Genomic DNA, 126,805 nt, shown 5'->3' with positions numbered 1-126,805 from the left:
CTCTTCTAAGTTTTCAAATGATAGGGGAAAATGACTCGACACCATGCCCATCAGAGGCTTAGCAGCCTCAAATCCAGAAATCCCAGGCTTGGCAGAGGGATCAGCGTGATGTGGTCCTGCTCGCAGAGCTGCTGAGTGCACAGCGCTGAAAATCATCTCGGACGTGTACTTGCACGACCAGAGGCCCAGCCCATCTCCACCAGCAAAGCAAGATGTGAGCATGTGCCCATGCCGGGTTTACGAAGGCTGGGAAATGTGCCACTGCGGTTCCGAAAGACTCAACAATGATGCTGATTGTGTGTGTGTGTCGTTGGGGGCGGTGGGGTAGGGTTTTACAATGTTCCCACCGTGCAGAATCTCACTTGGTCTCACAACAGATTGTCAACAACTCCTTAGGAACGGGGAGCATGATTCCAGGGTCTTTCTGGGTAAACAAAATTAAACAATTTTATGAGAACTGCAGAAACCTCGGCAGGTAAGTGATCTGAGGCTGGGGGACAGATGTTGGGTGTTTTGCTGTAGGTCACGTCTGGAGGAAGCAGCCAGCGCATGGAGTAGAACCTGCCCCCGTGGGCCAGGTGCTGTGGCAGACACAAGGTTTGAGCCACAGCCTAGGACCTTTAGGAGCTAGCTGTCAGTGTAGTTACAAAAATGGTGATTATTAAACTAAGTGGAAATTAGACATAAATGTTGATTCTTCATATTTTTATATATTTATGCGTCACCAAATTTGTCTATTTTTCCTTGTGCTTTGTAAGCCCTCTGTCCATAGTCAGTACCCCCATTTCCCTGAGACCATAGACAATTCAATAGCTAATGTGTTAAAGCACTTACCTGCCCTGTGTCAGGCATTGTTCTAAACTCCTTACACGTAGTGACTCAGTTGATCCTTCCCACCCCCTGAGCAGGTGCTAGTGTGACAAGTGAGGCAGCCCAGGCAGAGGGAGTTACTAACCCTCCCAAAGGCACATGGTAGGAAGTGGCAGCGCAGGATTGGAGCCTGGGTCTGGTTCTGGAGTTCACACTGCGCCTGGAAGCTCTGCTGCCTCTCATGGCCCCGGAGGACAAAGGTCTTTCATTGGATCCTGTGTTAGGGGCTCCTGAGGCGGCCTGATCCTGCCTCTTCGGGATCTCCCCTTCAGTTGCAGGTTTCTTTGCAACTCGAGAGCTGGCTGCCTCCGCTCTGAGTGGCCATCAAAGGTGAAAATCCCAGTTAACCTTTGAAGCCACAGACCTGATGGATGTGGCGAGTCACAGATTTCCAGCTGCTCTTCTAGCCTCGCTGTCCCTGGTGCCATTTGCTGCCGTGATCTTTGGATCTCATTTTATCTTCGGCGTTCCCCTGGTGCTGTGCTAGCTGGACTTGTCTGGGCCTGATCTGGGTGGTGGTTGGCATATAGCAATAATAATCTCCATTGTGCAGTGTACCTTTCATGTTAGTCTTACATTCAGAACTGCACCTGCAGCCTGAAATCAGCAGATTTTCCCCAGTGGAACACTGTCAACTGAGGTCATTAATAAACCCTGCCCCAGAGTTGCTGATTGAGGAGCACTGGGAGTTTGGGCAGGAGTCTGGAAACCCTGGGCTTGACAGCAGTGGGCGGACTTCACGGAGGTGGCAGGACAGTCTCTGCTGAGCTGGGAGGAGCAGTGCCAGTGGGAATGGGCTCTGGATCCCTGCGAGTGGGCAGGGGGCCCACCGTGTCCAGGGAGGGAGAAAATCTGCAGGGCACAGGCAGCTCAGACTTAGAGCTATGTGCAGGAGCTCATCTTGAAGGAAGGGGCCCTCTGCCCAGCCGTTCATTCCTGGGAGCGTTAGGGCTCCAGCGGTGGAAACTGGCCCCTGAGCTCCTTAACTTGGAGTGGGGGTGGGGCATGTAGGTACCCCTGTCCTCATCTGCACACACCCCTTCTGAACCCACCCAGGGACTGCAAAAATGAGTCAGTTTTGCCCTGTGGACAGACCCAGTGGTATTTTGGGGCAGTAGCAAGATTCGTCTTTTAACACCTAAAACCCCTTAACAGGGTAGAAGCTGTGACTGGGCAAACTCCTATGGGCCAGGAATCTTTGTCTTTCATCTGCTATAATCTGCACCCTATGAGGTGGGTGGTGTTACCCCCTTTCCCGTGTCAGGGAACATGCTCAGAAAGAGAAATAACTTGCCTGAAGTCACCAACTAGTAAACTGGGGCTGGGATGAAGCCCCAGTTCCGCTGCTCTTACCAGCCCAGGGCTGCCCCGGACCTTGCACACTCCCCCCAACTGCCCCTCCAAAGTAGTCACCGCTGACTTCCCTAGCTGGGGACATTCGGCACAAAGGCTGGGAGGTCTGTCTGAGGTCACAGCGCCCTGGCTTCTGGATTGCAAGTCTGCTCTCAGAGAGCGAGGCCTGCCCACTCCTCTCTGTGAGGCCCTCTCCGGCCAGCTGCAGGCTGCCAGCCTGTTTCACCTCCTTCCAACTGCCTCTGGGTCTGCTGGCCCTTCCAGGGCGGGCTTGTTTTCCAGGAAAGGGCTTGGAGATTAAGATAAACAGGTGTCTCTTGTTAAATGCCCTCCTGCCTTTGAAAGGGCCGACTGGTAAGCCCGCCAGCCCAGCTCCTTGGTTTGCTGGGTTCGGTCTCAGCCTGGAGCTGCCTTCCTTTCATCGGGTGCCATGAATACAGGGCTGTTTGCAGATAGCCAAGGGAAACGGGGTCGGAGAAGGACGGTGACAAGCTCCAGCCTCCGCGGCTCCTGGCTCCTCCAGGAATAGTCCATGTCTCCGTCTGCTCTCCCTGGGGAGACTTCTCCTGGCATTTAGAGAATGAAGAAGTAGAACACAGGACTGGCCTCCAGTCAACCTGTGTGCAGCCTCCTCATCCGGCCTCGGTGTAATCCAGAACCCTGGCCCTCCCGAGCAGTGTTCGTTCCTGATTCACGCATGGCTTCCTCAATCAGCTTCATTTTCTGAAATGGTTACCTCACTCCTACCTCCCCCTCTTCATGGCAACTTTTACTTTTGTGTATTTCATTGCTGCTGGATTCTAAAATCATGGTACAAAATGCTTGTGGGCTTTCTAAAATTGTGTGGCCTTCCCAGGCCCTGTGGCAAGGTTAGATGTGCCCAGGATAGCCAGAGCTGGTCACCCCTGTGGTGGTCAGAGGCGTGCAGGCAGGAAGCATTGCACTCCCCCCTGGTTGTCACATGGGCCCTGCCAGTGTATTTCCAGAGCTTGCTTCCCAGATGTTAAGAGGCCAGCTGTGGAGTTAGTCATAGTGACTTTCCTACCAACATCAGCAACAAAGACTCTTAGGGAGCACCAAATATGAGGAAGACAGAAATAGACAAGGTAACACAGCATGGTATCAGATCTCTGAGAGTTTCCAGTTGAGCTTGGGTTTGTTTTGTTGGTATGAATTTGTGTTGCCACCACTGAGAATTAACAGTGGTTAGCATTTGGTTATATCTGCTTCACAATTTTATTTTTTTATATATATTTTTAAATTTTTATTATTTTTTTTTGAGGAAGATTAGCCCTGAGCTAACATCTGCTGCCAATCCTCCTCTTTTTGCTGAGGAAGACTGGCCTTGAGCTAACATCCATGCCCATCTTCCTCTGCTTCATATGTGGGACACCAGACACAGCATGGCTTAATGATTGGTGCCATGTCCGCACCCAGGATCCAAACTGGCGAACCCCAGGCAGCCAAACCAGAATGCGTGCACTTAACTGCTGCACCACTGGGTGGGCCCTGTTTCACAATTTTAAATAAAAGAAAGAAAACCTTGTGGATAAGGTGGAAGATTCCCCTTTGTTCCTCACTCTCTGTCTTCTTTCTTTTGCTCCTTCCCAAAGGCAACCGCTATTCAGAAAATCAGCCAGTTGCATTGGTGTCTAGGATTGATGAAGTGGAAGAATGATTGGAGGTCTGGCTGTTAGAGGGAGAGAATTGCTTTAGACCAATACTCTAAGGGAAGTCAGTACCCTAATACCTGCATGGGCAAGTGGTGAGACCCCCAAGGGGCATACTTGGCTAATGGCATGATGACTAGCTGCCTTCTAAAGAAGGTAAACGAGATTGGCCAGGGCCTTGGTTTGGCTGAGCTACAGTGCCCAAGTCTGGCATGTCTAGAGAGCTGAACTGCCCCAGACATACTCTTTCTCCTTCCTTCCCCCAGCATACTGCTTCCTTTTGTCCCTCAACTATGGTGAACAATATTAAAGAACATTGATTTGCAGGAACACCTAGTTATTTGCCTGTTTGGGAAATGGCATTTTTAGCTTGCCTAAGGTGCTCACATGTCTAGTTTGAGGCTCACAAAGACCAAGTTCTCACGGCTCTCTCCCCTGGAGGACAAAGAGTGGTGGCATCCTCTGTCATTCCTGGAAACACCCAGCTTTGGCCTGGAATTGCCATTGTTTCTTGGCTGCTGCCTCTATGGCCCCTTGTGCTTGCAGCCTCCGTTAGACGGTGAGATGGGAGGAGGGATGCTGCGCACATCACTCAGGGCCAGCTGGGTGCTGGTTGCCATGTTTATTTTGCTGTGTTCCATTTGGACCCTTGGTAATCAGAATGTGAACTTTGTTTGGTAAACTTTCCTTTTAACTTCAACATGGTTGCTGGAATCCTCACATGCTGGGAGTAGTTCTTGAAACAGTATGGCGATAGAGGCATGCATTCTGGTGTTTGTCCTTCCTTAAGCATGCATTTCCTAGCCAGAAGTTTCTGAAAATAGGATCACACCTCAGCTTGCCAAGAGGCCTCACATGTGCTCTTGCTTGGCAAGTAGAAGGATTGAAAGACAGACCTCATTTCTTTCTTTACAGATTTATTCTTCCATATAAAATGGGGCGATTGTATTACCCCCAAATTGGAAAATAACCCCACCAGTCCAATGCAGCCACCATGAGCATTTTAGCACATTTCCTTCCAGTCCTTTTTCCTATGCAGTTTTTAAAAAATATAACTACAACCACAGTGTTTATGTGGTTTTATGTATGTTTTATTGTCACTTAATATTAGAATAAGCATGTTTCCTGATATGATGTAATCTTTATCACTTGTTAAAATGCTGCATAACAACCCATTGAATGTATCCCATTGGCCAATTACCATCTCTATATTTTGGATGTCTAGGATTCTAAATTTTGTCTTCCTACAATGAATATTTTTGTATCTGTAGTTTTTTCCATACTTTCAACTATTTGCTTTAGCTAGATGACCGGAAGTGGAATTACTGGGGTACCAAGTGAAAAAGAAATCTTTACGTCTCTATAAATGTTGCCAAATTGCTTTTCAGAAGGGTTTACCAGTTTACAGACACTAACAACGCACAAATGTGGCAATTCCTCCACGTCCTCGCCCCTCAGCTTTGCTAATTCACCTCTCTTCCTGACGAATAGACTGGCCTCTTTCATCAGATTAATCTCCTTTTGTGTTGTTAGTGAGGTTTATTTGATAAGATGTCCTTTTGTGACTGCTCTATTCTTGTCCTTGTAATTTTTATCTATTAAGGCTAGTGTGTTTTTTAAGTAGCGTGTAATAAAAAATGCAAACAGTATAATAGAGTAAAATAGTGAAAAGTAAGTCCTTCATCCTTGACCCCAATTTCTCCTGTCTCTACCCAGAAGCTACCACTCTTTCCGGTTTCTTTTATTTCTTCCAAGGCAGTTTCTCAATGTTTCATCCAGGCCCCAGAAATTATATGTGTCCCACTGGACACATTCATAGGAAAGTAAATCAGAGCAACTTGAGGGGATTTATAAAAGACTGAGGTAAGTGTGGGCCTTGGAACACCCCTCCCCCAGGCTGACTGCTCCCCCTCCTTCCCTTCTTTAGAGGAGTCCTATCCTTGGACTGCCCACCAGGCCTGGGACTCGTGGGTCAGTGAAGTGATCCAGAAGGAGGGCTGTCCACACAGCTTTCTGTTTTTTTCAGTGACTGTAGTGTCAAATACAAAGAGAGCTTAAAGTTAAAACGCCGTCTGTCTGAAGAGACCTAGGCCCTCCAAAGGGATCCAGGCATCCAAACCCCTGTGCCTGGACATGACTAGGCCTCCATGTGCTCGAGCCCCAGGCCGTGGCCGTATCCATTCCAGACTACTTGGTGGACTGTCCTTTCTCATTGGCCCACTCAGGCTTCACCATCTCTTGCTCCCCATTGTGGTGATCATTTTCTGCTTCTCACACATTTTTCTCTGGGGGATCTTGGATTCCTTTACTCTCTGACTTCCCACTAGCTTTCAGGTTCTCTTTCAAGGGTACCTCCTTGCTCCAGCTCCAGTGTGGGGCTTGGGGTCTCTCTCCCCCAGCAGGTAGAATGCAGGTATGATTTCCACAAGTAGAAATTACAAACATATGGACCCTTGCTGGAGAGGGCAATGAGGATGGGGACCACAGGGGCGAGCAGCCTCGGGGGAGAGAAATTACAGAGTCGCCCCATCTTCCTGAGATAGGGACAGGAGATTTAGACCAAAGGCTCAGGATCTGCGGGAGGCAACATTTCCCCAACCAGATATTAGGAGTAGCTGCAGGGGTAGAGTTTTCCGCGGTCTCCTGGGTTGTCAGGCGGGCTCCTAAAGGAGCCAAGAGGCTGATGGGATGGAGGGCTTCAGAGGGCTACCTCTAGTGAGTCTGGACCAACAGCTGCAGTGGCTCTGGCGTGGCAGATCAGTGGGCATTGGGTATCCAGGGCCCCGCCGCTCAGTGGTGGAGTCCCAAAGAGGACTTTGGACACTACCGAGGTTTGTCTTCCCAGCCTTGCCCACGTCATCTGGGGTTCCCAAGTTACACCGTGGTTGCAATGTTTGCATCGCATTGATTTTAATTCCAACATTTGTTGTGAGCTGCTATTTTGTGAGAGACCAAAGTTACTCATTTACACCTTTCAAAGAGCACTTGCTGTGCACCAACTCAGCACTGGCCTGTGCTGAGACGAGTAGGACTCAGTCCCCGGACTCAAAGGGATAAGAAATGTCCACTAAGAACTAAAACACAAGGGGCAGAGTGTAAAGCACTAAAGAGAATAGTGATGGTGGTCCATGATGGGAAACATCCTTATTGCCTGGGGCAAGTAGGGAAGGCTTCATGGAGGAAGTGGTGTTCAAGAGGGCCATAAAAATGGGTGCAATATTTCAGAACTTTCTATTTTGAAACTTTAATCTTACTGATGGGTGCATCTTTGGTGGAAAGAACAGAATGAAGACATGGATGCAGGCTGGATTCAGAGAGTGAGCCAGTTGCGTTACAGTCCAGGATAAATGAAGTGGAGAAATAATTGGAGGTTATACTAGAGAACGCATTTGGGACCACATTTTTGGAGAACTTTGGATGTCACTCCTAGAAACAAGGAAGCAGTGGATTTTTTAAGGCAGGAGATTCTGGATAAAAAGCAGAGGAGTTGGGTTTTATGCCTTCTTGTTTTTTCCTGAGAAGGAAAGGAATACATTTTTTAAAGTGGCTGGTGTATTATTATAAAAGGTATGATCTTGGATCATCATTAAGGAGAATCAGCTGCCTCCAATTGAGAAATCTCTGATTATTCGTTTCATGCATGTTAGGGCATAAATCACTACTTAGTCTAAACCAGTGCTTCACAAACTTAGATGTGCACCTGAATCCCCTGGCGGGCTTATTAAAGCAGACTGCTGGCTTCACTCCCAGAGTTTGCAGGACAGCCAGGAATTTGATGCTGATGTTACTTGTCAGGGGACCGCACTGAGCATCTCTGGATTAAATTTCCTACCTGACCTTTATCAGTAGATCCACTGGGTGGCAGCAGAGAGCACCGCAGTCACCACACTGGCCCCACCTGGAGTCCTTGGGCGCAGGCTGCAGAGGCCTGTTTCTGTGAGCCTTCCATGAAGGTCTTTGCTCTCAGATGGCCATGCAAACCAACTACAACGTCAAGCTCTCCAAGACGCAAGGCACATTGTAGAAGGGAGGACGTGGTGACTTGGATCTTGTTCCTTCTGCAGGATGTCCTCAGCCCAAACACCCTCTGCCAGGTCCTCAGAACTCTACTTAGCAAATCCCTCCCTTAGGAGTGGAGTAAATTTGAGAAACTTCAAGGTCACTTTCAAAAGGGTTTCTGCCTGAGTGTAAGGTGAACTAGAACTTGGAAAGGGAACTCTGGGGCCCAGAATGGATGAGTTAGGCTGTGGCCATGGGGTTCTCCTACATCCTCAAACCAGACCTCGTGGCGCACTGCCCACTGGGTTTCAGCAGGGACCAGCTCTGACTGAGACAAAGGCTGGAATTGGCACGAGGCCGTCCTGAGTGAGATGGCATCCTGACACACCCCTACTGATGTCTAATAAGTCTAGAGGTTTCTAAGTTAATTTGTGAATCATTGAGAAAGAATCCACCTGTTCTGGTCAAAAGGTGACAAGTATAGTTAACTTTAATCAACAAGGGCAGAGAGTTGAATGTGGCTCCTGCTGATGATGCTTTATTTTCCCTGTTTATGTTTTTCTCTAGTACTTTCTAGTCTATTCTGCTTATGATATTTATCCTCTTTTGTTATATGCTTGAGATCAGATACCAGTTATTTTTATCCTAGTTAATTTACTTAATGTCACTAGCATTTTCTAATATTTGTAAAGTGTTATTCTAAGGTTTTTTAACATTTTTGAACATCTAATATTTTGAACATCACGACCATCTTTTTAAATCACTATATATTTTTCCATAAAGTATAGAAAATACTTAACCTGATTCATATAGGTGATATTTTCTTTGTAATTTGGCATTATTTTCTTAGAATAGTATCCCCAAATAGGAATTATTGTGTTAATGCTTTTTTTGCATCAAGTGAATTTTCTTTTTGGTGAGAAAGATTGGCCCTGAGCTAACATCTGTTGCCAATCTTCCTCTTTCTTTTTTTCATTCTCCCCGAAGCCCCAGTACATAGTTGTATATGCTAGTTGTAAGTCATTCTAGTTCCTCTATGTGGGATGCCACCACAGCATGGCTTGATGAGCGGTGTGTAGGTCTGTGCTCAGGATCCGAACCGGTGAACCCTGGGCCGCCAAAGCAGAACATGAGAACCTAACCACTCAGCCACAGGGCTGGCCCTCGCATCAAGTGAAATTTTTATTAACTTTTTCACTTACTCAAATAATTTATGCTTATTGTTAAAAAATACAGATAAGAAGAAGAAGGAAAGTCACCTTGGGTTCCCTATCTACAAATAACTATTGTTAATATTTTCGTGTATATTTGTCTAGGCTTTTTCTCTGTATGCATGTTTATTTTGTAAAATTTGGAATCATACTGTTTACGCTATTGCATAACCTGCTTTTCAAATTATCATGAAGTTTTCCATGTATAAAAATGTCTTTTCTCTGCATAGTTCTAACAGCTGCACGGTATTCCATGGAATAACACTAGTAGTTAACGTTTATTTCACACTTACTATATGCCAGGGGGTTACATACCTAAACGCATTTAATCCTCACAATAACCCTATGAGATAGGTACCATTACTCTCTCCCTTTTAGCAAAAGGAAAAATTCAGGCATAGAAAGATTAAATAGAAATAACTGGCCTTATGCTGGATACAGCAGTGCCCCCTTGTCCATGGGGGGTGTGCTCCAAGACCCCCAGTCATTGCTTGAAACCACGGCTAGTACCAAACTCTATGCATACTACGTTTTCTCCTGTACATACATACCTACGATAAAGTGTACTTATAAATTAGGCACAGTAATAGATTAACAATAATAACTGATAATAAAATAAAACATCTGTAACGATATGCTGTGATAAAAGTTACCATAGATCTTAGCAACCTCAACATACAGTTTTTTTTCTTATTGAGAACTTTCACCTTTTCACTTAAAGGAAGCACTTTATAGCTTGTCTTTGGCATATCCAAATTACCAGCATCACTACCCTTCTGCTTTGGGGCCATTATTAAGTAAAATAAGGTGACTTAAACACAAGCACTGTGATACTGCGACAGTCAATCTGATAACTGAGACAGCTACTAAGTGACTAACGGGTGGGGATCTTATACAGCGTGGGTATGCTGTGCAGAGGGATGAGTCATGTCCTGGGCGGGACAGAGCAGGACAGAGCATGATTTCATCACACTACTCAGAAAGGTGCACAATTTAAAAGTTATGAATTATTTATTTCTGGAATTTTCCACTTAATATTTTCAGACTGTGGTTGATTGCGGTAACCGAAACCACAGAAAGCAAAACTGCGGATAAGGGGGGACTACTGTATATTGTAAACGTATAGGAACCAATAGTCTGTTGGTGGACATTTAAGTTGTTTCTTTTTTGTTTGCCGTCTTAAGTGATGTTGCTATTAATTCATTAAACAAATATTCATTGAGCTCCCACATATGCTGGGTGTTACGCTAGAAGCTGTGCGTACAGGAGTAAAATTGTCAGCAGGAAGTAGGATTGGTTGGGAAGAGACCCATCTGACAGGCTCCTGGCATCACACTGGTTTATCTCCATTCTGTTTCCTCACATGACTGAGGGGAACTCAGCGCCGGCCTGGCAGCATCTGGCTGGGTGTGGTTCTGTCTCTTCCATCAACATCAATATTTCTTGGCTCCTCTTTCTGCTCCACACACCTGCCAGGGTGAGGCTTGTGGAGTTGGCCTTCTTCCTTCCTGAAACAGGAATCGAAAGCCAGAGCAGTAATCTGGGGGCTGGTCCTGTGTGCTGATTCTGTTGTTTAGTCTATGCAGGGTTTTCACTGAAAATGAAAAGGCCTAGATGTGTTCACTGTCAGTTATGAAAGAAAAATAGCATTGGCAGCTTCCTGGGGGAATAGTCTCCCACCCGGGTTACTCCGTCCCGCTTGATCCGCACCTTTTCCTGTAGGCTGCTTGCTGATGTGTATTTGGTGTATTGGGAGGGAGGCTAAGATCTTTCTGAGCACCAGATGGGAAAAAATAAGCAGTCTTTGGATTTTCAAGTATTTTTTAATAACAGTTTCATTGAGATATAATTTACATACCATACAATTCACCCATTTAAAGTGTATAATTCACTGGTTTTTAGTACATTCATAGAGTCGCGCAACCATCACTGCCATCTAATTTCAGAAGGTTTTCATTACCCCTAAAAGAAACCCCATACCCATTAGCAGTCACTCCTCATTTCCCCCTCCCCCCAGCTCCTGACAACCACTAATGAGCTTTCTGTCTCTACGGATTTGCCTATTGTGGGCATTTTAAGTAAACGGAAGCATACAGTATGTAGTCTTTTTTTGTCTGACTTCAACTTAGCATGATGTTTTCAAGGTTCATCCATCTCGTCCCACGTATTAGTACTTCATTCTTTCTTATGGCTGATAATATTCCATTGTGTGAATATACCATGTTTTGTTTGTGCATTCATCAGTTGATGAACATTAGAGTTGTTTCCACTGTTTGGCTATTATGAATATGCTACTATGAACATTAATGTACAAGTTTTTCTTTGAACATATGTTTTTCATTCTCTTGGGTATATACCTGGGAGTGGAATTGCTCGGTCATAAGGTAACTCTATGTTTATCCTCTAAGGAACTGCCAAACTGTTTTCCAAAGTGGCTGAATAATTTTACAACCACTCTAGGCTTGTAGGAGGGTTTCATGCATTTTTCATCACAGTGACTATGATAATCTCTAAAAGCCAGGCAGTCACAAGCCAGCTGGACCAATGGCTGCCCAGCTCACAATTCCACAGTGCGGAGGAAATTCTCAACTCAGCTGTGACAAGTCGGCACACATACTAGGCCTTCATGACTCATGATTGCATACATTGTTTACACAATCATCCCTGGTGACTCATAGTTTTCCTGTTAATACATGACTTTCATTGGCATTGGTGACCGATGAGTCCAATAACTTCAGTGCAGAGGCTCCAGCTTTTGTCTAGAATCCCATTGCTTAGGACCAATAATAACACTCTTTGTACAGCTCTCTACAGTTTACAAAGCACTGTACTACTTCCCTTTCCTTCAGGGCCTTGTTTTCTGCTTTCAAAGATGCTGGCCTTATTAAAACAAAGTAACCCCGCTGAGGTGTGTTAATGGCCAATAAGAGGTTGGCCTTTCATCAGGGGACTCACTGAGTCCTAATATTTGCCTTGTATGAATGAATCTGTAACGGTGAGAATGCCAGGCCCTACAACAGGGTAGAACAGATTGTGAGGCCCCCTCAAATCTGTCCTTTGAGGACTCCCCGTCTATGCACAGGCCATAAGCTTTGCATTGTTGTCAGAACGTAGCACTTTGTTCAAGCCAGAAGATTTTTCTAGATCTTTCCTCTTACACAAGGATCATTTATGAAAAAGCTAAGATTGGTGGCAGGATTTCAAGGAATTTTTTTTGTTTTGTTTATGTTATTTTTAATTTTCCTAAAGATTGAAGATGTAATAACTGAAAAAAAATTTTTCCTGAAAAATTGTAAAAGAAACAAAAGAGTGGTGCTAGGCCCAGGATCTAGAAACCTCTGGGGTTTACAGTTCTTCCACGAGGGCAGTTCCTGCTTGTGAACCCTCCTTCCTTCTTGTCCATAAGCCGGTTCTCTATGCCTGACAGGACATTCCTCACAACCATGGATTCCTTAAAAGTATCCCTTTGCAAAAGACTCTTGTCAAATGTTTTTCATCACCTATAAATTGCATACAATTGTTTTCCCCTAACATTAGCATCAATACGTATATTAATTTCCTCTGAAAATGGTCAGCGTGATTATGCCTCAGAGAGCCGTGTTCCTGTCTCTCTCTCTCTCTCCACGAAGTTTAAATATTCTCAAGTATTCTCTGTGTGAACTTTTTATTATGTCAACCCACCCTGGATAAAAAAGACACCAGACTTTATGGATGAAGCCCCTTCAAAGCCCAACTCCTAAGAGAGCTATGGGTTTCCTAGGCCTGAGCAGTCCAGAATCCCGGTTCATGAAGGCGCTGTGGTCAGTCTAAGGGCTGGGCGTTCCTTGTTTAAATTCCAATTTATTTTCCAGCTTTAATGCAAATACACATTCACAGTACTACCCTACACCACTTACTGGTATAATCCATCTGTATGTTTCCTGTCCTTGCGTTATATCACTCAGAAAGAGTTCTAATATTCCAACGAGCCACCAGCCTGGAAATAAAGCAATTCAAATATCCAGGAACAATGGGCCGCCATGTTACCATTGCCCTATTTCCCTGTGATGTTTATTCATCAGAGATGAATTGATTCCTTGTAATTTCAGAGGTCATCTCATCCAGTTCTCTGCTTCTGGAAAGGACTATATCTAAAATAACCCAGGCTATGACTATCTATCGTATTCTTTAAATTTTATAGGTGTGGAAAGATGACATCTTTAACAAATATTTACTTCCAGTATCTAATTTTTATGAATTTAAGAAGTTCTACTTGATCGTAACCTGTATATTTTTTGCTGTGTTTCATGCCATTTTCTCAGAGTGGATCTGGTAACTGAAAATAGTAACCATTATGTATTGAGCATATATTATGTGCCAGAAACCATACATAGTGCTTTACAAACAGTACCTCATTTTATTCTTAAAACAGTCCTGTGACATATGTATTATTGGCAGCCTTCTCCAGCTGGGGGAGAAGAGGTCTAGAGACATGAAGCAGCTCACCAAGGAGACACAGTTAGACTTTTGGTTGAACGTGGCAGGTTGAACACACACAGTTACCACTGCTCCTTCCTGCAACTCCACTAAAATAACACAAGAGATTTTTTTAATACCATAAAACAACAACAATAAAAGAGAAGGAGATAGTAAACAATGGCAAAAAAATCTAGAAAGCTGGGTAGAGATGCACAAGTGTCAATTTAACAGACCAGAGAATGGTATAACCTAGATAGACAGTGAGTGAAGCTTGAAATACACAGCATCCTCTGAAAACAGGGTACAAATGGGGCTAAAATAGATTTTGTTGAAAGTTTGTGCATGAAACAGTTAGATTCCCCCTTAATCCTCTCCCTCATCCTAGCAGAAGAGTAGGCATTGGTTCCATGGAGCTGTGGGCTTTGGGCAGTGGCTTGACTGAGGACCAGGCACTATGCTACACCAGGGATTGAGTGACAGTGTACTCTGAATAGTGAGACCACTGGCCCCTTCACCACCCTGCTCCAAGACCATGGGCAGCCAGGGTGACATCTCCCAGGCAGAAGCCTGAAGGATTCCTTTCTGGGGAAGATGACTGGCTCAGGGCATAGAACTTAGAGATGCTGAGGATCAGGAGTGCCCGGTGAAGTGCACAGTCATTTACCCTCTGGTGAATCCCACAGTCAATGGACCCTCGCCTACACAAAGGGCTGCCCATCAGCTACTTAGTCCCCTGCTTCAAAGATGAGTGGACAGTCAAGGGTCTTCAGGCGTTTGAGAGAAACCGCTAATATTAAAGACAGAGAAAAACAAAGACAAAGAAAAAACCAAGAGGAACATGGAAGAAACGGGCAATCTAGGCAGCAGAAGGAAACAACCACCAGAGCAACAACAACAGGTCGTGTGATTGGCTGATCCCCAGAAAATACATAGTCAAGCACAGGAGGTTGTAATAAGGGAACAGAGAACAGAAATAATCTTTGGATTTCAAAGTTTGATAGCAGAAAGAAAAATTAAATAAAGAGTTAGAAAATGAAGTTAAGGAAATCACCCAGAAAGTAGAAGAATAACAACATCAAGGAGAAGGAGAATAAGAGAGAAAACATAATAAAATTACAGGCTCCATCCAGGTCGTCTAACATCCAAATAATAGGAGTTCCATACAGAGGGAACAGAGAATATGGAAGGGAGAAAAGTAGCAAAGCTGTAATTCAAGCAGTATCCCCATAATGAATGTATGTATGACGAATGTATAGTTGCAAAACGTCCACAGAGCACCAAATACAATGCATGAAAATAGATCCACAACAAGGCATGTAATCATGAAATTTCAGACCTTTAAGAGCAAAGAGAAGACCGAAAAAGCTTCTGGGGTCGGGGGAAGGGGATTATCAGAAATGAAAATGGCAGTGGACTTTTCAATCAAAGCAGAACTAGATGCTAGAGAAGTAATGTCTTCAAAATTCTAAGAGAGAATTATTTCTCTATACCTAGAATTCTATACACATTCACATCACGAAGCAAGACAGTTTCATACATGCAAAATCTTAAAAACTTTAATTCTTCTTTACCCTTGGGTGTGTTCCTCCAAAATTAGAGGATTGTCTAAGAAAGAGGAAGACATGAAATAAAGGAAGCAGGTGATACATCGCAGGAGATACACCCCAAGAATCCCCAGGATGATGGCAAGGGAAGCCCCAGGGTGGTGCTGTGGGGTTGGCCTGGAAAACAACCAGTCCAGGCGGGAGCAGGCGTTTGGAGGGTTCTGCCAGAAAGTGGGTGGGGCTGTCACCAGAAAAAAGATGCCATTGATACAGGCCCAAATGAGTTTTGTCATACTGAGAGATTGCTACTCTTGAAGGAAAGCTGGTGATGGGTTAGTAATAAGTACATACAGACTTAAGTAAATGAAGAAAAGGTGATCATTGTTAACTGAAGGAAAAGCAAAAAGTTATGTAAGAAAGAAAATGTTACTATATAGTGCACTTCATGACCTAATGATCCCACAGCCATAAGGTGTAAACACTGAATGTTGATTTAACCAAAATGATAATATAGCTCTATTTGGACAATGGGGAAGAGGAAGTGCACAGGGAGATTTAAGAGACCAAAACCTCAGCTTCCACAGGGAAAGTCAATAGCTAAGATCTAAAATCTAAACAAAATCTAGATGTAGCCATATAAGTGGGTTGTTTAAATATGTAGAGATAAATACCAGATGAAATAGCTAAAAGAGTTAAAAGTGGTTGTGTCTAGAGAGTTGGAATCAGGGTAGAGAGGATGGAACAGGAGAATGATAATTTCATTATAAAGCTTGTAGAACCAGTGGACTTTTAAAACCATGATTATATATAATTTTGATTTCTTTTTAATAAAGTCAACACCTGGTAGTTGCAGAAACAGTATTTGAATCTGATTCTGTCTGAAGCCAAACTTCTTTCTGTTATGTCAGTTTTGCCTCTCAAAATAAATGCTTAATATTTATTTGCCTTTAGACTTTGATTTTCTTTAGTCTGGTTTGTACAATTGCCCCAACAAACTTCAAACTCCATGAGCATACGGTCTGTGCCTATTTTGCTGACTGCTGTCTTCCCAGTGCCCAGCGGACCACCTGGAACAACTAGGCTCTCACAAAACATTTGCTTGGCATTAGGTCCATTTTCTAAATCTCTAAATGTGTTGGTTTCAATTCTTGAATGTCCACTTCCCTTTAAAGGCTGTTTCTGTCCTGCACGCAGACGTGAACATAACAGCAGATGCATATGCAGAAATGAATTAGAGTTACATAATCCCCTAGGCAGCTCAGGATCTGAAGGATGGGGGCTGCCTGCTCAAGCCTTCTTGGCTTCCTGGAAAAAGATGCCATTCCTGGGCTGTGCTGGCTGCACCGGGGCGGCTGCAGTTTGGATGGCAGGAGCAATGGTTGGCTGCGTTCCCTTGGGCAGGTCCTGCTGGAGCCAAGTCTGGCCCAGAATTTAATGTGATTAGATGTTACCTCGTACTTTAAATGACTGGCCTAAGGATCCTTCTTCTCTCTCTTCCCTTCCTTCCTTTCTCCTTCCATCCTGTCCTTCCTTCCTTTAACGAAGCTGTGTGGAGTACCTACTACTTGCTAGGCACAGGGAGGAAAGTAGGTAGGGAGAAACCTGAGAAAATAAAGGTGATTAATGCTGTCCTTGCCATCAAGGAGCTCACAACCAATAAGGGAGTCAGGCAGGCAGGCAACTGCCCGATTAGAGCGAGGCGGAAGAAAGAAGGTACTAACTGTAGGCGTGAAGGGTGTGGGAGGCAGAAGATGGAGCATGGATACTAACTGGGGATTGGGAAGACTTGGTGGGCAGCTTAGGGCTCACAGGAGACAGGGCTCTGGATGTGAGGTGGGCAGCCCAGTGGCCCCTAGAGGCCACGAGCCCTGATCGGTGGTGCAGAGGAGACAACAGGAGCTTAGAGCCCAGTGTGTCCCGCAGACCGTCCAGAGGGAGCTGCATGCCCTCCTCTGTCCTTCTCCCTGAAAGGGGCTTGGAATGTGAGTTAACAGAGTCCTCAGAAACGCTGAAGGGATGTGGAAGAATCTGGAGTGACCCCACTGCCATCTAGAAGAGGAACCAGAATGAAGGCCGTGGTCCCCAGAGCCTGTATGCCCGACTGGAATGTGCTCTGGGGCCTCTGGGTGAAGCTAGCCTGTGAGGCTCAGTGGGCTGCAACCACTCCAAACCCACTGGGACTACCATGAGCGACACGGAGGACTTGTCCTAGAGTTGGAGGGATGTCTCACAGAGCCCAACGGCAGGGAACTTGAGCCAGGGACTAGGACACCATGGGGAAGCCTGAAAGTTCTTTCTCTCCATTGCTTCTCTATGCTTCCCCCGGCCTGGGTCTGCTTTGTTCATCTCATTCCCAGTCGCAGGGTAGAAAACAGCCACTGAGTGCGCACCTGAACAGAGGAGCTAGACAGACCCTTGGGAGGAGCTAAGATAAACCTAGTTTGGGTGCAAAGTTCTGGAAGGTCAGCAGAAAGGTCCCAGTGGGAAACACACCTTCTAGATGGCCACTAGAAAGGGGTCATCTAATGAATGGGGTTTAGGTCCCCAGGCTCTAGCTTCTTCAAGGGACTTTGTCTGGTACTGGGATGTCCCTGCAGACCCTAGGCTACATCAGCAGGCAGCCGCACCCTGGATGGGTGGCTGGGCTGGGTGACCTTTCAGGGTATCTTCAGAGAAGTCATTTACTTGTGTTGGAACAAAAAGAGGGCTTGTGCAGCAGCAGGGACATCATTGACTTGGGGTCTTAGGAAGGGGTCCTAATTCTGGCTCCCCCTCTTATTAGCTGTGTAGGCACTAGTCCCATGTGGCTGTTGAGCACTTGAAATGTAGCTAGTCTAAGTTGGGATGTGCTGTGAGTGTAAAATACACACTGGATTTGAAGACTTAGCACCCCTCAAATATAAAATATCTCATTACTACTTTACCATTTATTATTAATATTAGTCTTGAAATGATAACATTTTGGATATGTTGGCTTAAATAAAATATGTTATTAAAATTAATTTCAGCTGTTTCCTTTTACTTTTTTTAAAATGTGACTCTTATAAAAATTTAAAATTATAAAAATGGCTCCCATTATATTTTGATTGGACATCACTAATCTAGACTCTAGACCTAGTGAATTACCTTTATTGAAAAGGACAAAATCACCAACTTGGCACCACTCTAGAAAGTTGGAGAGAGGTATTTATGCAATTTCAATGCGTTAGCCTCCATTTAGTATTAATTAAGCAGCGTCTTGTCCTCCAGGGTCTCAAACTCTGGCCCAATCCAGCATCTTGTCCTCCAGGGTTCCAAACCACAGCTACGCCACCCTCCGCACTGCCTGTAACAAGCCAGCGCTAGTCCTAGGAGACAACATGAGGACAGTGTTTGAGACCCAAGTCCTGTGTACACTTAGGGGCATGCAGACGTCCTTGGGGGAACTGCAGGCCATTCCACTACTTTGGAAAGCTTGACAGAAAGAAATTCTAAAGCTTCCCAAGCACCGCTGCCTTAGCTGATGATGAAATCATTGTTTCTTGGCTTGGGGCTTCTAACAACCCAGCCAGGCAAGATTTGTGGTCTCGACTGATCAGAAGCTCTAATAGGCAATTATATATCTCTCTGATTAATGAAAATGTTGAAAACAGGTTAATTACTCATTAAGAGGTAATTGGATAGACAACATCTTTCCAAATGTGCTATTCTTAGAGAATATTATTGAAAGTTGCTGTTGGTAATGGAAAGTTTGGGAACCACTGATAGAAGTAATTGCATTCACAGGATCCTGGTTCTGGCATGTTTTGTCTCCATGTTTGGTTGGTAAGTGACAGAGTTCCTTTGAACTTTCCCGCAGGGATGTGTCCTTGGTATGTACATCACTCTGAACTTCACAGAACTTTGAGATTTGGAAGACTTCAATCATCTCGCCATCTGGGATGATGAGCAACCTGTCACCACTGTCAAAGCCCTGTGACCAACCCCCATGCTCTTTGTTCAGTCCCATTTACTCCATACCTTGGAATGTACCAAGCTTTAACTATCCCACCTCCAAGAACTATGTCAGAGTCGTAACCACAAATTCCTTAGTTTATGCTGCAGCTCTGCATGCCACTGTCACACTCACAGAACCAGTTCTTCACCATCATTGAGACCACAGCTGCCTAGGCCCTCACATCCCACTGTCCTCCACCTGCGCCTCCAGGCCCCATCCGCAGGGCAGGAGGCGTAGACCAGGAGTAAAGTGCATGTGCTCAGGGGCAGGCTGCCTGGCTGTGTCCCCACACTTTCCTTACAGCCTGTGAGACTTTGGGCAAGTTACTTCATCTTTCCAGAGCTCCATTTCCTTGTCTGTAACTGGAGTTTATGAGAACACCTACCTCACTGGGAGTGATGCAATATAATTATATATATGCATATATGCATATGTATTTATAATGAGATAATATGGGTAAAGCTTTCTATAGTGCCTGGTTCATAGATGCTGTCAGCAATGGTTAGCTATGATTTGTTATTATTGGCTTTGTCTTTTCACCTGTTTTCTCAGAGAAAACCTGAGAATCAGATTGCTTGTCTCTGTGACAGAGTCATGACACTCCCCCACTGGACCTCCCCATGGCCTGGCAATCCATATGTGTGTGTGTGTATATAAAAGTTTTATCCACAAATATGTGTGTCAGTGTGTCTCTCTTTGTTTTTTCGGTAATATCTTTATTAAGATATAATTCATTCTTCAACAAATATTTATTGAGCCTCTTTTGTGTGCCATGTGCCGATGGCTAGGGATGTACAACCCAATAAGCCATGCTCTTTGCCTTTATCCCTCATTTGTTCATAGTCTCGGGGTGCCACTTACAGTCTGATGGCAACATGTCATTGTGGGACTCCTCTGCTTAAAATGCTTCAGTGGCTTCCCAGTGTCTTTAGGACAATGTTGAACGGCAAAATTCATGGCCACCAAGGCTCTGTGTATACTTGAGTGTTAGGCCGGCCCAGCCACCCTCCCTGCCATTCTCCCCGCCTTGCGTCTTCTGCTACTGTCTTAGGCGCCAAATGAATATTCTTTCACACAGCCCTGCGCCCGTTCTCCACTGCTCACATCTAGACTGCAGGCTTCCCCAGGGAGGACAGGATTCTTCCCCATCCTTGCATTTCCTACAGCCCTAGGACAATACTGGGCATGGTGAAAGAACTCGATACAGTACTATACATATACTTAACACATTTACCATTGAATTAGTAAATGAATGGATGGCTCTATAAGTGAATGAATGAAGGTACGTGGTTCTGCCAAGTAGTACCATTTATTTTAGTTTTTATTTGCCTGAAGTTGGGTTCTGTTCTGTCCATTTCAAACTGTCCAACCAGAATGATATGTCAGACCAGCTGAACTGAGGGGTCTTTATTTTAGTCAAGTATTGATAATAAATCATTCTGCTCTAAGGATTTTTAAATCGTGGCATGTTCTGATCTGTTTGTATCTATAGGATTTTAAGCAAAATGGAATAAAATGACAAAACATAAAATAAAATGCCCACAATCTGAATATATACATGTTGAACAGAGCCATATTAGGAGGCTTTGTTGAAATTTGCAAGGCGGGGGCCGGCCCCGCGGCCGAGTGGGTAAGTTCGCGCGCTCAGCTTCAGCCGCCCAGGGTTTCGCCAGTTCGGATCCTGGGCGAGGACATGGCACTGCTCATCCAGCCATGCTGAGGTGGCGTCCCACATGCCACAACCAGGAGGACCCACAACTAGAATATACAGCTATGTACTGGGTGCTCTGGGGAGAAGAAGAAGAAAAAAAAGAAGATTGGCAACAGATGTTAGCTCAGGTGCCAATCTTTAAAAAACAGTGGAAAAAAAGAAATTTGCAAGGGGAGCTGGAGAGTATCTTTCCCTTTCACTCTCCTATAGGCAGGACAAAGGTCTCCCTCCACCCAGGACAGGAAAGTGTCTCTCTCCTGGATGGTGGTGTTGAGGGAGGGGATGGAGAGTGGGCTTCCAGTGGGGTGTCGGGCCCAGCCTGGCCCTGTGGGAGACAGGATGCAGGCGAGCCAGGCTCTCCAGCCCCCTCTCATCAAGCTGTTTCCTATTTTCAGAGGTATATGTCGTGGCCCACGTGATGCAACAGTGATAAATGCATTGTCCTGAAATCTAAACGGGGGAGGGAGGAAACGCCTGGCATTTATGATATGTCTGTCTGCTTATTTGCTGAGAATGTTGTTTGTGGGAGATAATAAACACAGTGGAGGAGTGTTTTCAGAGATCCTTGGGAAGATAATGTCCCGATGCAGGGCTAAGACATTGATGACATTCTGATGCAGGGCTAAGACATTGATGACATTCTGAAACAGGACGCAGGTCCCACAGCCAGGCTAAGCTTGCCCCTGGGTCTTCCTCTCAACTTCACTCCCTCCATTACAGGGTCCTCCCTGCTGTCCGTACTCTGACCACCACATCCCCAGCCCCTGGCCTCATTTCTCCCCCACCCCTCTACACTGGTAGCGCCCACGGCTCCTCCAGGATGCCCTCTCCTGGTTACAGTTCCCAGCAGTTTCTTCTTCCCTGACTCCTTCTCTCCTTTCCCCTCCTGAGACAGATCTTTACCCATAGGTCAGTGAGGAAGGCCTACAGCAGACAGCCCCCTCTGCTCCTCTCCTTTATTAAGCACTTGCCATGTGTCAGGTGTATTACTTAAATCATTCATTTAATCCAAACAACCTAAATAAGGCAGTGATAATGACCATTTTCCCCATTTTACAGGTTGAGAAGGAACTTGATTACCCCCATAATTGGTAGCCCAGGGATTTGAACTCATAGTCTGATGCAGAGACCTCACTCTTACTCAGTATGTGCTATTCCCTTCCCACTACTTGCTGGGTACCATGTGAATGTCTGGTGCAATAGAGATGCAAAAAGCAATCCTTGGAGAGTTCCTGGTTACACAAAGAACAGTGAAAACACTGGGAGAAGCACGGCAATGATGGTGATGGGAAGAGAGAAGCTGAGGAGATAAGGGAAGGCACGGGAGGAGCATGAGCAAAGGCACTGTGGTGGATGCTGTAGGCTGCTGCCCACAGCCCTCTCACTCCCCTAGAGTCAGGGAGTGGTGGATGCTGATGGCTCATGGCAATTGCCCTCAACTGGAGGAAACTGACTTGCATGTTAGGCCCCTTCCCAGGGGAAGGACTGATCAATAGGTGAGTAGAAAGGCCCAGCCACTTGCCTCAGTTGAGGGCAACTCCAAAGGGTCATCCCAGCTCCAGAGCACTGTGTGGGCTCGGCTGAGGCCTCTGGTGTGGCTGCTTCACAGGTCAGCCCCTTCCTCTCCCAATTCTGCTTCCTTCATTCCAGGACAGGTATGTCTCCTAAGAACATCCTCAAAAACCCTTCTACACACAAGCCTATCCAAGAGAGTGTGTCCTAGGGAACACAAGACACGTGGAGAAGTGGAGGGGCAAAGGTACATAGCAAGTTCCAGAAAGTAAAAATAGCCCAATGTTGCCAGACTGTAGGAGGTGGGGGTATAGAACATACTGTGTAGGCTGCTCCTCCTGCATTTTCATCTGAATGTCCAGCGAAGGATGTGTATTTATCTTTCTCAAGAACCTGGCCTGCAACTCTGCCCAGCGTCACAGAGGCCTGACCTATCGTAAGAATAAACTTCTGATTTAGAGGAAATAGCAGTTTAGAACAACAAAGAAATGTTTGGGAATCATTTTGTTTATAGGTGCTTTTCAATGTCAAAGCTAAAAAGCAGCCTTAGATGCATCCAGACCAAAGGTCCTCAGTCGTCACGTGGACGTGTAAAGCCCCAGAGCAGTGACATGGCTTCAGGTTCAATGCAGATCGTGTCAGAGCCACCACTAGAACCCAGGCTTCCTGGCCTCCAGTTCATTGATCTTTCCACCACTCCTCAGGTAGGTCTATCCATCACCTCTAATAAAACGGTAAACAGAAGCCCTTCATGCTCTCACTCATCTTCATGCTCCAACAGTGACTTCTCCGTAGATGTGCACAGGCCCTTGCAGAAGACTGCCACTCAGCCTCCCCCAAGGGCTCCAGCAATTCTTGATAAAGCCCTGTTCCCAGTGAGCCTGCTTTGCCAGTGGCAGGCACATCAAGGTTCAGTGTTGTTCCAGAACCTTCTGCACTTCCCTTATTCCCTATCGAATCAAATACAGCCACTTTTCCTCCAACCATGGTCAAGATAGATGGGGAAGCCATAGAAATTACAGTCAGAGGGCGCTCTACCTACTGCAGCCCCTTCAATGTTTAGTGCTGCCTCCAGCCATGGGGTTAGTGGCTTCTCTTCACCACACCCCCCGTGTTAGTTGGGCCCCTCCCTTCCCTGGGGAAAGGGTTTATTGGTAAGCTGACATTTAGCTGGGGCACTTGTTCTGACCAATAACACTCCTTAGCTGCAGTACATTAACCTCTGACAAATGGGTGACTCCAAACCCATCTCTGCGATGGGGACAGCAGTGCTCATTTGGCTGTCTTGTCTAGAACTGAGACTTTGTCCTTCGATCTGGCCCTCTGGGCTTGGCAATGATTAACCCATGTAATCAGACTCCCTGTGAACTTCTCTTTCCAGATTAGGCAGGTTCCTGAAAAACTGCCTTAGCGTGATGTCTCCCCAGCTGGGGTTTGTGTTCTGCTAGCTTCCTACGAGCTCCATGTATGGGTTATTCCATGGGCAGGGCAGGCCGTGTGGTCAGGTAAGTTGACCAGTGTTTATCTTTGGAAGATACTCCATCAGCTGGAGGGCAATAAGTCCTATCTTAAACATGCCTTCTTCTGTTTAACTTAGATTTTCCCAGGTTTATTTGACTGCAGAAGCTGTGTGTGTGTGTTTGTGCTTTGTTTTTCTTGGAACATCTTTTAACCTCCTTGAAGGGACTTAACTTCACCTCTTTCTGATCCCAATCTCTTTCCTCTGTCCTGATTTTCACAACTGGGCTTTCTGTCTGGCCCACTCTTCAGGAGTCACTGTCCCTGTCTCCCCAGTGTCCCTTCTGCACACTGGGGTCTGGCCTTGTTCCTGTGGCTTCGCTCCCTGCTTCTGACGCTGGTCTGCCTGGGAGTGATGGGGTTTCCCGGGACACGGGACTTCTAATGCTAAAGCCAAGAAAAAGTCTTAGACAAACTGGGACATGTTGGTCATCCTATCCCAAGCCCTGCTCCACGCCTGCAGTCCCCAGCTCCCTGGTGGCCACCCTGGGGCTTCCCCAGCCTCTCCTGGGAGTCGCTGTCACTGGGCTCTGCCCATCTGGTAGAATGCACAGCTATTTCATTTTCAACTCCCTGCTGCTGAATGATGATCTGGGGCTGTGATCGCAAGTTGCTTGAATGCCCACCTCCTCCTGGTCTTTCAGCTAAACTCAATGTCCTCATTGGGCCCCGTAGCTGGTGCAGTTCCTGAACTTCCCTTGGTGCCCCTCTGAGCAGACTCTGACCTCATGCTGTCTGCCCCCTGTGAACTTGAGTAACCACAGCACCACAGAGTGCTGTTCTGACAGGCACGAGGGGAGCTGAGTGGCTCTCAAGAGGGGTCACGGTGATGTGACCTCAGCTGAAAGGGAGCCAATTGGGAGGGGCTGCGGGGACAAGTCTGTGTGGAAGGAAGAGTGAGTCCATGTGTCCAGGAAACAAAGCTGCCACCTTTGAGCCCATTGCATCACCTCTGCCCTGTCACCACAGTTAAGCAGGGTTTGGGGGATTTGCACCTGGGACCAACAAGTGTGTGTGTCTCTGGGCCACACAGATGTCCACTCTGATGAATGAGTTGTCTCTGACGTCAGGGGCTCACTCATGAATGAGGAGGGTGATGGAGACGTGGGAACGAATGAGTACAATCAAGAGGCAGGGTGTGTCACTACCCAGCTGATGGAGTGACTCATTTGTCCCTTGTTTTTATTGCTCTTCTTTCCCCAAGTCTTCCTATTCTCTTGCTTCAGGCTGTTTCATGTAGGTCCAAATCAGGAGTTCCTTTTGTTCCTTAAAGCCCTAACTTATTGGGAGATTGGTGACATTTGTTCTTGGAGGGAATAAGGTGACCTCTTGCAGGGGGGAGGCAGAAGTAGCCATATCAGAGGGAATTTTGGACCAGAAGTAGTTGTTTTTCCAGATTGGGTAAGCAATGGAGCTCAACACCACCCCTATGCAGAGGTAGGACCTTGGATGGACTGATTTGAGCATGCTGTGGCCCTGGGGACCATGGCAGAGACCACTCGCTCATTCATTCAAGAATACTGTACTGGGGGCCGACCCAGTGGCATAGTAGTTGAGTTCTCGTGCTCTGCTTAAGCAGCCCAGGGGTCGCAAGTTCGGATCCTGGGCGCGCCCTAGCACCACTCATCAGGCCACGCTGTATCCCACCTAAAATAAAAGAAGATTGGCACAGATGTTAGCTCAGTGACAACCTTCCTCACACACACACACAAAAAGAACGCTCTACTGGGTGCTGTGTTCCAGGCACTGTTGTAGATGCTGGGATTAGAGGTATGAACAAAACAGGCTAAAACTCCTGCTCCCATAGACCCTGGATCTTAGGGGAGACAGACACAAAACAAATGCACGAGACTTGGGCTTGTATCTGAAGAGCTATGGAGCCACTGGAAGCATCTGCACAGAGGAGTGTGGGTTTAAAAGGATCACGGTGGCCTCTGTGTTGTGTGTGAATGGACTGTAGCGGGCAGGGGCTGCAGCAGAAAGACCAGTTAGGAGGCTGTTTCAATGGTCCAGCGATGAGGTGATGGTGGCTTAAATTTTGATCATAAAAAGGGCTTAGATTTTGGACACGTTTTGAAGGAAAAGCCAAATAGACAAAATGTAAGGTATGAGATTAGAAAGAGGAATCAAGGATGACTCCAGCGATTCTGGCCTGAGCTACTAGTTAATGAGGAGTCCTCATTAACTGAACTGGGGAAGGCTGGGGTGGGAATGTTTGTTTTTGCTGGGGCAAGGGGATCTTGCACAGAAATAGCAGAGCCCCTGTGCCCCCCCATTCCAGGAAGGGCCACACAAGCCCATACGGCTGTGTATGGATTAGAAATGGTGTCTATTCCTCCAGTGGACAGGCCCCATCTTGGGGGCACAGCTTGTCAAGGGGAATGTTAGCTCCTCCAGCCCGAAGCCCTCATGCTGCGAACAACCTTCACAACCACGTCCAGAGGCCTTGCCGGAAGCGACTACTGGATTATCAGAAAGACCCCATGGGAAGGATGGGGCCAGATGGGTACTTGGGACAGACAGACTGAACTTAGAGAAATAATGTCCACATCCCTAGGCCATGTTTTATAGGCAAACTTTATACTTGCCTCAGCAGCTGTAGGGGAAGCCTGTTTGCATGAGTTCATTAGAGGTATGAAGGCACAAAAATAATGTTAGGGGGTATTGTTGGCCTTCTTGGCATTAAAAAAAATGAATGCTGTTTTGTTTTGAAGTTATATGATCTTCTTTTATTACATGCTAAGAGCAGAGAAGTTCTCTATATTAATCTCTCTTAATAGACCAAATCACATGTAGGAAAAGAAAGGCTTTTATTCTTTTCCAAATGTCTCACATTAGCACTGGTATGGAACAGCCAACATATTTGCTTTCAAGAAGTTGTTCCAAATCTAAAGGAGTGTTCTGTCCTCTTTCACAGGCAGCATTTCCCAAAAAATGACCAGGCAACTCATTGTTTCCTTTACAAGGGACCTCACAACATATTATAGTCATATAGTTGATGTTTTATGCTCTCATTCAAGCCTCACAAGGGCCCTAAGAGGGGTACTATTTCCTCCCATTTTACAGGTGAGAAGATTAAGGCTTGGAGAGCAGAAATGACTTGCTCAGGACCCCTCAGCTAATATGTGGCAGAGGCTGAATGTAAATTCAGGTTAGTTTGGCTCCAAAGCCCATTCTCTCTATTAAATAGTGTTCCTCAGACTGACTCCTCTGATGAAACCTAGAATCCAGGGCTGTCCCTGTGGCCGAGCGGTTAAGTCTGCGCCTCTGCTGCGTTGGCCCAGGATTTTGCCAGTTCGGATCCTGGGCGCGGACGTGACACTGCTCATCAGGCCATGTTGAGGCAGCATCCCATATGACACAACTAGAAGGACATGCAACTAAGATATACAACTATGTACGGGGGGGATTTGGGGAGAAAAAGCAGAAAAAAAAAAAGATTGGCAACAGTTGTTAGCTCAGGTGCCGATCTTTAAACAAACAAACAAACCTAGAATCCCACAATCCCAGGGCCATAGATTTCTGGAATTTGAAGGGAATAAATGCCTCTACCCTCTGCCTCCTCCCCTACCTGATGCCTGGGTTTCCTCTAGTCATCCTTGATGAGATGTTGTCACCAGTGGTCCCAGACCCTGTCCTAGCACAAATGCTAGATGATGGCAGAAGAAAAGCTTTGGGAAGCTTATTAGAATATACATTTCTGAGTATCATCCTAGAGCCACTAAATCAGACTGTGAGTGGGTCAGGGCCTAGAAATGTATTGTTAGCAAGTCCTCGCTTGGCTGTGGTGTGCAGTTGGGCTTGGGGACCACTGAGAGAGCCACATTCCATGGATGGGGAAGGCCCTGCCTGCTTCTCAAGTGAGCCCTGCTCATCATTTCCACCCTTTCCAATTTTTTCCTTTATCTCCTCTCCTTGGCTAGCTCTGGCTATTAAAGTACTCCTTAGGTTGTGTTAAATTACTTCTCCCTGTAGCTTTTACCTACTGGGCCCCGTTCTACACTTTGGGTTACACAGAACAAGTCTAGCTACTCTGCCACAGTGACAGCCCTTCAAGAATTAAGTCACCTAACATGTCCCTTGGTCTTTTCTTCTCTAGGGATAATATTTCCAGTTCTGTCACCTGCATCTCCCCTTATTTGGTGTCAAGTTCTCACATCGTCTGCATTGTGTCTTTCTGAAATCACTTGGTTGGTGCATATTCCTTTAAACTGTGGCACCCAGAACCCAAGGCCACATTCCAGGCATGGTAGGGCCAGCATCGCGCAGTAGAGACTTTTGTTTTTCCGGTTCCAGACCCTGCTTTCCTCTGAATGCAACTTGAAATTAGATGAGATGTTCTGGGTCACAGAAGGGTGGGCTTCTGTGGAGCCACTGGCCAAGCTGAGTTCTACAGGTACTGTTAGTACATGATGCTGGTGACCTGGGTCTACCGTGTCCTCTGCTGGTGCCATTGTTGACTTTGCACTCAAGGTGAGGACCATAGATGTATTCCTGCCAGATTCCATCTTGTCAGATTCTGCTCTTGGCTCTTTGATTTTTCAGATCCTGCCTCTTCTATCGGTAGACTGAGTGTTCCTTCCTCCAATGCTTTCAGATTGCGTGTATTCACACCGTTTTGTACCAGACTCTCCTGGCCACACAGTAGTTTATGGTTATCATTGTCCTGGAGATGTTTGCTCTGAGCAGCAACATATTACATACCCCTTGGTAAATGTATTTATATCCAGATTTTATATAGATATAATAGAGAGATGTAGTGGACACAGTTGGTGCCCACCCAAATCTCCTTGGCCCTCTTCTACCAGCTCTGTCTGTTTCCCAGCTTTTGTTTATGTACTTTGATCCTAATAGTCTGTACTTGTGACCTTCAGAGGATTTTTCCGTGGACACAGAGGTTCCTTGCCCCTATGGAGTGACACAGGTGCCTGGGAGTTAAATACCCCACCTCCCATCCACTCCCATACCAGGGAAAAGGAAGACAAACACCCAGCTCTTTTGTCTGGAGGCAAGACTAATTCTGAGGTGCAGTCTACACTCTAGAGTTGCCCATGGGATCAGGCTAGATCTGGAGCTTTTCCTAAGATGGTGACCTTGCTCACTTTTTCCCCTTCCTGTATCCCCACTCCCTTCCTGGTTTCTCCTGGGAGCATCTCCTCAATAATCCCCTACATATGAATCCATGGCTCAGAGTCTGCGTCTGGGAGAAGCTGACCTAAGACGATAATCATAACATAAAGAGATGTGTCAGATGTTCTGCATGAATATACATATATAATCATTTCAGGGCTTTTTTATTTTTAAGAAGAAAAAAAATTTCCCCTTTATAGATTAGCTATTTCATTTTTAGCATAAATGCAAATACAGGTATTACTCATATTTTAATTGGTCTGAACGGAATTTGCTGACCAGTCGCCAATTCAGTACCTTTCTGGGCAAATCTCCTAAATTACTGAACGAAACACATGGATTACAGGAGATGCTCTTTGTACCTCGCTGCTCAGGAAGGTCCCTCCTTCCTCTAACGTTTCTCATCCGACTTACTCCTTCCCTCCTGTGAGGATTTTTTTGACATTGGGTGGAGCCTGCTTCCTCGTAAAGGCGGTCACCAGGATGTCTTCCTGAAAAAATAAATACGTAGGATTTCCGCTTTTGCACCTGCAAGTTTTCTACTACAAGCCCATTTAGCTACTTGGAAAAGTCAGAAGGATGCCTTCCTCCAGGTGCCCAAACTTGTCCCTTTGTGTTTGATGCACAAGAAAGCCCCAGGGCTGAGGAAGGAATCCCTCGTCCTTCACTGTTCCTCTTCAGACTGTTTCCCCTTCCCTCAGGATCTAACAGATGTGGGTCGACTACTCACTAGGGTGACCTTCGATGCACACAAATCCTCCAACTTTTGGTTGGTCACTAACTTTTGTTGATTTCCTGCCTTTTGAATCTATCCCCTCCCTTCTTTTCCTGGCTTCTGAAAGCCCTAGTTCAGAGCCTCATTATCTCTTATCAATACTATTCCAGTGACGCCAAAGTGCTCATCCTGCAGTCTCAGAGGCCTTCCGTCTGTGCTGTTCCCTCTGCTGCTGCTGAGTCATGTCACTGCTCTGCTGAAAAATCTTCAATAGCTCTCATCACCTGCAGATGGAATCCAATTTTATTCAAGGCCCTTTCAACCTAACCCCACCCTGCCTTGTCTCCAGCCATTCCCTCCTGCCCTGAAGTTTCAGTCACACTGGCTAACAGCACATATTTCCCAGATCCTCTGACCTCGTTGTTTCCTCTGGCCCCTCAGCCCACGATGCCCTCACCTTTTCCTCCTCCTTCTTCAGAGCCAGCTCTCCTGCTGCCTTTCCTGGGAAGTCTTTCTTGCTCTCTGCTGCAGCAGCAACTTGGATTCCCTTCTCCTCTGCCTATCACAGTGCTTTGGACACACCTCCAGTCTGCTGCTATAGAGTATAGAGATGAACTGTCAGGTACACAGACTGGAGCCATCTTGGCTGGGGTGGAATCTTAGCTCCGCCAATTACTAGCATTGGCACCATGGGCAGGTCCCTTCACATCTCTGTGACTTGATTTCCTCATCTGCAAAATAGGGGACGTAATAGCCCCTTCCTGAGTTGCTGGGAAGTTTAAATGAGCTCACTCATTTTAAGCCTTTGAACATGGTATGTGCGGTATGTGTTGGCTATCACTTTACTTTCCTAAGAACACATCTCTCTTCTCAAATTGACTGTGAACTCCTAGAAAGCAGGGGCTGTCTTACTCATCTCTGTGTCCCCAGTACCTGGCACACAGCAGGCACTTGGTACATATTTGTTCAATGAATTGGCTTATTATTACTCTGCCAGTGGTTCATTTGTTCAGAGGTTAACTGGTGAGCGCAGGATTATTTTCAGTGAGCTTGTATTCCCCAGAGTGGGCCAGCAGCAGGTTCCAGCCCCGGTGTCTAGACAGGTTTATAACTTCTGTGTATCTGGGTGACTTGGCAGGAGTATTGGGTTCCTCTCAATCTGCTTTCCTTATCTCTAGGCCCTGTTTGCTGCTTCTCAGACAGCCATGAATATGGGGTGTTTCTTGTTCTACTTTACCCAAAGGAGCTTGGTAATTCAATACCCTTGTCCTTGGGTTGGAAATGTGTCCTTTTTCTATTGTGAAAGTTTGGTCTCTGTTTGATGTTCAAAAGGGGGGAAAATGCCAGGACTTTGGGATGTTGTGACAGCTGAATGGAAGAGGGAAAAAGGGGAAGCTTCAGAGACGTAAGAGGGAAGAGGGCACAACATATCAGGAAGCCTGGCACTGCTTGGGCTCACCCACTCTGCGTCCTTGTCCAGTGATTCGATTCCTGATTGTTTCTGCCAAGAAATAATGAGAGTCTTTGCCGCTCAAGACTTGCTGGAGAAATGGGTCTCATCATAAGCTCCTTAACTAAAGATGCCGATAGAGAGTCTGGAGAGTATTCAGCAGAGAGCAACGAGGACAATTCAGAAAGCAGAGGCTGGGAGGGTATGAGGGAGAATTCTAGAAGCTGGAGTGGGAGAAGAAGGTATAATTCAGTGATTGATTTCAAGAAAATGGAGGGCATTTATACAGACATCTAGAATTTTCTACAGACCTGTGCTTTGGGAGAAATTTTGAAATTTCTAGTTAGAAATTAGAAAATTAGAAAATTAGAATACGTGGCTCTTGCTGAGGATAGGAAGGAATGGCAGCTAAGACAGTTGTGTCATAGCTCCTGTTCCCTCCATCCCAAACAGTGAGACTCCTCTGTCACCAATGCTCAGGGAGGGCTTGGAGCAGACGGGGGCAATGTTGAAAGGGAACAGGGTGACCTTTCACAGCAGACCCCTATCTCTGTCGCTCTCTCATCTGCCCTCTTAGCGCTCTCAGTTCTGACACCGGGGAGGACTGCGGGCTGGGACAGAAGTGGCTGGCCTTTGATTCTTCTGTCACAAAGAGTCAGTCCTTCCTTTTTATCTTCTCCCCAAACTGTTCATAGAAACCTGTGACTATGACTTCACTTCTGACTTCTTCCTTTCCATTCTAGATTCACCTTTCCATTGATTTCTCAGTCCCTACTTGTCTTCCCATTTTCCTTCCTTCTCCTCCTTTCCTACTTTCTGGGGGCACCCCACTCTCCTCTCTCTTGCAGTTCCTTATGTGTCGGCCTAGTAGGTAGGGGCTGCAGCATAAGCCAGAGCCTGGGATCTGCTCAGTCACACCACCCACAGCCCTTAGTGATCACCAGTGTGGGGAATTTTCTGGGCTGGGATAATCCTGGGGCTCTGGCTGCTTCAGGTGGCAAACTTCTTAGAGACCCTGGCCCACCCTAGAAGCTGGGCTGGCAAGGATTTTAGTTTCTGTTTTGCTTGACTATGAGTGAGTTGCATTATTCCTCTGTTATATCCTTTCGTCGTTCATTCAACATTGACTGTGTACTTGCAACATGCCAATTACTGCTCTAGGTCCTGGGCAGGCAGAATGTAAACAAGATCTGGTTCCCAGAGAGAGCTCACAAGCTGGTGTGCAGTCTGCTGCTTTTGTAATGAACTATAATACAGTGTGATAAGTATTACACTAACAACATGAAAAAGAGTTGGATAGATGGGGGAAAAACGACTCCATGGGCCATGTTTCCTCTCTCATGCTGACTCTGTCTCAGGTGGTCACTTGGGTGGTTGCCATAATATAAATAAACATTCATGATGCCAGGTTATTTTGACTCTGTCTGAACAGCAGCCCATTTTCTTTCTCCTCAGGGCAACATAACAAAACAATGATAATCATTAGCCTCTTTCTACTGAGACACGTCTGCAGATATTTCTAACCCATGTTGGCTTTCAACAGCCACTTTTGACCACTTTTTTACTGAAAGGCAGACCTAGCTTTTCGTCTTACAAAACTCTCCCAAGAGGAGGGGGCTGCTGGAAGTAGGATGGGAGGAGACTTCTCATGAATGACGTCTTTTTAGAAGGGTGGGGGATGGGAGGTTGCAGGAGAGTGTAGTAAAAAAAGTAGTGGATCTGGAGTCAGAAGACTAGAGGTCCACTCCCAGCTATTCACCAGCTGACCTAATGTCCCTGGGCCTCAGTTTCTGTTTTGCAAAATGGGGATGATAACAGTATCCACCTTGTTGGTCATGGTGAGAATTTGACCAGAAAATGCATATAAAGCACATAGAAAGCAGGCACAGCTGTGGTGATAATGATGACAGTGATGGCAGAGAACAGGCTGTATGGCTTTGGGATAGTCACTTAGATACTCTGGCCTCAGTTTCCTCACCTGCAGAAGGAGCGAGTCTCACAGGATCATTTGGAATTCTGTTCAGCAACATTTCTAGAGCATCTTCCATGTTGGTGTCACACTGGGGGTTCAGAGAAGGGCAAGGCCTGGCCCTTACTCTCTGGAAGCTCACTACTGGGGAAGGACACACACACCCCACTGGGGAAGAACACACAAGCGGATGACTCTAACAGAATACAAGGTCCCAAAGAGATGCTAGGTTCACGAGGGTGAGCATTCAGGGCAGGAGGATCCTGGAGGGCTTGGTGGGGAGGCAGTGTTCGACCTGGACTGTGAAGGGTAAGGATAGAGAGGTTGTCTTCCCCTGCTGAAAAACACTTTATCCCCAGGATAAAGGCTCAACCCTTCAGCTAAGCACACCAGCTTCTTCATGATCTCCTGCTTCTCTACCATTTGCCTCTTGCACTGTGCTATTTTCAGCTCCTAAAAAATATATCACAACTTCTCTTGTCTTCCTCCCATCTTTGCACATGCCACTTCTTTTGGCCTGGAACTCCCTCCTCCCTCTGCTAGGGGGCCAGCCCTGGGGACAAGCAAGGTGTTAGCGTCAGATGGTGGGGTCCATCCCAGTTTTGCCACTTACCAGCCAGTGGGACCCCTGCTGTGTTACTCAATCTTTTGGTGAGTCAGTGTCCTCATCTGGAAAATGGGGATATGAGGTAATAGTGCCTACCTCGAAGGCTAGCTGTAAGGATTAAATGAGGTTATACGTGCAAAGTGCTCTTCAGCTCGGCCCCCAGGAATCATTGAATAAATACGAGCACTTGTGATGAACACTCTATGCCTGGCCTGCTCTTGCTTGTACTTCAGGTCTTAGCATAGTCATCACCACCTCTGGAGGCCTTTTCCTACACAAGCCAATTCCTAAGGCCGGATTGTGTGGTCCCCTAGGTATCTCCTTTTCTACCAGAGCACCGACAACTGTCATCTCTCGGTGATTCCATCAGACTCCAAACTCCATGAGGACAGGGGCCAGTCGATTGTGTTGGCTGCTGGGAGGGAGCCATGGTAAACAAATACTGAATGAATGACATGGGGTGAGGGTCGCAGGGATCCCGGGGGTGTGGCAGAGCCTCTTGGGGCAGCCGGGAGTGGAGTGGGCCGCTGAGCATCGTAAGGATGACCCGGCAGGTGGACCTTGACACCGCAGGCAGCAGAGAGAGCCAGGGCGTCCAAGGGGTCTAGGGCTCCTTCCTGCCCCAAGACCGACCCTGGGAGGGTGCTCCGCCCTGGGGAGACGACGGCGCTCAGCTTTGGCGGGATCCGCTGCTTCGGGGAGAATGCGGCCTGACGAGTCTAGCCAGAGAGCTCGCGCCCCGCCCCCGGCCCCGCCCCCGGCCCCGTCCCTCCGCGCCTCCGCCCTCACCCCTGCCCCGCCCCCTCCGCGCCCGCCGCGCCGCAGCCGGAGAAGCTACTGGGCCGCGTCGCCCCCGCGCAGGGCGGGCCTGCGCGCTTATTCCGCCCGGGAGCAGCGCAGCGCCGAGCCCGCTGCCGGCCGCCCCTGCGGGATGCTGCGCTCCACGTCCACCGTCACCCTGCTCTCGGGCGGCGGCGCCAGGGCGCCCGGGGCGCCCAGCAGGAGGGTGAGTAGCTGGGGGTGGGAGCCGCCGCCGTCCCGTTTCCCGGTCCCAGCCGCCTGGTTGTAGGGGTCTGGGGATGAGGACGCGCGGGAGCCGGTCTCTGGCTCCGACGCCCCACTCTGGACTCAACTTTCTGTTCCTGTCCCAGTTCCAGCTGTGACCCTTCTCTTTGATGCCCCAGGGGCGCCCCACCGGCTCCACGGTTTAGGGGACTTTCTGGAATTCCCAGAGATTTCCTGTCCTTCCTGCCTTCTCTGTCAAGCCAAGTTCTTTAGTGGCAACAGTTGAAAAAGCAACGGAGACATTTCTGCAGTGGCCCTACCTTGAGACTCAAAGATAATGAATGTCTTTAACATCCAAACTTTCCTTCATCCAACCATTAACAGAAAGGGTCACTTGTGGCCACCGGTGATAGAATAACACTGATTCTGGAGTGGACTTAGCCAAGAAAGGCTTCACCTTACAAACCAGAGATCAGCAGCTGGCCACCCAGGAGCTCAGTTGTGTGGGACTTGGGTTTATGCAAACCACTTTCTTCTTTCTAATTTAAATATTAGCGGGGTGAGGGGGTAGAGGGGGCAGGGATAGCTCTGGCAACCCTGGGTACCATCTCCAGGGAGGTTGCCCTTTGGAAGTGCTCTTTCTCTGCGATCTCAGTGGCATCTTTTCTCACTTCTCCAGATACTCTGTGGAAGAAATACTAGGCACATACAGGTTGCATCTTCCCCATTCCATGTCTCTTCCAAGATCATCGCCTCAGAGCACACTGCCAGGGCCTTGGTTTGTGGCTTTTTAGTTCATCCATTCATCATGATATTCAGTACTTATCATTTGGTGCCTCTTTTCTGTTGTTGAGACTTCTCTGGTCACATTTCCCCAAGGTTTAGCTAAGCCGGTGGGTAAGTCCAAGCCAAGACCCCCTCTGGTACTCCTGTTTTCTCGTCTTGTAGACATGCTTATTTGCTTTTACATACTTCAACCAAGTGACTAGCAGTCACCTTACCTGCTGTCTTTCTTTAGCTCTAGAAGAAAAGCATTGTGTTACTCTTGGGTATGGGCCAAGTGATAGGTTCTAGGGAGGCGGGTGTGCAGTTGTGTGTGTGCATATGTGTACACCAGACACTTAGGGTTGACAGAACTCTGTCCAATTATTTGCTTCATAAAGCAAGGTCCTCATTAGGTCCAAGAGGATTTCCAACCACAGTCCCAACCTTACTCCAAGATGGGTATTGGCCTTTTTTTTTCCTATGGAAATCCTTCTCAATTGGAACACAATTGCAATTGTGAAAAGCTTGCCCTGAGCCTGGATAGCCTCATGCATGGGACCAGATTGCATGAAATTCTCTAAGTCCTCCTCCCAAGGTGGGGACTGGTTGGGGCAGCTAGAGTGATATTGTGGTGGATGCAAATGTGACTAGTACACTAGATAATCTTTCTGAAGGTTTTTTCCCTCAAATGTTTACTTTCAAGTATTTCTTTAGTTATAAGTGCTTTGGTGTCTGGCACAATTGAGAAGACTTTGCCGTTTGAATAAGGCAACTGGAATACTTGGGACTGGAGGGGTCAGGGCCCTGAATCAGACCTTGTAGGGCTGTTCTGAACACATGAGGATTGTTCTAGAAAGAAGATACTTAAAAGTTCTAGGGTTCCCTTTATGATTTCCAACTCTGCTCATGATTTGCAAATGTCCCAGGTGCTGTCTGTTTGTGTATGTGTGTGGGGGGGGCATGGTGGCAAGCTGTGATCCTTTGGTTAATTGATTTATTAAACAACATTTATAGATCTTCTGTGTGATGCAAGGCTAGGCGTTGGGGCCCGCTCTACCTGTGGCGGTAGACATTGTCACAGACTACCATTATACAAAGTGATGGTTGTTAGAGTGGGGTAGAGTGTTGACAAAGTTGAGAGGAAGCTGAAAGGAAAGATTCTTCCTGAAGCATCTAAGGAAGCCCTCCCTCTGCAGGAGACATTTGAGTTTAGTCTTGCAGGATGAGTAGAAATTTGTAGGGTGACTGACATTACTGGGCTACTGAAAGGAGGAAATATCATTCATCTGAATGGCAGTCTTGGCATATACTGTATAACAATGGCACATTGGACCTGTTTTGGGCAAAATGCTTATTTTTTGGAAAAACAAGAACAGTATGTCTTGAAAATAAAATTGTAGACCAAACGAGTAATCATGAAAAGTGTTCCCGAAGTTGAGAGTTTTCCAGTAAACTCTGTGTCGTTCTTTCTTTCCTCTCTGACAGTGGACAAGTAATGGTCTTGAACAATGACACGTTAGCCATTAAAATACCATTTCTGTTTCATCCAAAAGCTTACCAAATTAGGGGCTGCAGGGAAACTAGGACCTGTTGATCCAGACATTCAAGCTGAGCAGAAATGGTGGTGACAGCTGACACTGAGCAGGGAGTTCTCAGAGTCAGCTGCCCAGCGTGGTGTGGCCAGACCAGACTGTCACCGTTTATCCTTTCTTTAATGGCTGCCACCTACAATTTGTACTTGCTTCTTATCTGAAATCATCTTTCAAGGGAAAAAAAACAATAGGTCAGAGAGTAATTTCTGTCAGCTGATAAAAGCTCTGAGAACTGTTTATGGATGTCAGCCAGCAGGGGTTGTGAAATTAAAAAAAAAATATCTTCAAACCAGTTGTGCACTAAAAATAGTTTTATCTATGGCAACAGCAGGAGGATAAATTGGCTGGAGAATAACCATAGCTGGAATGATGACCTTGGAGAATGGGGGGAAACATTTAAAAAAATATTGACATGGCTTCATGATTTTGAAAGGAATTTTATAAATGGATGAATCCCACAGAACGAGGCTTTGAAATGAAAGGTCAGTTGTGTAGCCAGGTGTGTGCTTTAGGGGGAAGGCACGTGTTGTTTTGTGCAGCTAAATATTTTTGGTTCGGCTGTTCAGCTGGGGTGCTGTGAGATGATAGACCTGTCAAGGGTTTCCTCCAGCACCACGCTCTATTGATAATAAGAGACTGTTGCCTGGTGTTGCTGGAATCATGGCTCCTCAGTGGCACATAAAAAACAAAACCCAACCCAACAAGACCACAAGGATAGGGCTATCTCCTAGCCTGCTCTTGCCAATATTTCTTTTTATTTGGCAAAGGCTTCCTCTGTTAAAAGCCTGAATGGGCCTGTCAGTCATTACTCCCTACCTAATGTACCACTCTCCCGGGTCCCATTTCAGTCTGATTGGCTCAAAATAAAGAATTCTTCTTAGCTGCCCAGTGAATGGGTCGGATAGGTGTTTACCTCGCTTCCTTTTCATTTTCACAGAAACATCTTTGTGCATAACTTCTGTATGGTCCTATGGGCTCTGAGGAAGGGACACAGGGCATTGTGGGACTTCACCCTCTGCTGGAAGGAAGCTGGCTGCAGCGTCCACCTGGGAGGGGTGGGCAGGGGGCCCACTGCACCCAGGAAACAGGTTGGCTCCTCGCCAGGGCCCTCCTGAGCCAGCTCCTGACAGGCCGGGTTGTGAGGTTTGGAACCCTGACATCCTCAGGGCTTAGCCAAAAAGCCTCTGCCACTAAAATGTGGCAGTTGTAGACTCAAAAAAGAGTCCCAACCTCTGTGCTTTGGTTCACCATCTTGCTGTGTCCGACGTGGGATGAACAGACCTGAGTCTTGGGGACTCTTAAGGAAACTTGATTTCCTCAAGATAGCAATCCCGTGGTTGTTCTTAGAGGGTGAGGAGTGGGGTTCTGGCCCATTCCTTGCCTCCAGGGCCCTGAGGAAGGGCTGCATGAGTGGGCTCTGTCACTGTTTATCTAGACCCAAACAAGAAACCCAGAGGCTGGTGTTGCCACCGAGCTTCTGGTCACTTGGGAAACCCTTTCAAGTTAGTCAGCCTCAAAAATTGTCTCATCGAGTTCAGGGAGCTGTGGACCCAGGGCTAACTAGTGACCACGTTAAAATGTTTCCATGTAAAATACTTTCAGCGATCACCTGCGTTATGGTCTCAGCGCTTCCTGCGGTGATCTCTCTCAGCCTAAAACAGTCCAGTGTTCTCCAGCATGCAGAAGACTAACACACTGGTATTTGCCTCTTTCCCTCTTTAGAGGAACGCTATTTCCTAAGTGTCAGTCACACTGCCGGCTCTTCTTTGTTCTTTAAGTGATTGTTCCTGAGTGATCTTTCTAGAATGCAAAATCCAGTCATCTGACTCTGCCTGAAGAGCCCCCGAGAACTGCCAGGAGAAAGCACCAACTCCTTAGTTTATTATCCAGGCCCTTCGGATCTGCCCTTTGCCTCCGCTGTTCCTCTCTCCACGTATTCTCTTTCCAGATAGTCCAAATTACTTGCCATTCCCCAAGCTTTCCATGCTGTTCCTCGCCTCCTTGCCTTTTTTCATACTCTCCTCTGATGAGGGGTCAGCTCCTCCAGGAAGCCTGCCCTGAACCCTCCTCTTCCATGTTTCCCTGGAGGCCTGTGCGGCCTGTCATTGCTTGCGTCACCCGTGATGAACACTTGAGGAGAGGGTTTAGGGACCCTCCCTCCCCAAGCCTGGTGTAATAGGTGCTTCAAAGGGAGTGCCACCATGGTCCTAAGGGAGCCACACTTAACATTGACTTGGCAAGTGGGAAAACAGGAAGAGACTTGGGATAAAGCCAGCGCATTCCCTCTACCCACCTGGGCAGGAAGCAGGTGACAAATGGATGGGAGTACTGGCCCACGTGAGGAGTTTGACAGTTCCGGGAAGGCCTCCAAATATTCCAGTTGCCTCATCCTGTTGCACAGTTGGAGTTTCATTCCTTTGGTTAGGTCAGTGGTTCTCAACCCCGGTTACACATGGAATCACCGAGAAGCTTAAAATATTTCTGCACAGGCCCCACCCAGACCATTTGAATGAGGACCTTTGGAAGGAGAGAATAACGTCAGTATTGCTTAGGAAGCTCCCCAGGTGATGCTGATGTGCAGCCAAGGAGCAGAACGACTTTTTAAAGTGTGGCTCTCCCCTTACAGCTTTCTTGGAAATGCAGCCACTCCTGGATCAGTGTTCTGGAAGGTGCCTTTGGCCTTGTGGAAGGGCAAGGTGGTGGAGGGGCACGGTGGGGGAGTCATAACACTCCAGGTCACACTGGTATCTTGGTGTGCATTCATTTCCCTGAGTGTTCTCGCTGGATCTTGGCGTTCCCGGGCACACTATGTGCCTGGTACAGAGGTGAGCCAGTGAGAGCAGGAAGGAAAGGTCGCCGTCCACCTGTTTATGAATTTCGTCTGGAGTCGGCCCTGCCACAGACTTCAGAGAGGGGGGCTCTGAAATGCTTTATACCACCTGGAAAAAATGGCCAAGTATGTAGATCAGGGGTCAGCAAGCTACTGTCCTGGGCCAGATTCAGCCCTCTCGGCTTTTGTAAGCCTCTGAGCTGAGAATGGTTTTCACAGTGGCCTGCAAAACCTAAATGTTTACTATTTGGCCCTTTACAGAAAAAGCTTGCCCCACCCTGATATAGATAATCAGGCCTGCAAGTTCAGGGCCACGGCAGAACTAAGAGGCCTCTTCCAGATGGGGTCTGCCCTGTTCCACATAGCCTGCCCTGCGGATCCCGGAGATTTTATGCTTGTGCTGAGCACAGGGAGTATGGAGTCTGTCCTCCTGGCCACACTCACAGAGGCCACACCTTCTGTTGCTAGGTGGAGCTGGGCAGGGACCCACAGTCACAAAGTGGACAAGGCCCGAGAGAAATGTAAATGCACTTGGCTAATTTCCTTAGGGAAATCCATCTTTGTAAACTGGTTAGCAAGCCCCTTGTCACCTCCCAGGGTCATCTTCTCTACCCCTTTTTATTTGAGATGGATAGTTTTCCCTTGGGTGGGCCTGGATCCCGGAAACTGAGAGCATGATGGTACTTGGATCCCCAAAGTCCCCGCTAGATGGAGACCCAGCCCATTGCCTCCCCAGAGGGAGTCAGAAACAAGGCCAGGAGGACCCACTTGGCTCCCAGGTGCCCTGAGTTGCAGACAAGGGCTTGGTTGTGTATTTTCTTGTGGAGGAGGCTTGAACGCTATCTGCCCCTCCCTTGCTATCTCTCCCAGGGGGGTTGGAAGAAAGTGGAAGACTCTCTGGAGAGTTTCAGGTATATTCTTCCTTACAGTGTTTTCAGTTCAACCTAAAAAGAAACCCTACTGACATTTACTGAGCAAGCGCCTATTATGTGTAGATACTATGCTAAGCCCTGAAATGGCTACGAAAGCAACTGAAGTACAAATCTTGTTTGATCTCTCTCCGTTTTTTCCCTTCCGTCTGTGTGGTAGTGCATGGAACACAATAGGAGGTGCTCAATAACTGCTATGGAACCACTGAACTCAGATTTGAGTCTTAGTCCCTTCCTCCAAGGAGTTGAGTGGCTCCCCATTGTCTTCCACCTGGGCCCCTGCTTCTCCATGAGGCATTTGTAGATTGTTAGAGTTTGGCCCCACCTACTTGTCCATTTTCCTCTCCTGCTCTAGCTTAGGTTGCAGGCCCACTTACATTCTCGGAACACGCCAACATCTGTGCCTTTGGCCAGCGTGGAATGAGTGCCTTGCATGGTGGGCATCTGTTGTTATTCTGATGATGGATTCTCTGGACCTCAATGACCTGAAAAGTCCTTTCTGTTCTTCTATACCCAGCTCAAATGTCACCTCTAGGAGCCTTCCCATATGTTCCCACCTCCAGTTAAGATTATTGTTCTCTTTCCTATATTCCCATGGTAAGAAAGTACAGTTACTGAAAGTACAGTTACAGAGTACTTAAAATGTGCCAGAAACTGTTCTAATATCTTTGTACGTATTAGCTAATTTAGTCCTTGGCACAATCCAAAGAGAGTGGTTCTGCAGTGTTGTTAGCTCTGTTTTACAACCAAGGTAACTGAAGCACTGAAGATTACGTAGCTTTCCAAAGATTTCATAGCTAGTGGGTGTCAGAACCAATATTGGAATCCAGAAGGTGCAGTTCCACTTTGCCTTAACCACCAAGCTGCCCTGCCTACTAGGACCTTGTATTACTTACACTCGGGGATTGCCTTGTTTGGGTGTGTTTCTGGATTATGGTTCCTGGGGGCATGCTGTTTCTTTTTCATCTTGGGACCCTCATAGCCCGTAAAAGTATTTTACGAGTAGTGGATGCTCAGTAACTGAGTGGTGAAATACGCTGAGTCCATCTTCCTGCTTTTCATCCAATGGAAGGGACCCAGGCTTCCAGGGATGGCTGGTCCAATTGCAGTGGTGCTCAGGATAAATAAGATGCAGTTCTCCCCATTGTTTAGAACCCAAGCCAGCTGAGCCAGCTGCTGTCGGAACCCCTAGGAATAAAGTTGCCTGCCTGCCTCTCAGGTACAGGCCAGCCTGGGGCAGCTCTGGGTATTGTGTATCTGAGTTTCAGGAAACCATGGAGATCAGCATCATAAAATGCTGATAGAGATAAGCCACGCTGCCTCCATCTTACTCAGTGGGAGATTCCTGAAAGCAAATGGATAAAGGGAAGTCAACAGTACTTGGTCAACCTAGTGGCTGCGTTCATGGGTTACTTAGTGCTTCTGTTAAGGAATTCAGAGTACCTTCTAGACTTGTGGGGTGTTCTCTTTGCTGTTCCTGAACCAGTCCTGTGGGGCTGGGAGGGACTGATATCTCTATCTTTCTGATACATTCTCTCTCAGTCATTGTTATTGCTGTTATTACTATTATTATTATTTTAATTTAAAAATTTACCCATCCTTGGAACTGTTGCAAATGCAGAAATCCCACTGTCTAGAGCTCAGCACCACCACCAGTTGGTTGTGTTTCCTTAAAGACATTTTTTCTCTAAATCAACATGAATTATCAGAGTGTATTTAAAGAGCAAAAATGAAGTTATTCTTAACATTTTTTTCCTGCAACTTTCTCCTTTTCACGTGACAGTACATTTGACCATCTTATTAGGAAGGCATGTGATCCTGTTCTAAGCTGGTTTAAACTGCATCTGTCCGGTCAGTCCATCTCTGGGTCAGCACTGATGGAAGAATGCTAGCACCACGGGTCGTCCATGCCTTACTGTTTCCGTTGAAACACCTGCAATGACAAGAGGCAGCACTGACCCAGGGACCTGGGCATAGCCTCAAGCACCTGCTGCAACTGCCAGATGTCTTGAAAGGCAGATGTTCTATTTTACAGGTTCATTTTACTTTGTCCTTATCCATCACCAGCTAAAACTGATGGTTTAGGGAAATGCATTCTGTTTATCCAGTGGCTTTGCATACCTAGGGTACACATGGGTCAGAGAGAGCTGCAGGAAGGATCTTGAGGAATATCAGAGTTCTGGATGGGCAGAACTACCCAGATTGATAGCAGATAGAGACTTGTCTCAAGCAGGGGAAGGGGACATCTCACTCTTGGGGGATTGGACCCATGGGATCCCTTCTGGGCCTCGTCTCCTCTTCAGTCTTTTAGTTTATTCTGAAAATTATTGCCATTGGGGATTATCCCTGTAGGGCAATCAACCTACAAGAAGATATCTCTTACCATGCTAATGCCCACTAGATCCTGTGGCCAAATTGTTATTATCATGGAAAGCAGAGGTGTGAGGCCAAGGAGGCCTATTTCATTTTGTAGCTTGTAGGATGATGATAATATCTAGATAATTCTCAAAATATCTAACATTGATAGTGGCTTACTGTGTGCCACATGTCTTCCTTTTATTTGCATTTTACCCTTGAGATTTGGAGAGATTAAATAGCTTGCCTGTACTCAACATAACTAGTAGGTGTTGGAACCTGTGTGTGTGCATGTGTGCACCTGTGCAAGTATGTGCATGTGTGTTCCTCATGTGTATGTACACACACGTGTGTGTGTATGATTTGTGGTGCCGGAGAAAAGCATCTCCTTTTCTCTGCAAAATTATGCTGTGGGTTAGATCCGGGCTATCAGAGAGGAGTATTGAGCATCACAGACTTGGATTGTCTACCTGGTGTGGGTCACACTTTGATGTTTGTGCAAATGCCAGCTGGTTTCAGCCAGTCCAGGTGACATGAAGTCAGAGGGTTGCCTTTCTCTGGAGGGACTTGCATTCCCATCAGTGTTGTCATCTGTCAGCTAAGACAGCTACCTGGTGGAATGGCTTGGTTTCTCTTTGGCCAACATGACTGATGGTGAGCTTTGAAGGTTTGGTGCAAAGTTGGCCAGATCAGAGGCAGTGATAGCCCTGGGAGTCAAGACACATCTGACCCGGGGGTCACTGGGGGATGAAGCTTGCCCGGAGGAGAGTGAGGATGGAGATGGGTCTTGAAACCAAATCATGTGGCTGGAGGCACTGGGGTTGTTCAGTGCAGAAGAAAGGAGGTCCAGGGGACAGGAGGCCTGTCTAGAGTAAAGGGAATTTTGCTGTAGTCCCTGAGGACAACCTGGGTCCGTTAGGTAGGAGTTCTGAGGAAGAACTTGTAAGTTTGTTACCAGGAAGTTAGAGGTGCCGAGTAATAAAGTGGGGTGCCTCAGAGGGGGGTGATGGTGTATGTGGAGATGCTAACGTGTGTCCCAAATGGCTCTCTGATTTGTGCATGGAAAATGGTACCCTCAGGCTGGGTGCCCACCTGCCAGATACATTGTTATGGATGAGGGTTCCTTCCTAGGCTGACAGGTTGGACTCAAAAGGTCTTTTGCAATCTCATCCAACCCTGGGCTTCCAGGCTGCAGGGTAGTTTTGCTCAGAGGCTGCCCGGTGGACTGGTGCAGATCTGTGAGCCTGCAAACCAAGTTGGAGGGTGTATTATTTTGCTAGGGCTGCTGTGAAAAGTACCACAAGCCAGATGACTTAAACAGAGAAAATTTATTGTCTCACAGTTCTGGAGCCAGACATCCAAAATCAAGGTGTCGGCAGGGTTGGCTCCTTCTGAGGGCTGTGAGGGAAGGATCTGTTCCAGGCCCCTCTCCGTGGCACGCTCACGTGGCGTTCTTCCAGTGGGCATGTCTGTCTCCAAATTTCCCCTTTTTGTAAGGACACCAGTCATTTTTGGATTAGGAGCTGCCCTAATGGCCTAACTTGATTACTTCTGTAGAGACCCTGTATCCAAATAAGGTCACATTCTGAAGTACTAGGGGTTAGGACTTCAACAGATAAATTTTAGGGGACACACTTCAACCCATAACAGGGGCAAGCAGCACTCCTGTGAGTCGAGCCCTCGTGACTGTGGGCTGGGTATCCTGGGTGCTGCTGAGGCCCTCTTTGGCTTTTTAAAATTTATGACAGGAGCACTTCTCCCTGGGAGATGTCACAGCAGAATCAGGCTGTGACAACAGGGTGAAAGAGACATCATGTGGCATTAGGTACATTCTCGTTGTTGTGTAACCATCAGCACCATCCATCTCCAGAATGTTTTCATCCTCTCCAACTGAAACTCCATGCCCATTAAGCAGGAACTCTCCATTCCTCGGTCTCCTCATCCCCCAGCAGTCACCATTCTACTCTGTCTGTATGAATTTATTTAATTACTCCAGGCACCTCGTATAAGTGGAATCATACAGTATCTATCTTTTGATGACTGGCTTATTTCACTTAGCATAATGTCCTCAATGTTCATCCATGTTGTAGCATGTGTCAGAATTTCCTTACTTTTTAGGGCTGTATAATATTCTATTCTATGTATATAACACATTTTATTTATTCATTTTATTTTATATATTTATTTAATTAATTTAATTTAATTTAATTTATTCATCCATTGATGGACATTTGGATTGCTTCCACCTTTTGGCTATTGTGAAAAATGCTGCTGTGAACATGGTTTATAGACTTTTTAAAAAAACTTTGTGATTAAACATATAGGTATCTATTATAGAAAAATTTAATATATGGTCAAGTGGAAAGTACCTGCACACCCCAGTCACCACTGTGTGTGTTTTGGCCTCTATCCCTCACTGTATTTTGACCTGTGCATGTGAAATAAGATCATTCTATACTGTTATAGAACCTGAGCCATTGAAAAAGGTTTGAACTCTGAAATTATTCAGTTGCGTCATCGTTTTGAGCAGCCTGGTGGTGAGTGCCTATGATGGGCCAGGCAAAGGCTGCTCTTACCCTCAGAGTCCCTGTGTGAGTGGGACCATCACCCCCATTGCTAACCAGGAGAAACAGGGTCTGAGAATCCCCAGGTCACCTGGCTCTTTCTGCCCCCAACATGGGTTCATAACTGGCCTCTCATCTCCTTCTCTCCTAGGCAAATGTCTGCAGACTACGGCTGACTGTCCCTCCCGAGAATCCAGTTTCTGAGCAAAGTGAAAAGAAGATTGAAAGAAAAGAGCAAGTAAGCTATCTCTGAGGCCGAGCTCTGACTAGTTCTAATCTTTGTACACTCTCGTTTTAACCCCTCTCCCCCGCCGACCTCTCTCCAGGCTGTTCGCAGAGCCTGCCTGTCAGCATCCCCGTTGATGAAAGGCCCTCTCGACCTTGCCACCCCATCTCCCACCTTCCCAGAAGTCAGACTTCTCTGTGCGGCTGGCTCTCCCGGCCTCATGCCCCACCTCTTGTTTCTTGGTGAACACCGGCTTTGTGTTGCCTCAAAGCTATAGGGACACTGGCCTTAGTGACAGATACTGTGGCAAGGAACGTGTTTTTCCTGAAAGAGCCCAGTCCAGTCGAGTCAAAGGGCCCATTGTGAGCTGCCGGTGGGCCCTGAGCCTGCAGTGGAGAGGCTGTCTGGAGAGGAAAGCCAGCAGGCAGCTCTGGGGAGCACTGGCTGAAGGCAGGAGGAGTTCAGGAATTGTGCCACCTGCTGTGCTAAGTGCTGAGCCATGGACATAAGTTGACCTTGTCCTTGCCTTAGAGGAACTTGCAGTTTTTCAGATGAGACAGACATATAAATAAACAACGATGAGGTGGTAGTTCAAGTTGTCAGGATCCAGAGTGTAAGAAGGGATCTGGGAACACGGACAGGAGTAACTGCTTGGGAGTGACATTGAAAGAGGCTTAAAGGATACGTAGGAGGGCCTGCTCACCTTGAGGCCTGTGGTCCTGGGCAAGCCATTTTTCTCAGGTCACAATTCTGGAGCTCCTACTGTATTCTAGGCACTGTGCTAGCCACTGTGAGAATAGCTGCGAACAAAGCTGTAAATAAAAAAATGCCTGTCATTCACGGAACTTATATCCTAGTGGGAGTGAAATGAAGCACAGAGTGGGTAGCCCTGTGGCCGAGCAGTTAAGTTCACTCACTCTGCTTCGGTGGCCCAGGGTTTCGCTGGTTCGGATCCTGGACACGGACCTCAGGCCACAGAACTAGAACATAGCAGAACTAGAAGGACCTACAACTAGAATATACAACTATGTACTGGGGGGTTAGGGAGAAGAAGAAAGAAAAAAAAAGATTGGCAAAAGATATTAGCTCAGGGCCAATCTTAAAAAAATAAAAGTGAAGCACATAGTTTCACAGGGTCTCAGGAAGAGTTTGAATGGAGATAAAAACATTGAGAGAAGGAGATAGGAGTGCCAGGGGGTAGGTAGTACTTACTCTTGTTTGTATATTTTATATAAGTATAAAATAAAACAATAAAATGATGTGAGATAATATGTAAATTTCATAAATGGAATCATGACACAATGACTTATTGAAATACAGGCCTTGCCTTGGAGTTAGCCAATAGTGTGGTCATCCATGAAAAAGACACCTTGTCATTGACTGGTGAATGGTTGGTAATGTCCCTAAATTTACTGTGGGTCTTTGTCTCTCTTTCCCATCTCTTATGCCCTTCTCCCCACTTTCTACCAAGGACAGATGGCTCTCTGTGCTCATGCAGGTGATGAATGACAGGGAAAGGAGGAAGGGAGGAAGGAAAATGAAGTTATGACTAAGCAAGGTGAGAGAATGTAAACTTGCTTCTCTGCTAAAACGAGGGTGAGTCCCACCCAAAGGACGCAGAAAAATGGCTGGTTCCAGGTTGGAGCAGGGAAAGTACAGGGTGAGCCTGGGACATCTCGTGCTAGAAAGCAAAGATGAATGGGGTCCTATCAGAGGACCCAGAAGCCTATTTGAAAGGGCTCTCACTGGCCAAAGTGGGACAATTTGAGCATCAAAAAGAATAATGACAGTAATGAGTTATGACATGTTGAATAATAAAAAGAGACTTGTGAGTATATAATAATAATCAGGGAGAGAGAGAAGGAGAGAAAATAAAAAAGGGAAAGCTCTTCTTTATGGAACATCAGCTGATAAATTTAGAAAATCTCTATTTTGTTACCCCCGGGTTGGCTCATCACTGGATGCAAAAACTAGTTGGTGAAAGATTATTGTGGAAGATTGTATTCAGGAGGTCTCAAAGGATCACCTCACAGATTGCTTACTGATTCTAAAGGGACAGTGGCACAATCTGGCTGTCAATAGTTTAACCAGGTGATCCAGTTTAGCGTCACTGGTAGTGGGACAACCTGATATTATGTGACTTCTGAGGTGATGTGATTAAGAGGTACACAATATTATCCGTGTAACATTCATGGTAAACTTGTTTAACTAAATCTAGTAATAAGGAAACAGAAAAACCCAAAATGTGGGACATTCTCCAAAACAATTGGCCAGAACTCCTCAATAAATTCAATGTTATTTAAAAAAAACAGAGATGAGAATCTGTTGTTGATAAAGGACATCAAATGAGTGAACCTTGATTAGATCTTGGCTCAAAAAATCTGTAAAAGATACATGGGGATTAACTGTACAATTTTGGATATGAACCATGTATTAGATATTATTGAATAAATGTTACTTTTCTTACTTGTGATAATGGTACTTTGGTTATGTAGTTGAGCTATTTTTTCAGTTTCTCTGTAGCTTTGAACATCCTCCAAAGAAGGAGTTTGGGAGTAAAAGCTCATAATCAAACAAAGGGAGCGGGATGGTCAGCCTTCAGCCGCTGGACCCCCTATTGCTAACCAGGATTGAGTGGGGCCGTGTGTTGCTGGGGAGGTGTCCCCTTCTGCCCTCACTGCTCCCTGCCCTGTCTGTCCGTTTTGGAGCTGATCGATTGGTCAGAGAAATGGGCCTGGGCTGTGTCCAGGGGCACGTGGGCAGCTTAGCACACGGGGAAGCAGAAGGAGTACTTTTTTTCTTTGCAGGAAGATTAGCCCTGAACTAAGATCCGCTGCCAATCCTCCTCTTTTTGCTGAGGAAGATTGGCCCTCAGCTAACATCTGTGCCCATCTTCCTCTACTTTATATGTGGGACACCTGCCACAGCATGGCTTGATAAGTGATGCGTAGGTCTGTGCCTAGGATCTGAACTGGCAGACCCTGGGCCACCAAAGCAGAGTGTGCAAACTTAACCCCTGTGCCACTGGGCCGGCCCCCAGAAGGAGTACTTTTAGAAGAGGGGCTCCAAACTGGACTGAGTGACAGGACAGGGGCCATGGTGGCTGTCCCCGTATGCAGGATAGAGGAAGTCGGGGATTGGGGCTTTTGGAGTTTGACCCACGCATCATGCCTGGGAGATGTTTGTGAGGGTTTCTGGTGCTGACATTGGTGCTGTGAGGCACTGAGGGGTGTGTCACCACTAAAGAAGAATCGAGTATTCCCAAAGAAAGAGGCACATGTGTTCTGTGTCAAGCAGGAGTTGGTAACTAAGTTGTGTACCAATTTGCCTATTTGTCTTGAACAGTGCTTTTCAAACTTTTTAAAGCAATAGAACCCTCTTTTTTTTCTTTTTTTAAATCAAAATGTCATCCTGAACTCTCATATAATCCAGGCAAAAGTGGCACTGGTGGCCACAGTCCTCCTGTTCTTCCTGGCATCCTCCTGTGGGTGCCTGAGAACTCCAGGGCTGTGAGGAGCACAGGGCAGAAATGTGGGGCCACAGTATGCGCAGTGATGCTCCTCACACTGGGTGGACCAGGTGTGCAGCCTGAGTGCCGTCTGTGATGTGTTGGTGACTCATTGCAGAAGAATTAGCCTAGAGAGGAGGAGGGAGGAGGAGTGTTTCCCTAGGACTGAAGTCCTTGGGTGGTGGCTGCACTTGAAGGTGATGGTGGTAACTGAGGCTGTTCTGGGTGATTTTGTCACCATATCTTGGCTGCGTTCCTGGGCCTGAGTCACTGGGAGCCAGAGGCCAGGCTAGGGCCACTTCCTCTGATGTACCTTCAGTGTGGCTGCCCCTCCCTGAGACATTGTAGCCCACAAAATTGCAAGGTGCCAAGAACTCTGGATGACCCTCCGTGGTGAGATGACTCTGGTCCATTTGGAGGGAGTTTGCCACGTGCAAAGGCCGGGGGATGGGAGCTGTCTCAGATTTGGAAGCAGGAAGATGTAAATGGCTTATTGGCTTCTGATGAAGCAAAGCTTCTCGGAGAATTTCCAGGGCCCTGTTAGAACTGCAGCCGACTGAGGGCAGGGCTGTGCCTTATTCTTTGACACGATCATGGAAGATGCTTAGTGTGTTTTGAGGACCTGGGATGCTATGGGACAGCTGGCCACACATAGCTGCCACTGCCAGTTGGGCCATTCTTCTGTGCACTGTTCCCAAATCACTGGGGAGAGGAATTACTCACATTGGAGGGGTGTGGCAAATGGTATATTTGGCCCAGCATCATGATGGTGTGTTTGGAGGCGTCTGGAGGCAATTACAACAGAGACAGCATCTTTTTCTGGAGTCATGGGTTCCTGGGGTGGATATGGGAGGCTTCCTGCTCCTTTTAGTCTTTCTCTTACAGAAGATGTCAACTGCCTGAGACTGCTTTCTGCAGGCCACAGATGAGCTCCCAAACATTTAGTTTCTCTGCTGCCCAGTTTCCTCGTCTTTAAAGCAGGCACAATAATACTGGTTGCAATGAGTAAATGAGCTAATATAGGCAAAGGACCCCCCACGGTGTCCAGTTTGTAATGGTGATCAGAGAGGCAGTGACTAAATGCCAAATCACTTCCCTTTGAATGCCAAACCCAGTGCCCCTTGTTCTTTGCTTTTCTCCCTCGGACCCTCCTGGAGTCATTCCCCTTCCTGAAATTGCCTCTCCTCCTCCCTCTTGGGCTGTGCCTGCTGCATCTCTTTTTGATGTTATTATGTCCTCTATAAATCGGAGCATCCTCTGCTCATACCCCCAGGCCTTGCCTCCTGTTTCTGCACAGACCTTACCTGAGAGAACTCATTCTTATTCGACTTAGAGCCGGCTGTCTGGGGAGGGTACTTACCCCACATGTCAGCTCTGCTCTGCTCCTGAGCCCTGTCCTACGCAGGGCCATGTCACTTTTCAGTGTTGTCTACGTGGTCGTATTTTTACATACAAAATACAGATATTTTATTAGTCTCTTACCATTATTTTAGTACTTAAAAATATAAAATTTGGATCATTTACGTGAACAGATATACCCAGAAAGTTCTAGGCTGCATTAAAATTTTGAGCAGAACATAGGTACCCTATCAGAACAAGGACCCCCAGGCATCTTGCATCCCATCTCCTGATTGCCAGTGAGGAAAAGTGTCTTTCTTATACTTGTTCATCAGTGTATTTCTCTCAGGGCCATTTGGGTCCCATCTGCTTCCAGGGACCCTGATGGAGATATCTTGGAAATGGGGCAGAGACACTGGGGGGAACACGAGGAGAGTGTGTGAGAGCTTGAGGGGAGGGGCGGGGGGGCGGGCATGTGCCCTTCACTGGAGTCTGATTCCCAGAGCAGATTCCCTCTGCTCCACTCACCTGATTTCCTCCAGAGCTAAACCCCTTCTCTCCTAGAGCCTGACCCCTCCTTCTCTAGGATAATTCATTTTTACTAGAACCTTCTTCCTCAAACAAGCTACCTGAGAGATTCAGTCCTGGGTCTTCACGCTCTCTCCGATGAAATAGCAAATGAGGACAAAGGGTAGAAGAAGATGATGATCATATCTCTCCTTTTGATTAAAATAACTGTAAGAAAGTAAATGGCAAAATATCAGTATTTTGATTTGGTTCAGTGTGGCACCCCTGGTTGGGCTGCAGGACTCAGACCCTCTTGGCTAGTTGGCTCCTCTTGGGTGAGACTACTCAGCCAACTCAATAGTACCTCCTTTTTTTTTTCCTGTTGGTCTGCCCTCACTGGACAGGTTCACTTATTATCTCCCAAACACGTGGCACTTATTGTCTCTTCAGAACCCTTGCTAAGGCCCTTGCCCATGCCTGGAGTCTCTCCCCAGCCGTCTCGCAGTTTATCGCAGTTTATCCGAGTCTTCCCTGTCTCTCAAGGCCTTGCTGAAGGCCTGCTTCCCCCGAGACCTTCCCTGACTGCCCCGTGCCTCTGTGATCATCCCCTCTGAACTGCAGCCTACCTAGGCTGCCCCGCCACGTGGCCGCCAGCCAGCTGCTGCTAAGCACTCCACATATGTGTGCACACATATTGCTGCAAAATTTGCGTACCCCATATACTTATGCATCTAAACAGACCCATAGAAATGAGAGGGTGTCTTTTTCTTTGTCTCCCTAGAGCCTTGCTCTCTGCCTCGCACATGGTAGGCACTTAGTGAATGACTGTTGGTTATGATGACTCTGTTTCGTGTTGGTTTCCTAGGGTGGCCATAACAAAGGACCACAAACTGGGTGGCTCAAACCACACAAATTTATTGTCTCACCGCTTTGGAGGCTAGAAGACTGGGATTAAGGTGTCAGCAGGGCCCATGGTCTCTCTGAGGGCTCCAGGGAAGAACCCTGCCTTTCCTCTTCCAGCTTCTCGTGGCTCTGGGCAATCCTTGGCTTGTGGCAGCATCACTCGCGTCTTCACATGGCATTCTCCCAGTGTGTGTGTTTGTCCCTGGATCCAAATTTTCTGCTGTTGATAAAGATGTATATAGGATTAGGGCCTGTTAGAGCCAGTCATATAGGATTAGGGCCTACTCTGATGTCCTCATTTTAATTTGATCCTCTCTCTAAATAAGGCCAAATTTTGAGGCACTGGGGGTTAAGACTCCAACATATCTTTATTTACAGGATACAATTCGACCCATAACAAGTTTCTTTATAGACTATCACCTTAAACTGTGTTAATAACTCAGATGAATTAGCCATGGACTTTTATTTATATACTAAAAACCATTACTAATATGGGAGGGGAAATACTAATTAATTTCTGAGCACAGATTTCATGTTGAGAAGTTGATAAGTGTGGAATATAATGTTCATAAAATTGTTGAACATTAAAATTAAAATTGGTAGTAGATAATTTTGAAATTAAACCCCTATAATTTTCAAAGAACTTCATGAACATATGTATCCATTTTCCTATCCAAATCTATATGAAATGTATTCTTAGGTGCACGTGCGCTAAGAAACAGAACCAACACCAGCTATTATAGATGTATCATATTGAATTGGAGTCTTACTGCATAGTTGAACTTTAGAGAATATGATCTGAGCTGTGCTGATTCTGAGTCTGTGTGATGGTGAAATCTTTTGTAAATCGACAAAGTAGTCTGAAGTGGAAAATATTTTCAATAGCTATTAACATTCTGCCATCACAGGGGGCCTTTAGTCCCCTGTGTTTTTAAGAAAGCTGTTTCTCTCTAGGCCTTTGAGAACTCTGAGTGAGAGAGAATAGATTCATGTGTATATATGAAAAGTCAGGAACTTTCATAGCCCAGTGAAATGTTTTGAAGGAGGAAACCCTTGCCATTCTGTTTAATAGTCTCCTTTCCATTAAAAGCCCTGGATGAATAAGCCTGCTGAGTTCTCGTCCTTGGCGTGACTGTTTATACAACATCATGGGCTGTTGCCAGGTGCGGAGTGTGCTGCCATGATTCAGAGCAGGACTGGGTGAGAGTGCGCAGGACTCTGTACCTCTCAGAGATAGCTGCCCCGGAAGGATGGGAAGAGGCCTGGCTTCTAGTCCTGGCTTCCTCACTGACCTGTCAAGTTATCTCTAGAGGCCTCAGTTTCCTCTTCTAACAAATGGAAATGTTAGTCTAGAGCCAGCTTTTTCCCCAATTTCTTTAGCTGTGGAACTCTTTATTCAAACGAATGTATATGTGAAAGCACCATCGGTAAACCAGTGGAAGTGCAGTGGCTCTGGTTTCGGAGTAGGTCAGGGCTGTGTGGGCTGCCCTAGCCGTCTCCGTTCACCCCTCTGCCCACAGCCTTATCAGGTCCTGAGGAGGGGCTGGGATATTGTTCACGATCCCACTGGACTGCACAACTCTTTTCCATTTTCCTAACCTCCTGAGACTTTGTGATGCTCTCTCCGTGAAGAGAAACCAAGGCCAGTTTAGGGGTGAGCATCTAACTGTCAGAGCACATCTGATGACTGTGTTGGGAATAGCAGAAAGACCCAAGAGGAGAGCAGTGGACAGACAGACAGAAGCATCCACACAAACATGTAGAGTTTAGTAGGAACCGAGATACTCAGAAATGTAAAATACTATACCACTAATAATAATAGAATCTACCAGTATGCCCAGCAGCGTACTAGGTGTTTTATGTCTATTACTCCACATGTTCCTTAGAACGACCTTGTGAAATTGGTGGTTATCCCCATTTTGCTGTTCGGCACCCTGAAGCCCAGGGAAGTAAATAACTTGCACAGGGCCATGCAGCTAGTACATGGTGGATTTGCAATTCCAATTCAGGTCTGTGACTCAGCCGAGTTGCCATGGGAAGGTCAGCTTGCACAGTTCTCCTATCAGGGGAGGTCTGTTTAGGATATTTACATTTTATCAGTCAAGGTTATCTAAGGTGTGTGCTGTACTCCCTCTGGGTTCCAGAAGAGCAGTTCCTGATTTTTTTCCCCAGACATTCTTCTCTTTTTCTGTGGGGTTGTTAGGCCTAAGCAGCTCTTGTCTGCTTAGAAGCTGAAAAGCAGTATTTTTAAGAAGTTACCTCCCTCCGCTTGGGATACTGTCATTAGAACTACACTCTCTTTGGGTTTTCTGCTTGGCTAGAAGTTTTTCTTCTCCTTCTCATCTTTAGGTATTCAAAGTGATCAGTCTTTTCCCAAGCATGAGTTTATTTAAAAAGTGGTCTTTATTCAGTCTGTGAGGAAGACAGAAATAACAGATGTGTTAATAAGCCAAAGTTTCCATTTCTCTGAGGAGACGAGGCTGCCCATCACCTTTCTGTTTTTCTCCCAGGCTGTGGAAAGGCCCTTTACACTCAGCTGTAACATTCACTTTGTCACAAGAAGGCAAAACAATGTCAAGTGTGAGTAATGACCAGGGAGCAGTAATTTGCTAAGATGGACACACAGGTCAGACAGGTCAGAGCACATTCCTGAAAGTGACGTCCTCGTCCTCGGCCTGCTTGTGAGATGGATAGGATGCCCAGGGGCCCAGCGCTCAGCTGCTGCCCTCTGGCTGGAAGAAGAGGTCCAAAGCAAGAAGTTTTGGAAATAACTTGGCTTCTAGTTTGCAAGTCATTCAATTCATGTTATGGTCCATCTAAGTCATATTGGCAGCTGGATGTGTGACCAGCTGCCCATCCTGGCCTCTGGGGCCAGGGGCTGGCCGTGGCAGTTTACCACTGTCAGTTTGGATTTATGTTGAACTGGGTTTCTGCTGTTATTCCCTGAGAGCCCTTCCTGACCAAGGGATTTTCTTCTTTGCACAGATCCGTCCTCAGTGTCTAGGATGACCAGATACTCCAAATATTCCGTAATAGACCCAATTCCAAAATTCCATCTTTCTTCCTTCCTTTTGAACGTATTTGTTGAGCATCTGTTTATGCTGATTATCGCGGATAGAGCAGTGAACACAGCGGACACAGTCTCTGCCCCATAGAGCTTATTTTAAGTTCATGTATTCTGATTTAGAGTTGGAAAAATATATAGTCACCTACCACTGCCTCGTATGCTAACTCTCCAAGGGCTGTAAAACCCTCATGGCAGGAATTTAGGCTGAGTTGCTGTTCTGCAGTTTTTCCTTCTTTCTGAGGCACTTGCCGCTAAATATATCTTTAGGGAAACAGCCGCAGCATAAGCCTGTAAGTAAATTTTAAGTGAGGAGTCCCTCGCTGGGAACAGCTTAACTGAGAGATTCTGTATAGGTTTTACTGACTATGCCTGTTGTTAATTCTGTTGCATTTCACAGAGGGACTATGGGATGCCCTTTCAGTGGGTCATCTCCTTTTCCTTTCCTTGGCAATAACTTTCTTTTCATTCTATGCATTTATCAGGGCTTTTGTTTGCAAGGTGTTTTCCCTGGTATTGTTTCATGCCTAGGAGCCTTTTAAAGGCCTAGTGTACATTTTTTTAAAATTTTATTTTTTTAATGCCAAGCAGCATTATGAAGAAGTTTTAAAAAAACTTTTAATTATGGAGAATTTCAAACATATACAAAAGGAGACTGAATCAAGTGATGACTCATTGACCCTTCACCCAGCCCCAACCACCCTCAAGCCGTGGTCAGTCCTGCCCGTCCACACCCACAGCCACTTCCTCTACCCTGTACCCTAGATGTCATAAATATTTAGGCATGTTTCCCTAAAAGATAAAGACTATCTCTTAATATAATCACCATGCTATTATCATGCCTAAAAAATAATGTTTATCTTATTGGGAGATGTTCTAAAGCATATGAGAAGAGAAAAATTCAGCCACACAGTGCCAAACGTATTGGCTCTTCTCTTTTTTTTCTGTGTTCTCTAGTTTTTGAACAGAAGTGTACTGACATTTTGTAAAAATGATAGCTGTCTCGGTTCCTTTGCACTGCTTCTGGACATGGAGTTTCTGATCAGGGCAAACAGCAGCTCCCTGCCCCTCCATCTAAGAGGAACAAAGCTTGGTCTCTTCAGCTGGATCATATGTACATACCGGGGTAATTCCCCAGACCCTCTGCCAACTTCTCAAGCTCCTATTCATTCAGCAAATATTCATTGAGAAACTCATTGCCTGTCCATCACTGTTAGATGCCGGGGATTTTAGTGGAAGAGAAGACAAGGCCCTGGACTTCTTAGAACTTCTGTTGATAGGGGAGCAGACCTTACATGTAAAAGGATACTAATAATCACTCCATTGTGGTTGTGGTTAGTGCTGTAGAGACTTAACCAGTCTGAAGGCTCAGTGAAGACGCCCTTAAGGGAGGGGCATTTCAGCCCAGCAGTGGGCACTGCAGGCAGAGGGAATAGCCTGGGAAATGCCCTAAGGCAGGAAGGAGGTGGGCTGAGAAAGGAACAGAAAGGAGGCAGTGAGGCTGGAATGGGATGGGGGGTGAGGGGGAGATGGAGCGCAGGAGAGAAGAGCCTTCCCTTCCCAGACCCACCTCTTCCCAGGGGCCCTGGACCCGAGAGCCAGGCTCTTGGCTTCCTGGCCCCTGAGGTCTGGGCTGCCACATGGAGATGTGAGTTCCAGTTCCTCTCCCGACTCTCCACTATTTTGAAGGCATTGTAGTCAAGGAAAGAGCCTACATCTGGAGAGACGCAGACAGGCAGTCCTATGCTGCCACCTTGAAAGAACTAATAATAGTTACACAGTAGGGTGAGTGTGAGGATTAAAGAAAATATTGTGTGATAAAATGGCTAGACAACAAATATTTTTCCCCTTCTCTTTCTTAATAAACACTCCTTCCCTTACCTGTCACAGCCCAGCAGCTCCTCTTGCTGCCTCGGGAATCCCATCCTTGTGGAGTGGCCCACGCTGATGGCCCTGCTCCTGGGCACAGTCCTGTGCTGGGCCCTTCCTTGTGAGTCTTTCATTCAGACCCTAACTTTTTGATAATTTTTTAGTTTTAGTTTTTTGAAAATTGGAATAAAAATTATTAATGCAGAAATAATACCTGCGTTTTTGCCAAAAAAAAAAATTCAGCGTGTGAAAGAGCATATAGGAAAAACTGAAATTCCATTTTACTGAGGAAACTGGCGTGAACAGTTTGCATTCCATGTTTCTAGATGTATACACACAAACACATTTTTAAAACATAAAATGGGAATATGAAAATTACTGTTTTTCACTTAATGGATCTTTGATATCTTTCCATATGCGTAACGTTTAGATCCACGACCTGGAGGGCAGTGTTTCACAGAGCTCGTTGTCCTTGGTGTTATTAGTGTTTTCCTCCATCGGTGGTGGTCCTCATCTCCCTGAGTGGCAGGGACTCAGGGTCCTCTGTATCTGGGCACCTGAGCCTTTTCCTGCACGCCAGTCCACCTGTGAAAGTCTTTGCTTTGCAGAAATGCATTCACCCAAGCCTTGCATGGTCATCAGCTTGTTTTTCAGGAACTGGGTGGAGTTGTGACTGAAAGAGCATGTGTTTGTTTCCTGGTATGTGGGGAGTTTCATTAGAGCTTTTCCTCTTCCTAATAAATGTCTGGTAAATCAGGGATATTTCCTCCCAGCTTCTCCCTTCTCCGAGAGCCATGTAACAGCCCAGTCACCTAAACTTAGGTACAAGTTTTGAGAGTTGAATCAGTGCCTGTGGGAGCCAACTGTGAGGGACTCAAGTGGAAGCATTTTCTGGAAGCAAATGCAGCCCCTCATAGCCCATCGCTTCCCAAGTATGTGCAGAAGGGTGGGAAGCAATGGCTGTTTTGTTTCCTTACTTAAAAAAAAAGCTAACATTGTAAACAGAAAAACAGTACAAAAGGGTATGAAGGAAAAATTGGAAGTCATCTTGTTCTCTAGCACCCCTGCCCTACCCTGATGTCCCCTCCTTAGAGGTCATTACTACTAATAATTTGTCATGTATCCTTCTAGACTTTCCTTTGCTTTTATAAATTTTGAATGAGTGGGAACCATAAAGTATTTATTATTCTGCCACAAATGAGTGATTTTAAAATGCAAATTATAGTTTTGTATGTCAAAAATATTTTGCGAGTGCATGGAAGAAATTTATGCAAAGGGTTTAAAAACTGTGGGAGAGCAGAGTTGCTGTTACGGATTTCAGGCTCCTGTACTGGGATGCCCGTGGTATCAGGCCCAGGGAAAATTGGGCAGAGGCCGGTTTGTCTATGAAGTCTCAGTCCCTGGTCTGAATTTTTTTCTTGCCCCTTCCCTTCTGTGTTGTGGAGGCCCCTACTCTGTCCCCCTCCATCTCACAAAGCCTGCAGAGTGGGAAGATGTACTTAGTGTCAGACGGAATTGGGCTCGGATCTACATGTGTGACTATAAGCAAGTTACTTACCCTCTCTGAGCTTCAGTTTCCTCAGCTTTAAAGTAGAGAGGGCATCGCTAGGTCGCGGAGTGGTTGTGAAGATTAAAAGTGCTAAGGAACATTTCCAGCTTATAGTAGGTGCTAACCAAGTGGTAATTTCCTTCTGCTTCTTGAGCCTTTGTTCTATAAAGGCGTGTTCAGATTTGGACATGGTCCCCCTTCCCAAGGGCATTTGCATTTCGGTACTGATCACAACTTTAACTGAAGGAATTTAGGAGCAGGAAGATTCTTTTGGAGACATGTCACACTGCCTCTACCTGGCTTTTCAGAAATATTTTACGAATGGTCACAACAGGTCGTGTACTCACCCCACTTCCTTTCCTCAGAGCTGGCTCCAGGCTCAGTCCGAAACATAGAGGACAATTTGGCTGCCAGGTGGCTGCCCACATTCTTCTGAGTATCTCAACCTCATGCATTTCAGGCCACATCTTTAGTGATGAGGTCGAAGGCATGCAGAGACAGATCTAAGGGAAAAACAGCCGTACCAAGAATGTGAGAGTTCAGACACTTGCTCTTGTTATCAGGGACAACACAAGTCCATCTGGCACCTTTGTGAGAACTGGAAAAAGGCAGCCCCTCTGGGAAGATGGGGCTCTGCAGGTGCACTCCTAGGTGGGTCATGGGGCTTTGGTAGACATTACAGAAAGATGCTCTTCCTCCACTGTAAGTAGGCTCTGCCTATGCCAGGTGCAACTGGGTGAGCAGAGACCAGGCTGGGTTTCTGCCGGCCTCTCTTCCTGCTGCCAGGCACCTCAGTGCTGGGTACCACCTGCCTAGCCATATACGGGGGGCCCATTATTACAGCTATTTCCACAAGGCCTAAAGAGCCATTATTCTTTTCTCTTTTCCTACCTTCTTTTAGTATCCTGACCTAAGCAATGGAGAACCGGCCAGGAAACTTCCTCAGGGCGTTGTCTATGGAGTGGTGCGAAGGTCAGATCAAAATCAGCAGAAGGAAATGGTGGTGTATGGGTGGTCCACCAATCAGCTGAAAGAAGAGATGAACTACATCAAAGATGTGAGTCATTTAAAGATTTCTTTTTCTGGTTTATACGCTTTTTGTAGCATGTAAGAGGGTGGAGTTGGAAGCATTGATGTGAATGTCATAAGGTATTTTTGGAGAATTCTTAGCGTTATCATTTTGGATAGAAATGTTTCTACATATCTTCATCATAATGTTAAGAACACAGATGTAATTCTGCAATGAGAGATAGACTGAACTTCTGCATGTTACTAAGTAAGGAGATTCAGGAGACCAAATGACTTCCTTCTTCCGTTTATGATACACGGTTTTGCTTAAGTGGTTTTACTTATTACACTGGACACTCCTAATGCATGAATTTGGACAGCTGTAGAAATCTGGATGCATTTGACTGCAAGTAATAGAAAAGCCAACTCAAAAAGGAAATTTGTCTCGTATGGGGATAAGTCTAGGGGTAGGTGGGCTCCAGGCAGAGCACATCCAGGCTCCAGTTCCACTTCTCTGAATTTCTCTTGGTTCTGACCTCCTTCAGCTTCAGGCTCATGGCATCATCTGAAAATACGATGGTGTCTGGAGGAAGAAGAGAGGCCGCTCCTCTCTGGTTACTTTTTAGAGACCCTCCATTAGTCTTCTCCCTCTGTCTCATTGGCCGGGACTGAGTCACGTGCTCAAATCTGTCACTGGCAAGGGGAATGGGGTGACTATGACTGGTTCACTTGGGTTGAAATGGATGCTGGGAAGTCAGCCACAATAGATTTTGTCCAACCCAGGCCAATTAATGCCATTTCTTTGTATTTAATATTAACGTTTCTTGTCTTTTTAACTACATGCTCTTTTGAGAAAATTTGGAAAATACAAAAATGTATGAAGAAGAAAACAAAATCACCCATGATTCTACCATGCAACCAGAGCAGTTAACATTTTGCAGCATTTCCTTCTAAATTTTTCATTTCTTTTTATCTGTCTACCTACCTGCCTGCCATCTATGTATCTATCTAGCTACATTTTTTTTTTTGGTTCTTTTGGTCTCCCTAGATTGACCAGTGACCCTGTTGACCAAACTAGAGTGATTATTAGATAGGAAATGAGCTTCTCTGACACTGAGGGCCCCCAAACACTGACCTGTGGACTAGGAAGTGCTGGTGAGAAGCAGGGGCAGAGTGGGGCAGTGAAGTACCCCAAGGACCTTGGCTCAAGGTCAAGCTCTGTGTTTGCCCAGCCAAACATTTGCTCTTTCTGGGCTTGTTTTCTTATGTATAGAGTGTGTAGATTGTGACTCTGAGGTCAAAACCTCCAGCTCTGTGACTCCATTTTATTCGGTGGGTTTGTAGATAGGACAGAAAGTCATATTGTCAGCTTTTGCATGGGTCAAAAATAATAAATGCATTGACTAACTTCTTCAATGTGTCTTGAAAGATTTGGATACTTGTATAATTATAAGAAGTAAAAAATAATCGTGTTTTGATTAAAAAAATAATAATTGCTTAACAGAGAAAATGAAGAAAAGCCAAAAAAGCTACACACATACACAAATGCTCAGGATATGTGTCAAATCCCCAGTCATCCTACCCTCCAAATATAATTTTTTAGCCATTCAGTGTATCTCATTCCTAATTTTCTTGTATAGGAGCAGCTTGAATATTCCTAGTTTCCTGTGTTTTTCTCATGAAAATACTTAGTCCTTCCTCATTTATATGCCCCAGGTAACATGGCACTGCTGCAGACGTAAACCTTCTAAGCAGAGTGGAGAGTTGCAAATTGCCCAAGACAAAGAAAGCAGGTTCTGGCTCGTCAGGAATCAGGAATGACATGTGCCCAGGTCATAGGAGTGGTTCTGACCTGAATTACCAACCTCCACTGGGATCTGCAACTTAAAATTAATTTCCAGGTCCCACGTCTTCTAGCTGGCTTCAAATCCATCCCTGGCCTGCTCATTCCTAAGCGTGTTTATGGCATTGTTTGTCCTCTCTCGCTGTTGGTGACTCTGGCCCAGTTGGTGTCCTGCAGTGTTTGCCACCCAGCTCGAGATTCCGCTCACTCCCCACTGGTGAGCAGCACGGGAGTCAACTCAGGGCTGTGGACGAAAGCCATTCTGCCTGCCCAGAATGACAAGTTGTGCTTTTGGCCTCATTTTCCAGAAGTGTTTGTAGTTAATGGCAGGAAAGCAGACTCTGCTATTAGAATTCATCTGGGGAAGGCTTAGCATGTTGACTCACCCTGCCCACCCCGGAAATCTCCACCAATATCCAGTCACCCCTAATAAACATGCTCCCTAATTTAAACCAATGTGCTAGCTCTACAAATACAGCTTCAAAATTAACTCCTTCCCTGCTGTCCCCAACATGCCTCCTGTCGTTCTATCCAGCTGCTGCCTTTGAGCCCTTCCTGTAGCAGAAGTTCCGGAGCTCCCTGGAGAGGGCGCCCTTGAGACTTCCTGTTCTGTTTGAGGATCCCTGAGCTCTTTGTCCATCCTAAGGGCACAGAAGAAGGGAGGAGGCAGGGACTGCTTGGGAGATTTTTTGTTTTTATTTAAAACAATTTTAAGGCCCTGTTACTCCTCTGGAAGTGCTAATATAGAGGGAGTAACTTAAACAGTGTTTGTGTAAACAGGTGTTCGGGGATCACCTTGACTGTGGTTATATTTCGTGTCTTGTGTATTCTTGGTGAGTACTGAGGACCTGACTTCCAAAGTTATGGGCTCTCTGGGCCTGGAGTTCCCTGCCTTACATTCCAGACTTTGGATTGCTCTTTGGCAGTCAGAGCAGGTAGGAAAAATTAGAAGTTGCTTTTGCTTTTTGGTTTTTTGGTCCTCTTAGGCACATGTTTACAGTCAACTTGTTAAATGTTTTCTACTTACAAAAATGTGTGATAAGGGGGCCGGCCCAGTGACATAGCGGTTAGTTCGTGCACTCCACTTTAGCGGCCTGGGGTTTGCTGGTTCAGATCCCGGGCACGGACCTATGTACCACTCATCAAGCCATGCTGTGGCAGGCGTCTCACATATGAAATAGAGGAAGATGGGCACAGATGTTAGCCCAGGGCCAATCTTCCTTAGCTAAAAGAGGAAGATGGGCACAGATGTTAGCTCAGGGCCAATCTTCCTTAGGTAAAAGAGGAAGATGGGCACAGATGTTAGCCCAGGGCCAATCTTCCTCAAAAAAAAAGAAAAAAGTGTGATAGGAAAAGGGGCAACTCTTGCCTGAATGTGATTTGAGCATGATAGGTGAATTTCAACAAACTAGTTTTTCTTCAAAGCTTATTATTTGGATAATTAATATTTATTAATAATTACACTTATATATAATAATATGTATTTATTGTTAGCATTATTATTTGGATAATTCCCTTGGCTTCTAATTACAAATCAGGACTGATCTTCTCTCTTAAGTTCTCAAATTGTGCTGTTGTTAAGTTGTTTTTTGTGGGACCCTTCTCTTATTAGGTTTCTTGGAGGTTTTGGAAATCTCACATGAAAACGTTATAGCTTGATCTCTAACTAGCATCTTTGTGGGCCGCAGGTGAGAGCCACTTTGGAAAAAGTAAGGAAGCGAATGTACGGAGACTATGATGAAATGAGACGGAAGATTCGACAGCTCACCCAGGAACTGTCTGTAAGTCAATAGCTCAGTGACTTGGAAATATGGAGCGATGGTAGGGCTTAGAACTCCCTCTCAGTGGCTAGTGCCTAAAGATATTTGAATTTATGATATTCTTTACGAATGGAATTGTATTTTAAATGCACTAAGGGAATTTTATCACAGAATGAAGTTTATCATTTTGTGGCAAGAGTAATCTTTACATTGAAAGCATCCCTCCAAAGTCAGGAACAAGACCAGGAAGCCAGCTGTCACCGTGATTATTTAACACTGTGCCTAAGATCCTAGCCATTGGAATTAAACAAGAGATAAATTTATGGTTATAAAAACTGTACAGGTGGATGTACAACTATCACTGTTTACAAACTATATGATTGTATACCGAGGGACCCAAGCGAATCAATGACAAGTACTGTTACAAACAGAAGAATTCTGTAAGGTGGCAGGGTGAAAAACTAATAGATGTAAAGAGATTTCAGTATCAAAAAACAATCGTTACAGCAACAAAAAACTACCAGATATCTAGGAGTAAACTTTAACAAGTGGAAAGATGTACCATGTGCTTAAAGAAATCATAAGGTGTCAGCACTATCCAAGTTAATCTACAAGTTTAATATAATCCAATAGAATACCAACAGATTTTTATTTTATGTTGTTTTTGTACAACTAGACGATTCAAAGTATACAGAAAATAAATAGGACAAGTTGGGGGCAGTTCTGGAGGAAAAAGCAATGTGGGAGATTAGCCTTATTGCTATTACTACAAACTGAAAAAGCCTTAGAGATTAAAACAGCATAGTATTGGCACATAAATAAACAGATATCAATGAAAAAAAAGCCCAGAAATGTACCGCAATATATGACAAATATAGCATCTCAAATAGAGGGAGAATATGGGCTAGTCAGTATGTGCTGTTGGTACAATTTATATGCTGTTGAGGTAGACTTATACCTGGATAAATTCCAAATAGATCAAAGACTTAAGTGCTAAAAATGAGACTTAAAAGGGCCAGAAAAAAAATGTGTGAATTCTTTTATACTTTTGAGGTAGGGAAGGCCTTTTCTTACTATGACACGCAATCTTAAAACCACAAAAGAAAGGGTTGATAACCTTGACTACATTAAGTGAAAAACTAGTGCTGGCAAAAACACCAAAGTCAAAGTTATATGACAAACTGGGAGAAATTATTTGCATTCATACCATAGATAATAGGCTAATTTTCTGAGTAGTTAAAGAGCTCCCACAAATCAAGAAGAAAAAGGCCACAACTCATAAAAATAGGCAAAATATTTGTAACAGGTAATTTATAGTAAGGGAAAGAAGAAGAGCTCTTCAATGTATGACGAGATGCTCTGCCTCACTCTCAGTAAGAGAAATTCATATTAAAATCATCCTGAGATGTCATTTGTGTCCAGTAGACAAGCAAAACTGCAAGAATGGGGCAAGACACTGGACTGGCAGTGCTGTGGAAAAACAGGCAGATTGCTTTTAGAGTATAATTTTTTATACTGTTAGGGAGAGCAATTTGGCGCTACCTACCAAAATTACAAATGCCTCTATCCTTTGACTCAGCACTTCTATTCCTAAGAATTTATTCTATAAACTCTCATGTATGTGAAATGACATATGTATGAACTTAGTGATTGTGGCCCAATATTACTATTGTTTGTAATAGTAAAAGATTGGAAACCCAAATGTCCATTAAGAAGGGGAAAGTAAAATAAATTATATCTCTACAATAGAATATACAGAATTATCTTTTAAAAAAGAAAGAATAAGAAGAGTGAATAACCCCTTCACAAATATATGGAAGGATTTCAAAGAGACAGAGTAGATGGTGAAAAAAGCAAGATGCATAATGTGCTATCATTTATGTAAAACAGGAGCAGAAATAAATATATCTAGATTGCTTTGTGTGTGCGCAGAAGTCCCCAGAAGGATCATCATGACAGTAGTTAACAGTGGTTCCTAACTGAGGGGAAAGGTGGGCAGCTGTGATAACTGAGCAGATGGACAGGATTGAAGGGGAGATTTATTTTAGTCTGTACCTTTTATACTTTTTCAGTGTTTGAACTATGCAAATGTATTACCTACTCAAAAATCTAAGAAAAAATAGCCTTCCTCTGCTTTAGTCAAGCTAATACTGGTGGGTAAAATGTTTTAAAAAAATATTTGTGATTAATAATTTGGAAGAAAAAGTCCATGCATGTATGACCTACCTGCCATGAAGAGCTACCATCTGCAGGAGAGAAGCGCAGTTACAGGAGTCGTGCTGTGTTAGAGTTTGGTTTACGGCTGGGCTGTGAGATAATCTGCTAAAGTAAGACCTCCTGCCTTGATTATGAGGGTGGGGGCATCTAAACACATCCACCTGGCTCATTCTCACTGGCACGTAGGAAGAGGTTTGTGAAATTCTCACCTACCTGTGGGAATTCTCTCTGCCATAATTCTCTCTGCCTCACGCTGACAGACACTAACGACTGTAATTAAAGCCAAAGGATTAGATTTGCAGTGGATGCTTAACATGTCTCTGCCCTTTGCTTTCCATTGTCATCTCGGGCACACCCTCATTTTTGCAGGCTCGAACTGTCACCAGGAGCTCAGGCTCTCTGCCTTCAGTCTCCTCCTCCAGGCCACACCACACACTGCAGCCAGATTGCTTGCTAAATTGCTGCTGTATGAACACGCCCCCGAACAAGAACATTCCACATGCTCCTGGTCCTGGCCTCCTGTTCCAGCTCTCTCCCCTGCGCAGAGTGCACCCCTGCACTGTCATGCCTTCTGCTTTCTGTGACTCCCACAGGCCACAAAGAGGTCCACCCTGGAGCCTTCCCAGGACTCTTAACCTGAGTTCTGCTGCCTCCCTGGCTCTCTGTATCCAGCCTTTCTTTAAAGTCTAGCTTAAGACTGGCCTCTGATGGAACTCAAACATGTCCATCACACACATCCAACAAAGACAACCCAACAGCAGCAGCAGCCACAAAACAACTCTTGAGAATTGGGCGAGCCCAAAGTATATTCTTTCTCTAGTGAGTAGAAAGAGCAAGATAGCACAAGAAGCTATTCTGGCTGGGTTCTGGTTCTAGCTGTGCCACTTCTTAGCTGTTTGTGTGCAAATCTGTTTAACTTCTCTGATTCCGTTTCCTCCCCACAAAGACAAATGTTCTGGCTGCCGCACAGTGTTGTTGAGAGGAGTGAGTGAGGCCCAGTGAGTGAATGTGTGAATACTATCCAAAGGAGAAGTATTCTTGTCTTTGTACTCTCTGGTGACGTGGATCAAGGCTGCCCCAGGGAGAGAAGCCCAAGGTGTCCTGGCCTACATGCTGATCTATATGACCCGATTCATATCTAAAGTTATACGACCACACAGTAACCAGACCCCACCTGCACTGATACTATTTTAATGACTTTTTACATCATCTTTCCTTTGTCTAGTAAAAATAAGTCATGTACCCATGCCATATAAATTTAGCCCTTCACTGCTCATGGGTCCTGTCCCCATACCTGCAGCCCGTCACTGCTCATGGGTCCTGTCCCCATGCCTGCAGCCCGTCACTGCCCATGGGTCCTGTCCCCATGCCTGCAGCCCTTCACTGCCCATGGGTCCTGTCCCCATGCTATTCTCTGAATAAAGGAGCACTACTACCAGACCTTGAGAGTCCAAGAAATCTTTCTTTCAACTCTGGTTGGCCGAGCCCACATCATCTGGGTCATGCAGATGTCAAGTTTTTAATGTAAAGCTTTACTTGAAATATCGTTGAAGTCGATGTGTATCAGGAGAAAGTTCCAAGTTCCAGCATAATTAAAGATGTTTTGGGTGTGTATGGATTGGTTTTGTGTAACTGTCTCCTCAACCTATCCAGGTTTCACAGGCTCAGCAGGACTATCTAGAGAATCACATCCAAACACAGTCGTCAGCCCTGGATAGTTTTAATGCCATGAACTCAGCTTTGGCGTCGGATTCCATTGACCTGCAGGTATTCATCTGCTCGCTGTTAGACTGGGTGACCCCATCGCAGTACACGCAAGCTTAACCAAGAGTGGGCCCCGCACCTGTGTGGAAAAGTCAGTCACAGAATGGCCTCAGCCCATTATTCAGAATCCTTTCAGCATAGCCACAGTAAAAGCCATGCCAGGAAGATGGGGACAGAAGTTGAAGGAAGTGCTTTCAAGCTGAGACTCTAAACCTCTGAGGTGCAGCTGTTTTTGCCCTCATTAAAATGAGAGTTTAGATCCTGAGTTCAGTGCTGGAGATGTCTCTTGCTGCACTAGATACCCAAGTGATCTTAAGTGTCAGTGCCTAAAACAGCAGATCAGTCCCTGCTCCCTGTAGCCCGTGTTACGGGAAGTTCCACCCAATCACAGAAAAGACATACTTAACCAAAGTCCGTCTGTATTCATTCATGCCAATAACTCCCAAGGGCTGTTAAACACTTTTTCCTAATTTAGAAATTATTTTGCATTAAAAGAAATTGTGTGCATTCTAAAGAGTATCTTGTAGTACCAGACAGGGAAGCCGAAAGACTCAGGATCCTACATGTGTGCACATGTGTGTTGTCTACCCACTTCAGGGGGATCGCTCTCTTGATTAATTTGATTTTCTGGGAGCTAACCATGAAAATGCTGCCCACTGTTACTCTTCCAACTGCGGCCCCATCTAAGATGCAAATTAACTTGAAAATGTTCAAAACAATTGTCATGTTCATTAGAAACAGCTTCCCTTGGCTTTAGTTTCCAAATATGCAAACAATAGTTTCTGCCCCTCCTCCAACTTTATTTGGCTCTTATCTTTTTACCCTCCTCTTAAAAGTTCCACAAGCTATTTTGAATCCTTTCTGGTTCTATATAAATAATTTATTAGATAAGCAAACAAATTTTCATGTTGCGATTATCTTCTTCCCCTGGAACCTAATATTCTCTAATAACAGCTGTTATGGCAGGAGAGCCAACTGCAAAGCGAGGCCACTGTCCCACAGTGGGCCTTGGTGGGTGTATGTTTAGATTTGTCTGGGAGGCCCATTTCTGGTGGGCCTCTGGGTCCCACCCTTTCCTGGCTCTACTCAGTGCATGCCAGTTTTCCCCTGGCCTCAGGCCAAGGCCTACTTTGGGTCTGGTTTAGTCAGCTGCCTTTGTTTTCCCTTCCTCCTGCCTTCAAGGGGGCTCGCCAAGGCTCCCTTCCACTCGCTCTTGGACACATTCTCATTCCTGGCCAGCAGGAAGTGCTGTACCCCACCTGAATTCAGACCTGGTTGGTATCTGGATTTTCCTTCCTATCATACTTCTGATTTGTCACCCTGTTGATGCTCCAGGCATTCACTTCTGAGGTCAGCTGTTAGAACAAGTTCAGCCCTAACCCAGGTACCCTGACTGATTCCTAGGTATGGTCTAGTCTCTTAGACCAGGGCACACAGAGTAGCCTCATAGTAAAAGATTAAAAATCATTGTTAAAAAACAAAAATAGGAAGAAAAGAAAGGCGCCGTCTCATGGGCAGGAAGCTCAGCTGAGTGTGAGGATAGTTGGTTTCTTGTTTCTGTATGGCCCCAGCCTCTTCCGTTGTCCAGTCTACCCCATTTTCATTATTACCGACAGGGAGAACAGGCCTTTGGTTAGATTTCATAGAATGTCAGAGCTGGAAAGAACTGCTGAGACGATCTCTAATCCCCTTGTTTTATGGGTAAAGAAACTGAGGCCAATAGAGAGAAATGACTTGAACAAAGTGCCTACCTAGTAGCAGAGCCAGGACTAGAACCCTGGTCTCTTGGTCCAGATGCAGGTTCATGAGCACAAGAGCAGCATCTGTAAAGCCAGCGGCGCTTGCACAGGGCGTGGTTGGGCCGGGTGGTTTCTAAAGCCCCTTGCAGCTCCAGTGTTCTGTGACTCCGTGCTTCCAAATGGCTTCTGCATTTTCTTTAATATCTATTTACCACCATCGAAAATCCTTTCTCCAATTCAAGTAGGTTTAGGAAAGAGGCTTATTATCCAAAGTGGAGGCTGTGGAATTGAGGAATCTTCAGAAACTGATCATCTACAAAGAGGACAAAGGTGTTAGAAGGTGTATCCAACACCAGAGTTTCCACATCTCCTGATTTAAAGTTGTAAATGGTTTAGGGAGGTGGTGGAAGGTGCCTATAACCCAGTGTCCAGTGGTAGGAATTCTGGGGTTTTGGAAGCTATTTCTCTGTAAGGAGAGCCAACCAAGTAGAACTCGAAGCATTAAATAGCAACAGTATTAATTTAAACATTCTTGTTCTAGTGGGTGGCCTGGAGCAATAATCAGCAGGCTTTCAACACTTGTCAGGCACTTGTCTGAGTCAACTAACCCTGTTCCCTGGTGTTCCTTCATCAAGGCCCTTCTCTGCCTAAGGGAGGACGGTGAAGCATTTACAGGCATTATAGTAACCTCAGCCATGTTAACGCTGTCCTGGCAGGCAGTCTAGAAGTACGGAAGTGACAGCCCCTTTAAGAAAAAAGAGGAATATCTCCATTATAAAAAACACGTATTTTATTTTCTGATCTCATTGTGGAAATTTGGAAAATATGCAAAACACAAAGAAGAAAATAACTATCGTCTATAAACCTATCATGTAGTGAAAACCATTATTTGGATTTTGGTGAATTTCCTCCTAGTCTTTTTCCTGTGAGTAGACACATTTGAACAAATGCCTATACTTTTTTTTTTTCCCAATGGGATTCTTCTCTATGTACTGTTTTCAAACCCATTTTTTCCATATGAAATGATGTTTTATGAACATTTTTCCTTGGAAAGACTACATTTGAAACCATTTCCATCCATCCTAAGCAGGAGCAAGTGGTGTTGGCAGCAGCTGTAGGGTATGAAGGGGGGGCTCCCTGGCCCACCCAACCACAGGGCAGCAGGCCGTTTGACCACTGTGGGGGACCCTCAGTTGCTCAAACACTAGGATCCCAGGCTTGCAGCTCCTGTGGGCTGACATCTGCCTTAGTGGGTAATGACAAAGGGATGTCCCAGTGCATGACTCTGACCGTGTTTCCTCACACCACCAGATCTGATTTCATTTTATTTTCACCCCAACAGAAAACCCTTGTGGATGTTACTTTGGAAAATAGCGACATCAAGGATCAAATCAGAAATTTGCAGCAGACGTATGAAGCATCCATGGACAAGCTTCGGGAAAAGCAGAGGCAGTTAGAGGTGGCGCAAGTGGAGAACAAGCTGCTGAGGATGAAGGTAAAGTAGAGGAGCCGAGCTGTCCTGCTGACTTTTCTGTTCTTTCATTTTCCTCTCTCCCCTCCCATCTTCACCTCTTCCATTTCCTTTTCTCTGTTCTTGGTTGGATTCTCTCACCCTTTGGTGGCCAATTCCATAGGGCTTTACCTGAAGGCACTGAGGAGGTTCCTCTGTTCACGACTGTTGGTCCAGATTGGGGGTGCCCCATGAATACCCCCACTGGGGACTCCTGCCTTGGGCCCCAGTGGCTGAGACAATCATCATGGCCCTGCCCTTATGATCTATGAGAGTACTGGGGATGCCCACAGGTCTGGGCCTTCAGAAGCTTCACTGTTCAGATTTTCTCTGAGGCCCAAGCTCTTTCTATCTGGTTTGATAATAAAGAGCTGAGGGGCATGCAGGAAGAAAATGATGGGTGACCAAGGGCTCTGGGCAACGTCCCTCTTGCCCACCAGGCTGTGTTTATCCTTCAGCTGGGCTTCTAATGCCCTAGAGGTGTTAGTGCCCCTCCCAAATTTGAAATATGAATAGATTTCCTATGCAGTGGCAGGAGCAGACCCACACATGGCTCATAGAAGTCACTCAACAAATTATTTCCTGAATGAATTTGTTTTTATTTGTCTGTCATTTTCAAATTCGTTCAATACAGCCTTAGGCTATCCTAGAGGGGAGCGCCTTGTGGGTAGTGTATCTGTATAATTTATTGCTCCAACCAGAATTTATTTGGGAGTGAAAGGTGGTGCTATTAAGAATTTAGTTAGGGAAACAAATTGGGATATGTGGTCCCCTCCCTACGAGCTGCCTCAGATGGGGAGGCGGGGCTGCTACACTGCACTGGGCCATCTCTGTGATTGTCATCCCACAGGGTTGTGCCATCGCTTTCCGAGTGGCCAAACACAACCACCCTGGAGAGGGGAGAGGAAGGGACCAGAGAACTATAGAGTAGACCAGCTCCTCTTTGCTTTCACTTTGAACTCTTCTCTTTACTACTTCATATATTGTATTCTGAGCTAGAGTTACTTTGAAAAAAAGGAGTTGCTGAAAAAGTCTGAAATTAATGTTTTGAGTCTTTTCCTCGGTGTAGGAGATTTATCCAGTCACTCATCCACAAACATGTATTGAGTGTCTACTATACGTGCCTTTCTGTGCATTCCTGTTTGTCCTGGGGTGGTATGGCATCAGGGCTCTGGGGACGTCATTGGGCAGTTTGGCATCTGGCTGCTTCCATGGAGACCAGGCCTCTAAATCCAACCTACAATTGCCTGTTTTAGAGATGAATTGCTTTGCTTAACTCCTTCCATCCCCCCCCCAAAAGGTACAGGACTCAAGAGTATTTCACATGACCTGGATGCAGAGTAAACAGATCTCAAAGGACGGAGCTCTTTCTAGAAGTCTGTGTTTGCAGTGGAAATGGAGTGCAAGATGCATTGGGTCTCTCTCAGCTGATGATAATCTCCATTCAGGATTTTCCTTTTTGTGGCTTCTTGGTACCAAAACCTGCCCAGTGATGAGAGGGGAGAGTTAGAGGGCATCAAGAGAGACTTCTGTCAAATCTTTGGAGTAAACATCATGTAACCTATTGAGGTTGAGGTACACTTCACTTATCTAGAGGTTCCATATCCGGCAAACTCTGCTCTCTGGAACAAGCAACAAGCTACAAGGAAGGGACACAAACAAAACTTTAGCAGCATACAATCAATGGTGTGAAGTTCACAGGCAAAGGCAGGACCTGGGGCAGAAAGGAGACACCAGCCACCTGCAGCCTAAGCCCTGCCCGCCCACAGCTCTACTGACTTTTTCTCATCCCCTAAGCTGGGCCTGCACAAGCCACTAGGAGTCCCCCGCTAATGTTCCCCAAACCAGGTAGGAATGTTTCCAGATGCAACGTTTGGGAAAGCACAAAGGTTTGGGAAGGATGGGCCCAGATTTCTTCTATGAGCTTAACTTAAGTCTTTCCTAGAGACTGGCCAGTGCAACTAATGGGACACCCTCACCTCCATGTGGGCAACTTCTCCTCAAAGACCTCCCTGCTTTTCTGACATAAAATTTTCTTAAAGTAATGTAGGCACATAGGGGAGGGGGATACCAAACAACGTGAAGGGTAAACTAGAAAATATGCTTGCACCATTTTACCTTCCCGCCAGCCATGCAAGAAGATTCTGACTTCTCCAGCTCCTCTCCAACACTGTTACCATCTGTCTCAGTGATTATAGCCGGCCTCATGAGTGTGAAGTGCTGTCTCATTGTGGTTTTGCATTTCCCTGATAACTAATGATGTTTAGCATCATTTCTTTTGCTTATAGGTCATTTGCATGTCTTCTTTGGAGTATCTGTCAGATTCTTTGCCCATTTTTAAATTGGGTTATTTATATTTTATTATTGTTTTAAAAATTTTTTATATATTCTGGATACAAGTTATGAGATATATGATTTGCAAACATTTTCTCCCACTCTCTGAGGGTTGTCTTTTCACTTTCTTGATGGTATCCTTTGAAGCACAGAGTTTTTAATATTGAATATTGATGAAGTCTAATTTATCTATTTTTTGTCACCTGTGCTTTTGGTGTCATTTCTAAGAAGCCATTGCCTAATCAAAAGTCACAAAGATTTACTTTAGTTTTTCTTCTAAGACTTTTATAGTTTTAGCTTTTATATTTAGGCCTTTGATCCATTTTGAGTTAATTATTGTACATGATGGATTAGGAGTCCAACTTCATTCTTTTGCATGTGGCCAATCTAACACCATTTGTTGAAAAGACTCTTCTTTTCCCATTGAATGGTCTTGGTAGATAATTTTTTGATATTTAGTTTTTTATAGCAGGTACATTATTTACATAGTTTCAAAGTCAACCTACAAAACAAAGTATATTCAGAAATAGAATTGTCTATATCTATAACATCTCCTTTCCTCTCTTACCCCCTCCTTCCTCCTGTAGATAACCTTTTTATTTTTTAATTTTATAGTTTATCTTACTCTGACCCAATTCTAGTAACGTAGTGATCTTATTTTTCAGCCCATAACATAACAAAAACCATAAAGTAGTTCCCTCTTAGCCACAGTTTTGCTTTCTGCAGTTTCAGTTACCTGTGGTCAACTGGTGTCCAAAAGTATTAAATGGAAAATTCCAGAAATAAACAATTCATAAATTTTAAATTGCACGTTGTTCTGGGTAGCATGATGAAATCTCATGCGGTCCCGTTCCATCCCGCCCGAGACTTGAGTCATCCTTTTGTCCAGTGTATCCAGGCTGTGTATGCTACCTGCCCATCTTGTTTATCAGATCGACTGTCACAGTACTGCAGTGCTTGTGTTCAGTAACTCCTATTTTACTTAATAATGACCCCAAAGTGCAAGAGTAGTGATGCTGGCAATTCGGATATGCCAAAGGGAAGCCGTAAAGTGCTTTCTTTAAGTGAAAAGGTGAAAGTTTTCAACTTAATAAGGAAAGAAAAAAAATCATATGCTGAGGTTGCTAAGATCTATGATAACTTTATTACAGTATACTGTTGTAATTATTCTATTTTATGATTAGTTGTTAATCTCTTACTGTACTAATTTATAAGTTAAACTTTGTCATAGGTATGTATGTATAGGAAAAAACATAGCACAGGCAGGGTTTGGTACTCTCTGTGGTTTCAGGCATCCACTGGGGCTTTGAGCATCTCTCCCGAGGATAAGAGGGACTACTGGACTCAGGAATTAAAAAAGCATATCCTTCTGAGGCCAATTAGAGTGTAGATATATTAACCAGAGAAAAATTTTTGGTAAAACTGATAGACTAAAAGACAATAAAATGTCAGGATCTAAAGGACATTAGACAGGAAAAATCAGTGAAGAAAGGGGTTAGTAAGACAGTGGAGCATGATGCATTTTAGAGAGAATTCAATTTAAAAATAGCTAAATTTGAGGGACAGGGTTGATACTTAGAGAGGTATGTTTCCACTTTTTGAAAAATCCACTCCCAGGGAGCACCTTTTCCTGATAATGCCAAATCAATTCACGTGAGGTGTTGCTTTTTATTTCTTTGTGCCTGCTTACTGCTTTCCCGTCTTCCTTCTGTCCCTTTCCCCTTTAGTTCCTGTGCCTCCATCTGCTGTGGAGCTGTGGTCAATGGGTTCACTTCTCTGTGTGTCCACAGGGGACAGATACAGAGTGAAAGGTAATGATTCCCCCGGAACCTGCACAAGCCGTAGCTCTGAAATGAGTCTCTTTGCAGGTGGAATCGTCCCAAGAAGCCAACGCCGAGGTGATGAGAGAGATGACCAAGAAGCTGTACAGCCAGTACGAAGAGAAGCTGCACGAAGAGCAGCAGAAGCACAATGCTGAGAAAGAGGCTCTGCTGGTGTGTATGTCGCAGCTGCCAATAGGATAACGGAGGGTTTTTGGTTCATTATTGTTGGTGAAGATTAGATAGTAGGGTTTCTGCCTGGAGGTGAGTTAGTGGACTCTGACATGGGTGAGGGGTCAAGGAATATATTCCGTTGCTCCCTCAGTCCCCTCCCCCGTCGCTCCTTTCCTTTATTCATCCCCCTCCTTGCTTGGAATGTCCCCAGTCTCCATCTCTCAGTACACCCCTTTCTCTAGCTAATCTGACCATCTGCCAGCATCCAAGCAGATCCTGGGCTTGCCTGCAGCTGTGCCCTTCCTCACTCCATGTGCTCCTCTCGACCTGAAATCTCCTCCTCCCCTGTCCTTGATCTTCCTGGGGCTCCCTAAAAGCCTTGAAAGCGCCCCCCTCTCCGTGACTGAAGCCTTTCCCATTTGCACAGCGAGAAGAGTCCTCTGACCTTGGGAAGCCCACTCTCTCTCTGCTCTTTGCTGTGGCGTTCTCTTGTACCTAATATTAGAGGTGGGCGTATTAGACGTACGTCTCACATCTTGGCTTCTGTAGGACAGCATAAGTTCCTCAAAGGTGGGGACTCCATGTTGCCCCTCTGCTGTGTCCTTACAGGCTTCATAAAGGGGCTGAATTCTTGACTGAGTTGGTGCTTTGCAATATGGGAGAAAGATCTGGACATTCTGCATTCAATTCCAGATCTGGCCCTAATTCCCTTTACATTGTTGGCAAATACAGTGACACTCTGAGCTTCTAGTCGGAGATAAATAACATTTGTGAGCTCTTTTTAGACATAAGGACTCAAAAGAAGAAAGGGAAAAAAAAATAACTAGGCCCATTAAAAAGCCACACAATATGTCTTTATTCACAGGTGAAAACCAGAATCGTGGAAGTTGAGTTTATGACTTGTGAGACACTTCTAGGCCCCAATGTCATGCTTTTAAGGAGACATCATGAATTTAGCAAGGCCAGAGCTGTTTGGACCCTGGTTGGTAGCCTAGGGACTTCATGGCTGTGCTGAGGAGAATATGTTTCCTTTGCAGGAGGAAACCAATAGTTTTCTGAAAGCAATTGAAGAAGCCAATAAGAAGATGCTAGCAGCAGAGATCAGCCTAGAGGAGAAAGACCAGAGGATTGGAGAGCTGGACAGGCTGATTGAGCGCATGGAAAAGGTAACAGACACAGCCTTGGGCCTCTTGCCCCCTGCGCAGACTCCCCTGCGTTTCTGCAGTTCCCCTGCACGCCTATCTGAGGGTATGAGTAGCCCTCAACCCTGAACTCTCTCATCCCTCCAGTGTGTGATGTAAAAAAGAAAGACAAAACCGTAAAATAAAGTAGGAGGAAGACCAGCAAAGTTCTCATTTTCCCCATGGTAACAAATTTGATGCTTTAAAAACCATTATATATAAAATTATTTACAAAAATTAATATTTTAGCAGCTCTGCTTTGCTGGGGCCCCAAGCATGGACTTCGTATCCTTGCTGAGTAATCAGGCCCTATTTTAGATGTTTCATCGACACCCAAGCCTGTTGTTTCTGGGGCATGTGTCGGAAGGGTTGGTTTTTCTCTGACACGCCACATGTCAGAGTGGGAGACACATGTTTCTCTGTGGGCGGGGCATACAGGCTCAGGGGTGGGGCTGCGTGGAGGCGTGTGGAAGGCAGGAGCTCAGCTGACATAATGAAGGCAGTCTAGAGAAAGGGAAGAGGCCAGAAATTAGGCAGAAATGGAGAAAAGGGAAGCAGGGTGGGAGAGAGGGAGGAGAAAAAGAAGGAAGAGAAAGAAGAAAAAGGAAGGTGACCTTTAGCAGGTGACAGCTGACTTCTGAGGGAAGGGTGGTAGTTGAGGGCCGAAGTGTGGCTGGCTCCTGGAAAATGGCTCTCCAGCAGCATGTGAGTTTGCAGAATAGCGGCGACCCGCTGAGACCATGACATCTTAGCGCCCTGTAACGCCTGCTGCATGGCAAGACTCTCCAGGCTGGTGATGGGGGAGGGGGAACAACAATGTGAGTGAGTGAGGTCAACATCTGGGCTTCCAAGTAGTTCTGAGAAGAGGTCTCCTTAGGCCTGGCATCCGCAACATGAGCCCCTCTGCTGTCCCTGACAAGGTGAGGTGAGACCAGAGCGGGAACGGCATTACGTTCAGCACTGTGGAGCGCTGGGGTTCGCTGGGGGCTCCCGTTTTAGCTAGTATCTTTATTTGGGAGGGACTTGAGCAAACTAAATAGTGAATTAAAATTTTACCTCTTGCCCTTGGAAACAGCTTGCTATGTTTTGTTGAAGACATGGCAAGTGGCGTGTTTAGGGCTAGCATCAGTACTGGTTAGGGGTGGTGGTAGTGAAGATGGGGCCGCAAGGGTGTTTTCTAGAACTTGAGTGAGCTTTCTCCCACATTCCTGCTCTCCTACCGCAGCAGAAGATGCTGGGTAATGCAGATGCTCCCTCTGGGTGGTGGATTGTCCTGCAGCATAAGGAAGGGGAGCAGGCGGCACGGGGAGGTGGTTTGGTCAGACAAGCTGTCGTACAGAGAGAAGTGGTCCGTGGAGTGGTTAAGAGTATAGGTTGTAGGATCAGATAGACCTAGATTTTGAGTCCTGTCTCTTTCTAGTTGTGGTCAGTTACTTGACTCTTCCAAACTCAGTTTCCTCTTCTGTAAAATGCTGATAATAATTCTTATTCTTAAGGTTTTTGTGAGGAGTAAATGAGAAAAATTCATGCAAAATGCTGGGCACTGTGCCTGGCATTTAGTAGGGGCTCAAAAATTTGTGGCTCTGACTTTTATTTTCTTACAGACTTTCCTAAGTGTCTGCCCCCACAGTCAGCTTTTTTTAGCTGGGTCTGTTTTATAGCTTATCTCTTTCGTGCCCTTGGGATTCTGAAAGTCCCCAGCTTCTTCCCACTGATTTCCATGTGGAGCCTGTGGGAGAGATGTATGGGGTGGGAGGCCCTGGAGGTGGTAGGGCTGGCCCTCACTGTGGGCATTTATGTAACACAAAATGGTCCCCAGCTCCTGTGGCTTTTTCTTTAGTGACTGAAAATTTATTGTCCTTTCTCTAAATCTTCCCTTCCATTTAGGCTAGAGAAGTGCTTGCTTTATTTAGCTAAGATTAGATATACCAATTTACCGCTCTTTCCCCTTCAAGAATAAATCTTGGGGAACAGGAACCTTGCCAGATCTCTGTCACACTATGTGAACAGCGTGTCCACGGGTGTATCCTGCTCTCACCTATTTTTGGATTTGCTCAAGGATGAAGTGTGTGCTTTCGAATGGCTGTTCTACCATATACCTTAGTGTACTGTTTCTCTTTTTGAGCATTGTATTTGAAATACCTTTTTCCTGATCAGTAAAAATCTTTTAAGGAGTGTGTTCCATCAGGGACCCTTCTGTGTCACAGAATATTCTATGCCTTGATCTGGGTAGTGGTTTCCCAGGTGTATACAAATGTAAGAAACTACGGTGCAGTGGACACTTAAGATTTGTTATGCCTCAATTTAGAAAAAATTGAACTTTTAAAGTGAGCTATAAGTTAGGCCTTTCCCTACTTTATGATGACTTTTTTGGGGGGGTCTAGGGGGGTGGGTTACTTGTGAAAGGTCCATCACTGTTATTTCAGGGCTGATGTAAACTTCCAGCCAGTGGCAAACCACATGAGCACAGTGGGAGCGTTCTGCCCAGGCTGGCCAGTGAGAATGTGGGTTCGCCGTGGAGATTTAAAAACGATAACAAAACTCTGCTGAAAGTTGGTCTTTCTTTATTATTCTAAATATGTCAGTGATAACATGCTCTCTATGCCAGGGTGGGCTCCTCCTCCATCTCTTTGGTCCATTGCTTGGTGTTCCACTGCTTACAGCTTCAGAAGTTGTGGGAGTTGAATTTTCAGAGATTCACTTTCAGTGGTTTGTGGGAAAAGAGGTTTGGACTCGATATAACTGTAAGAGTTTGTTGGGGAGAATTTCTGAGAATAAAGATGAGACACGCTAGTATTGAGGACCTAAAATGAAATAATCTCCTCCCGGTTAGGGAGCAGGACTTGGTAAACTTCATTTTAAAGGAGTTTATTAGACTAACATCTGTAACGTATTTCTAGTGCAGTTTTGGTTGTGGTGGGCACTATGCTTTTTATTCACATTTTCCACTTTGTCCAAAGAAGTGATTGTCCAGATTCTTAATATTACTTTTTTGGGTAAACTTTTAAATTTACATATATACAGCCAAGGGTATAAATCTTAAGTGCACAGCTTGATACATGTGTTAGTTTTCTATTGCCTCTGAGACAAATTACCACGATTAGTGGCTTAAAACAACATGAATTTAGTATCTTATAGTTCTAGAGGTCAGAAGTCCTAAAGTCAAGGTGTTGGCAGGGCTGGGTTCCTTTTGGAAGGTTTGTGGGAGAATGCATTTACTAGCCTTCTCTAGTTTGTAGAGATCGCCTATGTTCCTTGACTTGTGGACCCATCTTCCAACTTCAAAGCCAGCAATGTAGCATCTTCCAATGTCGGTCTCTCTCTGACTCTAACCCTACTTTCTCCTTCTTGTAAGGGCCCAACTGGATAATCCAGGATGATTTCTCCATTTTAAGATACTTAATCACATTTGCAAAGTTACTTTTTCAATGGAAGGTAGCATATTCACAGATTTCAGAGGTTAGGATGTGGACATCATTGGGGAGCCGTTATTCTAGCTACCACAGTACATTTTTATAAGTGAACATACCTGTGTAAACACGACCCAGGTTGGTATATAGGTTATTACCCAAATTCCAGAGCCTTTTTTCTTGATGATTCAAAACAATCAAGAATTTTGCAGTATCACAGGCCACTGATTTAGAGTATTGATTATCATTATTTAGGACTATAAATTTTCGCAAGACATCTAAGCCTGGGCTGATAGAGTACTTCTTAAAAAAGAAATCTTGAATGTCTTCATCCAGGATATTTGTCTATAATTTATAAATATGTCTATAAGTACACACCAACAGATGTGGCATTTTTGAGCTTTGTTGGACCCTGATGAGTGGGTGTGTAAAACCTGTGGGTGTTATATAGACCTGAACCCACTAGTGCTGGGATTGCTTCATACACATTCTCTGTCCAGTTTGGGACCCATTGATGAAAACATCAGTGTCTGTTTGTTTTAGGAACGCCACCAACTACAACTACAGCTCCTAGAGCATGAAACGGAAATGTCAGGGGAAATAACTGATTCTGACAAGGAAAGGTAAGATGTAAAGCCCTTGATCTTGCATTGGATTTAGATGGGCACATGCTGTGTTTCTGTGGGCTCACTTAATCCTTGAATGTCTATTCATTTGGTTATCACTTTTTGTGCAGACTTATACATGCAAAACACTGGGCTGAGAGCTTCCAATGTGGAGCCAGTTTCCTCAGGAGCTTAGAGCCCCATCTTACAGCCCATGGCTGGTGGTTAGTGCCGTGGAACACATCAGAGACTGTCACCAGTGCAAAAGTTCAGTCTATAAATGTTCTCCATGACCTTCAACTCCACAGGATGCACCTTGTTGGTGAAAAAAGTCATCAACTGTGACTAATACCGTTGCTGTGGAAACTAATTTTAAAATGCCTTTCTTTGTTTCTAAACATTTGCCCAGTCAAACCTTGCCTTGTCCCCTGGCGGTGGAAAATGCAGGAGTAGTACATGGACTCTTCTAGAAATCAAAAGGCAGAAAGGCCATACACGACCCTCTAGTGAAGGAAAACAAGGTTGGGATGATTTGAGCATTTTGGGCAAGTTACCTAACGTCCCTGAGCTTCTTTGTTTATCCGTAAAATGGGAGTTCTTCTTTAAAGGGGGAGGGGGTCATGATGATCATAACAGTGCCCATCTCATCGGGTTGTTACTGTGAGGGAACTGTTGGGCGTGCTGCCTGCCACATAGGATGCGTTGCAAAAATACCTGTTTTCCTTTTTCTTTTTGCAACTTCAGAGCTTGCAACGAGTCTTCCCTAGTCTTTAACGTAGTGCTTCGGAGGGACCTGGCGGAGAGGGGAAGTGGTAAGCAGACCACCAGACCCTTCGTCCAGTGCTCCATTCCAGCAGCCCCAGCTGAAGAGCCCATCTGCTGGTTCCTTTGGTTTCTTTGAACCAAGCAAAGTCAGAGGATAATTTGTGCTGTTTTAAAACAAAAGTATGAAATGTTTTGCAATGGAGTTCACTCTGTTTATATGCAGAGATGGTCTTTAAACATTTCCCATTTTCCCTAGATAAGTGATTGTAGAACAGGTATAATTCCAAATTTCCCAGGACTCTGCCACTTCATTTCAGATATTTTGTTGTGTTACTAGACTCCTCTCTGTTCTCCTAATCAAGGTAATTTACTGGATGTTCCAATATTGCATTAACTCCCAAACAGAGAGCCTCTGTACCTCTAGCGGTACAGATTCTGTCTCAGTCCTTGGAAAGTGTAGTAACTGTCCTTAAACAGGGTAAAACCTGCAAATGGGAACTTGACAAAGAGTCCTCCATTTCTTCTACAGTGGGGTGGTCGATTGGCAGTTCCTCACCCAGCAAACACACAAAGGAAGAGGAGTCTTGGAATTCCCTTTCTTGTTCTTGGCCATGTTCCTTTCAAGCAGTGACTTTCTGTGCTAGTGGTGCTGCTTTGGTCTAAGACTCAGTTGCTCTTTCTTCTGTTTGCATTAGGTATCAGCAGCTGGAGGAGGCATCTGCCAGCCTCCGCGAACGGATCAGACACCTAGATGACATGGTGCATTGCCAGCAGAAGAAAGTCAAGCAGATGGTTGAGGAGGTAAGTCCTTGTAAGAGGTCATGGGCTGGGAATTGCTTCCTGTAGTGGGGGCCTTTCAACCCTAGAGCCAGATCCTATTCTCAGCCCAGTTTTCTGTGGCTCACTGTGAACTTGTTCAGGTTACTGCCATCTTGGCCAGAGGGGAATTTCCTCAGATCTCCCTGGTGATTATCCCTGTAAATGGGGGCCATCTCCAGATCAAAGAGTTACTCTTAAGAAAGCTAGGGAGTGCAGTTGATAAGCTCACCCACTTTCAGAGGGCTGCGATGCTCTACATGGGTACCTGCAGCGCTGGGACCAAAGGATGTGACAAGAAGAGTTTAAGTCAGCTCAGGTCTCTGCACTGCCCCCTGCTGAACCGCCTGCCTCTCTCCCTGCGGCCACTCTTGTCTTTTTTCCATTTCTGGGTGTGTCTCTTTCATCCTCCTTCCCTGTCTGTTCCTCTCTCTCTTTCCTCCTGCTTTCCTTCATTCTCTTCTCCATTCCTGTTTCTTCTTCATCTATTCTCTTTTCCACCATCCTTTCTCTCCTTAACTGTCTATGTAATGTGAAACCAAGTTATATGTTTACTATATGCTGGACATAGTTGACTATTGTGTTTTTCTAAATGAAAAAACAGGTAAGTTGAACATTTATATTTCTCTAAGAGGAAAACAATTTCTTGTAACTTGTGTTAATATCACCTGTCTTTCTTGGTGATGCTCTATAGAAGAAAGTCCTTGCTGTGGTACAGCTAATCACGTATTATTGTAATTTTTTCTTGCTCAATTGAAAAATCAGATAGAAAAAAGGACAATACTAACAGGGTTATAAGAATTCCCCAGGGTCTAATTCTTTGACTTTCAAAGAAAAGAAGAGATTTCAATTTATTTAAACATTTGGTTGGCAGTAGAAAAACTGGAAAAAAACAACAACCCCAAAACCATTTTCCTTGTATTAAGCACTATGCTGAAAAGTTATTTAGTTTATTAATGAATTATTAAAATGAAAAGTATATCTACTTCTAATAAATGATTCACACACATGAGACAAGTAGAAGATTAAAAGTATAGCCATTTATTAATCTCTACAATATTGGAGATATTACTGGAGTGAGGTTAAGGTGAGGGAATTGTGAGGATGGGAGGGACACTTTTTTTAATTGTGTGTAGGATAAACATTAGATAAAATGTGTTCCCCAAACAAGAAAGCCAATCCTACAGTGTTGAATCCTTTGATTGGCTCGTATGCAAGTCTTGGGGAGCAGTAGAAAAAAAGAACAGAGAGCAGAGGTTCAGATGAGGAAACCAGGCACACACCTTCACAGTCCCTTTGCACACCCAGCAGGAGCGCTGCCAGCAACAGTGATGGGTAGACCCTGCCTAACAGCAACAGTAGGTGGATGTCAGGAGTGTGTTTCCCAAGGAAAAGCATCATTTTGTCACAGCTGGCATCTTGGGGAACCATGGCTGTCAGATCATAGCTTTTCTGCTTCTGAATTTCACATAACGAAGTCTGGGCAAGGCTGTCCCTTATTCCCCGTGTGACTCCTTGACTGTGGAGCACTGCATTTCTCCCACCTTACGTAGGGTGGAGGTCTGGATTGTTTTCATATCCAATGTTAGAGAACCAGGAAACGGAACTCATATGGGTTGGATTTTGGTTCATTTTTATCTGTAAGGGTTTAATATTGGTACCAAAATTGGAGACGCTTTTTAAAAAGACTTTCAAAGAAGTTTAGGGTTCTCTGTTTTTTAACATACTCCTGGAATATAATGGGTATACCACTTTGAAGGGAGTGGGGGAATATCTACATATGAAAATAAGGAAGCATATAAGATCATTGTCCATGCCCTGCTTTTCTGCCTGTGACTTGCTGTCTCCCAAGGAAGCTTCTCTGAGTCCTGATGATGCGGTCTGGAAGACCCAGTCATTGGAACGAGGCGGAGCTTTAGGATGGTACCATCAGAGTGAGCACCACCTAGGGGCCGGCTGGGTTTCAACAGCAGATGGAGATTTAAAAAACAAAAGAGAGAGAGAGAGACTTTTTATTCTAAATTTAAACCACTATCTAGTTCAGGTGGTAGAAATTAGTGTGTTTGTCTAGTACACCATGTTAATTTATACAACAAAAGGATAGGTTAACATCTCAATTGCTGCAGCCATTTATGTGAATACCTTTTTTTTTTTAAGTTAGAAAGATGGAAAAGGGACATCGACCGATGAGCACGTTCAGAAGAGCAGGATCAGGTTGGAAAGGAGTTGAGACTCTGGTCGTTTGGGGAGTAGTTGAAGGACTTGGGGAAGAGACAGCCTAGGAGAGACGTGAGGGCTGAATTCACTTCTGAGAAAACAGTTATCGAGAAGAGAGATATCTTTTTGTGTTGTGCTTCGGTGCAAGGCCAGGCCAGAACCACTGGGTGGCACTTGCAAAGAGGCCAATTTCAGCTCTTCGTTCGACATAAAGAAACTGTTTCTAAAATTGGCTGCTCTGAGAAGCTGTTTAGCTCTTCATCGTGGGTGCCTTCCTTATGAGGTGAGAAGCTGAGATAGGAGCACCTTAAAGAAAGAATTCTCTGTTGTTTACTAGGTTGTGCCTGTTATTATGAGCTCAGCATTTTCGTTCCTTTGCATAACGAGCAAAGTCATAACTAAATCACTTCATATCATTTGGACCAAAGTTTGAAAAATCCAGGCTACTGAATTAGTCACTTGTGGAATCTCTGACTTTGGAAGAGAAGCATATTTTTATCTGTGAGCTCCAGCTACTCAGATACTGAGACAAATTTGACCCAGAAATAGAGGCAAGCTCTATGTGGAGCAGATGTAAGGGACAGTTTTCCTTCCCACCCGTGAAGTCTGGAAGCTCGTCAGTGCCATAGCTCCACTGTCACAGAGGGCGGGGATCCAGGCTCCATCCATTATTGGTGTCATTTTAGTCATAATGGCCATGAGGAAACTTAGATTATTAAAATGATGCGCTTCTTTTTTCAGCTCAAAACATCCAGGTGTTACTTAGAACTAAGATACAGAGCCATGCACTGGGGCTTTGGGGAGGAAAAAAAAAAAATCCAGGTATTATCACTGAGGTTCTTGGAATCCTTAAATGTTATGCAATATATTTCCTTCCACCTCAGTAAAATGTAATTTCTTAGTAATAATAAAGTGAATAAAAACTAACTGGCCTAGATTTTGCAGTCGTTAGCTCATTAATGACTTAACCTTCATCATGTGGGTTAGTACGTTCCAGTAAGGACTTGTGCACATAAGAAGAGGGCAGGATGGGCCCTTTTGAAATGAAAGATTAATATATATCTTATGGGGTCAAATTCATTGAGAAAAGACAACGCAAAGTGTCTTGTGTGAAGTGTGGGACCAAATAGCCCGACTAGGCTGGAGCTTTGACTGAATTAAGTCTGTTTCGTGGTGTGTGTCAGGGATTGGTTATCTCCCTCTCATTGCTAGTTCTTCTGACTGTTCTGGCTCTGACAAAAAATAAAAAACAAAACAAAACAAGCCCCACCTATGCCCCTTTTAGACTTTTAAGGGTTTGCCAGAAAATATAGAGGGACTGAAAAAAATTCCACTTGTGGGGAAATTCATTCATCCATCCATCCATTCACCAGATATCCACCAGCACTTTCTCTGTGCTGGCGGAGGGGGCGTGGGGGTCCACAGTGGGAGGTGGTCAGATAGGGTCTTGCCCTCGTGGACCTTGCCATCTGTTGTATCCTGAGTTCTAGAGTAATCTAGAACTAGTAGAATCTAGAGTAATCCCTCGGGCTTCATTCTTCTCGTGAAAAGTCTTGTTGGGATTAGGTCCTTGTCTCAAATGGGCTGCATTCTTTAGCTTGCTGTTCAAGGAGCCAGGACCTGGGAGGAGCACAAGGCTGGGAGGAACCAGAGCCCGGAGCAGTGAACAGGCTGACACATCTTTAAGTGTTATTTTCTCAGTCAGTAGTCGTCCACACCTCTTTCCCTGCCCTCATGGAGGTGTGGTCCCCTGCCAGCCTAGGCGGCTCTCCTGCCCAGGGGGAAGTTATCTGGAGGAAAAGACCAAATTCTTGTTTGCCCTCAAAAAAGGGTGGATTTACATTTTTGCCAATGAGCAATGATATAATTCAGCTGAATAAATAGTAGTTTAATAAGAATTTCTTTGCCTTTTCCCACGTCAACTGTAGGCATCCTTTCGTTTTCATTTCTTTCTTTGGATTTCCTGATGCTGTTTGTGATGGGTGGAGTGTTTCTTCCAATGGAAGGTGTCTGAAGGGGCTTCCTTTCAGCTGCAGAGGAGGCATTATTTCTGTAGACTTTTGCAGAAAGCAGTTGCACCCCCACCTCCTTCTATAATTTAGGTGTTTAATGAGTGCAAAGGTGCAAGGAATTGATTTTCATATTAGTGCTTATCCATGCAGGCTGTACATTAGAATCACTTGAGAAGCTTTAAAAAATGCCAGAACCTGGCAGATGGGGGTGGGAGGGAGGGACTGGGTATTGGGGTTTTATTTTCTTTTTGCTTGAAGAAGATTGTCCCTCAGCTAACATCTGTGCCAATCCTCCTCTATTTTATATGTGGGACACCACCACAGCATGGCTTGATGAGCTGTGTGTATGTCCGCGCCCGGGATCCAAACCCACAAACCCTGGGCTGCTGAAGCAGAGCACCTGAACTTAACCACTATGCCATGGGGCTGGCCCTTTTGGTTTGTTTTCAACCTCCACAGGATTCCAATATGCAGCCAGGATTGAGAACCAATGCTCTAGATTCTTAGAGCAGTGGCTTGGGTTTCCATGCTGGTTTATGCACCACATAATGATGTGTCCATCAACAATGGACTGCACATATCACGGTGGTCCCATAAGATTAGTACCATATAGCCCAATGTGTAGTAGGTTATACCTTCCAGACTTGTATAAGTGCACTCTGTGATGTTCACTTGAGGACCAAATCACCTAATGATGCATTTCTCACAATGTATCCCTGTCATGAAGCGACGCATAACTATAATGTATTTGGCCAGCCCCCCTCGGAAGCTGCCGTGCCTGAGGTGGAAAGCTAGTAGTAAACACAGGGTAGGAAGGGCTCAAGGGAGGAAAGCCAGGGAGACCAGTCACCAAGGACCAGGAGCACTGGCGTGCGAGGGCTGGTCCAAGAGTGGGACTGTGTGAAGGTCCTGTCGGGGGATCTTGCTAGCCCTGTCCGCACAGAGGATTCTGTGACAGCTCACTCGTAATAGCTCTGCTGGCCTGGTGTTATCCAGATAGTAAAAAACCTTCCAGAGGCTATCCAGATCCATCTGGAGAGAAGTTGTTAATAAGCTAGGTCGATGAGGCACACTGTTAAACAGGTATTAGAGACTTAAAGGGACAGAAGCCAACTCCAGTGGAAGCTGAGAACCTCCCACTAACAAAGAGAGCCAAAGTAGTTCTCAAAAATCCTCTTCCCCCTCGGCTTGTGTGTGCATGTCTGGCCTCATCCTGGTTTAAATTACTCACTTCTGTCTACACAGAGGACCTTACACTTGGCCTCACTGCACCTGTTTAGAAAGAGAAGAATGCAGTCCTTGTTGTAGTATGAACATGACCACTTCTCAAGAGCGAGACAAATTAGAACGTTTTTGCAGTTCCTGAGAAATGATTCTGAAAGTATTCAGTTATCATCCCTTAGATTTTTTGAGAGTGATGTGATTGTTATAAAGCAACAGTGTTTTTGGAGAGATAAAGTGGACCAGGGAGATTGGACGATGAGTAACTCTTCAGAGCGTTGAGGTTTGGGTTTCTGGCTCTCAAGCCAGTCAGCAAAGCAGGGCTTCCTGTCTCTTTTCTCAGGTCCCTGTAACTCACCTCCCTGGTTCCAAGATCTTGGAAAATGAAGGCTGAATCTGCATGCACCCCCTGCAGTTAGAGACCTAGGAGAATTGTGGTTGGAGACCTTTATGGGTATACAGTGAAAGGTGGCCTAGAAGATGGGGACAAGCATGGACTTTAGAAGCAGACAGACCTGCATTTACTAGATGTGGGACCTTCAAAAAGTTATTAGTTTTCTTATCTGTAAAGTGAGGTTAATAACAGTATCCACCAGAGAGGATTTTTTTAAGAGTTCAATGAGATGATGTATATAAAATACTTATAGCATATTAATTGGAACATAGGAACTACCCAATGAATACTAACTGCTATTATTATTACTGATGGATGGGTTCCTGCTGTGTATACCCAAAGTGAAGTTAGATAAATTAAAAGCAAAAGTAGCTGGGTTGATTTCTTGACCAGTACACAGGGCTGCCCTTCTCTCCTCTGGGATTCTTCAGGGCCAAATGGGATCTCCGAGTAAGCTTCTCTCTTCTCTTCTGTGCTCTGTGCTGTGTTCTAGCTTAGCCATCAGTCTAAGTATTTGAGTAGAATATTTATACACAAAGCAATTAAAAAAATTTAAATTCCCACCATCCCAAGAATCTTTTATTTTAAATGGACCAGCCATTTGTTAGCACACAATTTATTTTAAAACTATTGTATGATGTGCTGAAATGTACTAGACAAAAGTACATTTTTGCCAATGCCTTCTGTTTAGAGGATTCAGAGTAATCTCCATCACTGGTAATTAGCCAAGTGGGGGTAGGGGAAGTACTGAGCCCACAAGCCTAATCCACTCAATTGAACTGTTTCCAGATCATGTCACACGAACTCTTCTCCAGATTTAGTCTCCGGCTCGTTGGAAGATGATAAATGGTAGCCTGCTCTGGGTTGGAAGCGATCCCTTTTATTGTTCGCGATTAGAAGAACGCTTGTACTCTCTCTGCTGGGAAGAGGTGGCATGTATCTGTGATGAGCGGATGAACAAACAGGAGGGGCATGCTATTGAAAATAGGACCATGTAGGGCTCTCATTTGTGAAAACCCCCACATACCGTAACCTCAACCTGTCCAGACTCACATTGCGGAGTCACGAGAACTCAAAGCTCCACAGAGTATTTTTAGAAACTTGGGTTCCTAGACATCATAGAAGGAACTGCAATGAAAAATAGTACTAAAAAATCATTCAGAAAGTGCCAGGTGGAGGCTCATCTTAAGATCCTGGAAAATGGAGCCTTACTTATGGAAAAGCTGCCAAGGACACCTGCTAAGGAGATGGGACGTGGGCTTGAAGAACTCCAGTGCTCCAGGAAGGAAGTGCTCCCCACCAGATCACATCCCAGAAAATACAGAAGCAGCCAAGTGTCCATGTAGTTTGATTATATTTGTATGTGAGAGGCGGCCTTGAGGATGTCTTTTCTGAATGGAGATCAACAGCACTAGTCAACTTAGCCCTCTTCTTGTTCGTTTAAGAAAAGTTTGGTTTGCTTCCATCACCGTGGGCATTTTGCCTGAATAGACAGTTCAACTAACTTCGTGAGAAGGAGAAGTGTTATCTGATGAAAAGAGAAATATATTTGGCTGAAATTCACTGAAGTGAAATATGTTTCATGCATGCTTTATTTTTATGGAGGTCTTCTTGAGACAGCCACAGGTGCTAGCATCTCATCAAAACCTAACAGTGTTGCTGAAAACTGGTAGTAGTAGCAGCAGCAGCAGTGGTAGTCATAGTCAGTGGTGGTGGTAGCCTACGTAAGCTACTAGACTGGGCTAATGGAGGGAGTTCATCGGGGCTGGGTGTCCCTTAGTCGTTGGGTGGTTCTCCACTCCCACCGCCTCTCCATGGCAAAGAGGGCATGCGGATGCTTTCTTGTCAATAGTTGCATTTGGTTTTTCATTTAGACGTCTCCGCCCAGTTTAAGCATGTAGGCAGTGGATGGGAAAGGAGGCAGATGAATAATTTTTATATTAGTAATGAACTGTTAGTGCAGTTTACCTATGCTGGTGTTCTGTTTAAATGCAGATCCCTAGATACCCTGCTGGGTATCCAGACTTCCGCTAGGGAGATTTGAGTCACATTTGAGAATCGCTAATATAGATGTTGCTCTGGCATAGTGACCTACGCTGTTTCTAGGGGTACCTTTAGTGCCCTCGTGTTTTTGTAAGTCTCTGCTGGAAAAGTTAGTGGCACTTGTTCTAGTGGAAAAGATTGATTACGCAGCTTCAAAAAAATGAAATAATATGAAATGTAATGTAAGGGAATGTAATGACGTGTAGAGAAAGTGGGTCACCCATGTGAGCCTCTCTCCCAGGGCTGTGTGCTCTCCCCCTGCTCTTGGAGTTTCTTCTCTCTTTTGGGCTACAGACAGTAACTGGAGGCCAGCTAGACCTTGTTTTGTGAGGCGGAGAGTGAGTGAGGTGTGTAGGGTGTCTGCAGGACTCTGAGAGTGCCTCTGAAATTTGTCACCCTAGGTACCTCGGGCATGTCCCCTAGCGTGGCCCTGAGGCCTGGGCTAGTTGGTGATCTCCTTAGAAATGGGTCCCTTCCCTGACGGAAGCTCCCTCAACTTGGCCCTCCCTGCCTATGCTGGTGCCCCTCAATTCACCCTTTCCTGCCAGGACTGTGATAGAGTGTGAACTTGACTCATCGCATGTCAAACCTGAGTTAGGTGCTCCACTCCTGCCCCCTCCCCCCCAACTAGATTGTTATCCTCGGACTCTTAAGGCTACAGTTCTGTCTCGTGGCCCCTCCATGCCCCACCCGAAGGAGGTGCTCCTCAAAAGTTTAAGGCAGAATTTATTTATAGTAAATGAAAATGTTATTGTTTCGAATTCTGGTCTTTAACATTGTATTGTTCACTTCTTTATTTTAAAATCTTGGATACTTTATCTAAAATGTGAGGTTTTTAGAAGGTATCAGAAAGCTCATATGTATATAAGCCTTTATTTCTGTGCATTATAGAAATATTACGGGTTCATTGTGTGGCATGTACTGATTAATGTGCTCATGATACAAATGATCCTTTCAAGGGGGAAGATCTTTTCTTTGTAAATGTCATTGAACTACTTTCTCTTTGTTGAGACTGTTTCTCTTTGGGGCTGAAATATTTCTCAGAGACCTGGGTGCCCACGTTCTGCCCGTAGAGAGTATGTGAGGCTGTGCTCCTGTTTCTGGGAACTACCTGCTGTGGACTGTTTCTCACATTTCAGGGCTATGCCTGTAGACCTCACATTCCCACTGTAACCCTCTGTGGAGGTATTATCAGCACAATTTTTTAAGCACAGGAAACTGAGATGTAGAGTCTTAAAAAATGGGTAGCCTGCAGTCTCTCAGTAAATGATGGTGATGCAGGGTCCACACCTCAATCTTTGACTCCAAAGCCATCGTTCATTTGCTGCTTTTTTTTTTAATTGGAAAAAAATTTTAAATATGGAAAATTATACAGAATGATAAAAACAAAAACCCATGTACTTTCCTCTAGAATTGACAAATGTTAACATTTTGGCATATTTCAGATTTTTTTCTAAATAAAAGAAAACATTACAGGCAAAGAAGAGGTTCTCTTTTTACTCTTCTCCAGTTCTGATCTTTTTTCTTCTTCCCCTCTCTCTCCCCGTTCAGAGGCAATTTGGTCTGTATCCAGGCCATGTTTCTGTGCTCTTATGCATACACGTGTATCTATTATCAGTATGTAGCTTTGTTTATGTATTTAAAATGTATGTAAATTTTTGTTTATAATAGATAAATAAGCAGATTTTATCGTGTATAGTTTACAACTCTTCTCCCCAATTTTGTTTTTGATGTTGTTACATAAATATCTAAATTATTTCATTTTAATGGCTGTCTACTATTCCACTATATGAATATATTTTAATGTATCCTATTGATAGACATTTAGCTTGTTTCCAAGTTTTTATTCTTTTACAAATGATGCCAAACATGTCTCTGTGCTTCTCTAGCTATGGAATATACTTAGGGAGGAATTGCTTGGGCCTGGGTTGGCACAATTTCACATGTCCTAGATGTTGCTGCCCAATTGGTCTCCAAGGTGTGGACGTGCTTCCACCTGTCACATATGGAGGGTAGATTTCTCCACATCCTCACCACCTCTTGGCATTGTTGGACTATCATTTTAGCCAGTTGTGAAACAGTGTCCCTTTGTTTTAATTTTAATTTGCATCAGTCTGATTGCTACTCATAATGGCTGAGGTTGAGCATCTTTTCCTAAGCTTACTCACCATGCAGGCTTCCACCCTCATGAATTGGCTGTTCACGTCTATTGTTCATTTTCTGCTTGGTTGTTTTTCATTTTTTTCTGCTGACTTGTGGGGACTCTGTATACTATCAATATCCATCATTTATCAAAAAATATTTGGGTGCCATTATCTTCTCTCGGTCAATGGTGTTTGTTTGTTTGTTTGTGGTATTTTGTATAAGAGACAAGTTTTTCATTTTTGGCATAACGTTATCAGTCTTTTTGTGCTGTGTTATGTGTCTTGTTTGTCTGTCATAGGGATATTTTTTGTGATAGCTTTAGAGTTGTGTTTTTCATCTTCAGATCTTTAATTATAACCCCACACTTGCACCCTCCATCCTCTCCCTAGCTCTGTTTGTCTCCCCAGCACTTATCGTTTTGTAATAGGTCCTACACTTCACTTCTCTGTTTTGCTTATTTCCTTGTTGTCTTTTTTCCTCCACTAGCATGTAAGCTCCACGAGGGCAGTTGTTTTGTCTACTTTGTTCATGGCTGTACCCCTAACGCCTGGAATAGTCACTGGCATATAGTAGGTGTTCAATAAATATTTGCTGAACAAATAATCATCCATGTGGAATTCATTTTTTGTGTATATGGTATGAATAGGGCTCCACCTTTCTTGGGGGGTGGGCGGCTCATGGAAGGCTTGTTTTTCTAACAGCATTTATTGAATAGTCTGTCCTTGCCCCACTGATTTTTTCATGCCACCTTTATCAGGCTGGAGTTTTTTCCCTTGTGTCACTGTCTTTAAATATTCCTGTTGTCCTGCCCCTGTGCTGAAGTCTGCAGGAAACCCATACCTCACACATAGGAGTGGGAATGGGGGTGATGAGAAACCAGGTCCAACTTATAGGGAGCTCTTCTCTGATGGATCAGTCAGTGAACATTTAAGAAGGACATTTTGTGAACCAAGTGCAAGAATGAACGTGAGTTCCTGACCTCAGAGAACTTTCTGGTTGACATTAAAACTTATTAGAACTCAAGGCAGAATATGAGTGTTCAGCAGGGCATGACTGTGTGCTGGGGACACAGAAGCTGGAGAACCTGGTGGTTAAGCTCGTAGGTTTCAAGTAAGTTAAATCTGGCTTTGCATCCTGCCTCTGCTCCTGACTGGGGTTTATATCTTGAGCAAGTTACTTATCCTCTCTAACATTCAGCCTCCTTGTCAACAAAATGGGAATGATGATAATAGTACCTGCTTCGAAGGTTGTCATAGGAATTGACTGATAACTGATATAGTGAATTCATGCTAAAGGCTTAGCACAGTGCCCGTAAATGTCCACTAATTCTGGTGTGGGTGCAGAGTCTTTAGAGAGGAGGTGATATGTGACCAGGTCTTGCAGGATGGGTTGGATTTTTCTAGGCAGAGATTGAATGGGTGGAAAAGGATATGCCAGACAAGATACAGAATAAACAAAAAACAAAAACCTGGAGACCAGAAAGTAGAGGGTGAGTTGAGGGAGCATTAATCAAGTTTGACCGGATTGCAGGAGGGAGTGGTGATGAAGAGGCTGGAAATGTAGGTTGAGACCGATTGTGGTGGGTTATCAGCAACAAGCCAAGAAAATGTCCTTTATTACTCTGCTCCAAATTCCTCAATGGCTCCCATTGCCTGATCAGATCTGAGCCCCAGAGTGATGCCTCTGAACAGGGTGTGCTGGGCAAATAGGAGGGGAAAGGGGAGGAATGGCGTCTAGGAGGCTCCCAGGAGAGCCCTGGCCCATGCAGGGGAGGGTTCATATTCTGGGGCACTTGAACTTTGGGAACTTTTTTTTTTTTTGCTCAAGAAGATTCGCTCTGACCTAACATCTGTTGCCAATAGTCCTCTTTTTGCTTGAGGAAGATTTGCCCTGGCATCTGTGCCAATCTTCCTTTGTTTTGTATGTGGGTCGCCGCCACAGCATGGCCACCAATGAGTGGTGTAGGTTCACGCCTGGGAACTGAACCCAGGCCGCCAAAGCAGAGCACGCCGAACTTAACCACTAGGCCACAGGGCTGCCCCAGGAACATTATTTATTTATTTATTTATTTTTATTAAGTTAATGATAGGTTACAATCTTGTGAAATTTTAGCTGTACATTATTGTTTGTCAGTCGTGTTGTAGGAGCACCACTTCACCCTTGGTGCCCACCCCCCACCCCACCTTTCCCCTGGTAGCCACTAATCTGTTCTCTTTGTCTACATGTTTAAATTCCTCATATGAGTGGAGTCATACAGAGATTGTCCTTTTCTATCTGGCTCATTTCACTTAGCATGATTCCCTCAAGGTCCATCCACGTTGTTGCACATGGGACGATTTTGTTCTTTTTTATGGCTGACTAGTATTACATTGTATATGTATACCACATCTTCTTTATCCAATTGTCTGTTGATGGGCACTTAGGTTGCTTCCACGCCCAGGAACATTTTTTAAAATACCAGCTCTGTGCCTGTTGTGGAGCAGGGTTCTTCCATTACATCATCTCATTACGAGTCTGAAAGAATTCCCTCCCTAGACATTCCTGTTCAGTGTGTGGCGTTTGGGCCCTGATACTGCATCCATCAGGGGAAGCACGGGATAGAGAGCCTTAGAGCATCCTCTTCTCCACATCTCCATTCCACCTTCCTCCTCTCAAGTCGCAGAGGAGAAAAGAACAGGCCAAAGACTTAGAGCCCCAGCAAATCCTTTGTAAAAGAAGATATCACCTGCCGACGTTCTTTCCAGCCTTGCCTAACCCCCCCTGCCCCCCCCCCACCCCCGCAGCATTGCAGTGATGGCTTGTCATCACAGGGAGGATGGAGGCAAACCTCTGATCATCAGTGTGGTGAATGGAAGAGCCTGTGCCTTGACATCAGAGAGATGGGGGTTTAGATCTCAGGCCTGCCAGCATCGAGCTCTGGGGTGGCCAACTGTCCTGGTTTGCCTGTGGATGAGAAGGTTCTTGGCACATGAGACTGCCAGTGCTAAAACCTGGAAAGTCCCAGGCAATCTGGGATGAGTTGGTCACCCTCTTTAGCCCAGTGGTCTGAACCTTTCCCTTGCCCCATCAGCAGTTGCAGGTGCATCCTATTGCAGGGGGTACCAGATATCACTCTGCCTGCTCCCTTTATTGCACTCACTTGTGCATTTCTTGCTCCATTTACTGGCTGCTTTCCTCACCAGGAGGTTTGTTCCCTGAAGGTGGAGACCAGGTCTTCCTAGCTCACTGCTGTGCTCCCAGCTTCTCACACTGGGCCTGATACAGAGGTGATCACAGGTGATGGCTGAGGGAATGAATGGACAATGAAACTCTAGGAACCTCAGTTTCCTCCTCTATGGGGCTAAGCACCCTTAGGGTTGTTTCTCAGAATAGTGAGCTGACCCAGCAAAAGCCCTGGTACCCAGTGTACCCTCTTTCTTCCTTCCCAGTGGATGCATGCAGATTGGAAAGCCAGATCATTCATCCTTTCCTGATGTTTCTATAGCCTGGTCACTTTTAGGCATCCAGGAAAATCAGGGTGCTATTCCTCTCCTTAAAGAGAAGTTAGGTTATCTTTAATATAAGATAGAAATTGAACCGAATTAGATTATTTTACCTCAGAAGCCAGTTTCAACTCATCCTTTTGAATGCTATGGTTCTATTATTATATATTACTTCAAACTTAATAGAAAAAAATTGATTAAAATATGTGCCCTGTTCATATCTAGCCTGGCTGAATGCCACAAGACACATTAATTGAAAATGAATTTCTACAAACCCAATCAAGCCTCATGAAGATGAAAAATGTACCTTTTTTCTCCATTCCTTCATTGATTTTTCATTTTCCCCACTCAGAGCTTCATTTAGCAATTTTTCAGGTTCGTTTTGTTGTGGCCTTAATTCATTCCCTTCACTCCCCCTAAAATGAGATAATGTTCCATTTTCCTTGTCCTTTTGAAACTGTTCTTTCATACTGCATCAGGGCAGGGCAGAATCTGAGCTAGTCATACCTCCCTATGCGTTATTGTTTTTTAGGAAAAGAGAGTAACTTTATTGTTTTTTAAATTCTTACTGTGGTGGTTTTTATCAAGGAGAATGCACTTTAAAAATACAACAACTATGAAATTACAGTGCTACAAGACTTCTAAAATAGAATTAAGAGAAGCTGTAGTAAAAGTAAAGAAGCTTTTCCGATGAAGAGTGTAAAACCTCGATTATTCTCATTTTTCATGGTGGGGCATATGAGGATCAAGCAGGATTCCTATTTTATTGAGGGAAGTGGAGACCACTATGAGCCATATCATAGAGGAAACAAGAGGGTGGATTGCAAACAAGGCCCTGTCAGGACAGGAGGAGGCAAAGGGAGAAGGCAACTAAAGCCCTGAGTGAGTTGCAGAAGGTTCTTGCCTCTCCTGTTCTATTCCTGCCCCGTTCGGTTCACGGATTCACTAGATCTCTAGGGGTTTTGAAAACAGTAATGGGGATCTTCAAGCTATTTTCTGTGAAATTTTCAAATAATCTCACAGCATAAATTTCCCCTGAGAAGTCTGCAGGGGCTCTCGCTGAAGTATCCCATTGCTTTACTTGGACCTAGAAGTCGTAATCCCGCTTATCTCATTTTGATTAGAAGCTTTGGTTGGCAGTTATTCATCTTTGATGCGTTTTTCCATTGAGAAAATGAATTATTTCTTCATAAATGCAGTTTAAAGTCGAAAGTCTTAAATGAGGGCCCATGGGAAGAGGGAACAAAGTGGAGGTGTTGGTGACAGAGGTTGGGAAACTTTATTTATTAATGTGTGGTCGAGTTAAGTGTTACACACACACGCACACACACACAGCCCTCACACCCTGATTTTGAATAAATGTGCCTGTGGGCCTTAATTGATTATTCCAAAAGTTAGAATGAAAAAAAAAACAAATTTCAAGGAAAATAAACAATAATATCATAAACTTAAACAGTTTGGATTAAAAAAATCAAATTCCCTTTCCCTTATGAGATTTTAAACAATTTGATTAAATGTGACATCAGTTTTAACATACTTTCTAGTATCATGCTCTGTTTCAGTGCGTTTCCTGTTTTATGTAAGGCATTTTTCAGATGCATATATATTATCATTTTCCAGCTGGTAAAGCTAAACAGCTCAAAGCACGATTTCTTAAAAACACCATATCAAGTGCTGTCTGATATTTAATATTTATTTGCTGCTGCATTTTTTATATTCATTAATTTCTCATCACATCCCCAACCTCAGTATTGAATTGTTTCATGAGTCTTGCACAACTGGGTACTATTCACAAATTCTAATTATAGAGCTCTATCATATTCTGACATTTCACACAAAATGACCCGTGTCCTACATGTCTGTCACTAATGGAAAAAAATTCCAGGCAGCTGAGAAGACTTGCAACCTGTGGGGTTGCTCTGAATCCCTAACAGGACCTTACTAAAATTTTGTACAATTTCATTTTGGTTTAGTTGACATACAAGCTCTTTTTGAAAGGAATTGGGAGGAATCCTTTCACTATGGCAATCTGTTTCCAAAGCAGTTTATAAAAATGTGCAGATTGACAAGGGTGATTTCATCTCCTAAGAGAACTGCTCTTTTATGTAAGACAGTTGATACACTGAACATTTGTTCCCTGTGGGTGTGCTGTCTAGTGCAAGGGAAAGATGTAAACAAAGGATGCTAATGGCAGTGCTGTGTCCTAACAGGGGTTTGCTCAAAGGGCTGAGGTAGAACAGAGGAGGGAGACGCAAAGCCAGCCTGGAGGACTTGGAAGAGCTGGTCTGGGAGGTGACTATTGAGTACTTTGTGACAGCAGGGGATTTCCTGCTGGAGAAGGGGATGGAGGGTGGGAAAGCATGCCCAGTGGAGGCACCAGCCTGTGCAAAAACCTGAAGGCAGGACCATTGTATGTCCACGGAGTGCCTACTGGATGGGGTGGCTTAGATATAGGTTTCATTGTGGGACAGGACAGGCCTGAAGGGAAACTGAGGAGATAGAATGGGACCACAGCAGAAGGGCCTCACATCCGTGCTAGAGAGTTTGAACATTAGAAGCTTGAGAGGGTTAAGTAAGAGAGTGATATATTCAGCATCTCTGGGGGTTAGGGCCTATAAATCTGTATTTTGTAAAAGCGCCCTGCAGCTGATTCCAGGATGTGGCTATGGTTTAAGAGGGATTGCTTAGCATAAACCACCTGTGCAGGTAACTCAATTGTGGCTAACGTGAAGAAAAGCCATTATCGGTTCTAAGAAACTAGAAGACTTTCCCCTTAGATATCAATCTGGCCTATAGTCTCAGAGACCTAATATCCTGCATGATCAATTTGGCTGCAAGACATATATTCAGGTTGAATTACAAAGAACCATGCTAATCAAGACAAAAATAAGAAAAAATTCTGTTAACATCAGTTAAAAGGTTCCAGATTTTACCAAGATGGGTTTCTTCCCTTTGTTCTCTAAGGGGGTCTACTATTTGATATTTAAATTGAACTGTTGCAACAAGATTATGTTCTTGTATAGATAAATTAGATGAGGTCTGGGAAATGAGCGCTTCTCATTTCTTCATGCCCTGACTTGAGCCTGGGTTATTTCCATCACCTGGTGACAGCTAGACCTAATTGCAGCTTCTTGAAGAGCACATGAACCTCTTGAAGGTCAAATTTACAAAGTTAAATGTGTCAAAAAGTGAGAGCAAGGGGGCCAAATGGCTTTCACTTGCATACCAGCTGCATAGTACCCTGGATTTTGGGGTGGCCCCCAATTTTGGGAGGTCTTATGGGGGACACAAAGTGTTTATCAAGTCCACTTTGGTTCCTCTGGGCCTCCGAGTCTGTTCCAGACAGTTTTGGCCCTGAAGTCTAAGGGATCATTGTAAAGAGATGGATGGATGGATTCGTTGGTTCATTCGTTCGTTGTCTGAGAATGTAAACATGACCTAGATCTTTGCTCTCAAGGAGCTCACAGTCTAGGGAGGGAGAAATACCAGTAATAACATAGTAATAGCTAATTTTTGAGTGTTTATCATGTGCTAGATGCTATAGAGATAGTATTTCAAGGCTCTTTGAAGTTCGCAGTCAGAAATAACACCATTTTCTACACTAATATGTGATTTAGCAATTATGAAAAGAGAACCAAAAACTTGGGCATCAGATATTGCCTAGAATGTTATCAAACCCAGAAGCATGCACGTCTGCTTGTTTTAGAAACTGGTGCCTTGCTTGGGAGAAGGCATGGCATGTGCTCCCGGAGCAGACCCCAGGGGAGAGTAAGTTGGGATTCAAAGTTGGCACACCTTGTACGGCATGAGGGGCCAGCCACACACTGCCTGCCAGCCTCTACATCCCTTTGTCTCTAATCTAACAGGTCAACCCTGGCCACAGAATATGCTGTGCAGGACGCTTCTGTAAGAAAGGCTCAAGGATGAAAGCAGATGTGCGTGCACAGTGTTCATTTAGCGCAGATGGCACAATTGCTTCCTGAAGTATCAGTTGCTGAAAAAAACAAGCCTTGCCGTCAGAAGCTTCAGCACCCCCAAATCCCTCCCATAGCCCACTCTTTCTCCCCAGAACAAGGGACCCCTTTTCTCTAGCATCAGCCCTCTGCCTTCTAGAACTTCCAGAGTTCTTTTCCCCTCAGCTCTCTCTCTGGGTGATTTCTCTGCCTTGTCTTATTTCTCTTTTTAAACTAAAACCGACGGAGGAAGATCAGCAGAATCCTCTCGCTATCTTCCTATGAGCTGTTCCTCAAGATGTTCTTAAACTGCATTTCTTGCTTCCCTTGACTCACAGCCTGATTACTTCAGATATAGCGAAAGTGGTATATCTGAAGTCCCTTTTTGTGTTACTTGATTAAATATTACCCCTGACCTTCTTGGAACATTTTAGTTAATTTCACTACCCATTTTTCCTATCATTTAAAGATTTTAAAAGTCAGTTTTGAAAAATCTTAATACTATAGAAAGGAATGAAAAAGGAACATGATGAGGGTGATTTTTGAAAATTATTCCTACAAAAAATTGAAGGGAACTTACACAAAACAAACTTGTTTTTGCTCATAATCATACTCCAACCCCAGAACTATTTCATTTATCTAACTTCTCTTCCAGCTTTTACCTTCAATCCTTGTAAACTTTTTTCTATCCCTCAAGGCTTTTTGTAAACACTTTTCTATTTTGCAATGCATTTTTTTAGTGTTTGTGTAATATAGTCCATCAAATTGATATTCCATAATTTATTACCCATTCCGTTAGTGCTAGACATTAAGGTTATTTCCATTTTCTCTCTATTATAAATAATAGGAGCAAGAACATCTTTGTATATATAGCTTTTTTCCAACGTCTGAATTATATCCTTAGGATAAATTCCCAGGAGTGGGATTAGTGGGTCAAAGGGTATGAACAGCTTTATGGCTCTTAATATTTATTGCTAAATTGCCCAAAGGGTCATTCTAATTTACAATGCCACCTGCAACACATGAGCGTAGCTGGCCCTCCCAGTCTTTCCAACATGGATTTCCTCAGGCAATAGTTTGGGGCAAATGTAGAAGGTAATAAGGGTAACTTGTTACTGTTTTTAATTGGTAATTTCTTTAATTATTATCAACATTGAACATTTTTTCTTAAGTGTGTTTCTTATATTCTATTTTGTATGGTTTGCTTTTCATGTTGGAAGATTACATTTTTTGACACTAGGTGGAATTTAAAATAGAATGAAAATGTCAAATGCACTCAAGACAGAGAGAATAATCAATGAATCCCCCAGATCATTACCCAGATTCAACAGAAAGTAAGATTTGGTACATTTGCTGTATCTACTCCTTCTTTCCCTCTTTTGTTCTCCTTTGTGTAATTATTCTAAAGCAGATCCCGGACATTCTGCATATGTTTCCTGCATACTTCACTATGCATCTCTAAAACATACAGACTTTCTTATATAATCATATTGCCATTGTTCTGCCTAACAAATTAATGATAATTCCTTGGTATCATTTAATACCACTCTGTAATAAAATTTTCCAAAATATCTTTAAATGTCTTTGTACTGATATTTATTGATCTATCTTTTTGCTGACACTTTGTTCCAATCAGCATCCAGAGAAGGTCCATTACATTTGGTTGTTATGCTTCTAAAGTCTTTTAATCTAGAGCATGCTGTCTCTGTTCACACTGCCCCCCCCACCCCCAAGTTTACCCCCACCCCGTGACTTATTGCAGGAACTGAGTGAGTTATCCTATCAAAGTTCCCACTTTCTGGATTTGACCTTTTATTTTTTTATTAGCTCTAAAAGCTTGATTAGATTCATTTTCAACTTTTTTTGTGGGGGGAGGCAAGAATGCTTCCTGGTGGTGGTGGTCTGTGTGATCCATTTTGTATTGGTTTAGGGGCAGTGATGTCTGATTGTCCCACTTGGGGTGATGCTAAGGCTGATCATGGGTTCAGATGGTGACAGCCCAAAGCACAGTTGTAAACTCCCCATCAGCTTTGCCCCTCGCTGTTCCATCTATTAATGACGGTCGCTTGACTCAGTTATTTCATAGGGATTGCACAGTGGTGATTTTCTAAGTCTATCATTCTTTCCCCACTTATTAACTGGAGTTCTTTTGAACAGTAAAACTTCTTCCCTTATAAACTAGGACTTTTTAGTAATCTCAGAATGCACTTTGTACAAGTAAAGTGGGATGAATGCTGTATTCTTTCCTCTAAATTCCCAAGTTTCTAAGTGAGGAGTTGGTGCCCCTGTTACTTCCCATGGTATCCAGTGAGTTGTTGTTGCTGTTTTGTTTTTTAAGAATCATAAAATATTCAGTGTTTTAAAAAAACACATAATCCTTGTGTTTAACTCAATTAGATTCATTATTCTTTTTTTTGAGTAGTATTTCTTTTTTTTAAGTTAAATTTTTATTGAGTTAATGATAGTTTACAATCTTGTGAAATTTCAGTTGTACATTATTGTTTGTCAGTCGTGTTGTAGGTGCACCACTTCACCCTTTGTGCCCACCCCCCACCCCCCCTTTCCGCTGGTAGCCACTAATCTGTTCTCTTTGTCCACATTTTTAAATTCCTCATATGAGTAGAGTTATACAGAGATTGTCCTTCTCTATCTGGATTATTTCACTTAACATAATTCCCTCAAAGTCCATCCATGTTGTTGTGAATGGGACGATTTTATTCTTTTTTATGGCTGAGTAGTATTCCATTGTATATATATACCATATCTTCTTTATCCAATCATCAGTTAATGGGCACTTACGTTGCTTCCACATCTTAGCTGTTGTAAATAATGCTGCAGTGAACATTGGGGTGCATGGGACCTTTGGAATTGCTGACTTCAAGCTCTTTGGATAGATACCCAGTAGCGGGATGGCTGGGTCATATGGTGTTTCTATTTTTAATTTTTTGAGAAATCTCCATACTGTTTTCCATAGTTGCTGCACCAGTTTGCCTTCCCACCAGCAGCGTATGAGGGTTCCTTTTTCTCCACAACTTCTCGAACATTTGTTACTTTTTGTTTTGGTTATTTTTGTCATTCTAATGGGTGTAAGGTGATATCTTAGTGTAGTTTTGATTTGCATTTCCCTGATGATCAGTGATGATGAGCATCTTTTCATGTGCCTATTGGCCATCCATATATCTTCTTTGGAGAAATGTCTGTGCTCTCATTATTCTTTTTGATGCTCAAATTGTCCCATCCTTGGCCCATGGGAGACCCTTCATGTCCTTGTTTTCAGGCAAAACAAGGTGTCTTGGGTTCATGTAGCATATTTTTTGCCCTCTGGAATGGTCCATTCCTCCAGGGTGTCTGTGTTTTTATTGGTGGGGAATGGCATTTAGAGACCACAATCTGGATATATTATGTGCTTATTGTTGTTGCTTCTAAGTTTTCTCAGTGGACAGAGCTAGGAAATGCATATTTAACTAAAGAAAATAAAAGATTGTGAGTTCATACTGATGTTTTCGTTTCAAATTTGACAAAACCTTCTTTACTTCTTAGATTTGACACTTGTGTTTCTTTCTCTTGCGCTAAAAATCTTGGTTCCAAATGTTATTATACTATAATAGATATCAAATAGTTTCAGAATAACAATACTGATATTACTACTAACAATTTTCTTAGCGAATAAGAGATTTCTTTGCAGTTCTGTTTGTGCTTGGAATACGTTCTACTAAATATATACAAATACCTTGTTCTAGCAACACTTGAATTCTTTTCATGAATTTGATATACAGTTAAGTTCCTATATTTCAGTTCATTTCCAAGTTTTAGGATTCACTTTTTTTTCCTTTTGGTTTAGTTTTATTTGTTTGAATCTGTGAACTGTGCTTTCACAATTAAGCCTGTGTAACGAGGTGTTACGGAGCACCCTGACTCCTCCACAGCTTGTGTGTGGAGACGTGATACACGAATGGAAGACAAAGCTGGGGTTGCCCAAGGGAGAACACATTCTAAAGACACAGGTGAAGGCCCAGCTCACGCCTCTGCCTTCTGGCAGCCTTCCTGCCTGCCCCAGGCCACATAAGTCCTCAGTCCTCTGAATTTCATTAGCACTTTTAGTGACAATGACCCTTTCCCCAGCCCAAAACTTTTGACACCTGGTTGAATAAATACGAATGAACTAACAGGAATAACAGAGCCGAATGTTTAAAATGCAGGGTGCCTCATAAATTCAAGCTGAATAATTTTTTGTGTGTGTAGAGTTGTCTCTGCATTTCCCAAAGCTTGTTCTCTGGGACATCTGTGGGATGTTAAGAAGGGTTATATGGCAAAATCAGTATGGAAATGCTAAGTTAAACAATCCTAATGAGATGTGACTCCAAAATCAGGTCTGATGTCCCAAGCTTCTCTGATGTCCCACAGAAGCCCCTTTCCATGGAGCATCCTGTGTTAATGCTGTTCCATGAAACACAAAGAATCAATGAATAGGGTTCTGGTTGAATGAAAACCAAAGGCATGTCTTTCAGGTAATTGACTTGTACAGTTCTACATTTTTGATTAACAATTTTCTATTTGTTTCTTTCTAGATTGAATCATTAAAGAAAAAGGTGCAACAGAAACAGCTCTTAATACTGCAGCTTTTAGAAAAGATATCTTTCTTAGAAGGAGAGGTAAGAAGCTGTGTTTCTTTAAGTTGGTGTCTTCCCCACCATTAAATTTTATGTTGCTGAGTCTACCACTGCCGACACTTAATTAAAAATATGGCTATTTCCTGGCCTTATAAAATTGATTGAAGGTTAACTGCCAGCACTGAAAATGAGGTTCTGACAGCTAGTTTTTCTTAACCACCTGCCTCTCCTCGTTCCAGCTTGCTGTTCACCTCGGCTTTTTGGCTCTCGGTTTTCTTGTTCAAGAATTTTCTTAGCAAGTCTGATAAGCACTTGATTAATACTGATAAGTTCCCCCATTTGTGAAGTATTTTCACACACATGCCTCACATGATTCTCTCAGTACTTTTAGAAAGGCAAGACGAGGAGTAATATCTCTGTATTAACAAATGAAAAAAAAAAAGAGGCACAGAGAAGGCAGGTGGCTTTGCCCAAGGTCATCCAGCTTAATGCCAGAGTGAGGTTACAAGACAGAGTCCTGATCCAGAACTCTTCTGTGACATTGTGTCAGCGTGTTTTAGAGGTGACTTAATTTCACCTGAAATTTTAAGATATTTTTTATTCTTGACTTTCTGACTTTTTGAAAGTCATTTTGGGGATTTTGTGTAGGTTCCAGAGAAGGAAATTAAGGAGTTGGAAGAACCTTAAGAGCCTGGGTATTAATAGAAGAAGCAGCCAAAATCTATTTGCTCTGAAGGCTCCTTATTAAGAGCTTGGCATTGAGCCTCCGTGAATCTCTACTTGTGTGTGCTCCTCACTTTAGTCCTTCTGCAGTGGGAGACAGCCCAGGAGAGAATGATGAAGTAAGGTGACAGGAAAGAAATGACATTTATTAAGCACCTAGTGTGTGTTGGGCGCTGTTAATTACTTTCCATATCCTTAGTATAACACTGAGTGGAATCAGACTTACCCAAGTTTGAAGCTCGATCTGCTTCTTATTAGCTGGGTACCCTGGGGAGGTTTCTTATAATTCGAAATTGAGATACGTCTGTGTGACCCTGCAATGAGAATGCATAGAAAGGGCCTGGTGGGTATTAAGCCCTCAAAAATTTTTAACTTATTAGTGTTGTTCTCTCTTTATTAAGAGGGATGCCCTATGAGTTAGATGATATTTCCCCCATTTTATAGATGGGGAAACTGAGGTTCAGGGACATTAAGGAACCTGCCCAAGGTGACAGTAAAATGGGTAGGCCTGAATGCAAAGCCTGAGCTGTTAACCACCATGTTTGTAGGGATGGCAAGCTGGGTCTTCATTTACTCTGTTTTTGAGAGGCTGCCTAGAAAAGTCATAACCAGAAGTCCCTCATGGCCTATGCGGAGGTGGTAGCAGATTCAAGGCCCAAGAGTATGAGTGTCCTACAGCTGAGTAAATGGATACTTACCCTGTCCTACTCATATCATCCCCTCCACGGTCCCTGGTCCAGCTCCAGCCTTAGGAATGGATATTTCTGTTTCTAAGATTGCCCTCTGAAATCGCAGCTCCCTGTGGGGTGAATCAGACCTTCCCCAGTGAGAGTCGAGAGTGTGTGTCCTGGTGCAGAGAGAGGGTGGTTCCAGGAGAGAGGAAAGAGATGCTGACAGGAGAGGCAGAAGGTCCCCCCAGACAGTGCCCCACCCCCCTGACTTTGCTGCTCAAACCAGCTCTCTTATGGTAGGTTATGAAATGTCCAGGGGATATTGTGCATGAGCTGTACACATACGTGTGCCTTGTTTAATGCTTGATTCATTAAACTCGTCTCTTCTCCTTAGTTTGGGTTGCCCACACCCTGAGATGTGTATGAGTCCATATATTTCATTTGGGAGAGAATCCCAGGAAGCCCCAGTAGGAGAGGGTGGAGATGAGTCAGAGAAAGGATGAAAGCCAATAATGGAAGCCGTACTGAGGAGGTTACCACTGTGGGCGGCTGTGGCTCACTTGCCCTGGGGTCTCTAGGAGATGGTGTGTACTGGCCTGTGAGTTAAGTTAGCCTTACCAAAAGGTCAGAAGGCTAGGGCGTTTATCCACTGACTCCCATCAGTCGTTGGTTGAGTCCTGCTCCTGGGGGTTGTGGCCGTTCTGGCCTGCCTTGGGCGGAACCAACTGGACTCTTGTGGGCAGAGGAATCCCCCAGGTAGGGAATCACAAGTGGCATGTCAGGAAATGGTGAGTGTCCAGAGGATATGAGCGGGGCTGGCCGTGTCTGCCCTGTATATCCAATAAGCAAGACTTTAAAAAACCAGTTCTCCTTGAGCATTTAAACATTGATTATACATTTGCTTGATTAAATTTTCTTAAACTATTTAAATTCCACTACAAATTTAGTACAGCTGATTCCTTTTGACCACTTCTCTCATCTACCTTAAATAGCAGATGAAACATACACAAAATAAGTTATATAATGACAAGATGTAATAATACATTTATACTTTAATTATAAAATGCTAAATATCTTAAGTTTAATTTTTTTATTCATTATTTCTGTTCTTGTTTTTTATATCTTCCCAAGGCTACTGTTTTGCTTATTGCAAAGTTTTCTTAGAGTGAACATCACTTTGACACTTTCCGGGCAGGTGCAGTGATCTTTCAGATCCAAAGGAGATAGAACACTTTTTCTGAATAGCTAAGGTTAGAGGATGTGGGTACCAACCTGCTAATTCTTGGGCAGGTCACAGGACTAGGTGGCTTCCAGGTGATTCAAACTCAGGACCCCTTATCACTGTGATGCATTGACCTAGTCTTTAGCACTATTAAAAACTTATGCATTCTTTATTAATACTTTACCATCCTTTGTTGGGCCAGATAGAGATTTCATCTCCTAAGAGATGAGAGATTGAGTTTGAATACCTGGCTTTCCTCTTTAGGCTGTGTGCCTGGTTTATCATGTTACAAACCCACTGCTGGCTGTTGTTTCCCTGCTAATTGTGTGTGACCACTATGGGCGATGAACCACCGGCCCCCTTTCCACCTGGTTGTTGTATGAAGACCAGCGCCAAGAGTCCTGTGGGCCTGAAAGTCTTGGGACCACCTGACTTACATTTCCGTTTGTTATTCTTTCCTGCTTAGCGTAGACATTTTATAAACAGACATAAAATTAATGCTCTGTAAAAGAAATGAAATCACCCTGTATGTTAATGCTTCCTAGTTTTAGAAACCAATACAAATTGTAACAAATCTTTAATATTAGAGTCACCCTTCTTTCCTATGGAAACTATCTTTTTGTACACTTTAACTTTCCTTTTGAGTGACATATGAACACAAGGCATTCACAGACTCAACTTGTTTCCATTATTATTTCCTTCTCCTCCTCCTTTTTTTGATGCACAAATTGTCACAGCTCAGCGGGGAGAGTTCTCCTATGTTGACTTCTCTGCCCATGTGGCAGGGTTCCTGATGCTCTTGGAGTCATTCTTACTATGTGGCAGCAACAAGGTATTCCAGGCCTATCCTTATTCTTGTCCTGTCCCAGGTTATGGAATTGGCTTGTCCCTGTGGAGGCCTGACTCATTTTAGTGGGGAACTATATTGAAGACTATCTGGGCATGAGAATTGGAAGTGGGCTAAATCGCTGTGCGTACTGTTAGGCCAATTTTAGTAGTGATAGAATTGGGGGAAATGTATGTCTTTCAAGATTATGAGGTCGCATCAAGGTTTTCCAAATTTATTTAATTATATAGCTTTGTAATACAGAGTTCTTCTGGCCACTGAGAATTTCTATTATGTTGACCTATTCTAATACCAGTAATTTTTATACCATAGTGTTCCATCCCCTGCCTTATGTCACAACAATGCCATTGGTGGTGTTTCGGATACCTTAGAAAAGTTTTAGTGTATAAATCTGGTAACCTCGCATATCCCAATCTTATTAATAAAGTAGCTACCTTTTATTAGGGGCCTAATTGCAGACTCTGGAGTCAGACTGCCTGAGTTCAAATCTCAGCCTTGCGGCTTACTAGTTATATGATCTTGAGCAAAGTTGCCTAACTCAGTTTGCTCATCTGTAAATGGGAATCCTCTCTTTAAAATGATATCCTCTCCGTAGAGTTGTTACAAGGATTAAATTAGTTAATAATAAGTGATTTGAAAAGTACATGGCTCATAGTAAATGCCATATATATTTACCGTTTCTTCAATTGTCTAGGTTCCAGAGACTCTTTTCATTGTTATTGATATATATTTCTTCTTCCTCCTCCTCCTCATCTTCCTTCTCCTCCTGTTCCTCCCCATCCTCCTCCTCCTCCTCCTTTTTATTTTAATTAAAGATTGGCCCTGAGCTACATCTATTGCCAATCTTCCTCTTTTTTTTCCCTCTCCGAAAAGCCCCGCCCCAGTACGCAGTTATATATCCTAGCTGTAGGTCTCTCTAGTTCTGCTGTGTGGGACACCATCTCGGCATGGCCTAATGAGTGGCACTAGGTCCATGCCCAGGATCCAAACTGATGAAACCCTGGGCTGCCACAGCAGAGCAGGCAAACTTAACCACTTGGCCACAGGGCCAGCCCCCTCCTCCTTCTTTTAAATAGAGAATGTGGATTATTTTGGTCCCTGAATTCATCATTTGTACTTACTGGTACTTAAACTCATTAGATTTTGCAACTCCCACCCCTACCAGATCCCTAAAATCTTGCTCTAGCCTGGCCCCATCACACTGCATTTCATCCATTCAAAATCTTCCTGATACAAAAATATGCCCTTTTTTGTTGTTGTTTTCTATTTCTCCAATTTTTTAATTTGCTCACCTCTTGAAGAAGAAATTCCCATTCCTTATTTCCAATACAGAAAATGTTATTAAAATAAAATTGCAAGTATATATCTTCATAAGATTGATAAGCTTTCTGAAACTCTGCACAGATGCCTCTTCGTTTTTTTCTCTGTTGAAAATCCTAAACTTACAGCTAAATTCAAGTCAGGAAAGGAGTCAAATATCTTGGTTTTGTCCATCCTGCATTTAATGTGTGTTGTGTGGTGCATAAACCTCTCAGCATGTCTGTCGTGCATTCCTGGGACTATTATTAATTTTCCTGTGTGATACTGGGGCGGCAGCACCAGGCACCAGGGCTCCATGTACGCATTTTATTGGACGCACATTCTTGTTTAGTGCATGTGCTGCAGCTCTGGCTGCTCGCTCCCCTGGGCCTGAGGGAGATGGGGGAGGAGGTGGCTGCCATGTATCTGTGACGTAATTTCCAAAAAATGCCAAAAGGTGCCATACCAGGTCCTTTCTTCCTGGAAGGCACACAGCCTCCCAAGCTGCCGGGTGGTATGCATTTCACATCTAAACACAAGGGGGTGGTGTTTGAAAGGAGGAGAACTCTGGAACTCGGTCCCAGAAGCCATCTTTTACAGAGCACAGGCTGGCGGCTTCTGCGGCTGCTCTTCGTCTGTCCCCTTTAGTCATATTCTGCAAGACTGTGAGCAGATAGTGTTTGTTTCCTCCGTCAAGTGCTGTCCATTTTATCGTTTTAAGTATTTCATAAATTTGTCCCTCCCTCTCTAACTTTCCTCCTGCTGTCCGTGTTCAGGCTTTCACCATCTTTTATTGTATTCTTTTTGTCAACCTTGTTGTGTATTAATTTATGTAAATAAACGACACCTATTTAAAGTGTATAATGACGGATGTTAACTGGACTTATTGTGGTGATCATTTCTCAGTGTATACAAATATTGAATCATTATGTTGTACACTTGAAATAACATAATGTGATATGTCAATTATACCTCAGTCAAAAAAATAGTGTGTAGTTGGATGAGTCTTGACAGTTGTATATGCCTGTGAAAGAAACCACCACCCCAAGCAGGATACAGAACATTTCCATCACTCCCCTAAGACTCTGTGTTTCCCTATGCAACCCATCTCTCCATTCAGCCCCAAGCATCCACTGATCTCTTTTTGGGGAGGGGTCACTTTCTGACTTTTTGTCATTACAGACTAGTTTGCATTTTATATAAGTGGGATCATGTAGTAGGTACTCTTTTGTGGCTAGCTTCTTTCACTTGGCATAATGATTTGAGAAATGGCTATGTTGCATATATTCCTTTTTATTGCAGAGTGGTATTCCATTGTATGAATATACCACAATTTATTTATCCATTCACTTGTTGATATACATCTGAGTTGTTTCCAGCTTGGGGCTATTGTGAATAAAGCTGCTATGAACATTACCGTACAAGTCATTATGTGGACAGATGTTTTTATTCCTCTTGGGTAAATTCCTAGTACTAGTGGAATAGCTGGATTGTATGGTCCATATGGGTTTAACTTTTAAAGAAGCCGTCAAACAGTTTATCAAAGGGCTTGCAGTATTTCACATTCCCACCAGCAGTTCTTTTTTTTTTTTTTTTTTTGAGGAAGATTAGCCCTGAGCTAACATCTGCCGCCAATCCTCCTCTTTCTGCTGAGGAAGACTGGCCCTGAGCTAACATCCATGCCCATCTTCCTCTGTTTTATATGTGGAATGCCTACCACAGCATGGCTTGCCAAGTGGTACCATGTCCGCACCCAGGATCTGAACCGGTGAACCCGGGCCACCAAAGCGGAATGTGCGCTCTTAACCACTGCCACCAGGCCGGCCCCACTCACCAGCAGTTCTAGTGTTCCAGTTTCTCCACATCCTCTCTTTAACTTAGTATTGTCAGTCTTTTAAATTTAGCCATTCTAGAGGCTGTGTGGTATCTCATTGTGGATTTTATTTGCATTTTGATAGTTACTAGTGATGTTGAGCATCTTTTAAAATGCTTGTTGCCCATTTATATATCTTGTTTTTTGAAGCATCTATTCAAATCTCTTGCCCATTATTTTATTGAATTTTTAGTTTTCTTATTATTGAGTTGTAAGAGTTCTTTATATATTCTGGAGACCAGTTCTTTGTCAGATATATGCATTGTGAACATTTTCTCCCACTCCATGACTTGCTTTTTAATTTTTTTAATGATATATTTTGAAGATACTTTTATTTTGGTTTTTGTTTTTGAAAAGAGTTCAGTTTATTAATTTTTTCTTCTATGGTTTTTGTTATTTGTTTCCTGAGAAATCTTTGCCTACTACGAGGTCACAGAGATTTTCTCCTGTAAAAATGATTTCCTCTAAAAATTTTATTATTTTTGCTTTTTAATTTAGATCTATGATCTATTTGGAGTTAATTTGTGTGTTTTGTGTGAAGTAAGGGTGGATATTCTTTTTTCCCACACAGATATCCATTGTTTCCTTTTGGTGACTCTTTAGTTCCTGATATCGATGATTTGTACCCCCTTTCTTCTTTAGTCAGTCTAGCTAGGGGGTTATCAATTTTGTTGATTTTCCAAAAAATTGAAGTAGCTTTGGCTTTGTTGATATTCTCTATTGTCTGTCTCTTTTCTATTTTATTGAATTTTGCTCTGATATTCATTACTCCTGTCCTTCTAATTATTTTGATATTACTTTGCCCTTCTTTTTCTGGCTGCTTGGGGTGGACCTTAGGTCACTGACTTTAGACCTCTCTTCTTTTCTAGCATAAGCCTTTAAAGTTCTAAATGCCCCTCTCAGCTGTGCTTCAGCTCCATCCCGCAAGCTTTGATATGTTGTATTTTCATTATCATCCAGGTCAAAATATTGGCTAATTTCCTTTGAGGTTCTTCTTTGACTTATGGATTATTTACAAGTGTGTTAACTTCCAAATATTTGAGGTTTTCTTAGATATCTTATGGTTTTTTATTTTTAATTTAGTTATGGTCAGAGAATTTGTTTTGTATGGTTTTAATTCTTTTAAATTTATTGAGACTTGTTATATGACTCAGCATATGGTTTCTCTTGGTTAAATATTATAAAAAATACATATTCTGTTTTTGTGTGTGTACTATAAATATCAATTAGATTTAGTTGGTTGATAATATTGTTTAGGTTATTTATGTTTTTCCTGGTTTTTGTACAATTGTTCTATCAATTGCTGAGAGAGGGCTGTTAAAAATCCCTTCCTATGGTTTTAAACCATATTTCTTTCTTTAATTCTGCTGTTTTTTACTTCATATATTTTGAGGCTCTCAATGATGCATACATTTTTGATTGTTGTGTCTTGGTGATGAATTGACCTTTTCATTATTAGGAAATATCGGTTGCTACCTTTGTTCATCCTCTTTGTCTTGAAGTCTATTTTATCGGATATTAATTTAGCCATTCTTGTCCTCTCATGTTTACTGTTTGCATGGTATGCCTTTTCCATCCACTTATTTTCAGCTGATCCCTGTCTCTGTATTTAAAGGGCATCTCTTGTAGACAATATATAGTTGGGTCTTGCTTTTCTATACATTCTGATTGTCTCTGTCCTTTAATTGGAGTGTATAGCCCACTGATATTTAATTATTATAGATATGGTTGGATTTAGGTCTACCATTTTATTGTTTGTTTTCTGTTTATTCCCTCTAGTTTATTTTTTTTGTTTTGTTGTCCCCTTCTTGCCTTCCTTTGGATTAGTTCTTAGAATTCCATTTTGACTTATCAATTGGCATTTTGCTATGTCTCTTTTCTCTACTATATTAGTGGTTGCTCTAGGTATTACAATGCACATCATTGACTGTTTACAATCCACTTACAGGTAATATTGTACTGCTTTGTGTAAAATGTAGAAATCTGGCAATGATATAGGCCCACTAACCCCTCCGCCCACTGTTATAGTTATTTTATATATTGTATCTGCATACCGTGTAAACCCACAATACATTGTTACAATTTTTGCTTTCACAATCATATGTATTTTAAAGAAATTAAGAGGAAATATAGTCTTTCATATTTACTCATATACTATTTCTGATGTTCTTCATTCATTCCTGCAAATCTGAGCTTTTCTCTGATATCCTCTTTCTTCAGCCTCAGGAACTTTTATTTCGCGTGTCATATAGTGCAGGTCAGATAGTGACAAATTCACTTAGTTTCTCTTATCTGAAAGTAAGGTCGTTATTTCATCTTCACTATTGAAACATACAGAGTTCTAGGTTGACAGTTTGTTTCTCTTAGTGCTTGCTGTTTCTGGCTTCCACAGTTTTTGATGAGAAATCTGTGGTATTTCAAGCTGTTGTTCCCCTATGTGTAATAGGATGGCTTTCAAGATTTTTCTTTAGTTCTGGTTTTTAGTAGTTTGACTCTGATGTGCCAGGGTGTGTTTCTCTTTGAACTTACTCTGTTTAGGGTTTGCCAAGCTTCTTGAATTTGTAAGGTTATGTCTTTCACCAAATTTGGAAAGTGTTCAGCCATATTTCTTTGAATATTTATTCTGCTTTAGTTTCTCTCTCGTTTCCTTCTGTGATTCCAGTATCCCTATGCTAGACGTTTGGAAATTGTTCCACAATTTCATGAAGCTCCATTTATTATTTTTAATCTTTCCTTTCTTTATCTTATTTTGATTGATTTCTATTAATGTGTCTTCAAGTTTACTGACTCCTTCCTTTGTCATCTCCATTCTTTTCTTAAGTTAATCTAGTGATATATATTTTTTAAATTTCAGTCGTATTTTTCTGTTCTAAAATTTCCATTTTTTTGTAGTTTTTATTTCTTTCTGTTGCCTTTATTTTCTACTACTTCATCATTTACAAGCACATTTTTCTCTTACTTCATTGAGCATAGTTACAATAGCTGTTTTAAAATCCTTGTCTGAAAATTCCAACATCTGAGTCATCTCAGGATTGGCATCTATTGATTCTCTTTTCCCCTGGGAGTGGGTCACTTTTCCTAACTCTTCTATGTCAAGTAATTTTGGGTTATAATCTGGATATTGTAAATGTTTTATCGTGGAGACTTTGGATTGTGTTTTACTGTTCTGAAGAATGTTGAGGTTTTTGTTTTAGAAGGTAGTGAATTTGGTTAGACCCAGACACACCCTGCCATGCTGTGGTGAGTGATGGCTCCTGGACTCCTTCCCCTGTTTTTTCTACCAGAAAGATGATCTTTCTCTTGAATTTTCACTGTATCTATTCAGCTACCACCGTGACTGTACTACTCTTGGGCAAAGCTGCAAACGGGAAACGAATAAATGAATCACAAAGAACCCATTCTATGCTTGTCACTTGCTCCAGGTTTTGCCTCCCTCTGAAACTTGCTTGTCCTTGTTCAGTCTCCAGAGACCTCAGTAGTTGTGTTGTGTCTTTATCCAGAGTTGATAGCTATTCTTTGAGGGGGATCTGTTTGTTAGGCACTTACTCCTCTATACAAGAAGTGCAGCTCTCACTCTTTTAACTGGAAAACTGCAGTGACGTTCTGGATGATTTTCCTGCCTGTGGTTTTATTTCCTTTCAATACCGTCTTCACTTGGGAGCCCAAGTGATTGAAATAAAATCTAGTGTTGACCTTGGTCTTAGAGGATCGGGTGTAAGGTGTTGGTAATGGCATACGTAGCCCTTCATATCCGGTTCCTGCCCACCTGTATACTACAGTAAGGTGCCTATTCTCAACCCGGTATGTTTCCCCAATTCTGGAATACCCATCCCCATTGTTTCTCTTACTCTCTTTCCCTCGCCTAACTCCAGAAAATCTTCACAGACAATTCAGTTCTTCTCGCCATCTTGAGTCAGGCATCTCCTCTGATTCCCCCTTAGTATTCCATGGCTTCTCTGGCATGAGACTTGCCACTTTATTCTGTCATTTTCTGCTTAGTTTTCAGTACCCACCCCAAGACTGAGCTCCACAAGGGTTGCGAATCATGCCCTCTTTCTTTTAACTGATACCTACCTCCCCTTACCTAACTTTAAACACCACCTGATAAATAGTAGATACTCAGTTATTTTACTGCTTACATTAAATTGTTAATGGAATCTTTGAAATCGTAGTGATTAAAGTCTACACTGAGAAGGGCTAAGGTGATGGGATTGCTGGAGCTTACTAAAAGGCAGCCCTCTTCTGCCTTTCTCTTTTCTTATGAATAAGAGAGTCCAAATATTGCCATGGAAGCTGTGTGTGTGTGTGTGTGTAAAGGTGATGTACCTCTGGCAGTAAGCCAGCACCATTCTCCCATACTGAGCGTCAGGTGATAGATTCGGAGCACATAGATGTGTCATGGCTTGTCAGCTGCTAGGGAATCTGGAATGCATTTTCTCCCTTTACACCGTTTCCCATTTATCAGAAGGGATCCGTAGACCTTCACATCCTACAGAACAGGAGTTTGTACCGGGGCTGCTGCTCGGCTCCTTGGTATCACCATTCAGAGCAGGAGCTACTGAGCTGTAACTCACATTCTTTCTTTCAAAACAAATGAGCTTGTGTTTCCATAGAACTTTTCAACTTTCATCTGTTATCTAGTGTCTTAGAATGCCTCAGCTTCAGCTCCAACTTAAAAAGAAGAAAAGACAAATGCTTTAATTTTTTCTGGTTATGCAAATATTGTGCTCCTTGTAAAAGCATTTATACTTTTATTTATTCAGTAAATACTTATCTTGCATCTCCTACATGCCATGCTCCAACAGTACAGCCAGGAAGCTAGACATGGTCATTACCTCCTCGTGAAAATTTAGTTTGGCATTACAGAAAAATATGCAGAAGAACTTTTAAAAAAATATCCAAAAACTCAATACACAGAGATAACCGCTGTTAACCTCTTTTTGAATTTTGCGTGTGTGTTTTTGCCCTAGCTCCATCATTCATCTGTTTTCATTCCAGTATCCTCAGCTTTCTTGCTTCTTGTTCCTTCATTTCCCCCGTGGGGCAAATTTCCAATTCCTGAGCATCTAATCATCAACCTATGTAATGTTTGGCTCTGGCCTGAAAAAAAACTATTTAGAATGCTAATTTTAATCCCAGGGAGCTTGTTCTACTTTATATGTTTGAGATTCTGAATTTTCCACACCTATGAAATACTAATTATTAACTTATAGAGGTATTTCCCACTAAATTAAATTAATAGACTTACTCATTTTATGGTTTAATGAGGGAGTATTAAAAGTTGAGCTGTACCTTATTTATAATTGAAAAAAAGTGATAAATATCTAACTGACCATCAATAAGAGACTAGTTAAATAAATAATGTACATCCATACAATGGAATGCTATGAACCCATTAAAATAGTTTGTTGACATAAAAAGAAAACTAATAAATGTGGAAAGGTATTCACAACAAATCGCTGAGTGGAAAAAAGTAGATTACTGTATAGATTAGGATATTTTGTTTCTGTTTATGTAAAATTGGATACATATGTATGTATGTGCACAGAAAGCTATCTGTAAGGATTCAATCAATGTATTTCTTCAATTCCTACTGTATAAGAGATGTTTAATGAATACATTGTGATACATGTCCATGTCATGGGGGAAAATCTGATAATACATACAAATCACATCATGCATATTTGTGGGGAACATATTTGCTTTACTAAGAGTCCTTTTTGCCTTATCTCTAGAATAATGAACTACAAAGCAGATTGGACTATTTAATAGAAACTCAGTCCAAGACTGATGTGGAAACCAGAGAGATTGGAGTGAGCTGTGATCTTCTACCCAGGTATTTAGGAATTTCCTGTTTTTCTGACTCAAATTCCTCTTTGACTTAAGAAAATACTTTACTGGGCTGTTATTACCAGAATTGCATTCTTTCTACTAAAAATATTTCTGCAAAGATAAATGGTGGCTGCTGCGGCATCTGACTGCTTTCTGTGGGAGCAGGGGCACCGTGCAGGGCAGAGGGGCTAGTGAAGGAGAGATCTGGGGAAGCCACTTCAGAGAGAGATTGGCTCTATCAGTGAGTGCACGTATTTGTTCCTTCGTTTATTCATTCATTCATTCATTCATTCAGCAAACACCTGTCGAGTACCTTCCCTGTGCCAGACAGTTATAAGCTAGAGAAGAATGAGATTTGGTTCCTGCCCCAGAGTGTGGTCCAGAAGGAGAGACAGATATGTAGGCTGTAATTTACAGCAGTGTGAGAGAGACCTACAGGTGCTTTAGTAACATAGAGGCAGGAGAGTCTAAATCTTGAATGAAATTCCTCTCTTCCCCGGTACCGTAACAGTATTATCAGGCACTGGATCAGATCCGTAAATAAATGGCCTGCCTCAGTCATGGGCAGATACATGATGACTGTAACTTGGTCCATTCAGTCGTATTTCCGAGCTAGAGGACTGACCCATTCCATGTTAAGCTGCTCCACACGCCATGCCTCAGTCTCTCACTAGTAAGATTAGAACCTGTGAACAGTGACCAACCCGCTATCTCAAGGTGCTCAAAACTGTGCTTGGCCCAAAGAGGACGTGAAACGAGTTTATAACAAGGATGCTGATGACATGTGGCCTGTGACTTAGGTAACCAGAGTCACAAAGTACCTCGTATAGTGTATGTAGGAGGGCATACTCTTGTGTAATCAAGGGCATTTATGTGTGGTGTGTTAGAAATTATTTGGCCTGAAAATTGTAGACCCCTGGAACCTTGAATGGTTCCATCTCGGGGGAAATGGTGAGGAGCGATTATCAAGCTGGGCTCTAGACTACCTGGTTCCAGCGCTCCCAGCTAGCAGCAGGGTGCCTTCCGGCTGGACTCTCCTTCCTGGGCCTTGGGTCCCCAATCTGTGAGGTCATTCATTTGATTAGGTGACTTCTCAGGTCTACCCAGCTCTAACATTGTGTAACAAGGCCTCATTTTCCTCCCTGACTATTTTTATTCATTACTGATATAGTATTTTTTGTTTGTTAAAATGAGCCACTTGCCTTTCTCAAAGTATTTACCAAAAGCAGCATTAAGCTCTTTCTTTGACATTGTTCTCGTTAACATTGCTTGCTTTCTGGTAAAAACAAGGTAATTTTATCATTCTGATATAATGAACAGAAAGCGTTTAAAAAGAAAGAAAAAAGGGAAGAGAACATGTAAATAGACTCCAGGTCTCATCAGTGCGGCGTACAAAGTACATGATAAAAACATAGCCCAGAAGAATGATTGATCACGTCCCGGGACTCCTTTTGAATATAAAGAGTTTGGTCATTTCCCTCCTTTTTTATTGTTCAAGAACCAAGTGGCTTAGTCCACTCTAATTGCCCACATAATAAATCTTGTTTGGCTAAGACGGGTACAAAACTGTGTCTGAAACCAATAAATTGTTTGTTTTCTAATTCCCACATTTTGGCTTAAAACAAGGTTTTCAATTTGTATGCTGAAGGATAGCCTGCAGCAAACTTTTATGGCTAAGTTATGAAACCACAAAGCGGTTTTCATAATGGAAGTGCTGACAGACCCTTAACTTATGGCCACGGTGAACTTGGAAGCCACTTCAGTATCTGAAAGCAGCTTTTCCATAAATGTAACATTTGGTTTCCCCCAGGATCCATCTTAGTACTTGAACTACCTGGGTCAATCAGCAGAGGAAATGAAAACTCCGTATCCGCATTTCCGAAAAGGCAGAATAGTATTTCACTTGTTTCCTCACAAATATTATTAAGTGCCTACTATGTGAAAGGCGCCGTGGAAGTCTGGGTGGGGAGGAGCCTGGGATCTGTGGAGATAATTCAGGACAGTACTGTTCCACCCAAGCTTCTTGGAACTGCATGCTCTGTGCTGGGGTTCGCAGAGGGGCCTCCGGCTGCCTCAGGGGGCAAGGAGCTTAGCCAGGACCTGGCCTGTGGGGACCCTCCACCCCCAACCCCCCAAAAAACCTGAGGAACTCAGCTTTTAGTGTGTTTCATATGTTGGATTACAAATAAGATTCTGTTTATATAAAGAGTTCCATGGTCAAAAGCAAATTGGAACCCCCAATCTAATTTAATCCCCGTGTTTTATAGATACCAAAATCAAGGTCCAGAGAGACAGTGATTCACTGGAAGCCACACAGACAGGATTAGAACCAGGCCCTCTGAGTCCTGGTGTGGTCCATTTGTAGTTTTAAAATACTCAATAAATAAAGAGTTGCTTAATTATGTTGTGTATGTTCTAACAAAATTCCTGGTTCTTACTTGGACTTCAGACTTGCATCTAACTAATTAAGGATTCCATGGTGTTTCCCATGTGTTTTTAAAACAGTCTCCTCCGAAGTGTTTTAGATCAATGAAGGTGTTGAGTCAAGCCTCAATTGTGCAGAAGAGTTTTGTTCTTCACCCTGTTCTTCTCCCACAAAGAACTGGGCAGTGTGGTTCAGCTGGGGAACCTTGGGCTGCAGAGGTCTCTGTGCAGCAGCCGCTAGCTGAGCACAGCCTTGGACAAGTCACTTACCCTCTCTTAAACCTCGATTATTTCATCTTTAAAATGGGAAGGAAGATGACAATATCAAATCTCATAGGGTTGCTATGAGGCTTAAATGAAAACGTTAAATCAAGCATTTCCATGGTAACTAGACTGAAGTTAAGCACTTAATAAATAATAACTGTTATTATTATTAACTAAGTAAAAACTCTGATTTTACCTATAAGACACTGTATCAAATATAAGTGAATTTGGGTATGCTAAGACAATTGCATTAACTTACTTTTTTGTGGTTGTTAGTGATTTTATTAAAGGTATTGATAGCTTAATTGAATATATAGTGCCTTGGTATGCATTGAGCTCTTGAATTAGACTGTTAGTGGTTTGAAACTTCTAGACACTGTGTAAAACACTGGAAGGCCCAGTGATTGATGGATCTCTGTAGGCTGAGACATCAGTGGTCCCAGTTGTGTTCCAGGCATGAGTCATAAAACCTCATTGAAGAGTTGCACAGAACCTGCGACTTAGTTCTTCTTATACCTACAGGAGTTACATGCTGTCCTATCGCTAATGACATTTGACATACAATTAGATCTGCTCTGTTTTTATGTACTGCTGAAAAAAATGGGATCAGCTTTACAGGGAGGCCAGAGGTAAAGCTTTTCTTTACTTACGGAGCCATTAAGCCCCTTTTATTACCCCCCCGTCCCCCAATTTCTCCTGTCCCTGCCAACACTCTGTACTCCTGGGGACAGGGACCCTAGGCCGCCATCCCCTAGTCAAGCATTTTCTTGATGCTCAATAAATATTTGTTGGCTGAATGAACGAAAGGTAGACACCAAGTAAGGACTTAGGCAGCTGATCTGTGTTATATGATTTATTTATTTAATAAAGGACTTGGAAGAAGCAATTCTTGCTCACGTTTTACTTCTTTGTGTTTATCCTCTCTTACTAGAATGTAAGCTCCGTGAGGGCAAGGATTTCATCCATGTCACTCATTGCAGTCTCCCTGTGACTGCCTTAGACTAGCGCCTCGCACATGGCAGTCACTCAGTCCAAGTTTGTTGACTGGAGCCATCGCTTGTAGCATTTGGCAGTCCTTCCTAAGCAGAAGAATGTCTGCTTCCCGTAGGACATTTCTCTTCTGGTTCTCTCCCTACTCCCCTGGCCTGTCCTCTATTTATTTTGATGTCTCCTCTTTCTTCTCCCAGGTCCTTGCCATGGGAACTCCTCCTGGTTCTATCTTGGTTATGGTAGTTTCTGCAAAGATGGCATCCAGCCCATAGCTTTACCTCTCGCCTCCCTGTGGCTGAGCCACTGGGTAGTTTGAACCTCTCTGTTGAATACAAGTTCTCGTTCCCACGGTTGCCTGCTGGGCACTCCCAGCTGGGGTCCACTTGATCTCCATACCAGCCATGTCCATCTCCTGCTGTGTCCTTTTTTTCATCAAAGTCGATTCCTCTTAGTAGTAGTTAAGAACACTGGCTGAAAGTTAGACTTAGGTTTGGGTCCTGGCTCCGCCTCCTGCTTTGTTTACAGCTTTAGGCAAATTCCTAAGCTCATCGACCCTTGGCTTCCTCACCCAGAACAGGAAGATTTTGATAGTAATTCCCTCAGAATCTCGCTGAGATGACTGAGATGTAGGCGTAAAGTGCCCAGTGCAGTGACCATATTTTCACGGTTTGGTTTAGCTGCCCCGACTTTCTCAGTTACCTAAGCTCAATGGATCGCAGTCACCTTTGAGCCATGAGTTGTTTTCTCCCAGACTCACTCACTCACACGGTGCTGTCTTCTTCTTCATGACTTGCTGCATACTTTTCCATTCCCGCTGCCACTAGCCTGCTTGAGACTAGTATCATCATCTCTGCTCAGTACCATCCAGTTCTCCTCTTCAAATCCTTCCCCTCCTTCATCTCACCTCTGTGCTACACAAATTTCTGGAGAGCAAGAATCTCTTAATAGAGCAAGGAGAGAGGGAAGGACTGAGAAGACATTCTCTGCGATTTCAGGGGCTTTTAAACACCTATTCTATATAAAAGATTCAAGAGTTTGACTTGAAAAGTTTGAAATATGTTAAAGAAAGCATTTGAGAGCAATTTCAAGTCAGCTTGCCTTCATTCACAAAGTGAAAAACAAAAAAACCAAAAGAAAGAGACTCCTCTTCTCTTTCTCCTGGACCTTAGTGAAACTTAGTTTCCAGCAAACTTATAGATTATGTCTTAATAGGTGCAATTTGATGAAAAATATTCCCCGAAGTCATAAGTACTGGGCACATAGTAAGCGCTTTAAAATGCCAACACTTTCATATTCCTGTTGAGGAGGGCAGAACACAAAGGAGCTTTCTGTCAAAGCTGTATTTGCTGATTCTGCTATTGTTTCCCCCAGGGGAACCGCCCCTTTATGGAGTCATAAAAGGTGAACAATAACCTTAATGTTTCAGTTCTGTGGTTGAAATTATTTGTGTTCTTGAAATCCTGTTGTTTCCTAGTGATCAACTAAATAAAATACCTCACTTCTTTTTGAAAGGTTGGGGTATGAGAGCCTGTTTTTGAAACCCAGAAGTTCCACCTTTATAAATATTTCTGCATTTTATGGGCTTTTAGGATACTGTCACTGGAGACCATTTCTGTTATGTGGAATTTTCACAGTAGTTGGCACAAACTGCCGTGTGGCTTCTGCCCCTGGCACTCCCCTAAACTGCCTGGTCAGGTCACTGGGGTCCTCTGAGTTGCCAGATCCTGTGGCTTCCTGTCTGTGGCAGGTGACACCCTGACAGCTCACTCCTCGAAATCTGTCATCCTCTGATACCCTTTGTCATCCATATATGGAGTGATAGCTCTGTGCCTGGCCTGTGTGAGCTGCTGCTGGGGTCATGAAGATGAGTGGCATATGGTTTTCACCCTTCAAGAAGTTATGCCTAGCAGAGGAGATAAATGCGTAGACTAGTGGGGCAATGAGATGCTTCCACTGATGAGTCAGAAGCCTGGGTGAAAGTCATTTTCAAGGTGTATATGGGATGGGTGGGTGGAGAGCACAGAAAAGACATATTGGATCTCTTGGGGAGAGACATGTGAAGTTTAAAATTCCCCCCAAGCTTCTAATAGATCCCATTAGGAAGCTGTCTCCCTATTACACGTTAGTTGAAAATCACTGCAGTCTAGTGGGAGATGTTACTGATGGGAAAGTTTAGCAAAAGTGACCCTTGGGAAGCAGAAAATTGAGCAGCACTGCTCAAGGAAGCTGTGAGCACATAAAGAAAGGAGTGATCATTTCCATCACTGGTGCCAGGAATCGGGGAAATTGTCATATAGGAGGTGATGTTTGGTTTGAGTCTTGAAATATAGGCAGGAATTCATCAGATCAATTTGACTAGGGAAGCATTCGAGGCGGAGGGGATGGCGTGAGACTGGCAAAGAGGTGTGAAGCCGTGTGATAAATGATGAGAGCTGTGTGCTCAGCAAGGCCAGGCAGGAGCTCTAACAGGAGATGGTGAGGCCCTTTAGACCATGCAGAGTTTGGACTTCACCCAGGAAGTGATGGGGAGACTCTGATGAATTTTAAGAACAGTAATATGCTCCGGTTGTCTTTTTAGGAAGATATCTTTGACAGCCACATGGATAGTGGATTTAGGGAGGGGGAAGACTTTGCCAACGCTGAAGGCAGGGAGACCATTTAGGCTACTGTTCCAATATTAAAAGATAAGTTATGAGAGCCTGAACTAGGGCAGTGGCTTAGGGAGTAGAGAAGCCCGTTAACAAAACAGAAGTTAAGGAGGAAGATTCCATACTACTTGGTGAATGATTGGACGTGGGAAGTTAGGGGAAAGGGAGTTGACTCATATCCCATATGCACCATTGGTCATTGCATCAGTTGGGATGAGGAATGCAGCTGCTGTAAGAAATAACCCAGAGATCTCAGTGGCTAAGCACAATAAAGATTGATTTCTCACGCCACGGTCCCAGGCAGGTTGGCATGGGCCTCGCTCCACACAGTCATTTGGGAACCCAGGATTCTTTCGTCTAGCTACCCTGCCTGGGCTTTGGTGTCCTCTTGGGTATTCCACTGTATCCTCTGCGTGAAAGGGGAGAGCGAGAGCATGGCGGATTATGTAGAGATTCTTACAGGCTAAACCTGGAAATAATATAAATCATTTCTGCCTGTTTAGTCACATGGCCCAGCGAATTGCAAGCGAGGCTGGGAAATGTAGTTGAATTATTTGTCCAGGAGGAAAAAGAAATGGAACATGTCTCTATCTTAGTCGCTAAATCCTATCATTTCTACTTCCCAAATATCTCCCTAACCTTTCCTTGCTACTTCACCTCCAGGGCTACTGTTAGAATTCAAGTTCTCACGGCCTGTCTCACCTCCTAAATAACAAATCTCTGAACTAAACTTCTGCCTCCAGACTGACCCCTCTGCAGTCAGCCCTCAGCGGTGCCAAGGGGTCTTGCTAGAATCAAAATATGAGCGTATCATGCCCCCCTTAAAAACCTTTATTGGCTCCCTGTCCCCTTCTAAACTCCTTGGCAGGGCACACAGGGCGCTCCTCCACCAGGCCTCATCTTCTGCCACTTTCCATTGTGCACTCTTTGCTCCAGTCCCAGCAAACGTGTCTCCTTTCCATGCCTGCGGCCTTTGTGTTCACCCTTCTCCCTGGAATTCCCATCTCCCCCTTGCCCACTTGAGGAGTGCCTAGGCATCTTTCAAGATTCACCTTCCCCATGTGAATTTCCAGAAGCCCTCCTAGTGATGCTCACTTGTTGTGTTAATTCTGTTAATTCTTGTATGGCTCAGGGTCCTGGCAGGAAGGGAAGATGGACGAGACTTGAAGGGACTATTTACACAGGTTTGCGCAGCCTTAAGAGAAATAAACAAACGGTAGTGGTTTACTCTGGGGGTAGCAACAGTGGAAACTGTTATCAGCCTGGGCCCGAAGAGGAAGGGGAAGAAAGGCTGTAGAAGAGACAGAGGGGAGAGCTGGAGCTGTAGCCTTTGCCAGAGGAATCCAGCCAACTACAAGCTGTAACCTGGCTGGGAGGAAACAAATGTCCTGACCTCTCTATCCTTCCATTCCCTCATCCCTGCTTCCATCTCCCAACTGGTCCAAACCAACTGGAAGCTAAAGGGTGAGGGACGTCAGCTTCCCAGGGCACAGAGTAAGGTGGAGAAGAAGAGTAAATCTGAATGGGCAAATGGCGACTACCCAGCACAGCTCTTTATGTCTGCGTTTCGGTACCTAACACATTGTATTAAAGTCATTTATGTACATATCTTTCCCACCAATTATGAGTTCCTTGAATGCATGTTGTATCTTTTTCTGAATCATTGATGCCTACTACAACCTTTATAAGCTGCTAAAAACAATGGTCCCTCTTGTAATATTTAAATGAAATATTCAACTGCATTCTTACAGTCTATCTTTGTGTTGAACAACCATTTCCTAGAGCTGTCTTACCTCTTGAAGAGTTTGGAGAATTTTGTTTCATCTTCCTGACCTGCCTTTTCTCATTTCTCAGCCCAACAGGTAGGACTCGTGAAATCGCCATGCCTTCCAGGAACTATACCCCATACACACGAGTCCTGGAGTTAACCATGAAGAAAACACTGACTTAGGCATCCATAGGTGGGCGCTTTTTACAGATGGACAAAGGCCCTGGACCCCTGTGGCCTGAGGTCTAAAAAGGTGACTGTTACTTCCTCCTATACACAGTTTAAGCCAGAAGGGAAATTGCTGAGGTTCTGATCCGCTTCTAAAACATGAAGGAAAGTGGAGGCGGAGGGGGAGGGCAGGCAAGAGGGGTTTACAAGATCATATGTCAAATACTCGACCAGCGTAGCCTGCTGTCCTGGGCCATCCTGAGATTTCTGTGAAGACACTGAAGTCCTGCCAGGAGAATTCCCTCAGAATTGGTTTTCTGTTTTGCTAGACTTCGGTTGGGAGGAAAAAGGGCGTTAATTTGAAATTTCATGTTATTCACGCCAGGATCATTTGTTACAGCATGAAGATTTTGTTTACCCATAAAAGTATTAGAGGCAGTGTTTCTCTGGTGCAGAGAAGCCTGTCCCCAGGAGCATGGGCCCTGGGGACACCCAGCCCTGGGAGGGCAGGGTCCCAGCATGCAGTGCTCTCCGCCCGTGGTGCAGAGGGTCTGGGCAGAGTTGTGGGAGCCCCCACTGGAGACGGGCCTTGGGTGGGCAGACACGCTTCATACTGACCTGCTAATCCCTGGGTTTAATTTGTGCCTTATGCCTTTCTTGGGCCAGCTGAAATCACTGTATTTATTCAACCTGTGATTTTTTTTTTTTCTTTCTCACTTAAACTGAAAGAGAATTTTGTATGTTGTGGAAATGTAATCATTTAATGTTTTCAGGATCAATTGATGTTTTTGTTAAACAAATGAGTAATTTGTTCATGCATGCTCTACTTTAATATTATAACCTATGCCACATACGTTTAATAAATGCCCTATATTTTGTTCTACTGATGTTGTCTCTGTGTTGCACCTGTGACCACACAGAAGGAGAGAGCAGAGGTGGGCTCTGGAGTGTCAAAGTCAGGTTACGCTGCTCTTTCAATCAGTCCATAGAAGTTTTTACAAACCACAAGATAGGGTGTGTGTGTGTGAGAGAGAGTGTGTGTGTATTTTTAAACTGTGAAGTTTATCTAGGTACCCACCTTCTAGAAAGACTAAGATAGATTCATGGTCATAACATACAAAAATAGTTTGTATGTTAAAAAATTACCCTCCCCACGGGGTCAGGCCCAGTGGCATAGAGGTTAAGTTCACGTGCTCTGTTTCAGCAGCCCAGGGTTTGCAGGTTTGGATCCCTGGCACGGACCTACATACTGCTCATCAAGCCATGCTGTGGCAGCATCCCACATACAAAATAGAGGAAGATTGGCAGGCTGTTGGCTCAGGGACAATCTTCCTCAAGCAAAAAGAGGAATATTGGCAACAGATGTTTGGGCCAATCTTCCTCACGAAAAAAAAAGGGAAAAGAAAAAAAATCACCTTCCCTTGTGCCCAAATCCCCTTACTCCCCCACTTCAAAAAAAAAAAAAAAAAGCCAAAGAAAGAAAGCAAAGAAACTCAGTTGAGTTAATCACTGTGAATCAGGATAGTGAAAAGGGGAAAATGAGTGTTTTAAGCCAAATTTATATTTAAATTATGGTTGTGGGACGTTGGATAAGTCATCAAAGCTATCTGACTATCAACTTTATCTTCTAAAAACGTGGGATAATCACACCTCCTTGATAGGCTGGTGTGGTGGCCAATGAGGTAAGTCACACAGAGGTGCTGGCCCGGTGCTGGGCGCACAGGAGCCAATGCTGTCATCCTGTAGGTTTATTTTCAAGCCCTGTTGACTCCTGGTTACCATCACTCACGGAGGTGTTCTAGCAGTGAGAAATCATGCCTTATGGAAACCCCTAAGGAGGAGCATTTGGGGTGGGAAAAGCAGCCCTTGGGACCAGGAGATTGGGAAGCTGAACTCAGAGGGACAGAGGGTCCCAGGAGCCCCCAGGCTGCTGGAGAAGCTGGGCTGGAAGCAGTATCTAAATGAAATGCAATGGCATAAAGAAGGAGTCTTAATGGGAGCAAGGCAGATATGAAAACTGCTCTGAAAACTCTACCACATTCTCTTTCTCTTTTTCTTAAAATAAGCAAGAAAAAGGAAAAAAAATTAGCAAGCAATTTTACATTCAAAGAAAGCCAGGGATCATTCTACAGCATTAGAGGTGAACTCTATCCAGGCCCTTTGTATTTTTAAGTATATCTTCAACATGTGGAAAATTCTAAACATTATTTGAACTATTCAGGAAGACTCTTAGAGTTCCTAAGCAGTACAGACGGAAGCTGAAAAAAACAGATGATCCTTCTGGATCCTTTTGATGTGGATCCAGTCTGCCCCAGGGAGAGGAGCCCAAGGCATCCTGGCCTACATGCCGATCTAT

The 126,805-nt window shown here is 44.1% G+C and overlaps 1 protein-coding gene and 1 long non-coding RNA gene across 5 annotated transcripts; one reads left to right on the top strand and one right to left on the bottom strand.

Annotated features, from left to right (window-relative positions):
* Positions 1-23,645: 23,645 nt before the first annotated feature.
* On the top strand, positions 23,646-125,332 carry MYZAP (myocardial zonula adherens protein). Of its 4 annotated transcripts, none has more exons than XM_070579082.1 (13): positions 23,646-23,809; positions 45,885-45,971; positions 59,599-59,754; positions 63,237-63,329; positions 67,179-67,292; positions 70,371-70,523; positions 74,741-74,866; positions 75,904-76,032; positions 80,001-80,080; positions 81,523-81,628; positions 103,679-103,762; positions 116,091-116,191; positions 124,368-125,332. In XM_070579082.1, the coding sequence occupies exons 1-13, from the start codon at positions 23,768-23,770 to the stop codon at positions 124,462-124,464; spliced, it is 1,368 nt and encodes a 455-aa protein (XP_070435183.1). In that variant the 5' UTR covers positions 23,646-23,767; the 3' UTR covers positions 124,465-125,332. The 4 variants fall into 4 exon arrangements, with proteins under 4 accessions (XP_070435183.1, XP_008527311.2, XP_008527313.2 ...); XM_008529089.2 differs by lacking the exon at positions 23,646-23,809 and adding an exon at positions 34,356-34,699; XM_008529090.2 differs by lacking the exons at positions 23,646-23,809; positions 67,179-67,292 and adding an exon at positions 34,481-34,699.
* On the bottom strand, positions 50,942-59,200 carry LOC139076517 (uncharacterized). Its single transcript, XR_011528222.1, has 3 exons — positions 59,045-59,200; positions 52,239-52,435; positions 50,942-51,540 (listed from the first exon to the last, which is right to left on the bottom strand). It is a non-coding gene; the product is annotated as an uncharacterized lncRNA (long non-coding RNA).
* Positions 125,333-126,805: the final 1,473 nt, after the last annotated feature.

Source organism: Equus przewalskii, chromosome 1 (genome assembly GCF_037783145.1).
Source record: "Equus przewalskii isolate Varuska chromosome 1, EquPr2, whole genome shotgun sequence".
NCBI lineage: Eukaryota > Metazoa > Chordata > Mammalia > Perissodactyla > Equidae > Equus > Equus przewalskii.
This window is presented reverse-complemented; position numbering and strand designations above follow the sequence as displayed.

Coding starts and splice junctions, on each gene's coding strand:
- MYZAP (XM_008529089.2), top strand. CDS start 34,397: ATGCGGCCTGACGAGTCTAGCCAGAGAGCTCGCGCCCCGCCCCCGGCC. Junction 80,081..81,522: donor ACTGATTCTGACAAGGAAAG/GTAAGATGTAAA, acceptor TGTTTGCATTAG/GTATCAGCAGCTGGAGGAGG. Junction 81,629..103,678: donor TCAAGCAGATGGTTGAGGAG/GTAAGTCCTTGT, acceptor GTTTCTTTCTAG/ATTGAATCATTAAAGAAAAA.